Here is a 121,896-nt window from a genome sequence, read left to right as displayed (position 1 = left end):
ATTTCAAAAACATTACGTTCGGTCGCAATATCAATCAATCCTTGAAACCTGTGTGGAATAATAAAAACGAAGAAATATAAAATTCCAGCAAATTTGACGATTAGGTGAGTATTTTTCGTGATATTTTCCGAATCGCTTCAAGATGTGCTTTTCGTATGGGGTTTTAAGAAAGTATATACCCTTTACGGTAATGAAAAAAAAATCGAGGATATTTGTTTGTCTCTGATTTGGATAAAAAAGATTTTCTAGAATAATTTTCACCCAGTTATCGACTTCAATTGCATAAAAGGAGTAATATAGGAATTCTTCAATATCTCAGAAGCTTGTCATTTTTTTGCAAAGTCAACCAGATTTTCGTACTTTTGAACAATTTAGGATAATTGAAACCAAAAAAAATACAAACATGCAGCAAATTTTAATGAGTATTTTTAAAGATATTTTATATTTCTTCAGAATAAAAGATTTGTGCTGAGTATTTAGTGTGCCAATAACTTCTCAACGGGTAATATTTCTTCTTTTTAAAACCAACGATGGACTACTAAGGGCATCTAGCAACACGTTGAATAACTAAAGGTCGGAATAAGAAAAAATTAGAACTGCCAACTGAAAATTTTACTCAATAAACTTTTGTAAATACACCAAGAGATGTCACTACACAGACGCGTAAACAAAACAACATCAATATTCTTTTAGGGTATTTTCATTTTACATTTCTGTCAGTCTGATGACATTTATTGCGTTTAATTTCATGTTATTGTGATTGTAAATTTGACATATTTATATACATAAAAAAGCAACAAATAATTATTTACATAAACTTCGCTTTTCTTCAAAAACTATGACTCCAAAGAAAAAGGTATGAATTCAGATTATATTTCACATTGTGAAAAAAGTTTAAGAAGCGTAGTTTTTCATTTAAAATATATATTTTTTTAGGTAGCTAGTGGAAGTTCGGATTCTAGCACTGGTTCTAGCTCTAGTAGTGGTTCATCTAGTGGATCTTCTAGTAGTGGGTCAGATTCATCTTCTTCTAGCGATTCTGAAAGTTCTAGTTCCCCAGATGATACAACGCCAGCTAAAGAAACAACAAAACCTCAACCAGAACAGAAAAAAACACAATCATTACGACCAACTCAAAGGAAAAGTACAGATTCAATATCTAAAAAAGAAAATACAACAGCTAAAACAGACGAAAAAGAAAAAGTACCACCTAACAAAGCTAAGCAAACAAATATTACAAATGCAAAAACTACAAAACCAAAACCAAATACACTCGATTCTTCTGAAGATGAATCACCGCCAAAAATTAATACAACCTTAAATAAAACAGCTCCTAAACGAAAAGCACCTGCGAAACCTAAAAGTTCAGCTACTGTTACACCTAAAGCTCTACCAGCAAAAACTGCACCACCACCAGCGAAAGCAGCTCCGAAAGCTGTTGTAACACCCAAAACTAACCCTGTTAAAGCGCCACCCAAATCCAATGAAAAAGTATCAAAACCACAACAAAATGACGTTAAGAAAAGCAAGAAAAAAAGTATTTTCTCACCTGAAAATAGTTCTGAAAGTGATACACCACCAGTTAATTCAAAATTAACAGCAATGAAAACGCAAGCAAAAGTTGTACCCGCACAGCAAAAACCTCGACAAAAAGTTTCACCTCGACCCAGCATTGATAAACCAACGAAAACGATCGAAAAACCGAAACCAGTAGTAAAAGAAGAAGTTAAAAAACCGGTTCCACAGCCTGTAAAGCAAAATAAATCAAGCGTTAGTTCTGAAAGTTCTTTGACAAGTGACTCTAGTGATTCAAGCAGTAGTTCTGATAGTGAATCAAGTGCAGATTCTGCCGTAACATCTAAACCTACACGAAAAGCATCTCCGTTAAAGAAAGTTACACAGCGAAATATAGCATCATCAAAACATGCGGCGAAAGAAAATAATGTCTCAGATACTGATGGAGAAGCCAGTCAAACCGTACCGAACAAACCAAAAACGGTCACGCGAAAATTAACAAGATCAGCTAGTGCTAGAAAATCAAAACATTTGATTGGAAAATCATCAATGTTTACAGATACAGATTCTGATACGGAGAGTACGAAACGATCGGTAACAAAAAGTCCGGTAAAACGAGCACCAGCAAAAGGAAAAGTAAAAAATTCAAAACGAAATGATACAAAAGCTAAACCAGCGGAATCTGCAATAATAGTTGAAGAGCGAAAATGTCCTATTGATGGTTGTGATAGTATGGGTCATTTAAGTGGAAAACATGAAAAACATTTTACTGTAGAAGCCTGTCCTCTATTTCATAACACAACACCACAAAAATGTAAAGAAGCTTATAATGAAAGAAAAAAACATGAAGAGGAAAGAAAAAAAGCTCTTGATGCTTACAAAAAATCACCACGTCTTCAACAAACAATTGAACAAAAACAGTATTTACAAAAAATTAAAGATGCTCGAATGAAATTTAAAACAGAAAACGATGAAGATATCAAAGTTGTAACTGCCGAAAAAAATAAAGAACCAGATCTCGGAAACGTTGTACCTGAATATGATTTAAAACTATTTCGTGAAGCTCAAGCCATTGCTAGTGATAAAATTGAAGAGGAATTAAAAACATTGCCATATACAAAAGGTACAAAATATATTGAAATGGGTAAATTTGAAATGGAAGTATGGTATCAAAGTCCATATCCCGAAGATTACGCTAGACTTCCAAAATTATATTTGTGTGAATATTGTTTAAGATATATGAAATCGCGGACGATTTTACAACGGCATGTTGTGAAGTGTGTTTGGCGGCATCCTCCCGGTGAGGAAGTTTATCGTAAAGATAAGATCTGTGTTTGGGAAGTTGATGGAAAAAAGTATAAACTTTATTGTCAGAATTTATGTTTGCTTGCAAAATTCTTCTTAGACCATAAAACTTTGTATTATGATGTTGAACCGTTTTTGTTTTATGTTATGACTATAATGGATAATGAAGGTTGCCATACAGTTGGATACTTCAGTAAAGTAAGTATCGAAATTTTTATTTTATAATTTTTAAAATATTTCGTTATATCAATGGTTTACACTATCTCCGTAAATTTAGCACCAGTTACATTACTCTTGTAAATAGATATACAAATACTTGTTAATTCTATGTAAACCAAAGGTTTAGAGAGTGGACATAAGGATCTCCATCCAGTTGTAAAATTATACGGGCAGAAATGTGTGATAGAGATAAATCGCTCACGCGGTCAGTTGATGGCTCTCGATGTTTATGCTACAGACCTACGAAAAAGTGATAAATATTAGCTGCACGATCGCTTTCTCTTTTTGTATAGAAAAGGCTTTTTCTAGAGAGTGTTCAATTTCGCGAGGGTATTGTTAAGCCCATGTTCATGATATAAAAAATATTTTTAAAGTGGTAGCGTGCAGCGCACCTAAGAACATTGTGAGAAAAATTATATAGTTTTAAGTCAGTTCGTTTCTTCAAACACAGATGTCTCTATATGTTATACTTTTAAAATAGTATATTTTTTCATCGTACGATTTATTATTTGGTTTCAATTGAATGCGTAAAAGGTTTCTTTACGTAAATTATTTATATTTATTTCAAATAATTTTTTGAGGTGATTAAGTATCTTCTCAACTTACATATTTATTTGATATGTCTAGTTAATTATATTTTTGTAATTAAGTATACGAAACATGATTTCTTTGAATTCCATGTCATTAGTGTTGAATAACTGATAAAATTTAAACATACTGATTAATGATAAAATTAATCAATTTACATTCCATACTAATAAAATCGAACCATACTGCTTATAAAGGCGAATATTTTTGTAATTATGCATATTTTGTGAATATTAAGTTTTGAAATTGTTGGAATTCAAATAGCATTAAATCCTCTATTTTGAATTCACACTCTTTATAACCTTCATGATTCACACCAAGCACGATCTTTCTAATGAAATTATGATTAATGATTGAAAAAACTATGTATGGTTCAATCAGAATTTAAAAAAATCGATCAATGGTCACTTTTCGCTGGTGGTTACCGAATAATAACTACTTTCTGAGCGACGACCCTAACAGAAGGGAGCGTCATTGCTAAAAAGTGCACGTCCTATTGAGGCACAACCTTAAATAAAAAGATACAGGCGTGAAAAGATTTCCTAGAGCTCTACTGAAAGAGACCTGGGAGTTAAACTCACTAATTAAAGTTATAATTTTAAAGAGATTTTTGAATTGAGCTCTATTTTCACAGCAATTTAAAAGTGGAAGGAACGCTTTAAATTAAAAATTATTCTTAAAAAAAAAAACTTATTGTAACCTTTGTCAAAAACTTTTTTTTCGAAAATGTATTAATTTCATAGAAAATGAATCCAGTCAGGTAGTTTATTTTGCAGTCAGTTTTTGACAATTCGAGGAAAAATTCTTACAAACTTGTCTTTATAGAAAATAAGAAATAATTTACAAACTCAAAATAATGGTTTAAAAAAAAAGTATTACTTAATTATTAAATTTAAAATCACACCATAAAACCATTGCCATGCGTAAGACCTTTGTAAATCGTCTTTCTTCATGTTTTTAGATTAGGTACAATTTTACAAGAATTAAATGTATTCAAGTTATTGATGTAAAGAGCATTAAAAAATGAATATTCCAAATCTCATTTCAAATAATATATTATTATTGTACCATCATGAACATAAAAATCTTTTCAATTTTGGGGATGTACATCTGTTTTTAGTGCTTTAAAAATATGTAAATATATTTGAAACTCAACATTCATTCTATTAATCAGAAATGACCTAACAAAAATGTTGATTCACTTTTAAAAATCTTAAAGTAAGTTGACCCTAAAATAACCTACAAAGTCAAAGACATTATTCAGTTTGGTTTTTGAAATCCAAGTTTTATGCCTTTTTTTTAAATTCCAGGTCCTTTTTTTGAGTATATTAGTTGATCTAGTTCTAGTAAATTGTAGAGGTGTTTGTGTACTATTTTAAATCCCCGAATCAAAAAAGGGGTGTTAAAAGTTTGACTGCTATGTGTGTGTCTGTCTGTCTGTCTGTCTGTGGCATTGTAGCGCCTAAACGGGTGAACTGATTTTGATTTTTTTTGTCGTTTGAAATATAATTTAATGGAAAGTGTTCTTAGCTATGTTTCAAGTGGGAGTTTAGAGTTCCGTACCCAAAACAACTAACGAATAAGCGATAATATTCAAAATAGGAGTTTGTAGAAGGCTTTAAGGAAAAATGTAATTTAATAGAGAGTATTAGATATTTTTCAAATATGAGTTTAGGGTTTCTTACCCGAAAAATTTGTCGGGGATTTATTAAATTTAGGGTCCTACTTGTTGTCACTGTCTACATGTTACCTTGTTCTACACTTTAGTTGTAAAAATTACATGTACTACTATTAAGAATAGCCATTACTTGATGAATTTTTATCTATTCTTCATGGCTCTTTGGTGACAATGAAAATGTTTGTAATATGACAACTGTGTGATGAATATTCAAATGAATTATAATATATTGTATATATGTAAATAAGATAAGAAGAAAAGAAACCATTAAAAATTTATATGTAAATGTTATAAATAGTTATGATGATAAAATACTTTTATATTTCATATGCTTTATTTAGCTTATAACAAAGTTAATTCAATTTCAACAAACAGTAAACTTGCTACTTATTCTGTTGTACTGTTTTTAAGTACTGCTCTTATATTGAACGGTATCATTCAAACTAAAGTAATTCAGAGTTAGCTGATCATAGTTTTTTGAAAGAACAATTAGGGTAACGCAAAAGAGACCTCCTCCTTAATTAAAAAAAGGTTCTCCTTACTGATTTATTGGAACTTAATAGTTAAAAAAATTATTCTACTGACAATATTTGTACTGCAAATCTCATATGTAAATTAACGGTTCAAAGTCAAATTTAAGAATGCCAAAGTTTACGGTTTTTATTCGATTTGCTAAATAAAAACAAATTTGGCGTTAAAAATCTTCGAATACTATTAATAATTATTATAATAACGTCATATAATTAATTATTCAAATTCTGTGTTTGAATAATTAAAATAAACATGATGAATTAAATTAGTCATTATTTTTTATAATTTGACTATACGCCCAATAATGTTTTTATTATATTTACATATAGAAACTGCATTTAATTAATTTTAATATAAAATCCGATTTTGTACATAAGATTAATAAGTATTACAAAATAACAGTAACAGTTTACGCGTAATTGTATTCAAGTTCGGATCTAGGTGTAATCGGAGAAATTTTCCTCTCTATAAAGTATCAACTATTACAATAAACTTAGCTTGTAGCTTAGAATGGAATTTTTGAATACCTAGTTGAATAGCTGGCATATAGAACGTTTTCTGTCTAAAAATACAAAAAAATTTTAACTAAAATCGTATACGAAGTGTCAAATTTGTTCAATCGAAAATTGTTATATAACAAAATCAACAAAATTTTGCTGTCTGCAAGAAACGTAAAAATCTAGCTTTTTTTTACAATTAAATGAGTTTTTTTTTCGAGATATAAGTAGAATCCTTCCAAAATAATTGCTATTCGTACATAATTTTGACCATACGTTATAATCGATTATTGGCGTTATTTATTTCGTCAAATTTCGAAACTTCTTTGTGATATTCTCAATTTTTTAACCCCCGAATTAAAAAAAGGGGTGTTATAAGCTTGATCGCTATGTGTGTGTGTCTGTGTGTTTGTCTGTGGCATCGTGGCGCCTAAACAGATGAACCGATTTTTATTTTTTTGGTTTCATTTGAAAGGTAATTTAACAGAGAGTGCTCTTAGCTTAGAGTTCCGTTCTTCAAGTGTGAGCTAAGAGTTCCGTTCTCGAAAAAACTAAAAAAATTTCGATGATCTTCAAAATCGATTCAGTCTGAATCGATTTCAAATCTACACACTTAGGCTATAGAGCCCATTGTGATACCATATATATGTGTTTTACCACCTTTCCGCTGATAATTTCATTTATCAGCTCCTCAATTTCAGAGGTTGAGTGCATCTCCTTCATGCTTATACCATGCATTACACCAACCTATCACAACTATTAATAATTTTGTTGTGACGACGGGAATCGAACCCACTACCCTATGCATACCACGGATGGAATTGGTTACGCCTTAATCAACTGAGCTAATAGGGCGACAATAACTAAAAGACTTGATTGTTTTCGATTAAGATAATTTTTGCAATAAATAAAACATACAAAATAAAATAGATATGCTGTATAACACCATTTAAATTGATTATGAATTTTCTTTGTTTAAATGTAATGTTGTGCCTTTCTTTGTACATACATCTAATGCATTCATAATGCATAACATATAGTATATATGTATGTATGTGTAAATGTGAATGCCTTAATAAATATTTGACTAATGAGTCATTATCTAAGAACATATGAGAAATCTAAAATAATCATAATAATAGATTCATAATTCTAATGTAAATCTTTATATTTTAATAGAAGATGATTTGACAATTTCAATTTATAGAATTAGACGCATCATTTTAGATAAAAAAAAGCTAAAATGAAGAATTTTTATTTACCTCAACCTATCGAGCCAGTTTTTTTTAAAATGTTCAGGAAGATCCATATATCAAAATCTACACCTAACTTCTTGCCGCTAGAAAGTTTGGCCATTGCTAAGGGCCAAACAGCCCATTATTATAATCCATTTTTGAGGTGATTTTTGAAAATTTCCAAACGATGAAAATATGTATCAATATTGACCAGAAACGTACATTTGAGGGTTTTCGGGGTCGCTGATTCTGAAATCAGAATTTCGATATACTTTCACCCTTCTGGGGTAATCCACCCCACTGGTCCAAATTGAATATTTACAGAAAATTGCAGTGTTAGGTCAACGAAGGGCGAAAAACCCCAAGAAGGGGGAGTATATCCCCATTCTTATTTCGGAATCCTGCTGTTTTGGACCAGCGGGGGCGAATTACCCCATAAGAAGGGACTACATCTTCATTCTAACTTCGGAATCGTGATCAGTGACCCCAAAAACCCCTGGGTATACTTTTTTGATCCATTTTGTTAAATATTCACAAAATATTGCAATTTTGGACCAGCGAGGTAAATTACCCCAAGAGGGTGAAATTATATCGAAATTCTGATTTCGGAATAGTGATCAGAGACCCCGAAAACCCCCGAGTATACGTTTCTGGCCCATATTTTCAAGGTTTTAAAATTTTTAAAAATCACCTCATAAATGAATTCTAATTATTTTCCTATTGAGCCCATAGCAAAAATCAAAACTTTTTAGCGGCAAAAAGTTAGATGTAGATTCCGGTATATGGACCTTCCTGATCATTTAAAAAAAAAAAAAAAAAACTGGCTCGATAGGTTGAGGTACAAAAAAATTCTCTCTGAAATGCTAAAATGATACGACTAAATTTACTTATTGTATCTTTTTATAATGATTATTTATAATTGTTGTCTACAACAAGCAATGGCCTTACGTTGATCTTATTGCTGCAGCAACTTCAAAACTTACAAAAATCGTCTGAAATTCATAAACTCGTACCTAAATAGCTTTTATTTCTTGATTATTCCTAGATTTAGCGTTAGAATGTATAATAATTGTCCTGAGATAAAAATGTCTGCTTGGTTCTCATGAGTAGGAAACGGTTGTGTTCAAAATCCAGGAATTCGCAGACTAAAATACGGGAAAAAACATGATTTAAACTCAAAGTCGTATTCAGCCAAGTTTAGTAAAAAAAATTGACGATATTTTAAACTATAAATGATACAGTGTTGCAAACCTTGTACGAACACTCTGTATAATAATAAATTATAATAGGTAATACATACACTTGGCGTAAATTGTTTAATTATTAACGACAGCATTGTCCTGGGCATACGCAAATGTATGCTTTGAATCTTAAATACATGTTTTTTTCACATTTTAGTTTAAAACTTATAGCTTTCACTTATCTCTTCTTTTGGTCACCATTTAATGGTTTGAATTTTTTTGTGCGGAACTCTAATTTTTTTTGAAAAAATACATCCCATGTTATTTACCTGATAAAGAAGTTTTCTATATGTGAAAGTATTTTTAAAATCCTTTCTGAAATGACACCTGCAATATAAAAACAACGTCCGTAGTTTCCTCAAAATTTCAAACTTCTATCATTAGTGGTTTAGGCTGGACGTTGATATGCCAGTGTGGACGGGACACTGCCTTATCTATATAGATTATTTTCTTCAGCATTATTCAATAATTTTACTAATTTTAACTGACTAAAACAAAAAAGGAATAACAATAATTATAACTACATTATATTATCGTTATTTGTTGAGTTTTTAGTGCGTTTTTATATTTTTAATTTTTGAAGTCGGTTTTTTTATGTTATTAAAAGTTTTTTTTTTAATTGTTACAACCATTCATTGTTAATAATATCGATAAGCATTAAAGTTATATTAAACACTCATATATAATATACATATATTGATTATTTATATGGAATAACAGAATATAAAATATCTTTATATTGTTGTTTAAGGTAATCTTATAAAGTTAGGATATATTCTACCTTTCTAAAACTCATTGTGTGGTCTTATTATTTTTGCACTACACAAAATAGTTAATAAATCACCATTTGAAGTTCGTTATGGCAGTGCGATCACAGTAATTACTAGAAAAAAAAAAAAAAAAACATAATTTTAGTCATTTCAATTGAAGCTGAACAAATCCCTATATATTATAAATGTGAAAGTAAGGATGTTTGTTTGTTACTTTTTCACGCAAAAACTAGCCAATGAGCGAATAACACATGAGCAATAAATTAAAAAGATATAGATACTATAAAAAAAATTTTTTAATAAATTTAATCTGACAAATTTTTACAGAAATGTTTAATTTATGGTTCAAAATGATGATCACTAATGGAGCAGAGTTATAATCATAAATTTAAAATTTAAAATAGTAAATGTCACAATTCATGGCTACCTTTTCTGATATACTCAATGAACTATGACTACTTTACAATTTGAAAAATTGAAAACTGTGCATATCTTTTAGCTAAAAACAATCCCTTCAAGTTTTATGGGACGTTGATAAGTGATATCGAAAGAGGTGGAGGCTATAAAGCGGTGGGCTTTACTTTTAAGCCCAGTGAAGCGGACGGGTATCAAGCTAGTTGGTAATAAAGACTTTAATAATGAATTTAGGATTTGAAATAATGCTACTGCTACTTAATTGTAAATTTTTTGTTTTGAGACACACTATTAAAGTTAATGGCTTAAAAATTGCGGCTAAGTGACTTGCATTAGAGTACATTATTTTCGAATCTGACAAATAGATTTTGATTATGAGATTGAAATAATTTATTTGCACAACTGACTTCAGTTCTGATCAGATATGATTTACACGGTTAATTTAAAATATTTATAACTGTATTGCTATTTTATAAATATTAACATGTTGTATGCATATGTGTCAAAATAATTGGTAAAATCACGCACTTAAAAACTCATTTTTTAAAATGTCTCTATTTAAAATCTATAAATGTCTCTGAATTTGATGTATATACAAAATTGTTTACGTTAAAACATACATCTTTTGTTTAATATAATTAAATTGTATGCTTATTTTCGTAGAGGTTTTAGCAGTTATTTGAGTGTCTATAAATGTTTTTTATAGCCAATAAGCGGTGACATGTTAGACTGAACCATTTTTTTGGGTCTTCTCGCTTGGCTAAGATGTTGGAAAATTTTCATTTTTCAAAACAGCTACAATGTTCTAGGTTATTTTCAGAGAATAAATTATAAAACCTACCAAAACGATAAGTATAAGTCAAAAAAATAATAAAATGGTTAAAATAAGGATATTATTTTGTAAAATACCAATTTTGTGCATTTTGGATGTTTCTGCCAGTCGATTTGGTGGGCCCAAAAAAAAAAATGTGATCATAAAAATGCACAAAGTTAAATATTTCAATATCTCAATTTTTGCAAGGAAAGCACTAAATTCGTAAATGAAAATCGAGCATTCACTTTTTTCAAACTCGCAACCATAAACGTAAATTTTTTTTTGTGTAACAAAATTACATAGTGTGGCAGAGAAGTGTGTGATTTTGAGAACGCTATCTAAAAGAAATCTCAATTTTTGAAAATTATCTTTTTATAACTTAAACTAGATATAAAAATATCATTTTAATTATATTGATTAAGTAAGCTGTAAAATCAGTAGGTCATGTTTTCTTTTCGACATCACCCTTTTCGATAATTCGGTTCGATGGATACCCTAGCATTACGCTTACGCTGTGAAAGCGTTTTATCAAAACAATATTGAAGCACTGAAAGAGCCAAGATACTGGCTATGTTATAGGATATGGTGAATAACTTCAAGACTCCATTAACTCCAATTTACTGAAAAACACCACTAATTTTCAAAAGTACTTAATTTTCTTAAATACTTTTGTATGTAGTTGAAGGTAGTGATGGAGCATCCACAAACCACGTGGCCCGGTCAAGAGGAGAGATGATTAATTCAAAAGCTATGCTGAGCTACGGGGAGAGGGGGTTGTGGCAATGAAGGCATGCTACGTTATTTTCTTCATCTATTTTTTGGCACACTTAAAGTATTTGCAATTTAAATTGCGATATATGGATATTTAATTTCAAACATTGGTTATTTTTATACATTTTATGTTTCAGAAAATACAAATTGTCTTCTTGGCTTACTAAAAAAACTATGATATTTTCGAGGGAGGAGATCATAATAAATGCTACGGTAGGCTTCGTAGCGGGAGGGTTTCGAAGAGGCTGAATTTGATCCATGAAATTTATGGAGGCTCCCTAAAGAGATAATTTAGAAAAATTGATATAATTTTTTAAAAAGCGTTTCCAGAATTGCTCACTATGTTGCCCCACCCCATATTTGTATAAAAAGCTATTGTCTATTATATTTAAAAACATTAGCGAAACAAACATAACAGATATATCCATCCTTGAGACAGTAAAATAATACACCCCATGTACATTTTCAGACGCGATGTCTGACAAAAGTAATTTTATTTACATTATCAATCAATTTAATATGTTTTTAAAGTATCACAGGAGTATGTAATAAAATTCGTATTATACCAGCACCGTTCTCCGTAAATGAGAGAGGAATCGTTGCGTTTATATTATACGTATATATTATACATGATACATGAAAAATACTTTAACTAATTTATGAAGACTGCGCACAAAGATAAAATACCGCACTAAGATGTCGCATTATTAAAACCTTATTACATAATATTGTAACTAATATTATTACAACGACTTGATCTTTTTTTTATTAATATTTATATTAGAACATGTAATTATTATACAAAACATTTCAAGTTTAAGGTGATTCAATTTGTACAATATACGCTGAAATATTTATGGTATATCACTTAAATTCAAAATTTCAAGAAACCGTCGACACACAATCAGGTTTGATCGATTTATGGCATCATAGCACCTAAACGGAAGAACCAATTTTGATTTTATTTGTTTGAAAGGTAATTTGATTGAGAGCATTTTTAGTTATGTTGGAAGAAAATCTGCTCAGCCTTTTAAAAATTATAACCTCTTTTTTAGTTGTTATCAGTGCTACAATGCCAGACACACAGATTCACGGACACGTTAAACTTATAACCCCCCCCCTTTGTTAGTCGAAGGTTTTATATTGAGAATTTGGAAACATCAAAATATTTTGACATCACATATGACTTTGACCATGACCATAAAGGTCATTCTAAGGTCAAATGTCTTATTTCATATCAAACTCTAAGGCAAAAGGGGCAATACTGGCATAATATTTTTCATGTTTTTCTCTGTGAGATCTTCAAGAGTTTACATACTTTTGGGACATCCTGTATATATAATTTTAAGAGTAAATATTTATACTGTTGTGGCAGATTAGGGTGCCTCTTTGTTATTTTTTCACATCTTCAAACCTCAAGGCAAAATTATTTGTAAATTTCAAAATATTCACTTTCATTATCGGTATAGAAACTTCTAAAACGCAGAAAATTGTCATTGTACTTGTTATCCTTTTTCAGTCAATATTTGAATCATTTTACAAAACCTGAATATAATTAACAAATACTATTTTTTAAATAGAATCGTTTTAAAACATATTCTGTATCTAAATGTCCATGATAATAATGTTACGAAATGATCAATATAAAATAAACAGTTGCATAATCAATTTACAGACTAACAAATAGAATAGATAGTTAATAATACAAATGATAGATGGATATACTAATTTGTTCTCTTTGATTCGGTGTAATACACCAAATGTAAATAGAAAAAGATAGTTCGATTACAGTATTTTACAACTATCCTTTAGTATTTATACTTAGTGTAAATTGTGTAAACACTAGGGTACAAAAATGAACATATATTATACAATACAATATATATACAGCACACATATACATGATTAGTTGCTCCATCGAATAATATGATCATATGATACGATGGTAATGAGAATCACGCATCATCAAATTGTAAAGTTCATATACAGAATGGTTCGTAAAAAATATTACACATAACATCTGTATGGTACGTTTATAATATAAAGAACAATCAAAATTTAGTTTCATAAAAAAACAAAAACAAAATGTACATATAATGAAAAAATAGACCGAAAATTTTAGAGGTCCGGAGTATTGTTGCTCGGATTAAAGAGAAGATGTTTGGGTTCTGAAGTTTTTAGCCGTTGTTTTCAAAAATGAGACGCTATTAGAGAAATTTATTTCGTTTCCATCCATTTAATATGAAAAATGCCAACCAATTATACCTCTGGATCTACTGTAGCAGTTTATCTGTTCGACGTATATCTTGATGAATGTTAGCTGTTAGATGCTCCAACGTTGAAGGTTTGTTGATATAGATGTGACTCTTAAGTAAATCGCACAAAAAGAAATCCAATGGCGTATTCTTGGCTGAACGCACGCTTCACACGCCTTATCCTATCTCCAATGCTTTACAATTTGCTGCTTACTACCATAAAAGTCATACTACCATAAAAATGTACTGCCATAGGAATTACATATGCTGGCAATATTCAGCTCTGTCGGAAACCTAAAACTGAATTTAATTTAATTTGTAAGATTTGATTACAAATAATGGACAGGTAAAACTAAATAAATATTTATAAAAAAGTAGATTTCATGACGGCTGAATTTTGGATATTTCTCTTCTTAATGAAGTATTGATGAAAAATGTTTGGCACCTGAGAGCGTTTACTTTACTATTTATTGGAACGTTTGGCTCATTTCCGAAAAAGGGAGCACGATTACATTTTTTTATCAGTTCAGATGAAGAATTCTCAGTTCATAAGTGAAATTTGTTTTTAAAAATCTTCAATAGTATTCAAGATATGAACGTTTAAAATTACTAACAAAGAGGAAGATACCCACTAATGGCATCATACGTGGGTATCGCCTTAGAGATTATATATAAAACTTTGTTTTGCTCAAAGAAGATGGGCAATCTTTGATTTCTTATAGCTTATTCGTTTTTTAATTTTTATTTTACTTTCAAATTTTGTCATGGTTTTAAATCTAGTTTTTTTCTTATTTTTATGGGTAATTTGACTAATTCGACATCAGGGTTGATTGATTTTAATAGTGGATTTTCTCCTGTATAGTTGATTTTAAAGTCAATTTAAGACAATTTTTAAAAAATCACTTTTAATGCCTTTTTAGCAAAATAAAATTATAATGTTTAGATAGTTTTGCCGCTGCTAAAACAGCGCCCGCTATTAATCTAATAAATAAATAAAAATGTTGCTTTTATACCATAAGTAACTTTGATTAACCAATTTGAATTTTGGTGAACCATTCTGTATACGTATTACTTGTATAATACCTATACCTATACCCATAGCTGCGTTCCGCCCTTGCGACGAGACGTTTTACCACGACCTACCCCTGCGTCTATTTATGTGTATGATGCTGCTTGCTATACTTTTGTAAAATAGTAAGTAGCAGCCGTCAAATCGACTGTTCGACTAGTGTTATCTCTGTTCATTAACGATGTGCGACGATGGTGGTGGTGGGTAACGACGATCAACAGCGACGACGACAACACATACTCCTGGTGGTGGCAACGGTGGTGGTATAGATGGTGTTGTTGTTGCTACAGCAGCAGCAGTAGCAGTTAGGGCCAAACACCACCACCACCATCGTCATGATAATAATAATCATCATCACGGCCCTGGCTAGACAGACGCTCTGCACCAGGTCAATGCCCTTAGCCGTCCTTTTTACAATCAAATCATCATATCCAAATCATCCCTATATGTGTGTACACAAACGCGTCATAAACTTTGGAAACTATTGTAAAATTTATTTTTTGGAATTGTTAATCTTCTTTAAAATATTTTTTATTCTTTTATCATTTTTATCGAACATGAAAGTAATCAGAATCGATGTTTTCAACTTTATATTTAGGGGTTTTCTGTTATCAAAAATAATAACGAAAAAGTTAAGAGTGTTCCCATATATTGGGTGCAGAGATCATCGATGATCTTGTATTTACCTTTTCCTTAATCGGACAATTTATTCTCTAAGAAGTCTCGTTTTCAAAAATTAAAAGCGGTAATTGAACGCTATTTCACAACTTAGCCAAAATTTGAACGACGATGTGTTTTTTATTATAAGACACCATGAAAAAGTATTACCGAAAATGTTACTTTCAAGCAGCAGAATTTGATTAAATATATTTATTAAACGTTTTTGTGTGTGTTTCAATGTTTTCTTTTAGTAGCTTTTCAAGATTTATAAAGTTTTGAACTTTATCGATGAAAAAGATAGTTATTGTGATATCTTTCATTGGCGAAATTGAATACACACTGGTTTTTTCTTCTACAAAACTTTTTAGAATGAATTCAAAATTAAATTTTATAAACGCCATCTATTGTGGTATCAAAATTTTTTGTCACGTAGATACAAAAGTTTATTTAAACAAAATTTCTAGAATAAACAAATCTATTTGCCCCTCAATAGCGCTTCGGTTTATAAAATCTTTTTATTCCTAAGGAATTTTTGTTTTTCATGTTTTGTGAGGCTGAAGAGGTGCGCAATATTTTGAAAGCCGATAGAATCTATCGGACACTAACTAAATTTATACTCTGTGTCAAAAAAAAAACATGCACGGATTTACGGATAATATATACTAAAATGTGAGATTTTTGTGATACAGAGTATACATATTTATTTCAACTCTCTAGCTAAATTTGTAGAGGCTGTAGATGTTAACAAATCCTTATAAACCGAGAAAATCCATGTTATTTTGGCATAAAAAAGAGTGAATCGGACTTTGAATTGAACTCCCCAAACATACTTCTTTGACATGAATTCTGCTTAGATAGAGATTTGCAACTCTTTAGCTCTAGAAGGAGTTAAGAAGATGCGCTAAGTTTTAAAAACCTTTAAAAAACTTTCCTTTGAAAATCTCACCCAAATCCTAAATTACCCCGTCTCGATACTTTTGTTAATCTCTAGCAGTTTATTTTAAATGAGGTAGATGTTATTAAAGTAGGGATTTATTTCAGAAACTTAGGGGAAATTTCCAAGGGAAACAAATGTTGTAACCCCCGAACCAAAACAGCGGAGTTATAAGTTTGACCGATATGTGTGTGTGTGTCTGTCTTTTTGCATCGTAGCACCTAAATGGATAAATCGTTTTAAAGGTAATTAAATGAGGGGGTGTGCTTAACTATGTTTCAAGTGCGAGTTTAGGGTTCTGTACTCGGAACAACTAAAGAATAGGCGATGATCCTCAAAATCAGTTTGGAGAAGGATCTAAGGAAAAGGGCAATTTAATGGAGAGTATTCTTGGATACATTGCAAGTGCGAGTTTAGGGTTCCGTACCCGAAAAATTTGGGGGGGTTTTTTTAAATTTTGTAAATTTGACTTATTTCAACGTTTTTAAGACTGATATATTAGATATTCCCAAAGTCCTTTAAATAATCTTCTAAGGATTTATAACAAATACCCATCCTCTTCCCAATACAGTGCATAAGTCAATATTTTATTGGTAAATATGACTATGATGACAAAACTTGATTCATATTACAAAGAGATTTTTTAAACATAAAATTGAATTTAATATTATTTACTGAAAGTATTTTGATGTTATAAATATTTTGATGTAAATACATTACACGACCTTTAATGTTCAAAGTATGTAATGATAGCAATCCTATGAATTTACATATTATATTTATAAATTTTAATAAACAATATTTTATTATCGTTATTATTTTTTATTATTATTATAAGTCACTCACTAACAATTACCATTATCAAAAGTTCAATATATTGATGTGATATAAGTAAACATTATCCTTGACAATTACTTAACTCAATAATAAATTATTAATTACTGTCTTTTATCAATTCATTTATTATAACTTTGTAATTTAAAAATGTTTTTGAATGCTTTCGAAACCTAAACAACTTGGTCTGCTCAAATCTACTTTGTTCTTTCAATCAAATTAAAATTGGTACTTAGACTAAAGTGTTTAGAAAAGGCTGCATAGCTCTTGTTTGTAAAAAGAATAAACTTACAAAAGCAACAAGCAAATATTTTTAATGCGCTTTAAATTAGACAAGTGCCGAAACAGAACAGAAATTAACTTTTTATGAGTATTTTTATATATATATATACATTTTATGGTATTCAGCTGTTAATAAACTACGTCGCTAATTGCGTTATTTTTGACTCCTCGCCCCTGTTTGTCACGCAGCGTTATAATCTATACGATCCCTTTTAAATATTATATCACGAAATTTAGACCCTCTCCCAAATGTGGGCGCAAATTAAGACAAAACTTTGTTGTCTATTTTCTCCAAAACTTTAAAAGAAAGGTACTTAAATTTTGTATGTAACTCCAACTATTGGCCTTGCATAAAAGGTTTTTGCAAATTAGAAAAATTTGATTAAAACCCCCAACCTCCTGGAGGGGCGATTTTTTGGTACGAAGTTTTTCAACCTAATAAACAACTCGAAGATTTCAAAGATGCAACAATTTTTTCTTTATTATCCTTATTTTTTTTAAATTTGATATTGTGCTAAAATTGCATTTTAACAAGTGAAAACAAACAATTGGCTGAGTTAATTGTTGAAATACCATGTATAGACAGTGTTGATTACTCTGCCACATTACACATACATACATGTCACACACAAATAACTGATATACCCATATAATACTACAATTTGCGCATAATATGCGCTCTCACGGGTAAACAGTGATGTTTATGAAAAAATGTTTCAAACAAAAGTTGTTTATTTTTTATAAGGGACATTTTATATTCAAACATTTGTTCTATCTCTAACAAGATGGGTCCTATGGATCCAAGACCCGATTGACCTATGTAGCTCATTTACGTTATAAAAATTTCAGCTTGATATCTCTTTTTGTTTTTAGCATCGTGATGACAGACGTCAGACAGACAACCGGAACTGGACTAATTAGGTGATTTTATGAACACCTATACCAAAATTTTGTTCATAGCAAAATATTTTTAAGCGTTACAAACTTGGGACTAAACTTAGTATACCTTGGTATATTTCATATACATGGTATAAAAATAGTATACTTAGTAGTTATACTAATTTACTAATTTTTTTGGTGTTATTCGTACAAATCATAAAAACATGAATTGAAAATATGAAAACATTATATTCAAAGACAAATTGTTTATTGTTTAATCAATTTTTATTTATGAAACAATAGTTTTTATGAAATTAAAAGAGCTTGATTAAATTCCTAACAGTATTTTTATCTTTTTTTAATATATTCATGTAAGGGCCGCTGTAAAAGTAAAAGCTTCCTCCAACGTTTTCCATCTGTCCCTTTCGCTAAATGTTCTGTTCCGTTCATTTTCCATAATAGTTAGGTCCCGCGTCCTCACTTCAAATTTTGTATGGTCTACCTCCTCTTTGTTTCTGTTTCTTCTTAGTTTGGCTAAATTCTGAAAAAATTACAATTCCTTAAATAATAGTTAAACATGGAATCGCAAGTATCGCCATCGTATTATATTCCAAATTCTGCGAATAAATATATTTAAACAACCACACACAATGGTTGAATGTCTTACATTATTATAAACAAAATAATTAATTTGGTTGGCCAAATTATAATTTGATATGTTTATTTACATAAAACTAATAATATTCTATGAATTTTAAAATTTATCATAATTCTTATCATTATTGTATAATTATATAATTAGTAAATTAAAAATAATAAACATTCTTTAAATGAATTATATTATATTACCTATTTAATTTAAGCAAATTTTATCTTTTAGTTAGTAATTAGTCTAAACATTATTACAATTTTGCATTTACAAAAAATAATTTTAAGCTTACTAATTACTAAAATTATACTTATTCGGAGTGAATGAATATATCTCGGATTGAAAGAAACTCTAAGGTTGTGGGCTTTTGGAATTCGAAAACACGGTTTATAATAATAAATTAATTGGTCTATTGTAATTAAAAAAAAAAAGCCATTTAACGTGCTTTTATATCACTTACGAACGAAAAAAAAATGTAACGTGAAATTTTATGTAAAGAAGTCTAAAATCTTACTTTTCCACATTTCACTTAAGTGAACAAAAATATCCGGATATGGAAACCCACACGTAATTGAAATTAAATTAGAAAAGGTATTTTTAATAGTCAATATGGCAGTCATAAGCGGGCTTAAATCTTAAGCAAAACAGCAGTGGTCGATGGAATGACATTGCCCGTACGCAAGGAAGGGGTTTTGGGGGCCAAAACCTCCCATTGAGAATCTGTCCACATAAATTTTGAACTACCAATATAGTCCTGTAAATACACCCATTTATGAGACGCATTTCTAATGACAAATCAGATATCCAAGCATATTTTGAGCTCGATACAGTCTTCGACTTTGTCTTTGGGTAGAATATTTCAAACAGAAAACATGGATCTTGGCGAGGCTATTAAACTAGCTGAGGCTGCGAAACATATTATGATTGGAAGAAGAGCATTTCGGCAGTTTTGCCTGTAACAACAGCAAAGAATGAACGCTCCTTGTGTCGTTTCAAACCATACCTTAGATCGACAATGTCTGAAGATTAGGTAAACGGTTGAATCCTCGCTTAATACACATGGCGGTGTAGAGGTCGATGCTCACTTAATTTTTGAAAAGTCGCAGTATCAACTAATTGAAAAACATTGAATGAATATCACATTTTGGCTTAATTAAATGTTCTCTTACTCGAAAAAATAATTCCTTGTTTTTATTTATTGACTTTATGACCTAAAAAAAATGACCTAACATGGCGAATAAAGGTTAGAACCCCTCCCTTGGATAATTTCTGCGCACGGGCCTGGAATGACTAGACCATCAAAAGAGTGATCTATGGAACTATTTTTTATTAGACAGTCCATTAAAAGATTTGAACATTATTGAATCCCAGTGAATCCCACTTACTGAATCCTAGTCTTAACCTGTTAGACTAGAACTACGATCTATTTAAAGGTACTATGGTTGTCGTATGGAAAAATGATTTCCTCAATAGCAGAAGCTTTCCAACTTTAAATAATAGGTTTTGACAAATAATAATATATTTTATGTTATATGGTTCGAAAAAAAAAATAATAGTTATTTCTTAAAATATTTGATAGTTTTGTTTAAAATATATATCCTTTAAAAAACTACTTCTCTCGAAAGTTATTGAACAGCCCCGTTATACTTATGTCACACCCGATATAATTCATTTGTTAAGCAGAGATAAAATTTTCCGCCTGAAGGTTTTAACTATGTTTTTTTTCTTTGTACATTAGAATTTGCATTGTTCTAAGGTAGTACGAGCGTCAAGGCAAGTTTAGACTTGTGGTTGAAAATTATTTGTACCTTATTTTCAACTTTGATGACGAATTTTGTTATAACTTCCTGAATCTAGACGAAAAATAAGACTACAATTTTTTTTATATCTGCCTTGGTTTTCAAAATATCGAACGTTAAATAATTAAACAAAATTTTCGATATTTTGAAAATTACTTTCGATATGGAAAAATTGTATTCTTACTTTTCGTCTTATATTTTCATGTTATAACATAATTGAACGTTTTACATTGTCACTTTTTTGATAGATTAATTATTTGAATATATACAAAATTGATAATTTGTCGTACAATGATACCATCATGTTTAGTAATAAGGATATACTTAATTATCTAATACTTGACAAAACAATAGTCTTAAATAATTCAAAATACGATTGCTCATTGCTAAAATCTAACATTGAACTTACTTAGTTCTATAAATTCAATGACTTTGTAAAATTTTCTTACTATTTTCAAAGTTGACATTGTCAAAAACCTACAATGAACCTCATCCCGAAGTTGGTCGTTTCAAATTGAAATAAAGCAAAAATACTTTCAAACAATTTCCTACTTATTGGAACAAACTAAATATTTGCATTTACAATAGAATGGAATTGAATTTAAAACATGAATTGATACAAAATCACTGCAGTTAAATAAACAAAATCATTAATTCTATGAAAGAGATTGATTTTAGTTTAAAGTTATGCATTTTTTTGACGGAATAAATTAAATATAAGATTTGGCTAACACATAGGTGTCATGTCTAGCCCGTATATGATTGTGGCAACTACATGAAGATTTAAGACACTAAAATCAATAGCATTAAATCAAGGATATTAATTATATTTTCTAATAGTTTAAAAATCTTTTTTGTATGATTCAGACATTTGAAGTTTTAAAGACTGTTTGTTATGTACTTTAGAATTATTTATCACGTCCTAAACGAAAAGTCAATTGACAAATTGAATCAGTCCAAGTTCCCTGTGATTCAATGAATCAATTGTTATGCACTTTTTCAATTCAAAATTGAGCATCAAAGAATTTTTGTATTGCATTTTAAAAATTTTTAAATTTCCCCGTATTTCCCGAAACTTTTTGATATTCCCTAATATTTGTAGATTACACTAAAGTATGTGATAATTCACGGTTTTTCAGGTCTGTGGTCACCTTGAAAAATCAAATTGAAATCTTATATACCGTTTTTTTTATTCCATATATATATAACTCCTATCTGATCACTCTTTAGTTCACTTTACTAAAGCTTTAAATCTTTTGAATTTTTAGAATTCCATTCCAGGAAAAACTCGTGAGCAAGGGAGCTCCAACACTAAGGTAATTTTCCCTCTTTAGCTGCTTCTTATTATAAAATGTTTTTTAACTCCATATTAACTTTTTAATCATATTTAGCTCCATTTGTAGGGACAATATTTTGAAGTATTTGAGTGAACATTCAAACAGTAAGTTTTAAACATTTAAAAAACAAAAACTTTACCTTTTTCATAATTGAAGGATAGCACACCCTTTTGTTATTGCTTCTAACTTGTATGGCGTGGTTAAATTACATCTTAATTATGTTTTGAATATGATAATCCTGACTAAAAACAGTAATGCGTATAGAATGATAATCATAAAGATTAAAACATCATTATCCTTAATTTCCGTATAAACATATATTCGATTTTTACTCAGATACCTTCAAGCATTTAAATTTATTTAGTTTTTATAGGCTGTATATATGTAATTTATATCAAGGTATAGTAAGTTTAGTCCCAAGTTTGTAACGTTTAAAAATATTGATGCCAAGAACAAAATTTTGGGTATGTATTCATAAAATCACTTAAAAAGTCCACTTCCGGTTGTCTGTCTGTCCGTCTGTTTGTCAGCACGATAACTTAAAAATGAAAAGAGATATCAAATTGAAATTTTTATGCATGCTCAGGACGTGTGCGCATGCTCATAGAATGAGGCTGAGTTCGTAAAAAAAAAACGAAGATCAATTGGGACTTGAGTCCGTTGGACCCATTTTGTAAACCATTAGAGATAGAACAAAAGTTTAAATGTATAAAAAGTTCCTTATAAAATAATAAACAAGTTTCGTTTGAAACATTTTTTTCGTAAATATTACTGGTTACCCGTGAGGACGCAAATTAACATAAAATTTTAGTGTTCATTTTCTCCAAAACTATAAAGAAGTTGAAAATTTGAAGGTAGCTTCAACCAGTAGTCTTGTGAAGCATTCTCGAAAACGAAAAAAAGGTAAACAAAATACTTTCTTTTAAATTTCGAAAATTTTTGAAAACCAAATGAATGGCAATAATTGTGTTAATTTTGTTAATAATACAAGCACTAATATTCAACACTTCCTATACAGGGTATTTCAACAATTAACTCAGTCAATTGTTTTCACTTGTTTAGTAATTATGATTAAAGATAATATTTGATCGTAAACCCCCTACAAAAAAACAGTACATTAAAAAATTATTTTAATTTTCAAAATACTGTAAATGTAATATGCCAATTAAAAGTTTATTATTACACACAAGTGTAAACCCAGCCTTAAATTGTGAGTAGCACAGTAAGTAGTACCAGTGGTGTATCTCATTTCGTGAAATTTATCGTTGACTGATTGCACGCTATTTTAACGGCTGGACTGACTACTTTTTTCCATACATGCGTGCGTTCGATAACAGTAAACATCACAAAAATTAAAATGTATATATCTGCTTTTAGTCAAAAGAATACAGGTGAACAAAGCCACGCACAAAATTATAGAATTTTGAACCTCAATGTCAAGTTTTTATAACCATGGACGTAGCTATAGCTACCACAAAGGGAATTCAAACAAGTGAAAACAAACAATTGACTGAGATAATTGTTGAAATACCATGTATAGACAGTGTTGATGCGCAATCGTTTGTTTTTTTGACGTCACGTAAATAACAAAAGATATTCACTTTTAAATAGACACACACGCAACTGATATTCCTATATTAATACATACTATAAAATTTGCACCTAATTAACGCCCTCGTGGGTAAACAGTGATGTTTACAAAAAAATGTTTCAAACAAAAGTTTTTTATTTTTTTATAAGGAACATTTTTTACGTTTAAACTTTTGTTCTATCTCTAACGGTTTAAAAGATGGGTCCTACGGACCCAAGACCCAGTTGACCTATGATGCTCATTTACGAACTTGACCTCACTTTTTACGGCCTGAGTACGCTGTAAAAATTTCAGCTCGATATCTTTTTTCGTTTTTGAGTTATCGTGTCCACAGACGGACGGACGGACAACCGGAAATGGATTAATTAGGTGATTCTATGAACACCTATACCAAAATTTTTTTCGTAGCATCAATATTTTTAAGCGTTACAAACTTGGGACGAAACTTAATATACTATGTATATTTCATATATACATGGTATAAAAATTAGTGGTGATCAAAATGAACTTTAAAATGTTAAAAATTTAAGTCTAACCTTTATCTATCTTCTGACTATTTAAATTGTGTACTTATAATTGTTAAATCTACGTATATAAATAAAAACTTTTAAATTTGACGTCATAAGATAATTGAGTTGTTTTCTGTAAAATTTCTTAAAAATTTAATTTTTAACAAAATGAAAATTTTAAATTCGTTTTGATCTTACTCTTTTCTTTATGAAGGTTAAGATTTTTGTCTTCTGTTAAGTAAAATTTCAAAGTTGCTCCAATTCTTAAATAAATTTTTTGAATCTTCTAAAAATGATGAATGTGAAAGATTTATCCACGCAAAAAAAACTTATTAAATTATATTATTTTTATTTTAATTCCAAGCATTCCATTCTTTGAAGATAATTTTTAACAAGTGAAAACAAACAATTGAGTGAGTTAATTGTTGAAATACCATGTATAGACAGTGTTGATGACCCAATGGTTTGTTTTTTTACGTCATGTAAACAAAGAAAGTTATCATCCACTCTAGAGTTCAACACACATGTAACTAATATTCCCATATGAAATGTACTAAAAAATTTGCAACTAATTTGCGCCCTCGCGGTAAACAGTGATGTTTACGAAAAAATTTCAAGCAAAAGCTGTTTATTGTTTTATAAAGATCATTTTTTACATTTAAACTTTTGTTCTATCTCTAACGGTTTACAAGATGGGTCCTACGGACTCAAGACCCAATTGGCCTATGTTGCTCATTTACGAAGTCAACTTTACTTTTCACGTCCTAAGCACGCTATAAAAAATTTCAAATTAATATCTCTTTTCTCTTTTCTTTTTTGTGTTTTTGTGTTGGCAGACAGAGGAACATTGAACTGAAAACGGACTAATTAGGTGATTTTATAAACAACTGTACCAAAGTTTTTTTAGCATCAATATTTCCATGCGTCAAAAACTAGGGGCTAAACTTAATATACCTTGTATATATTTCATATACATGGTATAATTATAAAAAGAAATAAATAAATAAATATTATTATTAGTGATCTCGATATTTAATAATAATTTTGATTGATTTTAATTGAAAATATTTTAATTGAACAATAATAATGATATATAATTGTTTTTTTTTTTTAATGTTATGTTCGTATGACCGCTCATATGGGCATTTGTTATGTCAACCATTCACATAATTCATCAATTAACGCCATAATTAATGACGTGGGTACACGATTCATTTGTTATTACCATTGTGTTATGTGTGTGTATTAAAAAAATCATATGATATTATTGTACAATGTACACATTACAGAAAGTTCATATAACACATGTACACAAACACACAAAAAGGTTGACGCGACGCACAAAATACATTAATTTCTGTATCCAGTCAAATTAGGATGAAAAACACTTTTCGTCAAAAAATTTCCCCTTCTACAGAAATTCAAATTTTTCCGGAATTAGTATATATAATATATTCAAAAGCTTTTTCACACACAAAAAGGTTGACGCGACGCACAAATTACATTAATTTCTGTATCCAGTCAAATTAGGATGAAAAACACTTTGCGTCAAGAAATTTCCCCTTCTACAGAAATTCAAATTTTTCCGGAATTAGTATATATAATATATTCAAAAGCTTTTTCTTTCTGGTTTTTTAAGGAGAAAAATTTAATAGTCCCCCGTTTTGTGTTGAACGGATGAGAAAAGCTATATCCTAACTTAAAAAAGCGTACACAAGATGATCAATGATTTTGTCATTAATTAAGGTAGTATACGAGCGCCAAGACAATTTTAGACTTAGGGTTAAAATTATTTGTACCTGACATTATTTGTAACTTAACTAACTTCACGAATGTACACGAAAAATAAGAAATAAAATTTTTCGATATCTTCCTTGGTTTTCGAAATATTGAAAGCTAAAGAACTAAACAAAATTTTCAATTTATTGATATTTTGAAAATTTCTCTAACTTTTGATAAAATTGATAATAATAACTTTTTAAATTTGTGTCCCCTCTACCGTGCTCATACATCGTTAATAAGTAGAGCACAACGGATTTTGTTTTCAATAATTTACTAAGGTTTTAAGTTTAATTTAAATAGTTTGTTTTTAATTTCCACCGGCTAGTTTTGGAGAAATCCATGAAAACATATCATCCATCTACCGTTTTCCCATAAAACCTATGTCAAATATGCCTACTTTTGAAGTCATTTATTTATTTAAATAATAGGGTAACCCCCCCCCCCTAAAATTTTCAGTAATGATTTAGGCTTAGACTTCATATTTAAAAAAAAAATTAAAATTTAAAGATACCACCGACATAAAATCAGGTCCGATCGATTCGTTTGTGGCATTGTTTGAAAGGTTATTTGATCGATAGTGTTATTAGCTATGATAAAAAAATCAATTCATCCGTTTAGGAGCTACAATGTCGCAGAAAAATACACAGACACCTTAAAAATTATAACACCCATCTTTTTAGCTTTCCTGTCCATGTGAATTGACCGCCTCGGTTACAAGAATTTTCGTAGATAAAAAATTTTCTAAACTAAACAATTAAGCTACACACCAGATTTCTAGAGATGTATTTATCTATGGTAATGTATGCTGGTAACTTAGCCTAAAATTTGAGCCCAATGCCTAAAAGTTAATTTTAGTCAAATGAGTATATCCTTATGTATCGTTGCTAATAAAATTTTGATAAGGTTTTATCTTTTTTACTTGTTAATTTGTTCCCGACACCCAGTATACTATAATTGGATGTATGGTATGTATATTAAATGGCAATTTGTTTGTGTACGTATAGTACAGACGCGATTTCGTTAAAATTGAAAGTATACGGGATAGTAGGCTGTGCTTCCAGTCGTAACTCGAGTGCCGCCCCTTGGTAGATAGTTTCTATTGGTCTTAAATTATCTAAATTTTAATTTTCTACAGCTTATGCAAATCTTGCTGAAAAAAATTTCCCGCCTCAAATTCTACTAGAGTTTTAAATGCAAACAATTTTATACATAAAATACAAAGTTTGACCAATTTCTAAGATTCTTATGTTGAGCGGTTCTTTGGTTGCGGTTGTCACACTCTGCCCAATTACAATTACACACGCACCTCATTTCAACAGAAGGCAATTTTATGCTTGCAGCTTAGTTTTCTCTCCTACATCCCCTAAAGAAAACTTTAAAAATAAAATATAAGATATATTTTTGCATCCATTGATCTCTCTTCAGCGCCTAAACTAATATTAAATAAATTATAACATTTTATTTTGTCTTAATGACCTCATTATCTATCTATAAATATAAAGTTTTATATTTATCATATTTAGAACAATACAAAACTACAATGCATTTCTATTACGGGACCGTACCGGATTTTAATTAACGATTGATTTCCATATCGAACTGAATTACTTTGCTCTTAAGTATGCAAACAGTGGGATATTGTTAGAGTTTAATTAAAAAAATTTTTGGATTTTATCACGTAAAATTCATACTTACGCATTGGGAAACTTTCAATATTCCAATCTACGTATTTTAAATTAGACTATTAGGCAGATAGGGTTGAAGAGGATATCACTTTTGACTAGAATAAGGGATGATTTCGCGTGGCTTAAATTTGGAAAAATTAGTTATCAATTTTCCAGTTCTGCAATATTTACTGAAAAGATTGTATGATAGAATTCTCCGTTTTATGTCGGTTTTCTACTAATCAGACAAACAAAACCAAACACAAACTCGTGTCGAATAAAACAAAACCGTAATTTTTTACAAATTTTTTGAAGACTGGCGTGTTTTGTGGTGTTTGGAATTTTTGTTTTTTTGCTTATGTAGTCCGCTTGATGGAAACAAGAGTTTTGTGTTTGTTTCAGTGTTATTTTTGTTTTCTAGAACTGAATTCTGACCAACAAAAAATATTGGAATAAGGTTCACGAATGGTCAAGTGAGATTAATAATGACTTGAAAATGTCCCATCACCATTCTTATGATCTAAAGAGTGTATAAACAAGGTTAATTTGATCTTGAAGAATTTCAAATTTTCATTTTAATAAATGAACGTTAGGGCCATTATAAATAAAAAATCATGATTTGATTCAAAATGTAATATATGTTCTAAAATAATTGAATGCTAGAATTTTATTTGTGCGACTTATTTGACATTTGCTCATTTTTAGGGCCAAAAACTCGCTGATTGACACTCATTCTTCATTATGTAGTTCCTGTTAGGAATATTCAAAATTGACTTGTCCAACTCGAAGTATCATAAGAGAAGAAAATAATTCTTTCATGGGTGTGATCATAATTTAATCATTGTATATATTTCTAATGTCAGTTATTATACAAGGACCGGAAGACCTTTTTTTAATTTGTTTTAGAACAATAATCATTTGATACAATCATATTAGTATTATAATTTAATTATAAATTCATCTATGGCCGTTTATCATACGCTTAATAATGATGTGCGCCCTATATTTCCTGCGTGTTTGTTAATTTAGTTTTAACTATTTAAAATTAAGAAAAACGAACTTAACCAGTTTTAATCGGTTCAGTTAAAAAAAAAATTGAATGTAATTCTATACACAGGCGTAGTACATTATGTGACTGGTTCACACCAAATATGTGTTTGCACCTAAAATTGTGTGTCCCTAAAAGTAAGGATACATCTAGTCAAAACCGTGAAACAGTATCAGCCGTGTGATCTCGCTTCGGCCTGTTTGGTATTCCCTTTTTGGAGATTAATTAATTCATTATTGTATGCCCGTGACTACAAAATAATGGCCTCTTCCCTGTGAATTATCTACTATGATGAAAAGGTATAAACAGTCGTTTATATTGTTGCTAATTTGAAAAGAATATGAGAAATGTTGACACCAGAAAAATTTGTTATGAGTTATGCGAAATACAAGCATACGTACAGATGATATATTGAAATTTGTCAAAATACGCGTCATGCTGACAAAAGATGAAAACCAGAAAGATTCATTCACCGAACTACGTACAGATTCTCGAAATCGTCCATAGTAGAAAACATATTATTTTAATATATAATTTCAATACCATAGAATCAAAATATTAACATATTAACAAATTATTTGTCATAACGGTTTGTTCTCCTTTTTTACAATGCAAAAGGTATTTTTTTACCTTTTAAATTTGTTATATTTTTGACAAAAATTGCTTAATGCTTAACAAAACAAAGTTAATTATTCGAATTTTATTCTCAAATTCATTAGTCGAAGCTTTAAATTATTAAGATATTCAGGTCTTATAAAGGTAGGCCATCTTAACTGACCATCTCAACACAGCTCAAAATCTGAGTCACTTTCATAAATGATTTAATTAGCATTAAATAAATAAAATAAACCAGCTTCAGTAGCTAACAGCTATCAGTTTGTTTCATTTTCTTTTAAATAAGCGTAATATCATCGCTATTGTAGTGTGAACATAGAGGTTATAAAACTAAGTCAATTTTAATCGTTCAGTTAAAAATAATTTAATACGCATATTATTTATATTTATTTTAGTGAATTATTTTTTTAGTATTTGTTTTGTGTTGTTTTACGGTTTAGTGGTCGTATTATTCAATTTTTTTTTTCTTTAAATTTAAATTACACACGGTTATAGATATAGAGTTAGTCACGATATCTTAAATTTTTCTACCCGAAAAATTAAGATGTACATTCTTTTGTTATAATCAAAATATTTCATTAATTTGTTTTCTGTTATCTTTTTAAACAAAGAAGTAAATTTTCGTATTTATTAATTTAACATTAAATCTATTTGAAAACAATTTTTAAGTTTTTACAAGAATTAAAATTATGAGAATTAGTAAGTCGTCAAAAAATAAAATTGTGAAATTAAAGTTGGGTACTGCTTTGCGCATTATTCTCTGAACGAACTGAGCGATTAAAGTTTAAATTTATGACGTAACAAAACTCTCCGAAACTGAAGCGAAAGTCACTGCCCCCAAACCTGAAGCAACATTATCAAAATAAAGTTCAGCTGGCCCTTCTCTTAAAGCCTCGACAGAAATTAAGTAAATGATAGTCGTTTACTATCCGCCATATAATTTCGGCCCGAAAGATTCATTTTTCACCTTCTCTGAATTCTTCGCATTAGTTTTTTTTCTACATTTTATAACTCTAAATTTTTACTCCACCACTCTATCCCTATTTCTGGCATATTGGCTGGCGATGTCATTGATTTTTAGCTTTAATTAACAAAGGTACTGAAATTAGTTACAGACTATTTAAGTATCGTTCTGCAATTAAAGATACGAGCGCCAGGGAAGTTTTGAATACAAGGTTGAACACAAATTTACAAAATATGTATTTTCAATTTTGATGGTGAATTATGTCATTACTTGACAATATAAGACGAAAAGTAAGAATAAAATTTTCCATATCTGGAATTATTTTCAAAATATCGACAAAATTGAAAATTTTGTTTAATTTTTTAGCTTTCGATATTTCGAAAACCAAGGCTGATATCGAAAAATTGTATTCTTATTTTTCGTCTGTATTCATGAAGATATAACAAAATTCATCAAAGTTGAAAATAAGGTACAAATAATTTTGTCTAAACTTGCCTTGACGCTCATACTACCTTAACTATTTGCAATTAACTATATTTGATATCAAATAACGAATGCAAAAACTTTTAAATTTATTATCACAAACTAACAATCATATTTTTTTAAGGTTTTTGTGACTACTTTGTGGTATTTCCGGTTCTCGTTGAAAGTAACTGTCCTCGCTTCAAGGTTATTGAATGTTTTAAAATTCTAGTGGCATTAAATAAAATACAAATCTTTTACTTCTAATATTGAAATACTGTTTGATAATATAATGAATGAACACATATAATTAATAAATATAGTGAATAAAAATCTGTCACATACTTGAACAATAACATAACATACTGATAATATTATTAAGTACTTAGAAAATACCGAGTTATTCCAAAATATTAATGGTGGACTAGAAGTGGCAAAGTAAATGATAGCGGCTTAATAATTTAAATAGGATATATTTAAGAAATTTAAATTTGGTTCAAATATTTTTAATTGGCTGGGGATTTGAACTAAACCATTATTTTAGTAATTGCTATCTTTTTAATTACTTAAAATTAATTAATAACAAGTGAAAACAAACAATTGACTGAGTTAATTGTTGGATTACTCTGTCACGTTGCACATACATACGTGTCACACACATATAACTGATATAACCATATAATACATACTATACAATTTGCGCATAATTTGCGGTCTCGCGGGTAAACATTGATGTTTACGAAAAAAAATTTCAAACAAAGTTGTTTATTTTTTCATAAGAAACATTTTTATACCATGTATATATGAAATATACATAGTATTATAAGTTTAGTCCCAAGTTTGTAACGCCTAAAAATATTGATGCTACAAAAAAAAAATTGGTATATGTGTTCATAAAATCACCTAATTAATCCATTTCCGTCCGTCCGTCCGTCCGTCCGGCCGTCCGTCCGTCCGTCCGTCCGTCTGTGGTCACGATTACTCAAAAACGAAAAGAGATATCAAGCTGAAATTTTTACAGCGTGTTTAGGACGTAAAAAGTGAGGTCAAGTTCGTAAATGAGCAACATGGGTCAATTGGGTCATGGGTCCGTAGTACCCATCTTGTAAACCGTTAGAGATAGAATAAAAGTTTAAATGTAAAAAATGTTCCTTACAAAAAAATAAACAACTTTTGTTTGAAACATTTTTTTGTAAACATCACTGTTTACCCACGAGGGCGTTAATTAGGTACAAATTTTATAGTATGTATTAAAACGAGTGCGCATCAACACTTGCGCATTATATGAGAATATCAGTTAAATATGTCAGATATGTATGTATGTGAAATGTGACAGAGTTATCAACACTGCCTATACATGGTATTTCAACAATTAACTCAGTCAATTGTTTGTTTTCACTTGTTTACATTTAAACTTTTGTCCTATCTCTAATTGATCCATGTTGCTCGTTTGCGAACTTGACCTCACTTTTTACGTCCTCAGCACGCTATCAAAATTTTAGCTTGATATCTCTTTTCGTTTTTGAGTAATCGTGATGACAGACGACAGACAGACAGACAACCGAAAATGGACTGGAATTTAGGTGCTTAGGTGACCAAAATTTTGTTCATAGCATTCATACTTTTAAACGTTACAAACTTGGGACTAAACTTAGTATACCTTGGTATATTTCATATACATGGTATAAAAGTAAACATTCAGTGAGAGAAATTCAAATTTCTAAAACGGAAATTCAAATTTTAAAACGGACATGACGTCATAGTATGTAGCTTGCCAGACTTGTTAACATACTGTATGGTATTAATTACTTATATTTTGTATGGTATTACCATGAATATAAACTATAATTAAATTGAGTTATTATCCTAATTTTTCAAATATGTCATATTGATTATTGCAGGACAAATGTTAAAATTGTATGATAGTCACTTCTATTAGTAAAGCGCTAATTACACGTAAACCAAGAATTCACAGTGAGCTTTAAGCCTCCAAAGGAGTGTCGGGACAAACCCTTCAACCTCACCTAACATAAACTAAGAGCTTGTGAAGTATTGTACACAGGGAAAAATAAAACGCCACAACCTGGAGAGTTATAAAGCACTATCGATAGCATATTTCTGTATAAAATTAAACAGTATTAAAGGAGGAGCATGCCCTTAGTGACGACGACAAATCTGACGAATATGGAAAAACGGCAGAATTAAACAAAAAATTGAACATTTAAACAATTTAAAAGTGATTAGAGGATGATTTTAACAGTGGTTATGAAAAAAGTCTGGAAAACCTATTTGAGTAACAAACCCGATCAAGTAATTCTTGATCATGTTAGCCTAAACGATTCCAATTGCATACAATATTTTTCACGTGAATTTTATTTTTGGAATCTTTTACAATAGGTCTCTTTGAAAGGTATTTTTCTAGAGATCTGTACCCCCGATATCATGGTTAATGCCCTAAGACAATTGATAAATAGTAAACTTATTTTTATTTTAAGAGCAAATCAAAAAATCTATGAAATTTTTTGAAAAATTTTATTCAAAAAAAAAATACTAGCCTAAACTTCTAAGAACATTAAACTGAAAAATTAAACATTGTCTTTGATGAATGTGGTGCGTCAGAATCAATCTTTTTTAACCTCTCAGTATAGAAACGTATAGTGGCTATTACGTCATAGCTAAGTTGAAACATTATTGTTATGAGTCATATTCTTTATCAAAATGAATTTTTACCATTATAGGAAAAAGATACTTTATATTTAATTTAAAATAACTAGAATCATATTGAGTCAGTCTCTAAAGTAATTAATGTATTATTGTGAAAAATTTGGAATATATTTCTATTAAGTCAAGTGGCGCGGGTGTGCAGAATTTTAAGTAGTCGTGTTTTTTTTGGCAGTTCACGTTCCTAATTGATTTCCTTAAAGGCACTGTTCGTATCAGTCATACAAGAACTTAGATTTTTGAGACTCTTACTAAAAGATGTTTAAAGTAATGTTCACAAAATTTTTTATACAAGGTATCCTAAAAGTAGTGAACAGCAGGCAAATCCTAAGAAGAAAAATCCTTTAGTCTTTCCATCTGAGGCATAAATAACGAATTAAGGCTTCTATAGTTTTTAGTTTTAAGAATTTCTCGATTGATATTAAGAAAACTAAAGTTTGTACAATACTGAAAGTTGTAGAGATAAAATTCATCGATGAAATATTTTTTCATTAGACTCAGTTAAATATTTAAGTTCTAGAATAATAATTTAAACAAGCTGGAGAACATTAACTCATAACACTCACTTAATTATTCTTTAATAAAATATTAAACTTATCAAAAATGGTCACATGGTAAACTGCAGTAAGTTTTTTCTTACCAATTTGCTACGGTTTTCTGAATATTAATCGAAAAGCTTCAAAAATTTTTAATAATAATAATAGAAGACCTAATTCGTTAACGGTACTTAAACTCGAGAGGATCATCTTAGAATTCTGTTCGCTTTCCAATAAAAAGTATGGATAGGTAGTTTTATTTTTTTTTAATGTAAGGCAAAAAAAGGTAGTAGTTTTTAAGTATAGTAAGGTTTTTCTAGCTTTTCATTTTATTTTTTCCTATCAAAGTCCAAAAATATATATGGCTTAGTGTATTTTCGAATTATTAGACTAATAGGTACAGTTAATACGATACTTCGAGTGTTACGTAGAAAGAAATAATACTCTATTGCGTTTTAATAGTTTGAGATAACTGGACTTAAAATGACCACCTCCGAGACAGCATTATCAAAATTTCGTGCCATAAACCTTTTCACGGTTTTTTTTAAAGAAGAAATTGGTTTCGAATTGAAATTTTATTATAGAAAAAGGAATTTGTTCTGGGGATTTAGTTTTACTGCAATTTTGGATATATGGCTTGATTTTTTTTATATGAAGTTAGACTAAGTCTAAATAAATTCTGAAAATTTTAGGAAGAGGGGCCCGATTATTTAAATAATTAAATGACTTCAAAAGTAGGCTTATTTGACATTGGGCTTTTTCAATAGTTTATAAATGTTTTAACTTTAATTTAAATAAGATGGTTGATATGTTTTCATAGATTTCTCCAAAACTAGTCGGTGGAAATTAAAAAAAACTATTTAAATTAAAGTTAAAACCTTTATAAACTAGCGCAGCACGGTAGATGGGACACAAATTTTCAAAATATATATTTTCAATTTTGATAGTGAATTATGTTATAACTTGACAATATAAGACGAAAAATAAGAATAAAATTTTTGATATCTGAAATAATTTTCAAAATATCGTAAATTGAAAATTTTCTTTAATTATTCAGCTTTCGATATTAGGAAAACCAAGGCTGATATCGAAAAATTGTATTCTCACTTTTGTCTACATTCATGAAGTTAATAAAATTCATCATCCAAGTTGAAAATAAGGTACAAATAATTTCAACGCCATGTCTAAACTTGCCTTGGCGCTCGTACTACCTTAAATGCGTTGTCATCAGTGTACAAAATTTCAAAGAAAATTTCAATTTAAACCAAATATATGTTGAACGTTAAACCTAAATTTATTTTAAAATTCACATCTAAAGCCGTAAGATTTGAGTGCACTTCAGAATTCAACATGCTGGACTGTTTCGATTTAGACAATTGTCTTCTTACTGTCCTTGACGTTTAGGACATCCTGTGTGTAATAAAAACAAATTTTAAGTACTTTGAACTAAAGATGCATTGAACCCAATACTTAAACAAAACGAACATACTTTAAAAATTTCACAACAGCTTTAAAAAGAAACTAAAAAATTTTATCGTCTAAACTAAGATAAAATCATAAAATATTAATATATTTTCTTTGTCTACATAATATTTAAACATAACATCCTAAGAAGAACGTATGTGTAATATTGAATCATACACTCAGTTTCCGATATGCTCACATATTTTGTCGTCGGAAATATTTCGCATTGCAGTGAGTGTCGAATTTAGTATTAGTGTATATTTTATAGAAGAGGTATATTGTAACTTCAATCATTGTACACGCTGATAAAGATAGTGAATATTACCTCTATATACAGAGTGTTCTATAATTGACTGCAGACCTCTTCACGTTCTGAATAAGCTGAAAAGAAGAAAGAACAAGCTGTTGACTAAATTTCGATTTGAGGCCTAACTTGAGAGATATGGTTATGGGAAAAAAATTGAAAAATTTGTTTATTCACACACCAATGATAAACAGTCAGAATATGGAAGAGACTTTCACAAAACTATAAAGTGATTTAATTTGTTGTCTGTTTTTAATTATCAAATTATCTCACTTTTTCGATTATTATTACATTATTCTGAAAAAACAAATATTATTATTAATACTCCGCCCTTCATATACCAGGAGCCAGAGGTATTTTATTTTGCAAAGTGTGTGTACCACATTTTGTTAATTGTATCTTGTACAGAAAATCTTATAGATTTATATTTCGGATGTTACCCGAAACACTACTGCTCCAATTTTTGTATAGCCCCTCCCCACCCACAAAAGCAGTGATCCTCTACGGTAGAGTAATTTAATTGTGTATATCTACATTCTACTATTCGCGGCCTCCAAATAGGCACTACCAAGTATGCACTAGATTTATCCTCAAGTAGGGACACTGAAATCTTAAAACATGAAGGCGTATGCGTATGTTTTTATGTATGTATAGAACTTTAGAATTTATTATTTAGGTTTACTATTTACGAAATTTTAATTAGAAGAATTATCTACATGACGATGAAAACCGTTTCAAAATCCGTTGCATGGTTTAGAAGAAGTTAGCGGTTAAACAGACAGACAGGCAGACGCAGATATCTACTTTCTTGTATACTATATAGGCATAGATAATAAAATTCTGTAGAATATAAGTCTGCGTAGTGCCTTAAAACACGTTTACACGCACGTATTTTTGCGCATAATTTGTTTACACGTCCATATTTTTTGCCTAACTTGCCCTGGCACCAATCAAGCCAAATTTTCTTCTTATTCAAACTTTTACTGATTATCCCATAATTATTTCACAATAGTGTCGCTTAATTAACCTTTCATTTTCCTACCATGCTCCAAATGCTCCAGGATATGGTTCGGTAATCTTGTACAGTCTAAACAAACAACCGATCTACTCTATTTACCCAAATTATCAGCTCGAAACTTGATTACGTGTGCAATTTTTCAATATCTTCTAGTAAAGTCCAGATTCAAATTTTCTACCAGCAAAGTTAAATGTACAGAAGTCATCTGAGTAAATTAAATAAGATTTCATATATAATATAATAATTATATATTAAAATATAATATTTATCGGAAATGTTAAAATACTTACTGGTATTTTGTATCCTTTCACATGTACCTATGATACAAAGTTGATTCATAATAAATTTTTTATAATTAATTTTATTAATAATAACTATACAATATTGTTATTGCATGTAAATTACCTATTCTATTTCTAATTTTATATATAGTTAATGTATATTTATTTATATTATATTTTATACATTTCTTTTGTATAAAATTTCTAAAATAATATGTTTAGTGTTAATATAGGTAATAACAATGATTAATCATAGATATATCATTGTTTTTAAATCCTAAAATGATTCATTTATCTACCTAATTTTATTCAAATGAGTAATAAAATATTTTGAAATTGTATGTATATCGTATACTTAGCACTCGATGCAATTTCACACGGATATGCCAGCAAACAGTTCTTTGTACTATTCTGCCAAAAAAATTGAGTATATTTTTAAGTATTTTTAATAAGTATCCATTCGAAAATCTATTATTTTTGCGGAACGCTTAAAGACCAGATGAAATAATGAGAGTACAGAAAACCTTTAAATACAAAAACGTTTATTTTATAAGAACAAACCACTAAGTAGAAGTGCTTTCAATCAAACTAAATTTAAATTTTCCCATTTTGTAAATTTATCTAGAAGGAACAAAAGTAGTTATGATCAGCGTTTAAAAATCAGAAAGTCTGATATTAAAAAAAAAAAATAGGGTTTACCCTTCGTTTTTAAGACATCCATCCATAACAGAGGTCAACCGCATCATTATTTTTCATCTTTATTTATTTTAAACTACATTCGAGCATTCAATTAAATTTATGATATTGGTGGAGTCAGTTTCTTCGTTCTTATCCAAGCGACGACAGTGTACCTGGATTCGTACTGCCGCTGCCTGGATTTGAACCCGCAAACTTCTAGCTAGTAGTCAAACAGCTAAAGGCGATTGCGATTTCTCTTATCTATATAACCAAAATTACCAATAATTGGTTTTGAGAGGAGGTGCTCCAAATTTTAAGTTTAGGGAAGTGTCATAAAATTTATGACCTACCATTGCTATCGAATTCTAAAAACTAGAAATTCAATTTTGAATTTCCGCATAATTCACATTAATTTCAAGATATTAAGGGTAGAATATTTTGGCACAATTTCTTTGACTAAAACCACTTTATCAAGATGTATTAAGAAATTTGGGCTTCTCAATTCTCATCAAATATTGAAGTCAAAGTTTTTCCCACCTTAAACTAAAATAAACTTTATTTAGTGAAAAAATGCACAATATACGTTTTAATAATTATGTTACTTTAACACGACGAGCAAAAGATTAAAAATATTTGTATGAAAATCAAAAGAAATTAAATATAAAAAAAATGAATAAATGGAGCAATAAAACTCTCTTCTGAATTCTGAATGTTATGTCTTTCCTAGAATTGAATTACATTCACCACCACCACCGTCCACCAAAACCATCATCCAGTTTGTGAAGCGAACAAACAACGGACGTCACACGGTTATAATATACTACCAACAAAGGAGTAAAAATACCACACACTTCATAATATTCTTCATTTTATTGGAAAGAGAATTTATAAATTATTGACGATGGAACTGTGCCTTAAAATTTTTAATTAATTATACTACTTCACAATAATGTTTTTTAGATTATTTGGGTCAGGTCAATTTAATCTATAATAGCTCCTTTTGTAGTTAACAAATCAAAAAAAAGATCGAGGAGCGTCGTGAGCATCCGGTAGGAACTATATTCCTTTCGTACCTTAGTACATTATAAATGTAGCGCTTACTTTTTTTTTGACAAAATGTTTTTCTGAAAATTTAAGGTAAAAATTTTTGTCAAATACTTGTTTGATTCTTTAAAAAACTTAATTTTATAGCTACTTTTAGTTTTTACTGTAAGAAATAATTGTAGTATTAGTTTAAAAAAGACATACTTCTGATTTAGTAGTCAATCCAATATGTGAGTACATTACGTTTGGTTTTTTTAGGATATTTATTATGACATACCATAAAAATTGCATTGTACTTACTTTAAATTCTCTGTTTTCTTTATTTTCTGATAACTTTCACAACTCAATTTTTTTAAATGATAAAACATAAAATTTTGACAAAAAATACAAATTGACAGTTATAAAAAGATTTTTTCATTTTCTCAATATTCATGGCAACCTGAATCGATTGAAAAAGTTTTAGTTTCCAAGGTAATTTAGATTGTAGTCGGTTTTTCGTGTCTGTTGCAGTTTTTTTTTAGTTTTAACTCCCAATCAGCAAACAAATATCGTGCAATCAGGAATAGTTACAATAGTTCCAATAACTTAAATAAAAGTTGCAGAGTTTGATGAAGGACATCATTTTCTGACATCAGATTGGACCCAGTTCTTTGGGTTGCCAAAGTTGCTTAAATGGCCAATTTAGATTCTAAACGGTAAGAGATAGAATCACATTATAATTTATAACATTATAACATTAAATTAGAAAGTTGATCCACATAAAAAACTAACATTTTTCTAATATCTATAATTTTTTTTCGAAAATCGTCAGCTTTCGTAGGAAACGCTACTTAAAAATATGTCGTTATTGCATTTAATCGAAAGAAACAACGCTAACTACGGAAAAATGCTTTAGACCTACAATTATCGATAAACTTTAAGCGCATTTCTTTCGATTAAATGCAATAATGGCATATTTTTAAGTCGCCTTTCCTCCAAAAGCAAATTTTTTTCGAAAAAAGTATTATAGACCAAAATTGTTAGTTATCCATGAGGATCAACTTTCTACTTTAAAGTGTTATTCTATCTCTTACCGTTCGGAATCTAAATTGAATATTAAAGCAATCCGAAGAACTAGGTCAAATCTGATGTTAGAACGTGATGTCCCCCATCAAACTCTGCAACTTTTCAATGGGGTATTTATTCACTAGGTATTTCTTGAGTGGGTAGAAATTATCTATTCAACCCAGCATACCTGACGGAATTGAAGGTTCTTGACTTGCTTCTTTAGAAACTTTCTGTAATTGTTATATATGGATTTGATGTTATTCTGTAAGCAATAAAATCAAATAGCATATTAAAGTCGACCAAACAAACAACAATGAACATAATCCAAGTGGTTACCAACCGGTTAACTATTAATTTCTTATAAATATTGTTCTTCATTATTACTATTATTATTATTATTATTATTATTATCGTTTACTAAGATTACTTGGTGTTTGTGGACTGCATTTAACTTAGGTATTCTTCGATGATTACGTCATCTAGTAACGTTCGGTATACATTGTTAGTCTCTGAGTCATCGTTTTCTCATAAAACGTTGAAAAAACTATTTTAGTTGTTACCACGTTAAGCGATCCACAAAAAAAAAGTTATGATATAAATCACAATACAAATATAAAGTTTTTGACTAAAGTTATGAATGGGATCGTTTTATATTTTAATTGGAGTTTTTGTTACTATGGGTGACTTAGTTAAGATGGGCATTCATGAATTGAGATAAAAAAGAAATTCTATCAGCTTTGACCCTTCAATTTTCTAAAAAAAAAACTAAAAAACGCAAAGCATTATAAGGTGATAAAATTCAATTCAAATGATAAAATCTTATAGAGCGCACACGATTCCTACGATACCAAAATTCGGTTTAATTTAAGACCTTCTGACGGGCACTTCTGATATTTTAACAAACCCCATCTTTTCTTCATTTCCTCTCTTAAACTTTTTCCTCTCTTATTGAAATGCATCATGGACTACTTCAAGTAGAATAATTCAAGTATATATTAACTTAAGATTAACTTAACTAACCAGCGCTTCCACTTCCACTAAATGAGAGTTTTTCTAGAAAGAGTTAGGACAACACTGTTATTTTCATCCAAAAAAATTAGGTATCTACTGTAATGTAAAAGCTGCAAACAATCCCAGACATATTATGATCAGGCTGTTGTACATAACCGAATCCAAACTTGTATTGGCTTAACTTTAACAATCATTAGTTGCCTCACGATTTCTGAAAAATGTACTTTATTGTAGGATAAATTTTCCAGCACATTGTGACAACACCAACAGGAGTAGACTTTCGACTTGACAAACGTTCTGAAGAGGTACTATCATAAACTAATCCTTTAGGATTATAATCGCCAAAATCTGAAAGAAGCCGAAATTTTCGCGGTTTTTTCGATACTTGGCAAAGTTGCGTTCGGCATTCGAGGCCACAAACTTGGATTATTCATTAGACCAACATCATAAACAAGTTTGCAAAAAATCAAAACTACCGGAATTGACGCAAATTACCCAGTACTTTCAGACCACAAGTTTTTTTCAGTTACTGGATCTAAAACTACCGATTGATACCGATAAAAACTTAACATTTTAACAATTAAAATATTGTATAATCTCTCTTATTTATGCATTAATTTATTTATGTTACAGGAAAAAAATTCATTTTTGAATTATAATGTATCCTGCATCTTGACACTACCACCATATCAACGACAAGGATATGGCCGTTTGCTAATCGATTTTAGTAAGTAAAACTTAAAATTATTTATAATTAAAAGACGGGCCAACAAAAAGAGTAATTTTTTAAAGGCTGTAAAAAGTTCCATTCCAAATTTTTGAGATTATTTTTTACATTTTAAAATTTTAGAGCGTTAAAAAATATTATAATCTCACAAAGTTCTTTTATATGTATTAATACATATATAACAGAATTTAAAAAAATTAAGTAGTAGATATTTTTAAGAAAATTATTATTTTTTGTGAACTATTCTCTTATGCTTTGTCTTTCTTCTGATTTTTTTCATATAAACCACCAAGAAAAACTCGCGCGTTACTAGATCCGATAGATTTACAATATTCTAAAGTTAAATTGCTAAAAGGTATAATTTACTTAATTGTCTTAAATGCTTTTTTATGTACCTACTTATTTTAAAAATATAGGACTTCTGGACCACATTTGAAGCAAAGGCGCTACAATCGATCAAACTGGTTGCAGTACAAAGATCTTCTAAGCCTTGTTCCTCAGTAAAGTCTAATCTAATCTACTATATTCTATTCTATTCTACTCTACCCTACTCTTCTTAAAGGCGACAGATAAATAATTGGGAAACTTGACAAAGTTTTATTTTACAACCTTTTCTAAATTGCTCTTCTCTACATTATATTTATTATTTATGTATTACAATTTGAACCGTTTTGTGGAAACTGATTACATTCTTGATCGATCTAGATGTTACTAATAATAATTATGAATATTATTAGTAACATCACATTAGTAAAACGTTTAAAAAAAAATGTATAATGTTTATTCACAAAAATTTTGATGTTGCGTAGTTCATCATTTATTTTTTTGTCAGTGAGTTGAGTGTTAGTTCAATTACCTTTAAAAAATTTTAAAATTTAAATTACGTGTAATTGTTCTAATTAATGTACATATATTTTTATTATAAAAATAACGGGCCATCAATTATATTTTATTTTTTTATTTATAACTATTTAAACTACTTTTATGGAAATATTTTTATTCATAAATTTTTTTAAACATAGATATTTTAAAAATATTCATTCAATTTGGAGTTTTTAATGTAACATTGGTAGAGCATCGAACAATTCTAATGAATATTAATGTGTCTAACTGATACAGAATGGGTTCCGTCATATATAGATATTTTAAACTAGATTGAAGCGAATAAGTTTTAAAAGATATTTCGGGCAAACTTAAATAAAGTTTCCATGTCTTAATAGAAAATCTCTCTGTTAATATTAACTAAGCGGAAAAATGATATTATAAAAACGTCGGTTTTTTCAACATTAACCGAGAATGTCTTAAAATTAATAAACGATAGATAACGAAACGCTAACTGGATAAAGGCCTGTCAGATCATAAAACATCCAGAATTCCATTTCTTATTCATCATTTTTCTGCTATACTCTATTTTTCGGACATTCAGTACATAGCAAGAACCACAATTGCCAAATTTTCGTGATATCCTGGACTTGTATTAGGACATACTCGGTGATGTAGAACAAATTTCCGTGTCCGTAAAGCACAGGCTGAGTTATTTGTTCATAACTTTAATTTCGGTTACAATTAAAATGTAAAGTGATGTAGGACCTAATTCTAATTATTGTTGAATTCTAATTCCATGTTGATACAATCCAACAATCATTTCTCCATAGGCAAATGATGTGTTTCATTCAGTTTTCAGATTCTGTTTATTCAGTTTTTTCCAGTTTTTTTATTACCATTAAAAAACTGTTAAACTAATTCTGCTGAAGACTCTTTCAGTTCTTACGCGATTACGCGTCGAATAAGCCCAGCCACGTGTTAATGTCGTAACTGGTTCGAGAAATAATCGGGCGAAAGAATCCGAACGAAAAAACAAACATACGCACATACGTACACAAACACACACACATACACACACACACACACACACACACACACACACACACACACAGACATCACATTGAAAAGGTTTAATTAAAACTGAAGGTTTTCAAAATCGGCCCCATTTCATTAACTTCCTCTGAGAAGTTAATAAAAGTAGCAGAGGATTACACAGCAGCTTGTGACGATAGAAAAGAATTTAAAAGTTTTTTTTTTTTTAATTAGGGCATGATTTAGGACGAAATTTTAAATTTAGGGCTTGATTTCAAATAATGACAAAAACAATATATTTTGTGACTTATGTACTGGGTCTTGGACCAAAATGAAGATTATCTTTGCTCATCATTATCCCCAACACTCTTAATTAATATAGTTTATCAGATTCTTGAGTTGTTCAAGCATAAGTGATGTGCCTCTTGCAGATAAAAATTGCTATAAATCCCTTATTAAATAAAACCTGTCATACATAATTTATGATTCCATTATCACTTACATTAGTGAGCGCCTCATTTTTTAAATACAATAACATATTTTCATAATTTATTTTTCTTAACTAAATAAAAAAATACACAATTGAATATAATATTTTCTAGGATGTTCACATCAATCTAAATAAAATTAACTGTGCCACTTTTACAGAAAAAAAATCATCAAATATTTCTTCCCACATATGAAAAGAAATTGTTAATTTGTATTTTTATGTATTGTAAATTCTATAATTCAAGTAATTTGGCAATTGAGATAGTACAACATAATTTCCGCCCTGTCAAACAGCCAAAATCATTTTTAAAAAGATTTTTAACATATATAAACATTTAAAAAAAAAGTATTGTATATGAGCGGTATCCTCTGTCGAGTGGCGCCTGTCTTCTGTTTGATGAGGTATTAAAAACAATATCTTTAAAAAGGAACATTGTGCAGATTATACAGGCAAATATTCAATAAAATATACAATAAAAACTATATGATTAAATCTATTATCCAGTTTGAAGTACGAAGGGAGTATTATGTAAAGCATGGATACAAATGTCTTAACTGAGTCGTTGGCAGTTGTTTTGAAAATTACTGCAGTTCCTTCACCACTTTTTTAGAAAATGGAAAAACTTCACTTATCGATCTAAAAACTTGGATTCATATTCATTGTTTCTTTAGGCAAACGATCCGAGAAAAATATTTTCTAAAAGTTGTTTTCGAAACATTGAGACTAAAAGTTTAAAAAACTACAGAGGCTTTCATATTTTCACTCGTTGCGTTATTAAACCAGAAGAACAACCATTTATGCCTCGTTAAGTAGTCCAGTGTCGCAAATTATAATTTATAATACAGTTTGTACAAGTATTATTTTCAAATCGAGATATAATTAGTAGTTCTCTCTACCACTTTTGTACGAAGTAAATAAACATCACTCGCGGGCAACTTTTTCTTTTCGTATACAAAATTAAAATATGCAGAAATAATAACAGACAAGCCCCCAACCTGAATAATGAGTCAAACTCTAATCTGGATACCACTCTCATTAATCGCTATAATCCCTCAATCCCTCCAATAAATATTTCTAGCCTACTCCGATTATTTTAATTCACATTTATTACAAAATATAACGATTTAATTTCTTATATTTGAGCGCTATTTATGTCATTACAAAATCGAAAGTGTTTGATAATTCGCATAGAGGTTAGTTATTCAAAACCGAATCGAAAAAGGTCAGTAATATAATATACATAGCCTATGGTGACGCCGTTTCTCATTTTGGTTTCAATTTGGCATTTTTATCGATAGTATAAATGACGTCAAGATCTACTTTCCGTAACAAAAAAAAAACAAACAAAAAAATACATGCGAGGCAGCCTTTGGGGACTGCCCATAGAACTGAAAACTAATTAACTTGTGAATTGAATAAATACACATATATACACAGTATACATAGCTGTTCACAATTCTAGATAAATATGGTGGGAGCGCAAATAAATACATTTTAATAGTAAGATGTAATGTAATATATTATTTATATGCGTTTTCACCATTTATTACATGGGTTTTAATTTTTTGGTGCGGAAACCTCAGAAACATTTTGTAGTAGACCGACTTGTAAATCTAAACCATCTCGCATCCACTTGAATACACACACAAAATTTAATCACAATCGGCCCATCCGTTTAGGAAAAATTCAATTAGAAACACACAGGAGGACGATGAAGGCTACGATAACGCGAGTTCCATGAATTTTGATAATCCAAAAAGTGCTCAACGTGCCAAATGAAGTTTTCACTTCAAAAACAATCGTTATCTTTCGAAGTAAACGTGATTGCAAATTACCAGAGTAGGATTAGGGTCTAAATGTTTTTTGAGGGAGTTTTAGAAATTGACGAATTGATATCTTCCAGATCAGATTCTTGGATCATTTTCGGACTAGGGAAGGGTCTATAAATGTACTTCTTGAGAGCATGGTTACATCAGTTTTGTGAATATATAAAAGCAATTTTTTCAAGAATGGATAAATAACAAACATACCATATTTATCGTACTATTTACTTTACTATTGTGCTTTCAACGAGTTTAAATCTGTTTTTTTGTACTTTACTTATAGTGATGTAACATAACATTAAAATATGTTCACTCAAAGTATTATCATGAAAACTGATTAACAAAAAAATAATATTAATGTAGTTATTTATAGATTTTTTTGTGGTGTTGATTTTACATACAAAAATTTCGTAATCATTTTTGCTGTACTAAGTAGTGTAAGTACGTACTCTGTAAGGTCACTGAACACTCACATATCACGGTGTAGCACGCATTATTGATATTTTATGTTTTCACAAAACCTACAATATCTTTTTCACTGGAGGTTACTGTACTTTGAACATATACATCCCAATCGACACCTTTATTTGTATATTTTACATGGATTATTGAATTTGTGGAGCAATAATTTTTTTTTATCAGAATAATTTTATTTTAAATATATGTATATATTTTCATTTCAATAAGTGTAGTGTTTGATTCCTTGAAATTGAGCATTTATATAACAAAAATTAAATAAAAATACTCTTTAAACCCCAAGCTTTTATTGTACTAAAAAGTAAAAACTAATTATTTCTATGAGCCACTTTTTCATAACTATTTGTAAAAGCTGGACACCTCGGGATCACATAATGACATAAATATATATATATATATATATCAGGATCACATAATGACATAAATATATATATATATATATATTTATGTCATTATGCGATCCCGAGGTATTTTAAATTGAGCGTATCCAGCTTTTACAAATAGTTATGAAAAAGTGGCTCATAGAAATAATTAATTTTTACTTTTTAGTACAATAAAAGCTTGGGGCTTAAAGAGTATTTTTATTTAATTTTTATTATATAAATGCTCAATATATGAATATATATATATATATATATATATATATCGCAGCACCTAGAGCTTTTACAAATCATGTATCAATGATTCATAAAAAAAATTACTGTCTACTGTTTTGGACAATATAAGCTTTCCGCTTACAAGTATTTTTTATCTAAATTTTTAATTTAAAACTCAACAAGTTAAACCAATTTATTGACTGATTTAATTGTTGAAATGCCTTTTTTTTTATTAGAAGAGTTTAAAAAAACCAAAACAATTGTAGCGGCCATTCGAAAATTTCGAAATTTTTGGAAATTAATTTATAGAATTTTTAATAATATTTTACAAGACCCCTAGTTGAAGTTTCTTGAAAATTTTCAACACTCTATCTTTTATAGAATCAGTAATTCAGAGAAATCGTTATGGAGTACTAAGAAATCTTAAAAATTAAAATTAATCAAACTTGAGCTTTAATTTCTTGAGACAACTATCGACCTGCCCCCTTCGATGGACCCCTTATATTTGTGTTTTAGGAATTAAACTCTTCATGAAATAATGTTTTCAATTCTGCGGAAGCCACCATTTAATTGTCATGTTTGGTAAAAACACGAAAATCGATTGACATGAACTTTCTATATGCTGTATAAGGACCTTGGGTTGAACTTTAAACTTTGATATTTAATTTACATCGTAAATTCTTAATGTATTTCAAATCAAGGAAGTGAAATGAATCGAAATGCATTTATTAATTTAAAGCAGTATCATCTTTCATTACAATTTTAACTTTTATTTTATAAATATGTTCTTTCTAAATTTAATAAAAAAATGAATAAAAATAATGAAATTCGATTCGCTTAAAAGAACAGCACAAAATTAACTTCTCATATTCGTTCGTTCATATAACTTGAAATTAAGGTCAACTGATTTTTTTAGTATAAAAATTATGATAAATATATTATAGTTCAGGGTATATAGTGATGCTTTTCTAAAAATAATCAACCCATAACTTCTACAATAATGATTCGAACGAAAAATATTACTTTTTAATATTTTAAAGATTTCCAGTGGGGCTCTCCGAGAATGAAAAATTGATGGTTGCAAATTTGTACCCACTTTTTTGTAGAAAATTGAAAAATTTCAAAAGGGAATTGGAAGCACTTGTAACAGATGTATTTTTGGAAGTTCACAAAATGAAACAAAGAAAGACATTTTTAAAATAAATGCAACTGGCTTAATTGAAGATAATTTTATCCCGTTAATGCTTGAATATGATTTCGGTCGAGAAAATCATCTAATGGGGTTAGATCGCTTGATCTTGGAAGCTGACCAAAAGGTCAATTACGTGAACTTTATAAAAAATTTCAACAATTTGCAAGCCTTACCTTGGCATGATTCTATTAATTGTAAATTGGCAAACCAAACTAAACACAAAGCAACTATCTGCTGTCAAATCGGTTTTCAAACAAATTGAGTGTTTTCCAACTGAAAGATGTGTGTGAACATCTAAAAAAACGGCCTTTTAGAAGCATTTGCAAGATTTTTGCTTTGATTTCTGTCAAATTAAACAATTTCTTTGGAAAAAATGGTTCAAACAAAAAAATAAATCAGCTACAACTTACCCACACTAGTTCACGAATTTCTTGTACTAATAGATCGGGCGATTTTAACAGAAAATTGAATGGAAGAGTAATAATACAATCTACCGTTTTGAATAGAGGGCTTTTGAATCAAAATTGAGATAGATCCTAATGCGGTATATAAAATTTATGTGATCGTATAACTGATAAAATTTTATCAGTTATAGATTTTAGAGGAAAATTACACTGTTCTTTACCTATATGTGAACAAATAACTTTTTTTTTTTTAATTTTTTTTTCCATTGAGTTAAAAAGTATGACGGTAACTGCATGCAAAAATTTCTTTGGTTTCGATTACCATAGAATTTATTGAGTTTATGGAAAACTGTTCAACACACAAGTGGTGAGTTAGGTTAGGTTAGGTTAGGCTATATTGGCTGTCCTTGAAGGACACACTTAGGCTATAGAGCCCATTGTGACACCATTATGTGTTTTACAACCTTTTCCGTTGATAGTTTCATTTATCAGCTCCTCCATTCTTTACAGAGGTTGAGTGCACCTTCTACATCTACATGCATATACCATGCACTACACCAGCACATCACAACTATTCATTAAATTAATTTTTGTTGTGGCGGCGGGAATCGAATTCGCTACCGTAGGCATACCGCGAATAGGATTGGCTACGCCTTAACCAACTGAGCTACTGGCGATGACTAACTCATGAGTAACTTTACAAAAAATAATGTTCTATTATACATTTTCCTCTATATTTTACTCATCTGTAACATGAATTACTTCGCAGTTTCTCTAACTTTTCGCGTAAATCGTGTAAAGTAAATTTTATTTTTCTACATAAGAACTATTTCTATGTACAGTATTCAAAAGGAAAATTTTATTCTGCCATTCCATATTTTCTGTTAAAATCTCCCTATCTACAGTTTATGTAAACGTTAAATAAAGTTGATTCACATAGTGTTTAATAGTTTGATATATTTTTTTATTTTAATATTAATAAGACGATGAATATGTATAATATTTTTGAATACCTTCTTTCTAATTAACCTTCAGCTATTGCACAATATATTCATCTATTTTTATGGACAGATCCGTGTGAATGTTTATGAAACTCTCAACTGTGAAAAATTGACTTGAAACAGCATTGAATTGCAATATCTTCACCGTTTTAAGAAGTTATATAACGTTTAAAGTACTTCTTGCGTCTTCAAAATACCACGGTCACAATATTCTAAACCGCATTCTATAAACTCATTTATAGAAATTAAGTTTGTTAGTTCTCATTTCGATCAAGTTTTTTTCGAAACGTTTTTGTTCCATAACTTCTTCGATATTTTGACCGTTATTTACTTGTGATGTGACGAATGTTGTATGACAAGTTTGACATTTTGTATTGACCATATTTAAAGCGCACATAGCGTTGAATGAACGAAGTTCATACAATTCACTCGAAAATATTTGTTTTAATTTGAAGTTAGTTTGGTTTAATTGCATTTGTGAAATTTAACCGTAATTAAAAGGGACAAAGGAATATACACGAGTAAAGCTTCTGCAGACTGTTTTACAGATTGTCGCTAAAAGGTCTTTACAACGCTCTGTCGCATATACCTAAGCACAAAATAAGTCGATTTCGCTAAACAAGCCCTAGTAAAATATGCTCCGTTTGGGCTCTGTACGCGCATGAAGTTGACCTTTGGCAATCGTTTTTCTTCCATAACTTTAAAACGGATAGAACGATTTTGATAAAATTTTGTGTGGCCGCAGTGTTTTTCATACACAAGTGAAATTTACAAAATTTAAAAAACCTCCGACAAATTTTTCGTGTACGGAACCCTAAAATCGCATGTGAAACATATCTAAGAACTCTGTCCATTAAATTGCCTTTTTCCTTTCAAAAGCATTTTCCAAACTGAGCCGATTTGGAAGATCATCCCCAATTGTTCATCCGTTTAGGTGCTAAGATGCCACAGACAGACAGACACACACACATAGCGGTCAGACTTATAACACTTTTTTTTTATTTCGGGGGTTAAAAATAACTTATATCAACCTTATATGTAATATCAATTCATGGGAGGTAAACGATTTTAAGTATGAAATTTGATGAATGAAACTGTTTACTACAAAAAAGATGCACTTCATAAACATCGATTATTCTCATGGTTTACTCAAAATTTGCAATGTTACTCTATGGTGGCATCAAGATTGAGACCAAAATTTCAAAAAATTGTTTACATTTGATTCAGATATTTTTTAGATAAAAAATAAGATAAACTTAAACAACAGTAATTATTCATATCGGCCCCATCTTTAACATGAACTAAGATTTAGGAACCTGATAGTTTCAAACAAATCTTGGTGTTTGTTTTATGCGATTTTTTGATGATAAATAATAAAATAAAATTAAAGCAGAAAAATAATATTTAATCTAAAGTAATCATAAATCATAACATTTTCAATGCTTCATTAGTAAGTACCTACAACAACATACCAATATTATTTAATGCCATGTATATAACTAATTATAGTTTCTGAATATTTAAATTTGCAGTACACTCCAATTCTTAAAAATCCAATCCAATTCAATATTTACCGCATTATAAGGACATGTGCGACACGATAAAAACTGGTTTTTATATTAATAAATGCGAAAGGTAAACTGTCTAATATTGTTTAAAGCGCAAATCACAATTTGTTCCTACCAAACTGTCTTTTTTCAAGCAGCGAGTACAATCAGCGCATGAAATATCATTTTACCTCTTTGCACAATAGAATATGTAAATATAAATTCCAATTTTGAACCTTATTAATAAATTGGTAGCCAGATTACGCCATTAAGCGGTTCTAATACAGGCAGCAAAGCAATTTCAGATTTAGGGTTGAAATTATTTGTACCTTATTTTCAATTTTGATGATAAATTTTGTTATGTAGAATGTAAGACGAAAGATAAGAATAAAATTTTTCGATATCTGCCTTGGCTTTCGAAACATCGAAAGCTAACTAATTAAACAAAATTTTCAATTTTCGATATTTTGAATATTACTCCAGATATCGAAAAATTTTATTGTTACTTTTCGTCTTAATACTGTGTCCAAAAAATAAGGTGACATTTGAATTTAAACTGCGCGCGTTTGTTGTGCAAAATCATTTGCCAGGCTATTTTAGCTCCGCCAAATCATGCCAGGCGATGATATTTCGTGTCAAAGTGCCTCAAGATCATTTTTTACATAAGAAAAATTGCAAATTAAAAATTTTATAGGTCACTAACGCTTCCCAACCTCCCAGCCAGGTTGTCGATTTCACCATCCACACATTCGCAAGTTATCAACTTTAATATTTTCAAATATGTACTCAAAAAAGCCACTCGGCTCTTAGACCATGTTTTAAATATAATTGATTCAATTTTGTATTAGTAGAAGTGTACACACGCGTGCTTTAGAAGAAGGTATATTCATCTATCATCTATTATGTTCAGCAACTATTTTATTATAAAACATTAAAATTCATTTTATTCAAACAAATTGGTGTTTTAATAAAATACCATGACCTGAATTTATAGAGTAAATACTTTACTATGAATAAAATATTAGGGGAGAGTACCCTATTGGGTACCTACCGTTACCGTGTGTTTTTTCGTAAATGGTTGTTTTAATTGCGAAATTTGACGATCAACTCAAGAACTGAATGATAAATCAATAATCTAGATTAATAATGTTAGATCGATAATCTTTTATTAATTGAATTTATATTAGGTTTTTGGTAGTACATTATATTATGTATGTAACTGCGATCATTTAACTATTTGATAAAATCAATTTCATGCAATATTTTTTATTAATTATAGATATTATCTTGATTTGTTTTAAATGTGCCTTATTTCCTAAATGGTACCAATACATATCTACATAACTAAACAGATAGATTATGCGTATATTCATTCTTGTGCCTTTTTTTTTTTTTTTTTTGAAACAATTAAATTTATTATTAATTTCATTTTATTATCAACAAGAAAAATTTCGACTTTGGAGATTAATGAATTCCTTATATCGGAAAGTTTAATCAAATTTATATTTTTAAAATAAATAAAAAATTAGTCAGGTACTCAATTGCACAACAAAGCTAAACACTTGCGGTAAAATAATAAAGAGAAAAAAGTTTTTAATAAAATATTTAGTGAATAATAATTACTTTGCACTGTTTCCATTAGTTTTGAAGGTCGCTAACTGAATATTTAGTTATTTAGTTAGAATGGAGGGAGGTCAATGCAATTTTAATATTATTTTGGTGTCTAATTAAAGAACATATTTGTTTTTTGTGTCTACTCAGAGTCAGTTCACGATCATCATGCATTCATATGTAATGTAAAATTCATTAATATAAATTGTTAAATCAAAATATAATTTTATTTTAAATTAACCATTGATGTTATCTGTATTTTTTGCTTGGCGTTAAATTTGTTATTTTAGAGTACAAACACAGAAAGTGTTTTGTTAATGAACAAATTTATTAATGATTAATCCTAAAAATTATTTTAATATAATTAATATTGTAATGGTTATTCATTTAGAGCATGCATGGGCAAGCGTGGCTTAGAGAAGACGCTCATACTTCTGTATATAAAATACGAGTAAGACAGTGACAACCAAAAATACGAGTAAGACAGAGAGACAACATTTTTTTCTACCTCTCATTACTATAAGAGAAACTGAGATAAGTAGACGGGTCGTATGCTCGTCTCGCTTCCTTCTCTATGAGTACTGCGGTCTTGGATAAAGAGACATACAATAAAGTTTATGGCACCCAATTAAGTTGTAACAATGGTGGCTTTGAAATAACTCGCCCATGCCTGATTTAGAGGTATTTTTTTCAAAATTAAAAAAATTAAACAAATTATCGGGTTATCTTTATTGTCATTAAAAAGAAGAATTCTTCACATTTATTTTTTTCAAATCTTCTCCGTAACTGCGGTTACGATAGTTTATTCTGTAGTTATAATTTTCGATGACACATCCGAACATTTCGAGTGGAGATTTTGGGGGATAACGCGATTTATGCTTCCTCTCAATCGTACGCGGTTTATCCATACAGACTTTGGACTTTACATAGGCCTCAAGGAAAAAGTTTTGGGGTGTAATGTCACAGAATGTAAGGAGATTTTGCAAATTGAATCCTTTTCCTTAAATCCGGCACTCAAGAAAACCAATTTTCTGTGTAGAAGGTAGTAGATATTCCTATTAGTTAGCACAATTTTTTTTTTTAAATAAAAACATACAGGTATGCCATTGGGTTTTATAAATGTTCTGTTCCATAAATTTTCTCATAGGAAACTAAGTTTTTTCATAGGAAAATTTTATCTGTCATAGTGGAGCAGACATTTGCATGTTAACTTTTATCACGTCAACACATCCTGTTATTGAAAGTTATTCAGGAACCGCGAACATCAAATATTATTATCAAGGTCTTTATTATACATATAACTTCCATTATCATATCTATATACCACGAAAAACAATAAATTTATATTTTGGAGCGATAACTTTTTTACCAAAATATATTTATACACGTTACTAAGCCAAGGAATCTAGTATCTGAGGGGCAAACACATATTCTAGGCGTCATTTTTTCGATACTTATTATTAATTATCATGTTTTTAAGGTTAGTGAAGACTATTAAGGCTAAAACTGCTTGGCTCTAAATTGGTGGCCAAAAATTGTAATAAAAAATTTGATGCAGCCATAGATACACGTCGCCCACGAAAACTGGCTTAGAGTATAAATAATAAACTTGAGATTATTTTCTTGGTCATATTGGCTTTCAAGCAATTTTCGATACTTTGTTTTCAATTAAATGTAATTAAATGGTCATGAAATTAACGACTATGGATAATTGAATAATTGATGATTTCAGCATTTTCATACTGAAAAATTTCAGATAACTTGGTATGGAACTTTAAAATTCGCGGCCAAGCCTACTTTTAGTGAGGCTGAAGTCTTTTCAGAAAGGCTGAAAATTTCATAAATGTTAGCCAACTATGCGTCCTCAATAATAAGTGTTCCTCCTTGTATTCCTCCTACTAAAAGCGTTAATCCCAATAGAGTGCCAAAGATGTAGCGTCTCTCTAAATCTTAAACTGATTGCAGAAAGGGTATAATCGGTTATAATCGACAGATATTTCCAAAAATAGTCGATGTGAGATCATCCACGCTGGTCTCGCAGCGGGAGGGTTTGACTTTTCAGTATGTTGGTTCTTCTACATCAGGACGATTGATTTCAGAATGACTGAAAATCATATCGTTCGCAATGTAAGGGGTGGGCGAGTTTAGTCAGTTCGCAAAAACAAAAGTATAAACTTCATGAATATAGACGAAAAATAAGAATAAAATTTTTTCGATATGTGCCTTGGTTTTCGAAATATGAATTAAACAAAATTTTCAATTTTCGATATTTTGAAAATTACGACAGATATCGAAAATTTTTTTTTTACTTTTCGTCTTACATCGTCAAATTATAATAAAATTTACCATCAAAATTGAAAATTAATATTTTTTAAATTTGTGCCCCCATTACCGTGATCATACATCCTTAACGCTTTAATCAACTAATAAATTAATAGTTTTGATAAACAAAAGAAACAATAAATTAAATTAAATTTGACTCCACAAATTAAATTCTATTTAATATTTAGCTATTTTCTTTGTGATTTTTTTTTTCAACTAAACAAAAAAAAAAAAGCCAATCATCATATAACAGAGAAACGCAATTCGCAAAATTCAAACAAAGAAACATAAAAATTAAAACAAAAACAACAGCAAGCAAGATTATAAGTATATAAGCACTACACAAAAAGGTTGACGAAAGTTGAAGAAATCTATATGTACAAATTATGTGTCTGTGTACATTATTACTATGTAGTAAATATCCTTGAATCAATAATAGAAGAATGACTCAAACTTAAGGTACAAAGAGATGATAAACAATTGATTCTTGATGTTATTTCATTCACTAGGGATAAACTCTTTTAGCTTTAAGGAAGTTTTTTCCATACAATATAAAATTATTGGCTTATTACTAGGAATGTTTCGATTAGCCGGCGACTAGTCGGAAAATCCGTGTAGAAACTATGTTCGCTTGGACACTTCTCCTATGCTACGTGTCAACGTGTGTTAAAAATGTCATTTTTAATTGCAATTAGCTCTTGGTAGGAGCGATAAATTGTCTTTAAATTTCAACAGCATGTGTATTAGGCTTTTAATAATCAAAAATATCAATTGCTTGTTAAAATAAGCTAAAGTAAAAATTCGATCTTCCAAACTTGTAGAACTTTTGCGTGCAAACGACCTATACTCGTAGTTTATACAGTAGAGATTTTTACTGGATGCTGACTAGGATGCAAGCTAAGACTAATAGATTCGGGTCAGGCGTTCATTAATGACCTCTCCAATTTAAAATGGGCCAACGTCAAATATTTTTGTGAATCAAAATTATCAGAGTTAGGATTAGAATTGTTGATTAAAAAATCCTAACAATTAATGTTAGTGCGTTAAGATTGAAGTCTCGGCCTATTTTTAGGCTAAATACCGTTTTACATGGGCATCGATAGAAAACTTTTAAAATCATGTTCTTTTATCAAATTTAAGACTATCGTTCGTTTAAAATCACTCATTATTTTTCACCTATACACATACAAAGCCAATTTGGTCATATTTACCCTGAAAGTATAGACTTATGTTCAATAGGTGGGGTGTTTTTTTTAAGGTTTTGGAGATGTAAAACATATTTTGCCGCTGCTTTTATCTCCAACGGCCTCTTTAGTTCAAATGAACTTCAGTTCGATATATAGGATTGCTTACTAAGCGGTTCAACTTTTCTGGTTGAAATTGAGCTGGAACTTTGAAAATTTGTATGTAATTTGGGTTAGAGGCACTTCTAATAGGGTGTGACTTATGGAATTGAGAATTTCCAAGCTCCCTTCTGCCTTTTATGTCAAAATAACTTTTTTCGTGATATTTAAATCTTCACACTCCTACTTACAGCCTCTCAAATTATTTTGAAGAGTTAAAAATTTGGACATAAGTTAAATTAGTTTCAAGGAAGTGCCTTGTGGGGCAGCCAACTTTCCAACATCCCCTTCCAAAAATCTTATTTTTTCATGGCTTTTAAAGCTATTGGCATCTTTACACTCTATCTTAAATTAGGGGAATAAAAATTCGTATGTGAATTAAGGTTTGTAGAAAGTTATTTTTGGTGGTATCAACTCTCCAGCGCCTTCTTTCACAAACAAGAAAAGTCCCATTTCAATAAAAAGCATCTAAAAACATGAAAATATAACGAAGGGAACATATGACTTTTGTAAGTAGCTCTGCTGCTCATGATTTTTTTACTGACTGTGAATGACTTTGTTTCTCTGTATGGTGTTGTATTCAGAACCATATACATATAAACACCCTCCGATTTCTCACTCTTTATACATTTACCATATAAATATTGTTATATTGTGTGTCATGGACCTTTTTACTTCTTTACTCATCTTTTTGATTCAATAAATTTTTGTTTATTCATTTAATATTTATTATTATTATTATTATACTTAAAATGTAAATTTTTGTACAATTTTAACAAAAGTAACGAGAGTAATGTATGCATTTATGAGTATATTTGTTTTACAGTAGAACCTGGCAAATTTAACATTACATATTCGCTTATTTTTTAATGTTCGCTTTCGCAAGAAACCATGACATATCCACGTTGGTTATTAAAGAAACCCGAAGAACTAGGTCCATGTATATAAAATCAACTAATTAGTCCATTTCCGGTTTTCCGTTCGCCCGTCTGTCAGCACGATAACTCAAAAACGAAAAATGATATCAAGCTGAAATTTTTCAGCGTTCTCAGAATGTAAAAAGTGAGGTCGAGTTCGTAAATGGGCAACATAGGTCAATTAGGTCTTGAACTTTATCCGTAGGACCCATCTTGTAAACACTGTTTACTCGTTAGAGTGCAAATTATATAGTATGTATTATATGGGAATATTAGTTATGTATGTGTGACATGCATGTATATGTAATGTGACAGTTTAATCAATACTAGGCTATATATGGTATTTCAACAATTACCTCAGTCAATTGTTTGTTTTCACTTGTCTTTGAAACTGCTCTGTTTAGAATTTAAATAAAATACACTAATAATAGCTTATAGCAAATTTGTTGAACTAAGATAATATTTTCACATGAAAAGTTCGCTAATTTTGGGAATGTTGGCGGTCCGATCATCGACCGCATAATGTGTCAGCGTGTGTTGAATCGTGATAGGCAAAGTTTTACTGTATTTTGTATACAAGTTTTTTGATTTAGCACTTAAAATTCTGGAATTTTGTTTAACGAATGACAACTATAAAAAAATATATTATTTTATATTATAAAATTTTCTTTTGTTCAAACTCATCTAAATCAAACTATTTTTTTACAATCGATTCATATAACCACCAAGCAGTGTGGTTGGTTTTTAGTTGTTGAACAAATACACAAATCTTCTGTTGTATATATGCCATTTCTTAATCCTTTGGTAAAAAATCAAAAATGGTTTAACATTTAAATCTCGTTTTTGTTTGTAATATTTATGTAAAATGTTCAGCGTCCGTTCTTCTCCAAGCATTACAACTTTCAGATTATGTACCGATGTAAAACACTAGCGGTTATCCGCCCGAGTCGGTGGGCTTAAAAACAAAGACTACCTCGTTATAGTCTTCACTTCTCTTGCCCACACTTATCTCCAAAATGCAGCCAATGTTACTTGACGCAAATGACAAATTTTCATGCACAATTTCATCATCGCCTTTTTCGCTCGAAGTGCCTATACTTAGAAATACTTGCCGGAAATACTCAAATGTGTTTAAATTCTAGTTTTTCTTTCCTTTTTTCAAGCCTTCACATTTCTGAAAAAATTTGCAAAAAATTTGCCCAATTAATGTGGTCGATTTATTTCTATAATTTTGTGAGTGAACACATGACATCTTTACTTATACCGCGTGTTAGAAATGTTTCGAAACAGCAAAAGCACTCAAGTCATTGAAAAGTGAACTCTTACTCTTAACAAATCAACAACTTTTGTTTGAAACATATTTTCGAGAACTTTCCGCAGAAATTGAATTCGAAATTATAATGTTTCTTTTATAGAAATAGTTTTTGCATTAAAATTCGTATAATAGAGAGAAGCAGGGAAAATTTTTTCATTACGAAGTCGTAAGCGTAAGCGTTTTTTCAAAACTGAATGATCAAAAATTATTCTGTTGTTCCGATTATTTTCTATAATCTTTATTTTATTACACATTTTTTTTCTTCGCTCAAGAAAATTAATAGCTACAAAAGAACAATTGCATATTATATTAATAACTCTTTAAAATATATGTTATTATTAGCAGGTGTTTCACGTGTGAACTTATACTGTTGAAAAATGGCTTCTATGCATGTTAAAAAAACTTTGATATAAATTTACAATTAAATTAAAAAAGTTGTAAGTATATGAGATACCATGAACATTTTTATTTTACTTGAAAAAGTAATCGATTGAAGTGTGATATTTGATATCATCCAAATGAAATCTGCAGTAACTGGGCAGCGCGATTATGATTTAAATTTGGAAAATATATATCATGCTACATTTTATACATTTTGAAGAACGCAAACTTTGCCGGTTTAGGTTTGATTGAGTGTCTTGCAACTTCGCTGAGTGATGCGTATGAGTAAAATATAAATTTGTTTACTCGAGTTTCTGCGGGTTATTGCGGTTAAAAAAACCGACAAATTTTTTTTGTAGGGACCCTAATTTTGCAGTTGGACATATCTAAGAATTATCTCCATTAAATTATCTTTTTCCTTCAAACCTTTTCCAAACTGAGCCGATTTTGAAGATCAGCGCCAATTTTTAAGTTTTTTCGGCGTTTTCGTTTAGGCGCTACGATGCCACAGACAGACACACACACATAGCGATCAAACTTATAACACTCCTTTTTTAGTTCGGTTGTTTAAAAGTTCTCTTATCTTTTTAAATGAAAATCTCTCTAAAATGATGGTTTATGGTGCTTCGACAATCATTCGAACTCTTCTTAAAGTGCTGGATTCTAGAATTCTAGATTAAATATTTAAGATTTTTTATTTTCCCTTCCTATATTTTTGAAGGAAGTTCCTAAAAACTAGACTGATTGTCATCATAAATTATACATTAAATCTACAAATAATTTATTTGACATAAAATGTTGGTGCATATATCCTAAAATAGGTACTCAAAAAACTATTATAATATTTTATTAAAACATACACACACACAAAAAAAAACACTTGAATACAATTTAAAATAAAATTACAAAATTAGTTTAGTTAAACAAAAATCATTTCAAAAACTAAAATTCATTCATTATTCATTAATGAAATTAATTAAAAATAAATTTATTGTATAAACATATAATAAAAATTATGCTCTTTATTGGTACATGGTAGGTATTAGTCGAGTCAAACAAGGCCGAAAATCACAGTATATTCCTCCTTATCATTTTGAAGCCTAAGATGTTAAATTTTCCATTAGTAGCCAGGCTAAACCATAGTTCGTTAACAATTTCAAAAAAATACTTTGTACACAGGTGTTCTTTCAAAATTTCTTTATAAACCAGCCTTAAATCTTTAAAAAAAACAGCCGTGGTCTATAGAAAGGCGAGATCATTCGAAGCTGTCTATATTATCCAACAACTGCGCACACTCATTTTATTTAACACCAGTCACCATACATTGTGTTAGAAATATTTTGAAGCAGATGAAAAGTACTCGATTAGCAAGCTGCGATAACGTACCTAATTGTATTGTTCGAGATGCTACAGATTTAGCAGAGCCATTGTTTCATTTAATCAACTTGCCTTTTGCAAGTGGGACATTTTCTCAATAGAGAAAATTCATATTATATATTAATTGATCATACAGCAAAACATTATACACTATTTTCTAGGAAATTGAAGACTCTACGAAAAAGGTTTCTTATATTTTTATTGTAAATCTCACCATTTAAAGAATATTGAATTTTGAAGTTTGATTATTTTAAGACACATTTAATTCGACTCGTCAGCAAATAAGGATTATGAAATGGACAACGCATTTTTTGTTAAAAATTAAATGCTCTCTTATACTTAGTCGATTAAATTAAGCGTTTAAAGATATTCATCATCATAATTTTAATGCATATCGATCTTAACAGTTTTTGATAACTAATTCCTAAAATTTCAATTTAATTTTTTGAGTTTTAAGGAAATATATTCAAGTTTAAGTTTTATTAATTATTAATTGGCCTATTTATTAATTAGACAGTTCGTTCGTACATTTAAATAGCATTGTTGTAAATTACTATGGTTTCTTAATATCCATCTATTTATTTGGTCTAAGAGATAGAGAGTTTTGCTCGTGATCTGTAGTCCTTCCAATATAGTTGTCATTATGTAAAGGGGATGTGAGGGGAACATTTATCAGTAATGGCTGATAACATCTCTGATGCGGGGGTAGGGAGTGCAAGGGTGAAAATTAAATTCTGCTCGTGATATGTAATATTTCTGCTTTTTTTCCAATATGATTTACGTCACCTAAATAGTGAAAATTGAAGTGGGCGGATGATTAAGTCTTGCCTAGGAGTGAAAAAAGTAGTTATATTTATTATTTTGACATTTCATAAAACATTGTGAAGGAGATGCAATTTATGAACACCTATTGAACCAAAGTTATAATTTTTTTTCAATCCTTAGACACGGCCTAGTCATCCGCTTACTTCAATTTTCACTTCTTAGGTGACGTAAATCATATTGGAAAATGGGTGGAAATATTAAATATCATGAGCGTATTTTCATTTCCACCCTCGCACCTCCAACCCCGCATCAGGGGTGTTATCCGCCATTACCGAAAAAAGTTCCTTCCACACCCCCTTTAGGTAATGACAACTACATTTGAAAGATTACACATCACGAGCAAAACTCAGGTTTGCCTTCGTCTAAATGAACGCCAGCTGAAACCTAGCCTAAGAATGTTATCTTAGTTCTATTTATGTAACAGTTTGCTGGATTGGATATTTAACCAATTAGGTTTGGCAAAGGAAAATTACCCCACTAAAATCTTCATTGATTTAGCTATGTTATATACAAATGAATGTAAACCTGGTATGGGTACCGGGACACAGGTACATTCCAGGAAATTGCGAAGCCAACAAGCTTGCTAGAAAGAAGATATCTTAAAAAGGGCCAATCTTAAAAGGATAATCTTAAAAGGGGGAGGAATGCACTTGTGGTACTACAAGACAGATATAGTCTGGGTACAATAGTAGGCGTTCCGAAGATCGCTTTGAAGGGCCTCTGTTCAAAGTTGTTGCGGCTATTACAGAACACTGGTTGGGCGGCAGGCATGCTGAACACCTGGGCCTGGCAGTGAGTGTATCACGACTACTGCAAGAGCTGTCACAGTGGTGAGGAGGAGGAGGCAATGTTTCATGTTTTCTGTCACTGCTCAGCTCTTGCCACGAGGAGATGGACTTACTTGAGCCAGCCTCTCTTTGATAAACTCTCCGACCTAAAGTCCGTCAACGTCAAAGCTCTCCTGCTGTTTTTAAACAGCTTCAAATGGTTCATGGAGTAATGGCCGGGGATGGGCCAACCCTTTTTCGGTGTCACAACGGACCTAATGGTCTAAGTGTGTCCCACCTCAGGACAGCCACTCTAACCTAATCTAACCTAGCTATATTATAAAAACAGTATAAGTAAATACAGCATCAAAAGACAATCTCCCATCTCCTCATTTACAACTCTTTAAAAAAATAATAATTCGACTATTGAATTTAGGAGAGGATGACGATTTGGCATTTGGATTGAATGGATGAGATGGCAACAGCATAGTGGTGTTTGTTGTATCAAATAATTTATGTTTCAAAATTGATCACATCACAACATTATTGTGTGCGAGTTACAAAATTTTTCGTGAGTATGAGTTATAAATGGTGGTAATATTGCCGGTTGCCTAGGCTGCCGCCGAGAGCTTTGTCCTCTGTCGTGTTGTGATAGGTTAGGGACTCACATCTACATGTTACTACTACTCATGAGTCGTCTCGTATATGGTTGTATGTATAGTCGATGTGCCTACTCATGGATATATAGACTCACACAAACACAAATACTTTATTTGGGTAAATGTAGTTGTGTTTTATACAATAAATACACAAAAGAGAGTTGGGGTACCTAGACATATTCGAACTAGTGTAGACTTTACGAACATAGCCAAAAGGAACAATATATACATAGATACTAAAAATTCTCATTTATCGAATATTCTTAACATGCGCAATCATTTTCGATATGTATATTCGATGTTTTCTTTTTCTCTTTTTTTTTGAATGTGTTAATATTGTCTTTTACAAATTACGAAATTTTATATTAAATAATACCTAGGTATTTGTAATGTAAATTAGTATTGCACAAACTTTTTTAAAACTTCTTTCACCCTGCCCACTCAAAGACTTAATGGCAGGTCCACACGATACCAACTTCACACAGACTTCTATAGAATTTTGTCGGCGCAACAAATCAGTGCAAACAAAAGTCGGTATGATGGTAAAGTCTACATGAACATTTTTCTCAGACTTTTTGTCTGTACAAACATAGCCTGTACCGTGTGGACCCACTTTTAAAAGTTTTATACGGACTTCTCCATGAAATAAATTCTAAAAATTTTTATCTCTACCTTTATTAGAGACGAAATTTTTGTCCATGTTTCGTTGGGCAAATCTATATTATGCTTTTAATGTGATCATTATTGTTATACCATATATATACGAAATATCAAGGTATACTGAATTTAGTTCCAAGTTTGTAACATTCAAAAAAATTGATGCTACAAACAAACTTTTGGTATAGGTGTTCATAAGATTCATTTCCCGTTGTCCGTCTGAATGTCTGTCTGTCTGTCTGTGATCACAATAACTCAAAAAGAGATATCACGCTGAAATTTTTATGGCTCGGGGCGTAAAAAGTGAGGTTGAGTTCGTAAATAAGCAACATAGAACAAACCGTTAGAGATAGAACAAAAGTTAGGAACAAAAAATGTCCTTTATTTGAGAATAACTTTTATTTGAAATTTTTTTTCATGAACATGACTTTACCCGTGAGGGCGCAAATTAGGTTAGAACATAATAACACTTCTACTTCTTTACTTTAAAACAAACGATTCCGTGATCAACATTGTCTATTCATAGTATTTCAACAATTAACTCAGTCCATTGTTTTTCACTTGTTTTTACATAAAATTTAGGGATTTGGTCCAGCCTTCTCCAGCCCTTTAGTGTGTTTTTTGCATAGTGCCAAAACCAAACCAAAATTTATCGGGTATCCAATTTTTATCCGAGGATTAATAGTACGGTTCAATACATTTATACCACACTTATTAGGTATTTTTGCAAGTATACGTAGCTTCCCTAGCCACGACACCTAATGTATTTGCCAGACAAGTTCTTCTACAAGTTATTGTGAATTAAAAAACTTGTGCAAATTGTGTAATTCTAAAAATTCTTTAAACAAAATTAAGAACACTTATTTTGGAAATGCACAATTTGTGTATAACAACTGCACTTACAAAAAATCTGACGTAGACCACTATCCAATATAATATTTTTGGTGTGTAAGGGTTGCCAAAACTTATATCCATATCTGGACAACATTCTACTTTTATCCTGAATAAGCACATAATCTCTGTATTACACCCTGCTTTATAGTTTGAATATGAACGTACAATGTATTTACATGAATTAATAAAATTTTGTATATTTTTAGTCATATTTTTTTTCGAAAATATAGACTTATGCAGTTTATCAAAGGTTCGGAGAGGAGTGAAGATTATAAATTTGTTTTATATAATCAATATAATCCTAGAACACGATTTATGAGGTTTCTCAAACTAATGCATTATTTCAAAAGGTGTCCTTTGATTAAAATGACCTTAAATTCGGAATGTAAGGGCGTTTACCATGCAGAACAATATAATGAAAGTGGCGGTTGACTTTAGTAATTTGTAGGCGCTCCCAGAGCGAAAAAGGCGTTTTTTCCAGGCTTTTGTGTATATGTAAAGTTAATGTTAAAGAAGTGATTTTTGTTGTACCAACTACCGAGCCCTCTTCCCCTCCTTTCCCTTTTATGTCAACATTTCGTGTGTAAAAAATCCCATTCTAATTATAAGAAACATCTAGTAAAGGAAAAATGACCTTAATGATGGTGCTCTAATGCTCATGATTTTTTTACAATGTATGTAAAGTATAATACACAATCTTCGATATCATTCTAAGATTCTATATTGGCATTATATTAGGTATATTTTATATTAAATTTTTATAGAAAAGTGTATCTTCACTTTATAAAGATATTAACATAAATTCTAAAATAAATTGTTCGCATTTTAAAAATAAACAGACTTTCTATACGTTTACCCACACCCATGTGAACCTCTCTTATCCTTTGTTACCGACACCTTCCCTTCTACCCCACATTATTCCTTTTCTTAGTACTATGATGACGATCCTAGAAGCTCAGTTGGTTGCAGCGTAACCAACTCCGCCCGCGGTATGCTTAGGGTAGCGGGTTCGATTCCGGCCATCGCAACAAAATTAATTTAATTAATAGTTGTGATGGGCTGGTGTAGTGCATGGTATATGCATGAAGGAGGTGCACTCAGCTTATGAAAATAATTGAGGAGCTGATAAATGAAATTATCAGCGGAAAGATGGTAAAACACATATACGGTATCACAATGGGCTCTATAGCCTAAGTGTGTCCTTCGTGGACAGCCAATATAACCTAACCTTACCTTCTATACGTGATAGATCTACTTAGCTCTCATATAGTTTTTTGCTTTTGTAGTGTGAATCCATGAAAATGCATTTTTTTTAAGTTAACTATAATTTTATCAAAAATAACTCGGAATGGTCATTAGACAGAATCACTCAGTGCCTCAGTTACAATATTGCCCGTAGGCGGAAATTTGAACTTAAGTTTTAAATAATGATTTAATCAAAATAAATGCTTTTTATACCATGTAAATAAGAAATATATCAAAGTATACTAAGTTTAGTCCCAAGTTTGTAACGCTTGAAAATATTGATGCTACGAACAAAATTTTGGTATAGGGTTCATAAAATCACCTAATTAGGCCATTTTCGGTTGTCCGTCCGTATGTCCACTTGTCTGTCAACACGATAATTCAAAAACAAAAAGAGATATCCAGCTGGAATTTTTATAATTTATTCAGGACGTAAAAAGTGAGGTCGAGTTCATAAATGAGCAACATAGGGTCTTGTGTGCGTACGATTCATCTTGTAAACCATTAGAGATAAAATAAAAGCCTTAATGTGAAATGAAAGGAGTGTGTTCCTTATAAACAAATAAACAACTTTTGTAGCATTTTTTCGTGAGGGCGCAAATTATTAGAAACATTATATAGTATGTATACAGGTACCTAGTGTATATTTTTTAAATTTATACGTTACATATATTATGTATGTGTTTGTTTGTTAACAAACTATATACCATATCCACTGAGGGGCAGTGAGAAGAAAGATCTTCTTATTACTTTGTGTGTAAGAGTGGCTACCTTACTTTACGTGTATGACGATTACATGATCAACACTGTCTATACATGGTAATACAACAATTAACTCACCCAATTGCTTGTTTTCACCTGTTTAATTAATTTTTACTTTATTTAATACATAAATTAAATTTTATTTTTTATAATATAATTTCAATTTCAACTTTAATAATAAATACTTTATTCTTAATTTAAATAAGAACTTTATGTCTTCCCTTTGTAAATTCGTCTATGATTACATCATAGTCCAGTTCTTTTAGTAGATATCTTTCAATACTCATTAGGATAAAAGAGTTTAACTTCAATTTTGAAAAAGATCGTCGCTTTTACAATTTGCTGTCATCATAACCAAATATATTTTAATAAAATTTCAACGTTATGAAAAGTATCTTTTAAATTTTTATCAGCTAAAAACTTGTATAATTTTGGTAGGAGACCGTAGGCGGGCACCAAGGCTATCTAAACGGTAAATGTGGCACTAGAGTAAATAGACATTACAAAATATACTGGCCGAATTAAACTCACAACCATTTTACAACTTCTAATGGGACTATTCATCTGGGAATCATATTTTCATAGGGTGTAATAACAAGTCATCAGCTAATGAAATAATAAAATTGATATTTTTATTTCCCTTGGGAAATATATATACACATTTTTAATATATATTTTTTCAAAGGCGATTATTATTTCAATGTTTATGTATTACCTGCCAACTTTAGAGACTGAAAATAAGTGGTAATAAACATATAGGTTAACATAATAGGTCTCTGACCTTCGTGTGAGTGTCGACTTGGCCTAACCTGCCTTATGCCAAAAATATTTCTTGTCTCAAGTAAATTTCTTCTCGCTCCAAAAATTAAAGCTAAAACTTATAAATAAATTGTTAACAAAAAAAACACGTTGTGCCCGATTAATTAATAGCGTATAAGCACGGTAGTGGGAACACAAATTTAAAAAAAATATAATTTTTCAATTTGCTGGGGAATTATGTTATTACTTGAAAATATAAGACGAAAAGTAAGAATAAAATTTTCGAAATCTGAAATAATTTTCAAAATAGCGAAAATTGAAAATTTTGTTTTATTATTTAGCTTTCGATATGTTGAAAACCAAGGCAAATATCGAAAAATTCTTATTTTTCGTCTAAATTCATGAAGTTATAAGAAAATTCATCATCAAAGTTGAAAATAAGGTACAAATAATATCAACCACAGGTCTAAACTTGCTTTGGCGGTCGTAACACCTTAAAAGACATAAGCATTATTGGTTCAAAAAAAAATTTCCTTCGTCAAGAAATTCTTTTTTCTGTGTATTCTTAAAACAATTAAATCATCGTTTAAAAATTCGAATTTATTGTAATTTTTCCTTACTGAAAAACTTTTTACAATGTAAAAATATTCCTTTTTTTCGTACTAAAAGTTATTCATTTTTCTATACCACAAGAAAAAGTGCACCATTGTACTAAGATTAAAAAAAATTCTAAAAATCACAATAAACACGAATGTTTGGAGACTAAATAATAAAACTATTTGGTAAATTGTATAATAACAAAACAAAATTTCTACAATATCACACAGAAGTTTTAAAAAAGGAGATAATACAAAAACTATATGATGAGAGTGGAGACAAAACTGGATATCAAGTATTCGAGAAAACCAGAATACCAGATAGATGATAAAGTAAACACACAGGCAGTAAGATCTACATGCAGGCATAGTGGAAAAACAGCAGTTAGTATAAATTATAGTGATTCCAGAGCAGCTGCAGGGCGTGGCGTCTGGACGCTATATGACGTCACCTTCATTGACGCCGACGCTAGTAACTACTCTAGTAAAATTCACACACACATATCCACGTATTAACAGACATACATACATTAGCTTGTTAACGATTGGCATTACTTAGATAAAGATGGAACTACAAATTTTATTATTATTTCTCTTTGTTCAATCGTCTATACAGGGTGGATCATTTGAAACGATAAGTTGAAAAATCTTATTAGGTAACAAAAGAAAAATGTTTCAAACAATGCTGAGGAAAAAGACAATTAAATATAAATAAAGAAAAATAATATAAAGAAAAGGCTTTTAAAGTTGATTATTTCACCTCGAACTAGTTACGGATTAAACATAGAAACAACTTTAAATTGGGAATTTGTTGCTGTTCCTTTTTCTATTTTTATATTCATTTTTCCGTGAATCAAATAGTTACGGCAGAAATTTAATGCAAAGTGGAAGAATTTCGCTATAGTTCATTACATTTAGTTAGAAGTATATAGTTATAGTTAATAAATCAATCAAAGATTGCATTCAAAGCTTGCCCTTCTCCTTTTAGCAAAACAGAGTTTTATATGTAATCTATGGCGATACCCACGTATGACGTCACCAGTGGGTATCTTCCTTTTTGTTTAATAAGAATTTTATATATTCATATCTTGCATACTAATAAAAATTGTTAAAACCAACTTCACTTTTCTATTCGTAAAGTGAGAACACCCACAATATTTCCAAAACCATCCCACGCAACTTGTGGCAGAAATTAAATAAACAATTCTATTCTCGTGATTTTTACAATCAAGTTTGGTCAATTTACGTTTGTTTCGCACAAAAGATGTTTTTATTTTTCTAAGGAAGAACTTTCTGATTTAATGTATTCTTCTATTTTTTACCACTAACGTGCCTGGAATAACCATGAAGATTAAGATCAAATTCAAAATGCTTAAATTATGCCTCCCTATGAGTTTAGCTTTTCTTTCTTTTTTTTGGAAAAATATTCTGAATTATTAGTTACCTTTCAAGGTTTTTTATTTAATCGATTAAAATAGTCCACCCGGTATACATTTTAGCATGGTTCAGATATATTTTAGGGTGTAATTATAGTGATTGTTTACAATCACGAAAATCGTATAAATACGTATACAAGCACTAGGATATTTGTACCAGTGAATAAATAATGTATTATGAAATCAATTGTTTAATAAATACTCCATGAATATTTACAGTTTATTGTATTTGTATACCTTTACTGAATGATTCACCAAATCAGTCCGATAGTTTTACTATGGTTAAAGGTAGACAATGTGATGAAATACAAGGTATCACATACATACATGTATAGTATATCTCTTACTGATATGTTATTATTGTTTATTTAATAGGCTGTTGATTTGTAGTACCTCCGTTTTTATAATACAATTCTGATACTGTCACACGCCAGCCAACAACCACTTATCACTAACTTCATTCATTATGCCATTCAATATGGAAATATTTTCCGTAATGGTTTTTTCATATATGCATTTTTTTAAATTTTCACCACCCTCATTTATTTTTGTGTAAACTATAGATAAACTATATCATGTTGCGAATCATATACTCTTTTTTGGAAGTTTTTTGAAGTTAAAAGGAAAACGTTTTTGAAAACCGTGTAATGATTCTAGCGATTTATCAGAGCCTCTAAAGTTTCATATATATGCTTTTCTTTTGAGTGTAGAAATTTAACGTTATTAATTTAATTTATTTTTTTACTAACACCTACACTTACTCCACACTAGCAAATCTAGAGGGAAGGTCGTCACATGATAAGAAGCTTATAAGCATTGCTTTATTATCTTAAATGATTAAATCTAAAATAATATTTATCTCTCAATTTATTGATTTGCGTAAGAAAGTTCATCTATAAGCCCAGCAAGGACTGGCAAAGGTTTCAATTCAGAGGTGCTTGTCATCTAAGAATATCTTCAACTGACTATACTGAGTGACTGTAATATATTATAGTCGGAAATATGCCTAATAAGAGGCACAATCAGGCTAGTAAGTAACAATGTCTGAATCTCTCAAGGATTTAATAATTTACTAAATTAACCAGGAAATATGGAGGGCAAGGTTTGTTATAGAAACGTGTGAAGATCGCTGCTACTCAATATGAAATAGCTAAAGAAGCAATGAAGAAAAGGCAGGATCTAAATGATTGGGCATTGCTCTAAATCCTCTGTTAGAGAAATTCTTCAGTAGGACAAGGAAACTTCTGAATCGTTAGAAAAACCTAATCTGCGAAATCACTGAAGCTTCCTGAAAAATGGAGTATCACAAATGCAACTGCTGCAGAGAATGCCATGAAAAATAAGAAACGATTATATGGTGTATCAATTCGTGGCACTGGAATGTCGACGTTCAAAAACTTTAGAATAACGTTTTCTTATTTGGAGAGGCGATGGAAATGGATGGATATCGAGCAAATAATGAGCTTCAAGAAAGTACAACTGGGGCTAATGGGTTTGAATACAGAGACACACAATGGGCATTCCCCTACTATTGAGTAACAACCAGCACTACTAATCGGTAAGAAAGACCGATTAGCAGTGCCTAATCGGTCTTTCTCGGACCTAATCGGACGTAAGAAAGTTAACCTTTAGCTATTGTCGTTTTTTTAATTGCATATGAGCAGTTTCGTGAGGGCTTAGAAGGCTCTTACCTTAATGTGACTTTTTGAACGAATCAAGAGGCTTTATTGGTATAGGTAATGAATATCATCAGTCTTCGTTAAATACGCATACCTAATATTTTTTACTGAAATGAGATTTCATTTAGAAAAATAAATCTCATTTATTGTCTTTAAATGTTGTCGTCAAGACCTCTCAGTCCTTTCCCTCAACGCGACTCATATCGCGCTGTCCGGGATGAAGTACCGGATTTTATTTTAGGCTATTCAATCAACTACGGAAAAAAAGACAAAATATGAACCTAAGTAACTTTTGAAAAAGTTTCGTTAATACTGATGTGGGGCCGGAAATTTTTTTTATGAATTTACAACTGACTACTCTAACTGACTAAACTTGAACCTACTAGAAGCCGCTAGCCGTGAGCGACCCCCCCCCCCCTACATCAGCAGTTAAAAGTTAAAATTGAATCAATTATTTTAAATCAGTAGTGTTTTCTGAATTTATTCTAATAACCTTATTTTTATTAATGTAAAAAATTTGAATTTAAAAGCCTATTATTTTACAATATAGTAGGCATATAATGATATTATTCATTAATTAAAACTTGACACAGTACATGTAGATGACTAAAAATGACATGTCCACTGTTTGGCGTCTGCCTATCCGTCTGTGTGAGCCTACATATAAATTAAGTTAATGGTGGTGACTATTACTACATTACAAATCTATAATATAGTACTCTAGGTGGTTACTATATATTCTAGCCACTATCATATAATTCATGTAACTAAACTAACAAACTATGTGAAGAGAAGAGTACCTACTATACAACTATTTTCATATACCCACAAACTTCTGTTTTCTATATAAAACGGATTTTTCTAGTTTGTAAAATGTCTAGTCTAGTACTATCATCTAGTCAACTCGAGAGAGAATTGGATGTGTGGGAAAAGGAAAGATTACACAATAATATCACCATTTACATGGTATAGCTGATAGTTCAGACATCAACCAGATTTTTATCTCTAGAGATCAATGATTTTGTTACCTTGTTACCATTCAAAGCTGCAGTTACATTTTTTTTTCTCTCAATTCTGAAATGAAGTTGTACATTTATTTATTTTTTTTATTAAAAAATTTAATAATGAGTCTCTACTCAAAATAGACCAAGATCCGGCATTAGAAAAATATTTCCTTGATGATCTTGCTGTTACATGAGATGTACAGTGGTAGAATGAACAGGAAATAAAAACGACTCGATTGAAGTTTAAAGTCCAATTTTCGAAGGTAATTGGTTCTTAGCATAACCAAAGTAATACAAGTGAGATGGTAATCATGGATTTCATTAGTTTTGCATAAGATCGAAAAGAAAAAAGAATCACCGTCCTTACAACTTCATACGTTAATGGATGATAATGGCATTCATTGATTTTATATATTACAATATAAACAATTTAGGGATGTAATTTCTGTCAGAATAGCCCTGCTGGTGCTAATAATTAATTGTTCTTATGCATGTTAATAGAGTTTGAGAAGTACCATACCATAGAATATTTCACTATTAACCTTATTATAACAGACGCCGCTGTATATTACTGCTGCGGATACCTGCAGCCAGGTGTAAAAAATTCCATGCTTCTAGGCCTTGCGGTTTCAGCTGTGCGTTGATCGATCAATGAGTTTCTTCTTTTAGATAAACCTATTCAATGCTATTTTCATCAATTAACAGATGAGTACATATTTTTCTTATGTCGAATCTTATACTGATTTTCCACTAAACGGGCATACAAATCTCAAACTGGAACAATTACTTAACTTTTCGCAAACTTTTTGAAGATTGGCGTGTTTTGCTTTGAAAAAGCCATATTTGATTATTATTATTATTATCCAACTGTCACAAAACACGCTAGCCTTCAAAAACTTTGCGAAAAATTAACGTATTATTTGAGTTTGAATTGTATTTTTGTTTGTCTGTTTAGTGGGAAAACCGGCATTAGCCTAAGGAACCCATATGACTTATTAACTTTTTTCGATTTGAGGAAAAAATACTTCTCGCGCGAGCTTTAATTAAATTAAGATTCAAGAATTTGAAAGTGTTTCATTTTACTTAAGTTCTATTTTTTCCTAATGTCTACTAAAAAAGTCATTTTTTCTTGTAACAATCGGTGTCCGAAAAATAGAACTTACAGGCTTAAACTGGCTTTTAGCAGGCACTATATAAGTAGACGGGTATAAACAAACCATAGTAATATACAACAATACTGTTCAAATATATGAGAAAAAGTTTAAAACGAATGAATTTTTGACTTGTTCGAAATAATGTAAAGATTATTTTACATCAAAATTTTGAATCTGTATTTAGCATAAAGTAAATTTAGTTTCTAGTAGACATAATTGCCAGGGACAAGCGCGTCGGCAATATTGATATTGGGGAGAGTTCGTGACTTTACTCGACTTAGTATGTGGTTATGTTAAACTAATGTTGAATTTATGAAATATTTAGGGGAAAATTTTCTAATTTGCCTTTATTTAGAGACATCTTAAATTTTTCTCTCTCAGTTACAATTAATTCAAACTTCAAACTTGGGGCTAAACTTAGTATACCTTGATATATATTGCTTATATACAAGGTATAAAAATCGTTACTCATTGGTAAGTTATTATCAATGAAATTCAAATTCTATAACTGGAAAATTGTGATTAGTTTACATTGTTTCTAGACTACTCAGAAAACTGTGACATTACAATGATCACTTTAACCAGGATGTATATTCTCTTCAATTTAAACATTTTTACTATTTAAAATACTAGATATAGTAAATTCTAGATGTTGCTAGTTTCTCGTACAATATAACAAATGGTATTATTTAGAAACTGAATGAACGGAATGATGTATATTACAAACGATGCGATAGTACAAAAAATTGAGTACAACAACAGCCTACCATCATTTATAAAGTGCAATGAGAGAAATATAATAATATGAAAAGTTATGAATGTAACACGGCCTAAATGAAAATTGTAGATACAGATAGAGTAGTTTAGTTTAGATACAAAATACAAGTGGAACAACGTGGTGTGGAATAGTAAACGTAAAATAGTACAACAATCACTATCATCCTACAATGATCCATCCTCTTCTCCTATCCCATTAATAAGGTCTAAGAAGATTCATACACGCGCAAGGGTGTTGGTTACTATTCAATGTATATGTCTCTGTTTGATGGCTTTTAGTTTGGCAAGGTAACAGATAGGTGTAGTATATAGTACTATATACTCATATAAAGGGCGAGTGGCGACTGGATAAGAGGTTTGTGCAGGAGGGACGTCTATAGGAGAGGGTGAAGGTGTTTAGTAACAAACTCAAAATGTACATTGACGATGATGTTTCGTGCCGTAACGAAAAGACAGCACATGATATACATAACTATAACCAAAATTATTTATAGCGATTGTAACAACAACATCGAATGATTTCAGACAATTGTTAACAAGAGGACACTGATTTGCTTTGTATATAAAGTTTTAGATTATGTATTAACTTTAAAAGATAATACTACACCGTTTCTAAATAATTTATTTTATTGAATAAAGTGATAAAAATATTCAAAAATGAAACTCGAAATTTATTTTGTATTTAAATATTTTGGATCAACTAGAAGGCTATCAACTATGGGGTTCTACTGTATTGCTGGCAAACGATCAAACATTGTCAAAAAAAAGTTGATTTCAAGACAGTTAGATTTTAGAATTTTCTTTGCTAATTGAAATTAGGCAGGGAAATGTCTATCACCTGAGAGTGGTTGCATTTACTGCGTATACGGCCGCATTCCCAAAAGAATTTTTAGACCGTTTTTTAAATTCATTTTTCATTACTTTTATCAATATAAATTATGATTGCCCGATAGTTTTAGCAATTGCTACCACTGTGCCAAATATAATTCTAATATTTTTAAAAACCAAACAATTGTTTCAAATCATCTTGGTGCGAGTCTAATTTTCCTAATAATTTTGTAATTAAAGAATATGATTTTTTTCTAGAGAGAAATTAGGTTACTTTACTGGCACAAATTTTGCGTTAGTTAGCCCAACTGCTCTCAGATGCGAGACGTACTTCACAGACTCCTTAAGTTAAGGTAGTACGAGCGCCAAGGCAAGTTTAGATTTGTGGTTGAAATTATTTGTACCTTATTTTCAACTTTGATGATGAATTTTATTATAACTTCATAAATCTAGACGAAAAATAAGAATAAAATTTTTAGATATCTGCCTTTGGTTTCGAAATATCGAAAGCTAAATAATTAAACAAAATTTTCAATTTTCGATATTTTGAAAATTACAATTAATACAAGTTATAACATAATTGACCATCAAAATTAAAAATATGTATTTTTTTAAATTTGTGTCCCCACTACCGTGCTCATACATCCTTAAATAATAAAAGAATTATGCGAAATTCTGCCAGCTCGGATGCAATGATCTAGTATTGTCAACTTACAGCACTTAAAAATAAACCTTTGCATCCACGTGTACGGTCTGTTACTTGATGAGCATACTCTCAGAATTGTGGTCTGTTGTTAACTGCCGTCCTTCGTCAAATCTCTATTGCTTTTTGGGGCCACAATTCTTTGATATCGAGGGGGAGGGTGTAAGGAATGGGTGCCCTTAAGGGATATAAGAAACTCCAGGTATGCGTTATGGATAATCTATAATGTACAGGTTATGACCAGCGCTTACTTTTAGCAATACTACTACGACTTTCCTAAATATCTTTTGGTATGAAAACAAACGTCCAAAAACTCTGTTGAAACTATCCGTTTATTGATAGATTGTGTTGTATAAAGCAATGTCGCTATAAACATTTTTTACTATGTAACCAAAGTCATCACCATTCGTCGTCGTCTACAGCTTACTTGTCGTACACTGTACTTTAATGTATTGCTAGTTGACGATACTGCTGTTATTTCGACGCTCGCGCTTTTACACCACCATAACTAACAACATATATACTAGGTTATGTTAGCTTTGGTGGTGTAGTAACATGGATGGTATAGTAGGTAGGTAGATGATACCTCCTGGGCTTGCTGCTGTTGTAGCATAGCTTGTGTGTGCTTGTGCTTGCTATACGACACTAGACGGCGCTATTGATTGAACGCGCAATACTATATATATGAAGTCTGCTACAGCAGCAGCAAGGTCAATGACCGTCGCGACCCTACATGACCTTACTATAAACCATCTATACATTTACCATAGTATCCATCTATTTCCAAATTATCACAAATACATGTATTATTGACATTAATGAAAATGATTAAAATACTATTTAAGTGCTAAAAAACTACAAGCTTTTATTTAACTTCACACCTGTCGTCTCTTCTACTAGTAATGTATATTTCCAGACATCTAAACTTTCAAAGTACTTTAATAGACATGCATGATAATAATGAGTCTTGTACCATTTGGAAAGTCCTGTCAGTAGTGAAAAGTGAGTCATTATGATTTTCTTTCCAACTTCAAAGTTTTCAAACATCAACATGAGAAATTTTAAATCTTTGAATTGAAAGCACCGCCCTTCAATTTAAGGTTTGTTTAGGCATTTAGATAAAAAGGACTCCATATTTGAAAATAACCTGGGGAGCCAAAATATGAACCGCTATTCGTTGATTACCACTAAAATGCGTGCATAAATTTAGCTCAAATTTAAATGCTCTGAATTAAAACGGGCAAAAGACATCCAAATTAAGGTCAGTGTTGATGATCGAAGCCTTAGACGTAATCTTACATTTAAAATACTGAAAACAAATCTTCTGGACTCCATTAGAGAAAATTATAATATATCATCTTACCGCAAACACTTGAGGGCCATAGAAACATTTTAATATCTGTAAACCGAACTTCATTCTCTAAGAACTAATAATAATTTGTAATCTTTTTGTTGCAGGTTATTTACTGACACGAGTTGAAGGAAAAATTGGATCTCCGGAAAAACCATTATCAGATTTGGGTTTAATATCATATCGATCTTATTGGAAAGATGTGCTCCTTGCATATTTATGTGCAAGACCAGGTACACAATTATCGATAAAAGATATTAGTCAAGAGATGGCTATTAATTCTTATGATATTGTGTCTACATTACAAGCCTTAGGCATGATGAAATATTGGAAAGGAAAACATATAATCTTGAAAAAACAGGTATTAATTTTTATTTTATTTTTCCTCAATTTGTTTAAAAAAGTTAACCTGCCTATTTGTGTTCAGAATCTTATTGTAAATTTTTTTTAGTGTCTCAATATTGCAGTTTGCTTATTTCTGCTTCCTATTAAATGCTAGTCTTCCTCTCAAGCTACTCAACATATAAAGATAAAAAGTATTTTTTTAAAGACAGTAATTCAAATAAAAAAATTATAACACATAAAAAAAGTATCAATCGTCACAATATTTGATTCATTTGAAAGCTAATTTTATGCCATTTATGTTAAATTATGACTTTCTAAATATGGCACATTTTTAGTGTTGGTCATTCTGACAGCTGACAGATGATTTTTGTTCAATGTGTTTTATTATTCCATCGTAAATAAACATACGCAAGAAAAACGTTTCAAAGGTGTGGAAAATTAAACCATTTGTGTGAAGATCAAAAAGACTTCGAGATTTCGTTTCCTTAGAGTCCAGCCACGATAGCCTTAAAATCAAAATAACATTTAAACACAAATGGCATAAAATTAGCTTTCCAATGGTCGGATTCAATTTCATGGCTATTGTCACTGATATTAATTCTATGGGTATAATTTCAATTTAATCTTTGTTCACTTAAAAAAAACCTTAGAAACCTACCTCAAATCATATAATTTGTAGCAACCTTGAATTAAGTTAATTTTCAATATTTCTGAAGACTTATTAGAATAAGACATACTTAAAGACCATCAACTTTGTAGTTAAATTTATCTATTTTCTTTAGGACGTTCTTGATGAATATGTGGAACGAATGAAACGCAGAGGTCCATTAGTGAAAGATGTTGATCCAAGTTGCTTGAAGTGGAAACCTTTTGTAGCACCACAACCAACAACTGCATAACAAATTGATATTTTAGGTATTAAAGAAATAAAGGTATTCTAGTTAATAATTAAAAACAATAGAATTTCGATCAATCGAACGGGTTTTAGTACAAAATTTGTTTGAGGCTTACGTCAAACACTCTAAATTAAGGTATCTTTGCTGACGACTCTGTGAGAGTATCTAATAGCAATAGTTAAACAAAATCATTAGTAGCAAAAATAGTAAGATGCTTATCATAGCAAAAGCTGGTAAAGAATGCTGTTGTGCTTATAAAATTATTTTGCAATTTTGCAACTATTTATTTGATTTTCTTGTAAAGAGTCTCGTTATTATTTTTTTTTTTTTTCTGTTGGTTTATGAATAATATGTTGATTTCTGATGTTAGCACGAAAAAAAAAAAGTTTTCTTTGCTAAAACCATTTAATATATTATGTGGTAAGAAAAGGGTATAAATTACTAGTTACTAGTATGAGACATGATCTAATGGTTAAGGTGTTGATCTCTAAATCGAGGGGTTTAAGGCTCAAATCTTGGTGTTATCGCGTCAGTGTAACTTTTTCATTTTCTTCATCATTATTTCTTGATAAATTAATAATATCACTAATTTAGTTCAATTTAATATGTTCAATTCTAGAAGGAACGCAATGTGTGTACAATACTTTTAAAACCCGAGCATGATTGATCGAAGTTCGATTGTATTCATTAATCATTTTAATCATACGAATGACAATCGTTTTGAAATGAACAAAACTTTAAACTCATTTCTTTTATTCCGAGAGATGGGCGTAAATTTACTTATAAGATTTTTTTTAAATTAGCAAGAGTTTCTCGCATCATTAAATATGGCGTCACTTATAGCTACCTCTTAAAATTTGTGCAGAATTATATGAGACTGGGTTCATTAGTTACAGATCAATAGGCATAATAATAAGGAATGATTAAGATATCGATGTTTTTATGAAATATTTATGCCAAAATTGAATCTTTAAACATACAAAATTTGAATTAATACGTAATTATCAAGTTTGCTAAATTAAAAGTTTGTTTTTATTTAATTAAACCACTTGTAATACAATGAATAAGCCGGAAAAAAGTTTCGATAGTGGAAAAGTTGCGGGAAACAGCACCGATTTTAATAAAGCTTTGTGAATCGGGTTTCTAGGACCTCAAGGAACATTCAGCCCACTTAACTTAGTTGTAAATTACACGGATTATGTCACATATTCCGTAAATCGTGCCAATTTTTTAACCGAAATCCCACTTTTTTAGCACAAAAAAAAACACACACACAAGGTATTAGTAGTTTCTAGAGACTATGTTCAGAAAAAATATTCAATTTTTAGTTACTGGCAAAAATGGCATGATTTCCGGAAGACGAGGCAGAATCCGTGTAATCTGACATTGGATACGTATTCAGCCACCAAAAATACTTACTAGATGACAATTTTAAGCCAAAATGATCATTTTAAAAAGTACATATACCTCTTGCTGGGGTCCCCTCTATGACTAGACTGTTGTCTAAGTGTTCCTCGAGGTCCTATAAACATGTTACAAACAGTTTCATTAAAATCGGTGCTGCATCCCGGCTTACTAACTGTACTTTTGTTTACAAAGTCTTGAATAATGAAATTTTTTTTTCTTTTCTGAAGAAAATTTCATATTTAATTTAGTTTTCTTTTTTATATTTGAATCAAAAAATCATTTTTCTGTGTTAAAAAATAAACTAACACTATTTCATTTTTCATGATTCAGACACTTTTTGCTAATTTTAGAGATTTCTTACTTCGTTTAGGTCGTATTACTCCTAGCTCTCGGATCAATTTCGTTTTATTTCAATGTTAAAAATAGATTTTTAAAGTCCAATAACTTGATTGTTGTTGTTTATTGTGTATATTTATTTATGTAAAATGTAAATAATTTATTTGTTATAAAATAAATAAAAACAATTTTTTATCTGAAATTTAATTAGTTGTTTAATAGAGTTAGTACTTAGTACTTATTTTATTACATTACACATAAAAATATATAGCTCATGTTAAAAAAATTGCTTAAGTACTCAATAAAAATTGATTTAAGTACCTAATATATTTTACCACTTGAAATGTAAAGGGTTTTCCATTAAAAATGGTAGAACTTTAAACATTATACGACTTGGGTATGAAATTAACATGCAAATTATTTATTATTTTTACTCTTGTCTAAAATTTACTTTATTTAGACTGATTTTAGCAATTATCAAAATTAATGTTCAGTTTCTTGCCGGGTATCACATCATTTTGATACCATGCATATATGTAATACGCAAGGTATACTAAGTTTAGTATCAAGTTTGTAACGCTAAAAATATTGATGCCACGCACAAAATTTTGGTATAGGTGTTCATAAAATCACCTAATTAGTCCATTTTCCATTTCCGGTTGTCCGTCCGTCTGTGAACACGGTAACTCAAGAACGAAAAAAGACTTCAAGCTGAAATTTGGTACTCCGGCCGTAAAAAGTGAGGTCGAGTTCGTAAATGAGCAACATAGGTCAATTGGATCTTGGGTCTTGTAAACCGTTAGAGGTAGAACAAAAGTTTAAATGTAAAAAATGTTCCTTATCAAAAAATAAACAATATTCTTTCGTAAATGTTTCAATCACTGTTTACCCATGAGGGCGTAAATTAGGCGTAAATTGTATAGTATGAATTATATGGGAATATCAGTTATGTATGTGTGACATGTATGTATGTGTAATGTGATGGAGTAATCAACACTGTCTATGCATGGTATTTCAACAATTAACTCAGTCAATTTTTTGTTCTCACTTGTTATTGCCTCATAACAGAAACTACGAGCGAGTAATTTAAAATAGCTATTTTTACAAACGCGTTTCCTTATAAAATAGCAGACTTCTTTCGGCTGGCATCGTATGTCGCAAAAATTACCATAAAATAAAATAATAATTTTCATTATAACCATACCTAAGTTGTTAAATTTCAGTTTAAAGTTATATTACTTTAAATGGAAAACACTTTGTTATTATAATGGTATGTTTGGTGCAAAGTTATTAAAATGCTGTGATTCAAGGTAAAAGGGACATTGTTATTAGAATTGATTACTAAACCACATGATTTCTGCATATCTTATTACATTTTTTATTGTTAAAAAATGATTATGAAAATTTATTTTGTCTTTTATGTTCAGTTCGGCGAGTAAATTATATATAATTTTCAAATTTTAAAAAATATTTCCTCCAAAAATATAGACTTATATGAATCGCAGTTCAATGGAAAATAATATTTTTGTTTCCCCTTACTGTTGAGCTTCCCTTTTAGTTTCAACGAACTAAAATTTCAGCAGGGCTTACTAGTGGGACAGAATTTTTGAAACGTTTTTTTTCAGCGTAGCGTCTAATTTAGGAGAAGTATGCACTTATTGACTTTGTAATTCGCTAGTTATTAGTTTTATTTTGTTACAAATTTCATCGAATACAAAAGCTTTCAAGAATTTTCGAATGACATACTAATTTTATTCATATAAAATGCTTTGTCCTGAATGACTGATTGATTGATTGACTGACCGACGCACAGCCTTCGTACCGCTGATCGTAGAGACTTGAAACTTGGAGGGTATGCTCTTTGTATGACATAGGCATCTGATAAGGTTTTTCCGAAATTGTACCCCTAAGGAAGGGAAGTAGGGGATGAAAGTTTATATGGAAATCCGTCATTTGTGAATTCACTACTTAACCGATTTTAAAAATTTTTTCACCTATAGAATGCTACATTGTCAGCAAGTGACATAGGCTGCATTTAAAACAAAATTAAAACCCATTAAAAAGCGAACAAAAGGGGAATTAAGTGAGGGTAAAGGTAGAGAAGGCTATAAACCGGTAGTATTTGTTTCTAAAGTTGAAATTGCCCCGTGGGGTAGCCGGGTAACTGCTAGTCTCTTATAAATGTAAATAATATCAAATTATCCAATAACTTTTTGACGATGAGAGTATTCTTCAAATTTTTCTGATCAGATTCTGGCCTTCAGGTTATCCTTTTCATTAGTTGTTATGTTTCGATAATATATGAACCGTAATTCTTTGATCGTTTAAAATACCATTTTTGCCATATAGGCGTTTTGACTTGCCTGCATAAGCAGAGGGAACAAGTTCATATTCACTTAATTCTTCTAAATCAGAAATTGAGTTTTACAAATTTAAAAGAATTCTCAATGTAGTAGCATAATTCAAATTCGCGAAATATAACAAAAAAATTTAAAATAATAATTATTCTCCATCGCTCATTAACACCTGCTCTTTAAACTAAACGAATCTCTACACATTGCGTGTTAATTTTATCCACCTTAACGACCACAACGTGTTTTGTAAATAACCGAAAAAATGAAAGTTTAAATAGATTCAACTATACGAAATGAATATAATTTTATGAATTCATAATCTTCATCAACGGATTTTAGTTAGCGTTTAAAATACTATTGTGCACCTGTGGTAAGTATATACAAACTTAAATTAAATATTTGAATTTATTTAATAAAAATATACGTAATAATAATATTTGAAAAATAAAATCAGTTAAGCAGAACAATGTTAGCTCAAACATATTGAAATATCACTATAACTAATTAATTTAATTGATGGTGATGTACATATTTATTACACTGTAAAAACAATTTGTTACAGCTAAAAGTATTCAAAACTAGAGCCATTCATTTGTAGAGGAGAGGAATCATAAACGTACTCCTTAATTTTAAAAAACCGGGGAATCAATCTGATTTTTTATACCGTGCATATATGTAATATGCAAGAAAAGTTTCAGATCATATGTTCATATGAATATTTTTGGCTTTTTTTAAGGCAATATTCTCGTCTAGAAGACTAAATTTTAGACATTTTTCAAACGAAGATAAAAAAAAGAAAAACATTTGTTTATAGACATTTTTTCATAAGATCATTATTGATTAAAAATATTGTAAAACAAACAAATCAAAAATTCTTCGAATTATACGCCGATGAAGTGGGGGCTACAAAAAAAAACGGTGCACCCTGGTTGATACGATTTCAGTCCTTGTAGTGATCTCAAACAAAAAATTTTTTGTTAGTAAAGATGTCGCTATCGTCTGTATCCAAGGCAAAGACGATAGAGAGAAGATTCCCAGTAAATTCTACCACCTCGAAAAATGTCGCTTTGAGAAAAACGCGTTTTAAGTTTGAGAAGCAATTCCGGTAGAGTAACTTGGATAATAATATTTAATACTCACTTTGGATTAATCGGCGATCCCAGATCAGTTCATTAGGCCTTCTACTACTTCCTAGAAAGAACGAGTCCTTAAGTCGCCCGGTAACATCTGCTGTTTATTGTGTGATGCCCTCCGCTTGGTCTGCTTAAATGCCGCGTCACAAAATTCACTGTATCTCCGAAAATAATTCAAATTTTGAACAATCCGTTTAAGAACATATTCTTAAATGTCTAAACTTTGAAAATATGCAAAGAGTAGATTTTTTTAAATTTCTGGACCAGAATATCGCCTTAATTTAATGAATCCATGTCTCAAAATTGATCAGTGTATTATTGAATCACTCTGTATAAAATGATTCAACAAACTTTTTTAACAGTTTACAATTAATGGAAGTTTAGTTTTACTTAAAAAGAAAGTAAGAAAGTTCATAAATCAGCAATACCTGCCATGTATACGTTTACATGAAAATACATTGTGTGTACCTACATAACGTTCAATGTTCAAATACCATTGATTCACTGATTCATTACGATTACACGGGATTTATTTTGTTTAGAAAACTGATATTTTACATTGAAATATTTAAAATAATCTTATAATTACAGTTTATAAACATTCTACAGAATAGAAAATTTACTAACAAAATGGATTAAAAATCGAAGTACGAATCATTAAGTTCTTTTGGGAGTAATTTCACATTGAAAAAGCTAAAGAGACAATTTGGGCAATTGTCACCTCCAAAAACTGATAAGAACGTCAACATAAGTAAGTGATTAGCGTAAAGCAGCCTTTTGTTACCCCTGGCCATATTAGATATTGAATAGCTCTTAGCTGGAGTTTTTATAATAGTTGGATGGGTAGGTCGAACATAGAGTAATTATGTCCGAAAAAATAAAACGTATGCTTTTAGGATGTTCCTGAGATATTGACTAAAATCGTATACGAAGAGGGACATCCTGGGTGAATTTTCTCTGTAAGTTGTCTTTCAATTGCAAAGTCTCGGAAAACATTTTACATTTGGATCAGTTTTCTTTGAAATTTTGCCTAAAGTTCAGTACAAACCGATATGTCAAAAACTTTAATTATTCAAAAATCATTAAAAATTTATATTGTCCGAAAAAACCTGAAAAAAAGACAGCTCGTGAGCTATCAAAAGATGATTCACAAAAATTATGGGTAATCATCGTCTTTTTTAACCCCTTACTAAGAAGAGGACTGTTATAAATTTTATGAGTCTGTGTATCTGTACATCTGTGAACCTGTCTGTGGCATCGTACTCCTAAACGAATGAACCATTTTCTATTTTTTTGAAAGGTAATTTGAACGTCTTTTGTTTGAAAGGTAATTTGTAATGCGTGTTCTTAGCTATGTTTCAAGTTTAGGATTCCGTACCAAATAACAACTAGAAAAGTGGTGATGATCTTCAAACGGCTGAGCAGATTTTCTTAAAACTAAGATAAGAGCACTCTCGGGAAAATTACCTTTCAAGCAAAACAACAAAAAAACCAAAATTGTTTCTTCTGTTTAAGAGGTATGATGCCGCAAACGAATCGATCAGACCTGATTTTGTGTCGAGGGTTTCTTTAAATTTTTAATTTAATATTATAACGTATTATTTATTTTATTATTTAGGTACATCAACTGAATAAGTGAAATAATCCACTCCGCAGTGAATGGAGCTTGTACGAAGGGAGACAGTGTTTATTTATTTAATTATTTATTTATCAATAAAAACAAAATACTGTAACTGATGAAATAAAATGTACCTATGTATATATATATATATATATCTATCTCTGAACCTTTTTACTAATTAGTGATTACGATTGTCTATCTGATTGAGAAGATCTTTAGGTGGTCTAGACGGTTAGTGACGATGCGCAAGGTACTTACTATATAGTGTCCGCTAGACTGTGACTGCGTGCTGTGGCACTTCCGGTCCTTCAATAACCATTCTATAATACATCTTCGTTTTATATGCGATGTACAATGAAACTAACTCTAAGGTAGGTATATTCTTCAAGTATTGTTCATATTTTTATTTCAAACACTTTATTGGAATGATTATGCAGAAAAGTTTCCATTTATTTGGGAAATTTTTATTATACCAATTTTATTTACGCTAGTTTTGTATTTTCCATATACACAGTAGAGTCTCGATAATCGGAAACGTGTCCAGTAATCAAAACACTTTTTTTTTTGTCCGCTCGCACTTTCTACATCGCTCTCTTCAATCACTCAAAAATGATATTGTTTGTTTGTATATACTTCAAATACGATTCATTGCTTTGGTTCTAAAAACGCAATAGCATCAAAATAACACGTGTTTAATGTTGTGTATACAGTCTCGCTTAAATGCATACATCACTATACTGTTTTCGCAATCCTTTATTTTATATACGTATACTGAAAATTTTCATATAATTCTAGTAAACGGAGCAAACCCAGTAATCCCAATTAACGAGACTCTACTATATAGACAAACATGGTTGTACCATAGGTAGGCAAATTCGCGGAGTTCCTGCGGTTCCTGTCCTTACTGGAGCAGGATTTAGTTCACTATGTATACATTTATGTTTAAATACTGTTGAATTATTGAAATTTTCCTGATTAGCTCTCCCTTTAGACCAAAAATTCCTGTATTGCCTTTTCTCTGGCCAAAAGTTTGAACACATCCATATAGACAGACAAATAAATTCGATTTTCGAAGTGAAATGATGGCTTTGTAGTTGCGTTCTCTAATCACCTCAATTTTGATCGAAACGCATGCGTATATATTTTCGGGAAAATAAATATGTGGCTAATAATATTCCATTTGTAATGTAATTTTTTGCACTGTTTAGTTCGCATCTATTTTTATCAAAGTGATTATTTATTCATAAAAATAATAAAACGGAACTTACAAAATATGCACCAAAATTAGAATAGGTTTATACTATTAGTAAAGAAAGCATTGTAGTCAGCAAAAAATTCCATGTCGAATTCATATTCCAAAGTATAAAGTTTGGTTAAAGTATGTAATATATATCAAAGTATAAAGTTTTGTCCCAGGTTTTATATCCTTTTATATATGTAATAGCTTTTAGTATATATCAATTATCAAGGGATACTAAAAGTTTCGTCCTAAGTTTGTAAAGCTTAAAAATATTGATGATAATACTAGGAACAAAATTTTGGTATGGTTGTTCATAAAATCACCTAATTAATCCATTTCCGGTTGTCTGTTAGCACGATCAAAAAAGAAATAAGATATCTAACTGAAAATTTTAAAGTGTGTTCAGGACGTAAAAAGTGAGTTTGAGCTCGTAAATGAGCAACATAAGTCAATTGTGTCATAGATCCTTGTAAACCGTTAGAGATAGAACAAAAGTTTAAAGGTAAAAAATGTTCGTTATAAATAAATAAACAACTTAGGTTTGAAAAATTTTTTCGTACGCCCATTTTCTCAAAAAACATAAAAGATAGAGAGTTGAAAATTTGCAGGTAGCTTCCACTAGTAGTCTTTTGAAAGATTCCCAAAAAACGAAAAAAAATTATAGAAATAGTTCCGACAAACCCCGAAAACCAATATGGCGGCCGAAAGGCAGCGATAATTGTGTTTGGTTTTTAAACTTTTCTGATACATGATATTTCAACAATTAACTCAGTCAATTGTTTGTTTTGAAAGAAGTTCCACAGTAATGATTTGCAGTGTTTTAAGCAAGGTGCTAGCTTAACGGATCATAATTTATATTTCATTTTTAAGATGCAATTATACTTGCAATATACTTTTAATATTTTATGGATTTTATAGCAGTCTATAAGTTAACGCCCATATCTCATTCATCGTGTAATATACTTAGGTATAGGTATATCATGTAAATTAATTAGTTTCATTTCCTTTTTTTGCTGATTTTATGCTCTGATGCATTGCGAAATAAATCAAATCAATATACGAGTACTTACTGGAATAAGAACTTTACGATAAAACTGCATTTTTAACTGTAAAGTGAATTGTTCACCAGTTTGCACAAGCATACATATTGCTTCATTTACCAACGAAAGAGATATTTCAATAAAATTTATAAATTTTAGGAATAACTTAGATGATATAAGGTGGCAATAATAAGGTGGAAATCGTTTTATTAAATTCTAGGAATAAGTATTCCTTGATCACTACATAAGATTTAATCATTTTGTTTTTACAAACTACACAATTTAAAAAAAAAGATCCAGAGGTGCCGTGGGACACCCGATAGGAACTATATTTGTTTCGTACCTACGTACATTATAAATGTAGCGCTTACTTTTTTAAATTATAAGATATTTTTCTGAAAATTTAAGGTATTAATTTTAGAAGTCAAATACGTATTTGATTCTTTAAAGAATTTAATTTTATAGCTATTTTTAGTTTTTACTGTATCAAAAAACTGTAGTATTAGTTTAAAAAACACATACTTCTGATTTAGTAGTTAACCCAATGTGTGAGTATATTACCTTTGGTTTGATTAGGATTTATTATGACATAACATAAAATTTGCATTGTACTTACTTTAAATTATCTCTGTTTTCATTAATTTCTGATAACTTTAATTCAATTTTTTTAAATGATATAACATAAAATTTTGACAAAAAATACAAATTGACAGCTATAAAAATATTTATGCATTTTCTCAAAACTCATGGCAACCTGAATCGATTGAAGTTTCAGTTTCCTAGGTAACCTAGATGTCTGTTGGTAGATGTCTGTCTGATGTTTTTGGTGTCTGTTGCAATTTTTTTGATTTTAATTCTTACCTAACTAGCAAACAATAATCGTGCGATAAGGAACAAGGGGTTCAAGGGGTTCACAGGGAGTTCATGTGGGTTATATGGCACCCACATTTTCCAAAAATTCATGTGGGTGCCATATAACATGACTTCCTTACATGCAAAGGTGGATTCTGCGCATGTAGATTAACTGGTATACAGCGCAAGGTCCTCATTTATCAAAGGTCCCGAAAATTAAGAAATACATTTTAAAATAGTTTAACAAACATTTTTAGTGCAATAATTATAATTTAAATAGCATAGTCGAAAATCTTAATATTTTATGATTTTTCCTATTGTATTCATTTAAACTTAAGATGATCGAAATAAGGATAAAGCGCAATAGTAGGCAAATCACTTCATTTAATTCTTTTAATTTTATTAACGTTCAACGCCATAAGATTTTAGATATTTCTGTAGAAATGATATTTTTTTTAAAAATATTACATGTATTCTTTTTGTAAAAAATTGAAATTAGTAATAACATCCACCTTTAACACCAAAATTATCCACTGGAAGCGCTGGCGTCGATTTGATTGTGAGTAATCCCAACATCTATAATTTTATTCCATCTATATTCGGATTATCAATATTTACAAAAATTAGGTGGTAATTATTTTATACACTAATCCATAATAAATATCAATTCAGATAATATGTTTAATATGATTATAAACTTAATGCTTTGTGTCTCAGTGTAGTACATTAAATATAGGTAGAAAAGGATAATGCCATTAGACTGTAATAAAAATATCTCGCTCTAATTACACTCCAAGTACTATTGTACGAAAAGAACAAACTGACGGTTTTGACTACAATAATAGTTCAATATATGAATTACAAAAGAACGTAAAGAATGCATGACGTCACAATAATACTATTTTATTACTGTTGTAAATATATATGAAATTAATAATATTATACAAATATATTTGAAGTTTGTAATAATTACCTACCAATAATATTAAAATATCCTAATTAGGTATGTAACCTTAGCAGGTATCTTCAACAAAATAAACTATGTAGCTTGTTTAAAAAATTTACATAGAGCGGGGTCTTTATAATTTATTGATAGACAATGTTGTATCCTTATATCCACCAACCAATGTCGAAACAATTTCTTAGTTCAATTTTCTGTATTCATATTATAAATAAATCAAGGTTTTATAGCTTTTGTCAAAGTTTGAATTGATTAGAATATGAGCAGATTTATCGCTTCAAAAATTGGGAAAGTCGTTTATTTTAATTGATTAGCAAACTATTTTTAATCATAATATAGTTTGGGTAGTCCGTAGCTAAATTTAAATAACTGAAAAATTTTTTCGGTGTTTTCATAGATCGGGAAAAATTGTTATCTCCCTTCGAACTTAATAAAATCCTGGAGCAATATATTGAGTCGATATCTCAGAAACTTGCCATTCTCTCATAAAATCAACAAGATTTTCGTATCTTTCAAACTTTCTTATATTATTCAAAGTAATTAGGACCTAAATAAAGCAACTCATTTAATGATATCTTTAGTATTTGTCGATATATCTCCAGAATTTCCCTGAAATAAAAGCTTTTCCTGCAGAATGTTAGATGACATCTCAAAAACTACCAAATATCCCTTAAAAAATTCTGATTTGGATATTCAATTTCAAAAAAGCATACCTATTTTGACGATTGAACTAATACTTTTTGAGATATCGACTAAAATCGCATACTGAAAGCGATATTCTGGAGTAATTCCAGTCGATATCTCAAAATCTTGCGACAAAACAAAATGGAATAGTATTCACACTTCACCAGCAATCTATAGTTGGTACTTAGCCTAAGCTTTACTTATAATCTAATGATTCGAATTAATAATTAAAAAATCAGGTTTAAATATTTTCATCGGAATAAACTTTTTTGGAGATTTTATATCATAAGTTTTATCAGGAAAGATTTATTACGATCGATCTTTTTATCTTAAGCGGAGAAAAAGCGCAGGTAAAATATAATTTCAACCATAAATTACTGATTACAAAAGCTCGTATATCACATGATGGTTTTTTAAACAGAAAAATAAATTTAAATTTGTATTCTTAGTAATTTTCAAGTTAAATATATTACATAAAGGGGTTCCCATTTAAATTGATAGAAATAGTTGATGCTTAAATTAAACATCTTGTGCATAAGATATAATTTTTTTGGGACTATGTTCATTATCGCATGTGTCTGATTTGTTAGTGAGTTAGAAATCATAACAATTTTTTGTGTTATATATTGTCTCTATGGTAACAACAAAAGCACACTAATCTTTGATAACTTCTGATTGTTGTTCGTGAACGGCGTTTTAAATAATTTTTAAAAACAAGATCATAAAATTGATGTCCTTATATTTTTGTAATATAATTAATAAGAAAATATCTATTTCCATTACTTGTTAATCGAAAACTTGAAAAAAATATTAAAGAAAATTTTATACCCATTCCTTCGTTGTGCTAGTTATTCAATAATATATAGTTTATATCGAAAGGAACATAGTTCCTACCTTGTGTCCCACAACACCTCTTGTTTTTTAAAGATTATTTTATGGAATTTTGTGTGATATTTGATATCACACAAATTTAAGCAGCTTCACTTCGCAAAGGAATCTATTTAATTTTGGAAAAATCAAAGTAACATTAAATTGTTGAAGAACACATGAAAAATAATTGAATTTCTTTATCGAAATGATTGTTATGTTCGAGCTGCTAAGCGTGCTCTACATGAAGCGTGTTAAGCATAATCGAAAAATTAAAGCATAGTCGGAAAAATTAAATTTTTCGTATATCCAGAGAAACTGAGAGTTACACTTTGCTGATATCATATACATCAGACATTGCCGTAAAATTTTAAAGATATCTGGTTTAATTATATCATTTTAAATAGAAAACCCTTTATTTGCATTTTATTATTATATTAACGATACATTCGCAGATGTGTTTGTGACGATAATGACATTGAGAATTTACGGATCATTGCTCTAGATGTCATCGGAAAAAATATTAAAATTGTTTGATGTGTGTAGGATTTGTGTATTTCTTTTATGAATTTTTTTTGTTTATTTTTATTAACTGATTTATATTTTTTAGTGTTGTAAAAAATTACAATATAAATTTTCATAGATTCCAATTTTAGAATTTAATTAATGAGTCATTTATTACAAAAACTAACCGCAGTAGCGATAAACGTATCTATACAGACTGGTTTCTCTGAAGACTTTGAAACATTACACAATGAATGAAAATTACATTTTTTTTAAACCAATAATCGAAACCTAACATTGATCCTTAAAAATTAATCCGTGAATACTTTTCTTTAGTTAACTGAAAATCATATCTCAATAGTATACAAAAACATGACAAGTTTCTAAAATTTAAATTCAGAGGTCAGAAAATAAAAATTTTATTCCTTAAGATTTATCGACTTCGATTTCTCTAGTTTCGAGGGGGCATTTAAGTTCCTGTATAATGTAGAATTCGAACTAAATATCCCTAATAAAAGAACCAACTCGTCCAATAATATTATTATGTTAATCATACGTTAGAAGTGTTCATACAAACTTCATATGAAGAATATAAAAAAATTTTTTCACTTACGATTTTATAATAGAAATAGGTGGACCGTCGTCCGCGTCCGGTATAAAAAAATATCCTATTGCGATTTTATTTTCATTTACCTATTTCAGTTATTATTGTCATAGTCTTTAAAATTATATATAATTAGAGTCAAAAACATTAAACACGTTAAACTGAAAGTTACCATTAAAATCAATCAAAGAAAACAAAATCTTAAAAAGTGTTAGATTTTAAAGTTAACATTGGAAAACATTAAACTATACTATAAAAGTTTAAAATGAATGGTCTACATTTATAATTATGTCCTTGTGTTTATTGACCCTTAATTTTTAATGTTTATCTCAAAAGCTGTGCCATTATCAAGTTCCTGTCTCGGTTAAAAAAACCTAGATCCGGGGGCTGGGTCAGCTAAAGTTTTGTATTCTGATTCATCAGTAAATAGCTCACCCTAAACGCAACTAATTTAGCTCGACACGTTGAGGCGCCTTTTACAAATAAGACTCTAAATTTGTAAAAATACTATTAAAGAGCAGTTTTCTAGACTTTCATACCACGTATAGCTACATGTTTTTTCATAAATAGAAAGCTTTTTCATGATGAATCAAATTAAATGGACCGTGGAACAGAAAGTGTGCTTTATTAAATGATTAAGTACATACTTGAAACTTTGTGAGTGCCTTCCTTTTGGCGTGCCTTCCAAACTTTCTCTCAACGACTTTTTCCGAAAGTGTTGCGTTTTCAAAAGAGCACGATAACGTCATATTTAACTTATCGGTCTGAAAAAACGCAGCACAGAATTTGTTGGACACTATGACCACTTGATAGCATTAATAATTATTAAACAATTGAGCAAAATTGAACTATGTATGTATTGAAAATACTTAAGTAGGGCATGTTCGAGGTCGCAGACAAGCTCATCGGTGCAGTATTTTTGTAAGACAAAATATTTTATTGTTTATTAATTATTAATGTTATCAAGTGGTCATAGTGTCTGACAAATTCCCTGCTGCGTTTTTTTTTCAGAGTGATAGCTTAATTATGACGTTATTATGTTACTTTGAAAATGTATGTATACATCATTTTACAAAGTACCCTTTCTTTTCCATGGTCAGTAAAGTTTCAGCTGGACATCGGATCACAAACTTTAGACTAGCCAACTCAATCACTATAATGAAATTTGTGCAATCGTTTCAGCTTAATTATTAAACATAACAAGACTTTAAATAATAAATTCACTAACAAAAAATAATACATGGAAAAATTATAAATGTGTTAATTAACGGAAGGTCATAATGTCACAGACCTCACAAATTTATTTAAAAGAATAATATTATTATTAAATGCAAATCGTTTTTACTCCATTGTACAAATCGTTTTTACTCCCATGAACAAATTTAATATTGAATTTTCAACCGGAATACCCAATCCTTTTTTATTAGTCCAGGATTACTCCAAGTGGAGTACGGGAACTCTTAGGGGTTCCCCGTTTAGCGGTAGGGAGTTCGCGGCAAGATTTATGTAATGGAGGCTGAATAGCTGTTACAAGTGCAGTGTGCGAGTGGAGGTGATCTGAAAATAGTGTTTTGGAAAACTTGCTTGAGATCAAATTTCTTTGTTGGTTTTGCTCTTCTTCATAAATTAGTTACGACGAACGTCCTACTTGTGGGTAGAACCAAAATAAAAAATGAAATTGTTCTTCATCTTTGTCAGCTGTTCGACGAACTGGAAAGATATTTTTGAGAATATGATGATACTGCAGGCTGGTTACGAAACCCATTTATGGTCACAACTGAGAGCATAAATTCTAGTTCGAGTATTAAGCAACAGGAGTCATTACTAGAAATGTTCGCAAATGAAACTCTTGAAGCTGATTTAAAAAGGATGTCAGGAAGAATATCAGTTCGGCAGGAAGAATATCCTGAATTCTCAAATAAAGTGGTCAATTTCCCTTTGTCCTTCGCAACAAAATACTTATGTGAGAGTAGGTTTTCAGGGTAAGAAGAAGTTTGAGTATTAAGCAACAATAGTCATTACTAGAAGTTTCCGCAGATGAAACGCTTCAAGCTGATTACAAAGTATGCGTTTAATTTATTTTTGGACAGCTATGCAGCTAAAATATCCCGAACTCTCAACCAAAGCGGTGAATTTCCTTTTACCCTTCGCAACTACATACTTATGTGACTGTGGGTTTGCACACTTGGTCATGAAAACGAAATACAGAAATCGACTTGATGCTGAGTCAGAGTTAAGGTTTGCAACTGTCCAAAATTACCCTTAAAACCGACTCAATTTGCGACAAGAAAAAAGCCCACCCATCAGATTAATACTTACAACATATTATTGTTATTCACAATGTATTTAACTTTCATTAAAATAAAAATCCGTATTTTCTTCTGCCGAATAAAATTTTCTTATTCTTTTAAGGAAAGGGAGTAGAGTATACACCGTGGCCTGGGAACTACAATAAGGTCACGTGAAGCCATAAAATTGAGGAACTCTAGGGTAGCCCTTTTAGTCTGTTATTTTTAATTTGAGACCTTTGGAACATCTTAGTTATGCTTAAATGCTTCTTTATACGAAATGTGCTTAAATGCTTTATAATATCTGGTGTTAGCTGTGTATCTGTGTTTCTGTCAGTGGCATCATAGCTCCTAAATAAAATTAAAAATCGGATGAACCGATTTGTTTGTTTTTATCCAGAGTCTCATACCTATGTTTCAAGTTCGAGTTTAGAGTTCCGTACACGACAATACTAGAAAAAAGGTGATAATCTTCAAACAGCTGAGCAAATTTTCTTTATATGTAGCTAAGAATCAATTTACCTTTGAAACAAAAAAAAAACGCAATCGGCTTATCCGTTTAGAAACTTCGATGCAAAATAAAACTCGATCAGACCTGATTTTGCGTCGAAGATTTCTTTAAATTTTTAATTTATTTGTTATTGACCATTCCTGAAGTTCTTTTTGATTAGTTTATAAGTGAACAAGGAAGTTATTTATTGTTATCACCAGATTTTTTAAATGCACAGAACTAATTTCAAAGAAAATTCTTAAATACTTTTAATTACTTTTTTATTTATTTATTTAATTAAATTAATAAAGAGAATAAAAAAACATTCCAATATATTATATATAGTTTGCTCTTTTTGAATCGGTGTACTACACTGAGTCTAAATAGAAAAGAATAATGTTATTACAGTGTTACAAGACTAACCTTTTCAATTTAAACTTAGTGTAAAGAGTGTATACACTATGGTACAAAAAGAACATAAATTATGTGCAATATTTAAGTGTCTGCGAACTTATTCAATAATAGGTCGTTTAACACAATCAACGTTGAATGATTTGTATATACCCTGTGTATACAGAATTGAATATTCGTTTAATACATTTTGGATATGTAATTTGCAGTTAGAAAAATTTTTAATGAGGAAATAATTAGATGGTAATATTAATCTGTATTCTGTCCCGTTAATCTTTTTCTGCATTCTTATTCTAAATTCGATATGATTTCAAGGCAAAATCTCTCTCCGCTACTTCATTCGTCTTTAATGGAAAGGTCATATTATAAGAGTGGCTGAATAATAAACAAAAAGTTATCATGTGCTATTCCAAGCACAAGGTGAAGAGGTAGACCAAGAAAACGTTATCTGGAAAAAGTTCAGAGTGACTTGGATCGACTTGAAGTGATAAACTGGTGACTATGTATAAATAACAGTGGTTTAGCATTGCCGAAGAAGCGAAAGCCCATGGTGGATTGTAGTAATGTGTACTCGGCTACAATAAAGCACTAGTTTGAATTAGGTAAGAAAAGAATAAAATTTCCAACGGCATAAAATATATATATTCAAAGGCAAAACTCAAACAAATTTTAAGTCAAGACCATTGAATTCGTTATTACGATATTGCCCGAATTGCAAAACCTAATTAGTAAAAAGTTGTAAATTTAATTTTTACAATAATTTTATTTAAATAAATTTGCATTCAGACTTTATCAGTTGTACAACAATTAAATAATTTTTGTAAATTAATGGGTTGATACCAAAATTTTTACAAATATTTTATTTTTTGTGTATTCGAAGTCTATTTAATATAAAATGATGCTTTGTTTAATAAAAGAAGAAAGGTTTAAGTGTCACAATAACTATAACCTCTTAAAATCTAATAATTTGACCCATTACCAAGTCATACTGAAAAAACACTGGCGTTGCATGATGGCAAACCAAACAAGGCAATAAAAAGCGAAGTGAAGGCAATTTGCCGTCACATGTCGCGCTAATAGAGCCAGGATTTTTTCACATGAGTGAAATAATTTGTGTAGTTCTAAATTCTTTTTTACGCAGTTACAAAAATGGCTTTATGTGCCGCATGTTTCGCATTTCTGTTTATTTTTTCGCACTATTGAGAACCTCAGAGTTAGATTAAGAGCAACTCTTCGATATAGTGGGAACCCCCGGCTAGGGAACGACAATTTTTTCAACTGCGTACAGAACGAATAAATCCTAAATCTGACCTAGCAAATGACATTTTATAATAGTTATGTGCAGTTCTAAACAGCTTAATTGTCAATTCTAAAAATTCCTTAGAAAAAACACAGAGTTGAACCTTAAGTTTATTGCTGTAGCCTAGCTTTTACACAAAATACCCAGTGTATATAAGGTATATAAATATTGAATGAAATCAATTGTTATCGGCAATAATATGTATTTTGTATAATTACAAAAAAAGTTTAAACGAATCAAGAAATAGTTTAAAATACTCATTATAATTTTTAAACTTTGTTCAATGGAGAAAAAATGAAATATTTATTTTCTGCATTTTATAAAATACAGAAAAATTAAAATAAAATATTGATCATACATTAATAAATAAATATTTATAAATAGCTTTTGAAAAGAAAAAAACGCAAAACATAATTTCATCTAGGTTTGATTTTAGTTTAAGTGAAGCAATAATATATACACATACAATATTACAGTCGACGAACGAGGCGATATACAGCGCGAGGAGTTCGATGTCCGATTGGGCAATTCCCGGCGTCTGGCCTTGACTGCCGACAAGGTTGCAAGTCTGTGCTAAGCGCTTCACCGCCCAACACTGCACGACTTGTCATAGTCAGAACTAAACATTTACTTTACTTACTCCTCTTCCACAAGACAAAGAGATTTCTATACTTTGATCGTAACATACATTTATCTACCTTATTCTTTTCATATCTTATACTTTTAATCTATCCATCTACAGAATGAATAAAGATAACAATATTATATTCAATTTATTTACCTCTTTATTTTATAAGAGAATAAAATAAATATTTTTTAAATAATAAAGAACGTTGCAAAAATTATTGTTATTTTTCAATACGTTAAAAATATTATTTTTTACTGTTTAATGATTTTTCGTATGACATTTTTTGAATAAAGATAGAGTATAAATGTGATTAACTGTAATAAAGGTAATTTGATTTGTCTTCCCGATTTTTTACAGTATTTAATACAATTATAAAATAAGAAGAATACATTATTTGATAAGAAGCACAGTAGAAGCTAAGACTTTTTTCTCTTTTTAGTTACAATGTTTAAAAAAATGTCGTGAATGGTCACATGCTAACATGGGGCAATATTTTATTTAAATGCAATTTTTGCGAATTACATATTTTAGTAGAAACAGTCGTGGTATAACATTTTTGGGTAAAATTATCTTTGGGGGAGTATTCAGACAATTTTACAAGAAACTTAATTATTACGATGCAGACAAAAGTTATTTATTTTCACAAGTTTGCCAGAACGGAAAAGGGAAATATTCTTCATTCGCCAGCGCCTTCTTTCCCATTTTCTCTTCGGATGCCCAAGCTACCACGTGGCTCTCTCTCATATTAGAGCAAATTAATGATTAGATTCAACTTGATTTCGATTTGAAGAACGGGATGGGTTCAGCAAATATTAGACCACCGCGGATTAAGATTTTGGAAAAGCCCTCCTATCCGAATAAATTTGGTGATTCCGCGAAAAGTTTTCTCATATTCATAAGAGCCCCATTAAACTAAATTGTCTTTAGCCTCCAAGGTTAAATATGGTCTTGTCAGTCACCAACGGTCAACTTATAAAACTAGTTCCCGAATTTTTTTCGAATTAAGTTAAAATTTCTTTGGATAATACTTCCATGGTAACTTAACATTTATTAGTAAGGCTATATGAAGCCATTAGCCCTGTGCGCCAAACAATAAATGAATATAACAGGCGCAGTATAAACCTAACAAAAAATATTTATTTTCTTATACAAGTACCCAGTTTATCCAGTTATTATCACGTTAACGTGTGAGCAGAGGTGACAATTAACGAATGGCACAATATAGTTATTAAAGAGAATTTCATATTCTAGTCTAGTATGAGGAATTGTCACCTGTATTTTATTTCTCTCAGTAGTCAGTAGCCATTAGTGATTCAATTTGCATCACTTGTATTTATTGTGTGGAAGACAATAAAATTGAATTTTATTGCTTATTCTTCCTTAGTTAATTGTTAATAACTTAATGAGTAATTATTTTTTTATTTATTGATTAAATCTATGTATTTGAGTATATTTTTTTTATACGTCATTTCAAAACGTTCTAGTTTCAGGTCATCTGAATTATTTTTCTTAAAATTTAACACCCATATTATCATTCTTATCGTCTGTTGCTTGTGAATTTAAAGAATATTGGGAACTTTGACTAAATAAATAGACGTTAAAATTTTGCGACGTTTCATTAATGTCTTAGTGTAAGGTTTATCATTCGTGTATTCTAATTTAATACTACATTGAACTCTTTTTAGGCATAGAAAATAGATACATACAATCTCAGAAACATTGCATTTTGTAGATTTTTACAGCAATTTGGAAGATATTTCACGAATAGAATTAATTTCACGGGTTCCCCGCTTATCTTTTTGGAAATGTCAACTTTTCACCCCGCTTCGCTCTTTTTTTATGTCAAAATAGCATGGACTTTCACAGTTTTTAAGGCTTTGCGATCTCTTCCAATTGAGATCAAGGATTGAAAACTTGTGTGTCGAATGAGTTAATGTCAAAGAAGTGCTTTTTGAAGACTATAAAGTCTCAGCTTCTCCTTATTCTTTTAAATGTCGAAAAATACATGGATTTTAGCGATTTTTGAGACTTTTCATACCTTTAGAGTCTCACAAAACATGAAAAAACAAAAATTATATTAAAATAAAAAGCATCATGTAATAAGAAGCACCTAATGGGGGGTATATGAGCTTGGTGGTGGAACCCTGTTGCACAAAAATTATTGATTTCTGTGTAAAACAGTTTAATATTATCCGGACTGAGAAAGAGAAAGTCCGGAAAGTTTGGCAAAGTTTTACTGCTGGTTAGTTCTGAGATAAACAAACGGCCATTTGGAGGAAGCTTTACTGAAAAAAATGTTATCAACTTATTCTACTGGTTAGTTCTGAGATAAACACCTTGTACATGTTGAAAAATGATACTTTGATGAATTATTTTACAATTTTTTTTAATAGACAAAAAAAGGTTTCGAGCATTACTTGACATTTTATTATTAAAAAGTCTACCTACGAAAGATTTATTTTATGGAAATCTAATGTTAATGACTTCATTTACACATGGGTTTTGACATTTATTAATTGTTTTTCTGAAATTGATCAAAAATATTTCCACAAAGAATGTTTTAATTCGAATTTTGCGTGTTTAGAATTGTTTACATTACACCAGTGGCAAAATTTTAAATGTCATCATAACATTTAATAATAATGTTATATAATCATCGAATATTAGAATAGAATTTAGGTATTTTGTATAATTATGTAAGAAGAGATATTATTTATAAACTACGTAATTACACAGGATGTCCCAACAGTAAGAATTGAATGGAGCATGAAATCCCAAGAAAAAACTCCTTTGAGCTTCGTTTAATTAGAGGTAATTAGAGATTTTATAATAAACAAGAAACAGAAATACCAATAGAACGCAGAAATAAAATGTATAAATACGATATTTTACGGATACATTCGTACTCGCGATTCCCCTCCCAGATTTCGACGTGTCCAACTCCTTATCAACTCTCGAAAACAGGAGTGTTATATGTTTAACGTGTTTGTGTATTTGTATGAACCGGTTTTGACTTTTTTTGTTTAAAACATAGCTAAGAACACTATCACTCAAATTATCTTTAAAAAAAAAATCATATTCGGTTCATCCTTTTGGGTGCTACGATGATACAAACGAATCGATCCACCTTGATTTTGTGCTGCTAAACGGGTGACCCGATTTTTCTTTTTTTTAAAATGCAATTTGATCGTAAGTGTTCTTAGGTTTATTTCAAATGCGAGTTTATGGTTTACGTAGGTACCCGAGACAAATAGAAAAGAGGCTATAATCTTCAAACGCCTAAGAAAGTTTTTTTTAAATATAGCTAAGAACAACACCTTCGATCAAATTATTTTTCAATAAAAGTCGAAACCGGTATATTCGTTTAGCAGCTACTATGCCACAAACGAATCGATCAGACCTGATTTTATGTCGGGGGTTTCTTTAAATTTTTTATTTAATATTAATTCAGTTTTTTTTTATGTATCACTTTGCGAACTTTGCAGCTGAAAAATTCTGCAACTCCCAGGGATCTCACAGCTAACATTATTCTGAGTCTGTACAAAAAATAATTTTCCAAATCTGTCGACAAGTGCATGCTGGAAATAGCTTAAGTTAAATTACAGAATCCAGTCATGCTTGTTAATTAATATTTGTTAATAATGATGTGGGCATTAATATTCTAATTTTAAAACTATGAGTAGCTTAGAAAAATAAATAACTTAAAATGCGTAGGTTTAATTTATAAGAGTAATAAATTTGTTATCGAAAACTATAATCATCCTTGAAAGGTCGATATTACAGTAATGATGTGATTTATGAATAATTCTATGGTAAGTACATGTATACATTAAGTCTAGAGTCAGCCGTAGTGTTTGATAGCTATTTCTGAACGCCTGAAAATTTCAAAGGCTGGTTGACAAGGACGTGTATTGTAAAATTTTTCGTTTACTGTTGAGGGCCATGTTCGAATGAGAATTGAATAAAAAATGCAAAAATTATTTTGTCCGAAACTAGATAAAGCACGGTATGACACTTTGAAAATTGTAGCGGGGTGTATGGCTAGTTCCTTAAAACCAACTCAGATTATGAAATAATTTTTATAGAGCCCACATTAAAAATTATCACAACATAAAAATAATAAAAATAAAAGAGCTAAAATAAAAGCTATAAAGGATTTTTTGTATCTCTGTCTAGCAAAACAGAATTTAGCATTGAGTTCCTTGACAAACATAGTTTATGACGACAAATACTATATTCGATCTCTCTGTCTAATATAATAAGTAGTTTAAATAGCTTATATCATCCGTATTTCTTGGTCAATTTTAATTTCACTTTTTTTATGATATTTTTGTCAAGAATTTTAAAGTCACTGGGCAATTAAAAATTTTCTAGACCTTTCCGAAATATATGAAAACCCAGCTGGTTCGAATAGACTGTTGTTGTATTACCTGGTCCCAGTTAAGTACGTGAATAACATACCATCTATGTTATTATTATATAAGATAACTTTTATTACAATATTGTTTATGACATTTTTGCAATTATTCTATCTATAAACAAAAACGGTAATAAGTAAACTGAGCACTATATACCGATAGTAAAAAAAAAAACTGTTTATGGGATTCTGGAACTCCGTCGAATTGTCTAAATTTGCAGTCATCGATAAGCAAAATCAGTCTTGGTTTATCACATAAAATTATCAAAATGTTTCACGCTATAAAGCATTAAATTATTGAAAAGTAACATATCTCAGGAGAATGATTACAATTAGCTAATGCATACTGCTGAAGTGCTAATGACTAGTGTGTCTTAGTAATTTATATAAGAATTGGACCAAATTTGACATTTTATTTGGTCTAGCAGTCTTTGTCTTAATCTCGCAAGAAGTGCAAGGCTAACACCAAAACTGAGACTCCATCTGTGGTTACCAAACCTGGACTTGTTTTTGGTCATGAAGCAAGATTTTATCAAGAACAAGACCGAACTATAAAACTATCTTGAGACTATGAACAATTTTTACCTATCTTTAAATTTTGTATTACCTTTTCTGACATCTAGCATTTGCACCATTTTCCTGTAATCGTATAAACGTGTAAAGTGTACACAAAGCAATGTTATGTTTCTTGGTACGAAATATCATTACCGTCATTGCTACTAATATCCTTATTTCAATTGTTTCATTAGATAATGTCAATGTCAAATTTTTTACATGGTATGCAAAAAGTCCCTTTCCAATTTAAAATTTGATAATTTATTTATGATTATGTTTGTTTACGTTTTGTTTTGTGTCAGGCATGAAACATTCAATGTGGAAAAATACACGTCAAATATAGAAAAATACAGCAATAATCAAGAACATACTTAATTGTTCACATCGTTTATACCAATCCTAAATAAATCCGTTTATAGCAAACCCATCAGTGGTGGGAAAATCTCTATTGACGTCAAACATGACCAGAACAAAAAAAAATTTTATTTAATGGGCAGTTCCTTCATACATTTGAACATTACTGTTGTAAATTACAGTGGTTAACATTAATATTCAACGCCTACTGATACCCAGTTTAAGACTGTTATCGTAAATATATTTTGAGATGAGACGAAGGTTGTTACATTTCAAAATGATTATCTCAATATCTGCAACAATTAAGTTGGATGTTTTCAGTAGATCATTTAGAACGAGGTTACCCATCATTTTTGGAAAAAAAACCTCAGTTATATGCACTCAACGTAACTTTCTGGGTAGAGTGTTTTTCCAAAAAAAAAATGCCGTTATTTCCGGACGTTCTATAATGGTGTACGTTCCACAAAATAAAATAATTTAAGCACAAATATCTGTACGAAACAACAATAATACAATCATTCTGGGTTAAAAATTCCTACCACACTAACATGTGTAAAATTATATAAGTAAATCAAGAGCAAGTAATTGATTTTGCGTATTTCAAGCAAAAAAATATACATATTTTAGCAAGTATTTGACCGTAGGCAAAAATGGGGCTTTGTTAAAAGATAAATACTTACTTGAAATTTCGTGAGTGGCTTCCTTTTTTCGAGTCGAACAAATTCTCTACAATTTTTTTCGAAAATGCTGCGTGATAACGGCATATTTAACCTATCGGTCTGAAAAAACGCGGTATGGAATTTGTCGGACACTATGACCACTTGATAACATTAATAATTATTAAATAATTTAGCAAAAGTGAACAATGCATGTATTCAAAAACAAAAACACTTGAGTACGGCCTCGATATACGGTTCGAGGTGGTAACCAAGCTCTTTGGTGCTGTTTTTTTTGTCGGACAAAATATTTTGTTTAATAATTATTAATGTTATTAAGTCGTCATATTGTTCGAGCAATTCAGCGTTGCGTTTTTTTAGACCGGTAGCTTAAGTATGACGTTATCATACTCATTTGAAGCAGTTCTAAATAAATCGTAGAGAGATGTTTGGTAGGCCCTCCAAAAGGAAGCCACTAACGAAGTTTCAAGTATTTATTAATCATATAACAAAGCACCCTTTTTATTCCACGGTCTATATCGAATAATCTTCAACCGAGTAAGAATAAGATACTTTCTAAAGTACTTTACGCGCCTATTATTTTCGAATTTGATTTTATGGTAAATTGGTAAACATTCACAAAATTCCAATAAAAGTAGAAAAAAGTCTCTTCACCAAAAATAGCACAGAAAAGTATTCGTTTACTTCATTAGTTGAAATAGGGGGGCGTATTAAGACGACATTAAAATCAATATAATGTGTATATATGTGTGTATATGATATGTGATATTGTGTATATATGTATTTAATGTAGAAGTTTAACCTTGAAAGAGTCCGTTGGAAAATTTGCAAACGATTTCAAAGAACTTATACCATACAGAAGAGAGTGAGTGGTGTTATAGATAAAAATATTTGTATTTTGCAGTTCGGGTGCAGGTGGTCTGTGTGTGTTGTGTTATTCTTGGATTTTATATACATACATTTAGTACAATCTTCAGCCTGAATAGAGTATGCAAAAACCATAGAGAGTGTTTTTGTTTCATATATGTTGCTAGGTTGGTATAAGAACTAATAGTCCAGTCATTGTATACGTTTAGATAAGTATAAGAACCTAACAAGATAAATTTTTGATATTACGTGGAGGAGGCCTAGAAAAACTTAACTTCGAAATATCGACCGAAATTTCCTTGTGGATTTTCCGCCATCTTGCAAAAAGAGTTTAATTAAATTTCTCCATAATAACTCGGTTCTCGGTTGAGATACGAAATTATATCAATCTTAATCACATCGTAATTAAGATATGGATCGAAAAAACTTCAAATTCGTTTTTTTCTATTTTTTCAGTTGTTTTGAGTCTTTTTAAGCGAGCGTACATGTTTAAAAATTTGATAAGCCCCTCGCGGATTTCTCGATACAATTGCGTCATTGAGAAATTGCACATGTGGCTCTCAGGGTGTATTCCTTTTCATAAAAATCGGAACATTAATTGTCATCGTGCATACGAAATTGGTCTTAAAATGATTACTAAAATCGTAGGAGCGGAATTCGGGTCCTTGTCTTTCAAACGGAAGGATAAAGTGCTATTTTTATCGGCCAGGAATACCAGCATTACAATCAACGAGTCACCACTTCCGATCAATCCATTGTTGCTTTACCAAAGAATTTGCGCAGCGAAAAATTCCGAGACTCATCTGAAACATTTTCCAGCATACGAGCTCGCTCCAGCATTTGTCGCTATTATACAATGCCTTCGAACCTTTGACAGAAAATTTACAACCTGCAAGCCACATGTCCAATTTCTCAATGTCGCAGTAATCTCGATAAATCCGCGAGGGTCTCATCAAACACGTACGCTCGCCTAAAAAGACTCAAAACAACTTAAAAAATAAAAAAACGAATTTGAAGTTTTTTCGATCGATATCTCAATAACGATGGATGATAGGTCGAAAATCTAAAGGACCTTAATTGTAGATCGTGTAAACGAAAAAGTTATGCTGGTGGCAATGTTTAATACTTTAGACGTATTTTAAGAGTCCTGTTGAAATTCGCTCAAATTTTTTTCATACTCAGCCTCGACCAGGTGTCACCGAGTCTCCACGAAACGATATACACACTGTGAGCGAGTTAGTTTGATACCTGCTTCTTTGGTGTATACTTAATACTACACTCCTCAGTCCTCGCTCTATGGCTATGGCTATGCTTATACTTATAATATTTATAATAATATGAATGTTAGAGGTTCATTTTGAGTTGTATAAAACCATTGTTAGGAAATGCCAGGTAGACAACCATAATAGTCAACACAAAAACAAGTCTAACAACCCTGTCTTATAATCTATCAAAATAAATACAACAAAAACATTTTTTCTGAAAAAAAAATTCATTAGTTTTTTTTTTCTTGTGAATATTATTGGAAAGAAGAATCTTTTTTATAAGTAAATATCGTCTTTAATTCAAAATACATTTTTAAGATTGTGGTTTAAGAAACAAACTGAACATTTTTATTTGGGGGTATGTGTTGTTAGCAAAGTGAAATATTGCACATTTCTGCGTATTATTGCAATATATTGTTATTGCGAAATTCTTATATATTTTCAATGTTATTTCCTACCAGATTAACTTATAAGAGATAGGTATATAAAACATATAAGTATACTAGAATTCACTCAGCAACCAGATATTTTGGTAGTCTTTATGTGTTATACACTTATATGGGATGTCCCGTCATCATCGTTTTTGAAAAATACAGTGATATACAGGATGGTTTAAGTTATAATAGCAGGATTTCAGCTTTCATCAAACACTTAATAATTAATACACTTATAATATATACACTTACAATCGGGAAAGCGTCCTTTTCTAGAAAAGGCGCTCTGTATCTAGATATTGACAAAACACCTGCTTGGAAAAACTGTAAATTTGACAACATGAGCTAAAGAACCTCAGGGTGTCTAGCGGTTCTTGAAAATCAGAAAATGTTCTTGATTTTTAATTTTGTTCTGGAAAACCTGGCAATATCCTTGATTTTCGCATCCTGGAAAATCAAAATTTTGGTACTTAAAAGTTTTTCGTCTTGTTTTATTTCGATCTAGTAATAATTTAAAGCAATGGAAAGAAATATGTTTTATCTGATCATGTATCTGTTACTGCAAGTTATCGATTGTAAATGGTCTTTGCACTCTGTAAACATATATGGTGTCTTTATAAGTGTAAATTGAAATGGGTCAGTAAACTATTCTTCTTAATTAAAAAAAGTGTTCTTAAAAAACAATACTTACAGAATGGATGACCCTTAAATTTTACATGCTTAATTGGACATACTGGATCTTTCATAATTTAAGGCTTATGGTGACAAATTACGAAAACCAGCGGTAGAGATATAGGTGTTCCATCACTCCCCTTCCAGAAAAAAAACTCTAGTGACACTGACTTTATTGCAAACGACACGTTTTGCAATGTTCCATATTTATTGCATTGTGCCATAGTTCACTAATACTGTGTACTGTATTGGGGGAATAGTAACATTAGCAATAGTTATGGTGGGTGAGTCAATGGGCGTCAGGCCATACTGGTTGGCGATTTCACAATATATCTGATGGATAGTCCTACTCAATACTGTAATATTACTTACGCTAACATAGATACTATAATATCTGTTTTTACACCATAACAGCATTGTAGTAAACGCCATACATTTCTTACCGTGCAGTGCCTGGTGGATGTACTATGTTAACATTTCAGTATTCATGTAATTGTGCAAATCATATTTGAAAATTAAGTTTTTTAAAGAAGAAAAAAAACAAACAGGTATTCTATCTGTATATGTATAGTCCTTTTCAAAAAAACCGTGCCAATTTACAAAAATTTCATCTACAAAAATCTTGATTTCGTTAGCCTACGTCTTGATTTTCATATAATTACTTAATAATTAATTTAATATACACATTTATTAATTACAGCTAACCATTTAAATTCAAATTCTTTAACAGATTATCGAAATTCTGTTTTATGAGATTGCTGCGTTTTTTTTGAACGGATCTATACATACCGTACCTACAATAAATGAATTTATTTTTAATAATAGTAATAAATTCTTGTTAGGTATTTCAATAAGAAAGAAACTTTTATTAAAATTTATAATTTTTGCAAGTTTGCATAACATGATAAAAGTATGTCACTATGATATAAATAATATTATTTCACCTTAATTATGCAATCAAAAATTAATAATAAAAGTCTCTAAAAACAGTGGGACAGAGAAATTTGTGATTTTGAAAGCCCTGTAAAAAAGAAATATCATCAATTTTTTCAAATTACCTTTTTATCTCTTTAAACTACAGATAACTAAAGATACATACAAGAAAATTAAAGACTCAAGAAAATTACTTGTGTTTAAGTCAATATTGATAAATAAACAGCTGGTTGACTTTGGAAGTCAGAAGAAATTCATGTTCTCCTTTCGTCTATGTCGTGTTCCTGTCATTCATTCAGTCACAATGACATGGTCGATGCCCTCGCATTCCGATTACGCTGCAAAAGCGTTCTATGTAAACAAAATTGAATTACCGAAAGAGCGAATTTGCTGTCGAATTAAACCACATTTACTAAATTAACAATTTTTACTAAAAAACATCACTTTCTTAAGTACTAAATTATTTTAATCTTTTTTTTTTTGTAGCTTAATGATAAAGAGATAATTTCGAAAAATTTATTGGATTTTTTTTACAGCATTTTCAAAATCGCATACTTCTCTGTCCCTCCCCATATACCTACTCTATATTATGAGTACATCATACTAAAAACCTACTTTATAGTGACTCCACTAAGACAAAATTCCATTATAATAACTTCCAGAATTTCAGAATCCACAACACTTTTTTCATTTCATCGTATATATAACATAACAAGTCCAACAGCAACAACGTTCTCAATAGAAATCGTAGCTGTTGGTTTAATTCATAACGATAGCCGCCCGGAAGCACTTTTCATATTTTCACTGTCTAAATTTGCGGCTAGGCACGGAAATGAACATACGAATATTCTTTGCTGTGTGATGTTCACCTTACACATTTAGCCACGGTCTAATTCTTACTTTTATACTCCTAGTTTAACCTTGGTCTTTGATTTTCAAGCAAGACTTTTACAAGAGAATCATAATCTTGATATTTTTATATAACTTTTTATTGTTATCTTAAAATAGCAAAAAATACGAAAATCCTGCGCTTCGTATAATATTTTTCGGAAACTACTACCACGACATTTCAAAAACTATTCATCCAATCGAAAAATATCCTTAAGAATTTCATCCCTTTTATATTTTATAGAATTTTTTTTATGTTGCCATGCCTAGACGTTTTTAATATGGCAAATTTCACTGTTACTAGTGACCAAAGAAAGTATTCTCTTATTCAAATTCTTCGGAAAGATAAGGAAGAGATTGAAAACTCACAAAATCAGAATTAGTTAGACTTCGATTTAACGGTGATGGTGGAACTTGAATTGCAACAAATGAAGTGAAAACTAACAAAGTCGATACATAATTATTATACCATGGTTATGACTAGGTTAGGTTATAGGACTCATTGTGATACCATTATGTGTTTTACCACCTTTCTGCTGATAATTTCATTTATCAGCACCTCAAATTTTTCAGAGACTGAGTACATCTCCTTCATGCATATACCATGCACTACACCAGCCCATCACAACTATTAAGCAAATTAATTTTTTTATTGTGATAGCGGGAATCGAACTCGCTACCCTATTCATACCGCGTACGGACTTGGTTATGATGCAACCAACTGAGCCTCTAGGGTCGACATCATAGTACTAAGAAAAGGAATAATGTGGGGTAGAGAGGGGTGGGTGTCGGTAACAAGGGATAGGAGAGATTCACATGGGTGTCGGTAATAAGGGCCTAGAAACGTTTATTTCTAAAAATTGCAGCCTCCTCCGCCTTTTGCTACTACTATTATTACCTACTGCTGAGCAAAAATTGGCAAAAGTTTGTGGAAACCTTGAAAATTTTCACTAATTCGTAATTTATAATAATAATACTCACAAGCTGCCCGTGGTAGAAAAGATAAATAAAGATAAAATTTTATAGCACACAAAATAAAATTTTTATCATTTAGGGATGAATGTCTCAGAAAATTTCTAGTTGGCTTTAGATGGAGCCTATCAACAGCAAATGTAGTACTATTCACCCTTACTTTAGGGAGGAATGTCTCAAAAAATTTCTAGTTGGCTTTAGATGGAGCCTATCAAGAGCAAATCAACAGCACAAATGTAGTACTATTCACCCTTACACAGATCATGGAGACATGTTAGAGTACCTACAGCGTATACAACTTTTCATATATCTTCGACGTTTTTAGTTGAGAATTCATTAGGCCCTTTAATTACGATTATTAATGAGAATAAAAGTTTACAAAATTGTTAAATCAACATGACGATAGCATCAGGTTCACCTTAAACAGAGCGAAGCAATATGCACAATATGCCGAGTAATTTTATTTAAAATGACTAAATAGAAAACTACATTAATTTTTAACATATGCAGACATAATTTTTTTTTTTTTTTGAATTTTTACATAAATTACTAAAATTTCTTTACAAAATATTTTATTTTGCATGACGACAATCGAAATCTTCGTTTATTTTATTGTGAAAAAAAAGAGAAAAAAAACGATTACACAAGGATTAATTAAACGATTACACGAGTATTTATTATTGTATACAAATCTTTAACGGTTCAATCAGTTGACTGAGCAGTGAGCATCAACGATTTTCGAATGGTGCGTTGTCAAGATTTTAGGAAGTTAGTTTGCCAGATATCGATACAGCAGATGGTTTATATTTTCTTATTTGTCGTTACAGTCGCTGTAGTATTTGTTATTTGCAATCCCAATTTTTTGAGGACACAATAACAAGATCTTTTATCCAACTATCATAATATCATTTAGCAGCATCATCAGTGGAAACGCAATCCTTTCCTGCCACAAAACCCACTTATACTTTTCCATCTACATCCCCTGTAGAAAAGAATTCTACGTTAACAGATGGCGCCTGCGTATTGAGGATACACTTCCAGAAAACTGTTCTCTGGAAATCTTTATCCTTCGCCTTGTTATTTCGATGCTTAATATCCCCTTGTGAAGAAAGAGGAGAAATTTTCTTTTCATTACAAAAGTTTATTAATTCGAATATAATAAAAAACAAAAAAGACTTTAATAAACATAACATTGATATGAAACTTTTATTAACAATAATAAATAAATATATATATATAAACTAGCCAACCCGTAAGGAAATCCACAGTGAGGTACCCGTGGCTAAAAACAGGCTAGAGCCAGGGTTGCCGGATGAGGTGATTGGGCGATTTTTTTCATGGATACGCTCCTTTTTTTGAGTTTGGGCGACAAGTCGCAAATTAGGCGCTTTTCATTCCTCAGTACAGGTACCTACTAAATCTGCTGTACTCTGTATTTTTTAGTGTGAAAAGTAATAAATTTCACTTATTTAAATAAAGATATATATCAAATTCATATTCTTGAGTTTTCCATTGACTCTGAAATTATTATATTATAAAAGAGTATACAAAAATTTATTTTAGTTCTTCTCAGCATTTTTATTTAGAAAAAATCAATTTCAAATTACCTGGTAAATTCAAGTCTGTTATGTCTAAGGTATTTTCAAACTTTTATTGGGCGACTGTTCAGAATATTTTGCGACTTTCGATCACAGATGGGGCGACTTGAATGAAAACTTTCTGGCAACCCTGGCTAGAGCACTAGTAGACAACGGTTACTCTTTAGAGTAACTCAGCTCTGAGCAAATACTCTCAAGCAGTATCATCTATCTCGTAACATACACACAGTATATCATCCATCTCGCTTCGGAACATACCTCTTTTGTTAAAAGTCACCCAGAGCACAACAAAATCAAAGTCTGCCCAGCAGTGGGCTAGAAAAGTAATTTACTTTCTTTTTATTGTGCATAGGTAATTATATTATAGGTATGATATACAAATTACATTTATTGGACAAAATTAAATCTTTAATAACCAAATCGGTACAGTACACTTTTAGACCGTGTAACTAGACGTTTTCGTCGTTAGCTAGCGCAATAAGTTTTAAAATGAGGAGTAAATTATGGAAATTGATAAAGAATTTAGGAAGATCTCGCGGAATGACTGAATATATTCGATTTACATTAGAATAATAATCATGGTTTGCCTACACACATCAAAATCTTTGCATGGTACACAATTTGTATACCATGTATAAGAAATATACAAAGGTACACTAAGTTTAGTCCCAAGTTTTAGTCCCAAGTTTTTTATACAAAGATATACTAACTTTAGTCACAAGTTTGTAACGCTTAAAAATACTGATGCTATGAACAAGATTTTGGTATAGGTGTTCATAAAATCACCTAATTAGTCCATTTCCGGTCGTCTTTCTGTCTGTCGTCTGTCTGTCCGTCTGTCATCACGATTACTCGAAAAGAGATATCTACCTGAAATTTTTATAGCGTGTTGAGGACGTAAAAAGTGAGGTCAAGTTCGAAAATGAACAACATAGGTCAATTGGGTCTTGGGTCCGTAGGTCCCATCTTGTAAACCGTTAGAGATAGAAAAAATGTTCCTTATAAAAAATAACAACTTTTGTTTGAAATATTTTTTTGTAAACGTCACTGTTTACCCGTGAGAGCGCAAATTGTATAGTATTATAAGGGTATATCAGTTTTATGTATATGTGTGACATGTATGTATGTGTAATGTGACAGTCAATCAACACTGTCTGTACATGGTATTTCAACAATTAAATCATTCAATTGTTTGTTTTCACTTGTTTTTTTCAAAGTTTAGTGTGAAATTATTATATGCCCTTTATATAAAAAACATACGTTTGTTACCAATATAGTACACTGAGTGTAAAATAATTACCCTGAAAAGTGTAAATGTAAATTCATGTACCATATAAAATATGTTGTTAAAGCTACACCACTTAGAATACGTTACAAAAAGAACCCATGGTTTTTGTAAATAGTACCTACACCCGTGTAAAAGTTTACACTTTGGGACACCTAAAATACAAAAATTTGGTTCATTTAATGATTAATCGAGTATTTTCGTATGAACTGGGTTTTTTGTTTTTTGGGTCAACTAACCCTAAAAATTTATAAAATCAAAGACAGCAAATGTAGCGTGATCTACTCAGATATAATGAGGCAGACGATAAATTTTCATCGCATAGCCAATATACTCATCCAAAATCAAAATAATGTATCTATCTTTGGTTTCAATCGAAAGAGGTACACTCGGAGTAAAATAACTAATAAGTAAAATCTACCCTGTTGTTGACGGAGATAGAAGTTGAGGAAGTGGGTTAATTAACGGTTGATAAAAAAGATTTACAAAGATTTACTTGCCAGATATTTTGCAAGCTTCCTGGTTCGTTTAAGGAAGATGTTGCATGAGAAAAAGCATCTCTGCTTTTGATTAAATGAATAATATGAAAGGGAACAGTTAGTTCTATGAATGGTTGGCAATTTCAAATTTTGTATTAATAACCTCAAACTGTTAAGTAGAGCGAGTTTCAGTTGACCCATTTAGACATTCAAATGAAATCGCTACAAACTAAACATGGTTCAGACGAAAACAGATTTATGGGGTGGGTTAATTAAGGGTTGATAAAAAAAACTTGGAAAGATTTACTTGCCAGATATTTTGTTAGCTTCCTGGTTCGTTTAAGGAAGATGTTGCATGAGAAAATGCATCTCGGCTTTTGATAATTTAAATGAATAACATGTGGCAACGTTGCTTCTTTGACGCATGTGAGAGTATGTATACAGTGTACATCCAAACATGCGCATAATATTAAAAGAGTGACTTTTTATAAAATAGTTGCCAAATCATCTTAAAAAACTTATAATTTTATTAAAATCTTTTTATTTTGTCAGGGAAAGTGATTTTTTAATGATTGTATTCATGAGTGAATTTCCGATATTTTGATATGTATTACTTGTATTTCAGTTGAGTAATATATCTGTAAAAATCCAAAATATCCATATACGAACGATTTAAAAAAAAATTTCAATCAGGAAAAGTATTCTGAAATTTTTCACGCTTCTTTCAAATCAAATAGCAAAGAAAATTAAAAAATTATTTATTTTCTACCAGATATCTCAAACCTAGTTCCGATGAAATCTCTATTGAAAACAAATAAGCCAGCCGCTGCCTTTGTATGATATAGATAGAAGTACAAAAAAAACACACATTATTAAATGAATACATTTGATATCACAATTATCATGTACGTAAAAGATAGCAATTTTTAATAGAAAATATATAAATATGATTATAAGAATAAGTGATAGATAATATTTAATAATAATAATAATAAATAAATACATACAATACATATACAAGTATAAACCTGTGTGTGAACGCCCCTTACGTCCAATGGCAAGCTCGACAAGTCATGTCTCGAAGACGTCACAAAATAGCCGACATAGCAACCGTCGCTAAGGTCTCTCAGACAGTTCGGGCGTGGTAACCAGTAGAAGTGATGCGAAATTCGACAATAATCTATCTCATTTTATACAATACTATATACAGAATAAAATAGGATAGTTAAATATTTTATATGTTGCGATTTTGTGTATATGGTTTTGTTATGAATGTATTTGTGGAAATATCACATAGCATAACATAGTATATGTGAGAGCTAACAACAACACTGAACTGCCACTGCCACAGCACAGTGAAGCAATGCTCCAAAAGAATGAACAAAATCATTCTTTAGATAGATACCGGCGAGTGAAGTTGTTTGGGCCTGTATTATTTAGAAGTTATAATCAAAACAACTCGCTTTTTTTTATTATATTTCAAAAAGTCTTTTTTCTTTAAACTTAAGTTTTATTTTTGGTGAATTGGCAAAAAAAATTTAATTTTTTTTTAAAAGTCAGTGTGTGGTGATTTTATTTAATTTTGGAATTTGGATCTACGAAAAAAAATATTAGTATAGGACTTTTTAAAAATTGGTAAGTGTTGAAACTTTTTAACTTTTGTGAAAATGACCTTGGAAGACCTTATGAGTGTGTGCGACAGAACTGACCTACACAAAACTTAAAAGCGTTTTGCGCATCTCGGATTGTGCAATCTAGTGAGTCTCTGAAAGTTTGGAGTCATAGGAAGAATGACCGAAAGAGAAAATTAAACAGAGCATACTTTTTTTTTAAAGACAAGAATATATAATTCTTAAGTGAAAGACGAGTAGTATAAAGATAATGTATAAAACATATTTAAAGAAGAAAAAAAACTTCTCAACTGCGCATTCCTTTTCACATTGATTTGAACTATTAGTGCAAGTCAAAGTATCGATACTATAAAATTCCAACATATTTTATTGTATTTGCAGAAAGAGATAAATTGATTGTATCACATGTCTACAAGTTTTTCAATTATGGTACTTGTGCATACTTGTAATAATCTTTTAACGATTGCGGAATTTACTTTTTTTTCTCATTCTATAAATAAACATTGATATAGATAATAAGTTTTTTCCATATTTTTTATTGAAAATTTTTTCTAAAACAACTTTTATATGTATGCAAGCTAAATTCTTTACTTTTTGGGGGGGGGGGGTAAAAATCTGCATATAAAACTTCATTGAATGAAGATTATTATAATTCTTTGTTGCTAATCGAAAAATCTAGATCAATTATTTATTTTTAATGTGATGTTCGTTTTATTAGCCATTTATTTTATTTAGAAACTAGGTCAAGTTTATTTAATAATATAATAAATGTAATACAACATTTTTACACCGATCGATAAATTGAAGGTGAAGAAATTCCCCAAAAAGGAAAGGATATACTTTTTTTCTTCATAAAATATTATTATTTGCTGTCAACCTTCAGTTATCCATTTTGTTACTTTTTCAATGAAATATATAAAGTTTTAGGTAATAAAAATGAATAAATTTTATTATGACACAAATATTGCTTAATAAATAAAACTTAACTAAATATAGTCAGTCGATTAAACTAGCTTTATTTGTTATACTTCTGCATTGTTATTTATTATAGCCTGTAATTTGATACTGCGTTATGTCTACAATAAGTATCTATACTATCCCAAAAAGGATCGAAAAATATGCTCAATCCTAGAATCCTTTATATTGTTTTTGGTATGAGTGGAGAAAAAAATATAAGATGAAGACTAGAAATTGTGAAGTTTCGCAAGTTCAAACTGCTTTTGATAAACTATATAATAATAATACCTTCATAGGGTAATTATCCTTCATCAAGAAATTAACCGTTAAAAATAATAATGTGAGTGTCTGTAGATGACGGGATTGACAAATTACTGCGTTATGTCTGCAATAAGTATATATATTATCCCAAAGAGGATGAGAAAGTATGCTTTATCCTGGATTCCAGTATATTGTTTTTGATAATACCTTCACAAACATGGGGTAATTATCCTTCATCAAGAAATTAACGTAAAAAAGGTTAAAAATAATATTGTGAGTACCTTGATAATCTGAAAAAATCAGGTGAATTTGACACTGGAAATTTCATAGAAACATGGATGAATGAGAGCACTTAAAAAAGAAAAGCAAAATAGGAAATACTTCAGTTATCAAGCTTGTAGTATTGAAAAAAAAAACAAATAAACTGAGTAACTATTTTAATTATTACGAACAATACAATAAAATCGATCCAGTCGTTTTAAACATAACTGTCTTTATTGTAAAACAAATATAATGGCTTTGAAATTACCCTGAGATTAATAAAAGTTGTAATAAAAAAACTTATTAATTACCATGAACATCAGTAGTTAATTTAATAACAAGGTGTCTTGAGTAATTAATAAAAAATCGAACATTATTCTCTGTAAATCAGAACCATATACATAACCTTTTTATCATGGACTCTGCTTTAATAATTTTGCGCATGCTCCAAATGAATATGTTATTTGACAATGCCACATGTGGTATAACATACTAGTAGCCATAATAATGTATAATTTATGACCATTCTGTATATTAGAACTAGACAAAACTGTTTTACAAAATTACAATTGTTTATTTAGGTTAATATGATAAATCCAAGGATATAAGACAATATGAAATAATACATAATACAATGGAGATTTAAATACTTAAATAAATGGGAGAGGAGGAAGATGGCAACATACTGTTATCCTTACTAAATATGGATTCGGGCGTATCATTGTACATATTTATATATATATATATATTTTTTTAATTTTATGAAACTTTTATTTATGATAGCAAAATAGATTATTAACAATCTTTAATAAGGATATTTGTTGCGTAATCTTAACATTGACAATGTACCTAAGCGAATAGACGTCAAACTTTTATTATAATCAGTGCATTATTTTGATTATTTTTAAAAATATTTGAAAGTTTTTTGTTTTAAATTTAGAAACATATCAGCAACATGGAATATTTAAATTACGTACTATTTCTCAATCACGTGATTTGTTAGATTAACCGGCTCAGTGGCCGAGCGAATAAAGGCAGAATCGTCTTTAACCGTTCGACTACTGACTGGAAGGTTGCGGGCTCGAATCCAGACAGTGGCAGTCTGATCATTATAGTTAATTGATCACACTGCCATTGCTTGGATAAGAACGAAGTAACCGACTGGTGTAGTTTAAATTAAATAAACATTTTAATAAGGATATTTGTTGCGTAATCTTAAGCGAATTGATGTCAAACTAAAAATGTTTGGACAATTTGAATGACGTTCTATTTGCCAATCACGTGCCTCGTTAGATTAACGTTTATTCATATTCGTATTCATAAACATGAATAATGGGGATTTACAGACAATTATCAGGAACTTTATTCCATAACAGGCGCATTACCGACACTCGCCTGGTGACATATGAAGATAGTTTAATTAATGTAATTATATTTGATAATTTACCGTTGCCAGGAGGGTGGAATCCTAACATACAACCTCTAATCAATTCTGGATAGAGTAAATACCGGATCCATAAATAAAATTGTACGATACACTTTACCTGATAGAAAGACACTTTTGCGTCGGAAAACTTTGAGTTCTATAGCCGTAAAACTAATTGATTCTTTTTTTGATACTTTTTATTGGCAAAATAATTTTTGAGATAATGAGATTTATAAGATCAAATAGATTCATAGTATTAAATGGTATTTTCTGAAAATTTAAAAGTCTTAGAAAACAAAGAACTTTAGAAAATATTTTCGACCATATTGAGATTAATATTCAGAGTATAACTTTGTTTTCCTGAACGTGCTTTTCCTCCTAAAAATTTTTTTAATAACCTCAAACTCTGTTAAGTAGAGCGGGTTTCAGTTGACCAATTTAGACATTCAGATTAAGTCATTGCAAAAAAACAGTTATTCTCAGCGTAAATTGTTTTGAGTTGGTTTTCTGCAGCACTGGCAGTATATTACCGAAAAACAATACTTAATGTCCCTTGAAAGAAAGTTTAAAGTCAAGGACAATATCTGCTCATCACAATATACCAACCCTTTTTCCGTATCAAAAACGGACTGTAGGATGCATGCATCTTCCACTACAAATAGTATGAATCATAGAATTGACTATACTAAATGAACATCCGTAGACACAAACATCTGAAATTGCATCAGCTTATGTATAGAAACTGAAGATCATAATATTTAATGAAATTCTACATAAAATATGTGCAAAATGTTATTGATTTCTAATCAACATTTATTAATTTTCAATCATCGTGGATTTTTTCTGAGTCATTATTATAACGTTGTTACAAATATTTATAGTATTCTAAGAATTAGTTTAATTTTTAAAACAAACTATTGAATTCAGGTATTTGTTTCACAATCATGTGATTCATGATAAATTTTCATTATATTATTATAATAGTCATTTATACAGGATGTATTTTATTTTGTACCCAATTTTTTAAGAATGTATCAAATTTTTCCATTATTTATTCTTGGCAAATACTTGTATTATTAATACGAAGAAGAATAATCCGTATAAGAACATAGAAATTAAATTAATTAATTTTTTTTTAAAACATGATAACATTGTTGGGCGTCAATAAAATGTTTGATATGATACTGAGATAAAAGCTATGTTTTGTTCAGATAGCTGTGCATATCAAGCGGAAGTTATAAGTATTAATGAGGTATCTGAATAAATAAGATAAACACTTAATGGGAGAGATCACTAACGGTTAAGCAGCAATAGTATTAATCTTCAACATAAATGCCTAAGTAAACTTGATATAACGTAAATGCCTAAGCAAACTTGATGTAGGTCTCGAGCATCAAAGACGACACATAGGTATCAGACTCAAGCTACTAGACACCCAAACCCTACGAAATTTTCTTTTTTTTGCGAACTGAGAGCTATTCCAAAAGAGTATAGATTATAGGAGAATCGTAGTATACGAGTTTCGGCGCCTCTACCGAGTAAGGATTTCAAACTTTATAGTTAATATTCGCCCCCGCAAAGTACTTAAACTTAGTCATCCCGCAAAGATCGGAAAACTTAATAGTTGATTGTCATAGACTCCAGATGTGACTTACAATTATATTTCTGCTTTTCTTCTATTCTATACTCTTCCTAAATAAGATGTATCCCAAGAAAGGCCAATTTAAAATATGGAGAGGAACAAATCTTTGATACTTCTTGGTATAGTCAAAGTGTTATGGGGGGCTTTCAAAGTTATAAAATATCTTTTATTGAGAGAAACTTACTACTCATTGGGAAACATCGCTATTTTTATACAAGAACTGTAAATTTTCACAGTACGTCTTGGAAATTTGAAACCACGTGGAATCAGATTAAAATATATGTTGTATTAACGGTAATTATTGAAAAATATTTCAAATTCCTAAACGTAATTAACAAAAAAAAATTGTCTTTAAGAGTTAAGTTTTACCGTAAAAGAGATTATAAATACAAAGAAATTCAAATTTAGGGCAGGTGATAGCATTAAACAAAAAAAAATTATATGAGATTTATTTACTCTTCAACAAAAGATTTTAAAAGGGACTGATGGTCAGTAATTGACCATAATACTATGCTAATGAGGCACGTATAGATTATGTGAACGCGTGTGTATTTAAAAGTTGAAAAACCACACTGTTTGATTGTAAATATCCAGTTTTTTCAATTTCTAAGAATTCCAATAATTAAACAATTCAAATAATGATATTTAAATTCATGGAAATCTTATAAATTTGGCTAACTTCCATTACTAGATACACTTGGAAGTGATTATATTAAATAGGGAAGAAGAGTATAACTGGTGATTTTAGTGCGAAATCTGTCGAGCAATTCATTAAATTTTATAAAACTTTATTTTACTATTTAATACAAAATTATTTTTATTACAACTAATAAGACGGGATGCATGGAAAAAGTTGGAAAACAGCACATTTTCTCATTTTTTTAGCACAAAAACGGCAAACTAAGTATTTATCTCCCAATCTGTGCTGTAGGGGGCATTTTTGTTCGCTGATTACGAAAAATAAAATAAATTTAACATTTACACAACTATAATTAGGTATTTATTTTCTAGAGCCTATGTTCAGGAAAAATATTTAATTTTTAGATAATAGCAAAAATGGCACGACATCCGGAATACATTATAGAATCCGTGTACTCGACTTCGGATTCGCAATCACCGGGCCATAACACCTCCTATAGAAAAGTTTGGGAGATAAATACTTAGTTTGCGGTTTTTTGCCAAACAAGAAAATTTCCTGGCCAAAAATTGCACCATTTTCGGAATACGTGACAGAACCCGTGAATCTGACATTACATTGGTAAGCAGCCACCAAAATACCTCTTAGATTACAGTTTAGACAATCAATACTTAGTCTTCCGTTTTTGTGTCAAAAAGTGGAATTTCAGGTCAACATGGTAAGCATTTTGGAATACTTGACATAATTCGTGTAATCTGACATCTGATTTTTATTCACCAGCAAAAAATACCTACTAAACGATAATTTTAAGCCGAAATGAGACTAGGTTAAGTTAACTGAATTTTTCTTGGGGTACCATAAACTCTTTACAAAAATTTAATTAAAATCTGTGCTGTTTCTCCATTTTTCTACTTTCGACACTTTTTTCCGGATTATACATTATATTAATAATATTCGAAGTTTGTCTTATCAGGTATGGTTTTTTCTTCGTAGTACTTAACTTTAAATAGATGGTCATTCGAAGAATATAATGAAAATTTTATTATTTAATTGATTTATTGATTTCTACGAATAACAATAAAGAATAATTTAAGAAAGCTAACAAAATTTCCAAATATTTTATGTAAATAATAGGTGTGAATGAATTTTTAAATTCTAATAATTCCTTTCACTAGCTTTATAAAAGGAGTATTATTTGAATAGAATAATTTTTGGAAGTAAATATCAAAACAGTTAAATATCAATTATTTTATAAACTTTGGACATACAAAAATGAAAATCAATACGTTGAACCCCAAACAACTATCAACGGGGTTATTCAGGGTATTCAGTAGCTGACTATTGTTAGCTGTGCTGAAGTTGTTACTAATGCCTATCCGGCAGCGCATATCACAAGAAGTAGAAGGTAGCGAATGGTTTTTAATGAAACTGTACAGCAATATAGCTCATACTTCAGGATAACACATGAGATATAATTTATAAAGATATATTACATATTTTTAAAAAAAAATTAAAAATTAATTTAATTTGACATTACCATAAATTACAGATTTCTGTAAAAGTAGTTAATATAAAATATTTCACGGCCATCTTTTCTGATACTCAATTAATAATTACGACTATTATACATTTAAAAAAATAGAAAACCATACATATATTTTACCTGTGTAAAACAATCTTTGCCATTATTTCGAGTGTTATAGAAAGGGGATAAGCGAGAGCAATATTTATCAATCTTTACTTTTAAACCCAGCGAAGCGGGTGGGTACCACTCTAGTACTACTACAATAATCTGAATATGGAGGTAATAATTTTTTTCCATCAACTGACAAAATAATTTAGTAAATTTTTGAATTGTCACTGAGAAACATTCCGATGAGTATTAGTACTAATGATTCAGGTATTTCTTACGTGTCATTTTTAACGTACGTGAATTTAAAAAAAAAAACCCTATGGTAATACTTCAATTTTAAAACCATGATAAACAAATGAGTGAGTGACTTTACACGTGTTATACATGCAAGTCACACATGCTCTTCACAAAGCAAATAAAATATTTTAAAAATTTTCCCAAATTTTAAATACCAAAAAACTTGTATATTAAATTTATCTATAAGATAAAAAATTTAAAAAGGAAGTTAATTATTCTACAAAAAATTTTTCACTAATAATTCTTTTTTTTCTCATTTTTCCTAAAAAAATTTGTGGCTGTTCTTCCAAGATATGAATAATTTCGGATATTTTTAGTATGCATTGCATTTGGAGTCATATTAAACTATTCCAATAAATTAGTCATTAAAAAATTTATGTTTTAAAAATAAATTCATTTGAAAAAAAAACTGTTATATACTTCACTTAAACTACTCATTGTCAGATGTATGAAATAAAAATATAATTAATAATATGTTCATTTATTTTCTGTGAATTTCATATTCCAACAATATACATCCGTTGTATGTGATGTCATTACTACTTCTTGTCCAAGTATATCTTGATCGACTGGCGCCGACATCGTCCAAAATTTCCTTACAAAAGATTGTGTATTTGTTTTTTATTGAATAAATTTATTTATAATTTCCTGGTTGTCTTTCTATGACATGGGAATGCGAAGAAATAATTGCAATATTAAATTATTTTAAGTTGAATTGACTTTATTTACGGGGAGGTTACAAGGATGGTTTTATTATATCCACATTCCAAATTGAATTTTAAGCCTTTCTTGATCTACATCAGTAGCAGTGATTTACCCAATAAAATCATATCTATATACGGATGTCGGTCAAATGGTGCGGGGGTTTATGGATCTAGAATAAAGAAATCGATTTATTTTGGTCAATATGCGACGGTTTTTCAATAGGAAATTTTTGTCATGCTAAGAGGTGTCCAGAGTGGGATACCAAGATTGCAATCAAGGATAGTCTAAATGCTTCGAGGAGCTGAATCACCTAGCACAGGACAACACAGTCATGCTAATCGGGGTATCGAGACACTCTGACGTTAAAGGGAGTTGACGAGCAGACTCGTTGGTGCGAGAGGGTGCATCTCAAACGCCCCTTCAACCAAAGCTTGTCATTCCCATAGCAGAATGCTCTTCAATGTATCGAATAAAAGGATGGCTACGACAAGCCCATCTTTTTTACTGTGTATAAGCACAGCTAGGCCATTCGACTGTGCTCTTCTGAAACTTACCAGAGCACAGTTAAGTTACTAGAGCACAGTTATAAACAAATCAA

At 30.2% G+C, this 121,896-nt stretch overlaps 1 protein-coding gene across 1 annotated transcript; it reads left to right on the top strand.

The window, feature by feature from the left end:
• The first annotated feature begins 727 nt into the window (after window positions 1-727).
• LOC123295135 (histone acetyltransferase KAT7) lies at window positions 728-78,028 on the top strand. The gene is made up of 5 exons (XM_044876364.1): window positions 728-856; window positions 937-3,018; window positions 41,649-41,742; window positions 76,599-76,852; window positions 77,619-78,028. Exons 1-5 carry the CDS (start codon window positions 839-841, stop codon window positions 77,733-77,735), a joined length of 2,565 nt encoding a protein of 854 aa, XP_044732299.1. The 5' UTR covers window positions 728-838; the 3' UTR covers window positions 77,736-78,028.
• Window positions 78,029-121,896: the final 43,868 nt, after the last annotated feature.

This window comes from Chrysoperla carnea, chromosome 3 (assembly GCF_905475395.1).
Source record: "Chrysoperla carnea chromosome 3, inChrCarn1.1, whole genome shotgun sequence".
Lineage (NCBI taxonomy): Eukaryota > Metazoa > Arthropoda > Insecta > Neuroptera > Chrysopidae > Chrysoperla > Chrysoperla carnea.
Note: the sequence above shows the minus strand (reverse complement) of the source record. Positions and strands in the feature narration are given on the sequence as shown.

Coding starts and splice junctions, on each gene's coding strand:
- LOC123295135 (XM_044876364.1), top strand. Junction 41,743..76,598: donor CCGTTTGCTAATCGATTTTA/GTAAGTAAAACT, acceptor TTTTTGTTGCAG/GTTATTTACTGACACGAGTT. Junction 76,853..77,618: donor ATATAATCTTGAAAAAACAG/GTATTAATTTTT, acceptor TATTTTCTTTAG/GACGTTCTTGATGAATATGT.